Source organism: Parambassis ranga, chromosome 2 (genome assembly GCF_900634625.1).
Source record: "Parambassis ranga chromosome 2, fParRan2.1, whole genome shotgun sequence".
NCBI lineage: Eukaryota > Metazoa > Chordata > Actinopteri > Ambassidae > Parambassis > Parambassis ranga.
In genome coordinates, this window is record NC_041023.1 from 44,598,951 (window position 1) to 44,738,406 (window position 139,456).

Below are 139,456 nucleotides of genomic sequence, written 5' to 3' on the forward strand. Positions count from 1 at the left end.
CTAGTCTTTTTGTAGTTAGTCATGGTTCTGTGGAACATCAACCCAATCATGAATCAACAGATTCTCGTTCAGAACGGAAAGATTTTGTTTTGTGAATTTGATTTGATTGAGTTTGTCACAGGTCCAAAGTCATCTCTTGCTAAACATGCTAATAAATCTGCTTCTATAGCTGCTGAATTTCACCAGGTGATATTTTAATTTATTTGCTTACTGCCACATTTTCTTCCTGGCCACCTGTGACGTTGTTTTGTTGACCTTTTTTTTTTGTGCAGTTTTGCATGCTTGTTTTTACAGCGCATTGTGTTCTGCATCCTGATTGGCTGTAGACCAATATAAATCATTATGATCCTGAAGTATTCAGACCTAAGAACTCTGGAGAAGGTCCTAACCCTAATCACCCCCCCCCCCCAGATCTGTGCCTTGACACAGGCTCTTCGACCTCCCTGACATTATTTAACACATGACCCAAGGGTTTGAATTTGATTAGTTTGCTATCTCTTGCTTAACATGCTAATAAATCTGCATATTGTGTGAGGTTTCCTGCTTCTGTAGCTGCTACACTTCACCAGGTGCTGTTGGGAATTAAAGGTTTTAGACAAAGCAGGAGTCCCAGAGGGATCATATGTTGGGAGGGTGTCACCTTTTCTGAGGAAGTCTTGGAACTCCTACTTTTATGAACCCTCCTGTTACCAGTAAACTTATCTGATCTGAAGCATTGTTATTTCTGAACCGTGAATCAAAGCCAGTTATACATGTTTATTTATCGTCAGCAACCTGAAAGGAAAAAATGGCGGACAGGTTTTCATACCTCTGCTGGGTGTTAAACCCTTATGATACCAGCTGAATGATTAATGCTGATAATCCTGTGGAGGCATTGAATGAAAACAATGTTGTGATGCCACAATTTCTCTGCGATCACACTGTTTGTATGTTGGACAATAACAAAGAAAAATGATCTTCTTTCTTCCTGTGACTTCCTGATATCATGTAACACTGGAAGCTGTAGGCCAAAAACTTGACACACAGCTACCATTGACATCATAATAAAGATGTAGTAGCACCACAGAAGGAAGTCTTTTAGTGAACCGTCAGTTTTCTGTGTCAATCCACACAAAAAAAAATGCTCCAGTTTCTTGGAATATGACGTCCACCTGCTCACCTGCACCCTGTGGGCGGTGCTTCGGGTGGAGAGCAGGGCTTCCAGCGCAGGTGAGTCATACAGGTGTTATATTAATGCACCACCCTTAGTGAGAGGGCATTCAGCATCCATAATCAGCGTGATGGAGGACAGACAGTTACCAAAGTAAGTACACATGATGTTTTGTAGTAGTAGTGCAGTAATATCTATCTATCTATCTTGACACTTTGTGGTTCTGTTCAGGAGGCTGTGGGACACGTGTCGACAGGTTCCGATCATCGAAGATGAGCAGACGCCCTGGAAACTAATCAAACTCCTGAAAGCCTTCACGTTATTTACAGTAGCTCTCCTTGTGTTCGGATTGGCATTATGCAGCAAGGTTTGTTTTTATTCTTGATTTTATTCATATTAATAAACACCCAGGAACCAATGAGAGAGGCTCACCTCCTCTCCTGACAACGTGTCTTTTTTCTAGACCTCCTTTCTTCTCCTCATTACTCTGTCCAACGACGCCACAAAGACCCTCCCAGCCGAGCACAAACCTCTGGCCCTGCTCTGCATCGGCTGCTCTCTGGTCACCTCCAGTGTCTTTCTGTTCCTCAAAAGTGTCTGGAAGGCGTGCTACAAATCCTCAAAGCTGCCCAGAAAAACCACTGCTGCCCTGGTAAGAGAGTCTCCTCTGACACAGCCTGCCAGGTGTCTTAAGTCTGTTCTCATGTCCTCGTCTTCACCTTCAGGTTGTCTTCTTTGAGTTCCTGGTGGCTGCTGGTGCAGCGATTCTCACCATGGTGGCGATGCCGCACTTGAACATTGTGACCAACGTTACAATACTGAACGGAGTAGCTATCCTCTCTGCGCTCCTACAGCTGGTTGCGCAGTGCACTGCCAAGGAAAGGAACTGCTACCTGCTGCCCTCAATCATCGCCTTCATCCTTATTTTACTGGGTTACGTCCTCTTCCTCGTCTCATACATCATGAAGGATCCTTCTAATACCCAGATGTGCATTTGGGTTGGTCTGGCTACTGGTGGGTCCATCTTGGTGTCCTTCAACTGGTGGGAAACCTACCTGAGAGTGATCTGCAAGAGCCGAAGCATCAGCGTCTCTGATGAGGAGTCTGATGAGAATAGGGACATTTCTCACGACGAAGAGTCCAGTGACACCAGCAGCAGCAATGCTTCTATGAAACAGTCCAGTAAGAACAACCGCACCACCCGGCTCCAGGATCTGTGTGAGGACCTGACAAAATGCCAGAACACCCTGCACATCATTTCCAGCCTGCTCAGGATCATAGTGACCGCCTGTGTGCTTGGAGCCTATGTCCCTCTGGCCGGAATGGACTGGACAAGCAGTGTGACCTCCATCTCGAGTCGTGAGATAAAGATTATAGCCTCCATCGTTGGGGTGCAGCTGGTCTCCTCGGCTCTCTGCCACTGGTTTGCGGTGGTAGCCTGTAAGATGCACGCCCTGCGGCGGTGCTTCATCCTGCCTCTGTACCTGGCCTCTCTGGCTGTCATGGCTCTGTTTGTCACCCCTGTCATTGTTTACTATGAGGATTCCATAATAAGGCTGAACGGGACTGTGAGCAGCTTCACAGACTACTGTCATGCAGTTGTTGTCGGGAGAAACCAAAGCCTGAGCGGCAACGTGTTCCAGGATCTAGTTTTGGATGTTACTCACACTCTGTGCTTCATGGACATGTCCAGCATGGCTGGCTTTGGACTACTGACAGGTAACACGCCAGAGCAGCATCACTTACACCTGTGACCATTTAGAGAAGCTTCATCCAGGTTTTCTTTTCTTCAGGTTCAGCTGTGTCCTGGTGGATTGGTCTCGTGTTGGCAACCCTCCATGTCTGGCATCTCAATGTGTACCGCATCCAGAGGACCCAAGACCTGTTCAGCAGGAGGCTGTACGAGGGAGCCTTCATCGAGCAGTCTCTGCTGCTCAACACCAGATTTGACATCCAGACCAACAACAAACAGAAGCCGTAAGTGTGTGTGTGTGTGTGGTGCTTGTAAGGTCTTTATTTGTTTTTCTTTGGTTAATGAATCCAGATTGTATCCTCTCCAGTTGCAGTAAACCTGATCAGGTGATGTTGTATCTGTGTGCGACCATGTGGCATGAGACCTACGACGAGATGATGAACATCATCATCTCAATTTTCAGGTAAGTTACACCTCACTCAAAAAAAATCAGACCATCCACAGACCCAGATTTTCTCACACCTTGTGTCTGTGTGTGTTTGTTTGTGTGTGTGTGCTGCAGGCTGGACAAGTACAAACGACAACATTTTGACTTCGAAGCTCACATCTATTTTGACGATGCGTTCAAAGACATTGATGGGAGTCCAGAACGTGGCCTCAACGAGTATGCTGAGAACCTTTTGAAGGTCTTCGTAGAAGTTTATGGGTAAGACACATATTTAAATACAGAGGCGTACATTTATCAGGCAGTACAACGCACCGACTACACAATCCTCTGCCACCAGCATTTTCCAGAACATCGACAAAACCTTCTTCAGTGAGCAGCAACAGATCCCAGATCAGGAGGTCATAAAGACGCCGTACGGAGGTCGACTTGTCATCACCATGCCTAAAGAGAGAAAAATCATAGTTCACTTCAAAGATAAAGACCTCATCCGCCACAAGAAGAGGTGGTCTCAGGTGGGAAAATGAAAACTGGATTCACTTTTTACAGCAACCTGATTCCACTCTGTAAACATGTTTTGTGATTTCTTCAGGTGATGTACCTTTACTATCTGTTGGGCTGGAAGCTCATGAAAGAACATTATGAGTCCTGGATGCTCATGAAAAAAGATGGATCCTGGAATCAGGGAGCTGAGGAGCGGCTCAGAAAGGAGGTCCAGGTGAGGTGAAAGCTGATGCTCATGAACACATGTGATGTTCTGAATGGGACATAAAACGTCTGTGTTACATTTCCTCAGAAAGAGAAGCACAACACCTACCTGCTGGCCTTAGATGGAGACACAGACTTCCAGCCTGCTGCTGTCATGCTGCTCATCGACCGGCTGAAAGTCTACCCTCGCGTTGGTGCAGCATGTGGCAGGATTCACCCCACGGGTTCAGGTTGGCACAATCTAAATAGAAACAGCAGAAAAATGAGTGTAGATGGATTTTAATGTCTCTGGGTTTCCTCTGCAGGTCCTGCTGTCTGGTTCCAGAAGTTTGAGTACGCTGTGAGCCACTGGCTGCAGAAGACCGCCGAGCATGTCTTGGGCTCTGTGCTCTGCAGCCCTGGCTGCTTCAGTCTGTTCAGGGCGGAGGCGCTGATGGACGACAACGTGATGAAGACATATTCCACCACGTCTGTGGAGGCGAGCCACTACATCCAATATGACCAAGGTAACCGACACTGAACATAAAGAATTAAAACCAATTTTTGTCTCTTAATAGTCAGTTCATTAATAATGTGGTTGTGGCAGTCTCTGCCTGGGCTTCATATCTCAGTCTCAAAGCTTGCTGCTTGCTAATCAGGCGATGAATAATATTGTTCCCCTTCCACCTACAGGTGAGGACCGCTGGCTGTGCACTCTGCTGCTGAAGCAGGGGTGGAGAGTGGAGTACAATGCCGCGTCTGACGCCTACACCAACGCGCCGCAGGACTTCAAAGAGCTCTACAACCAGGTGGGTGCAGGAGGCATCAGTCAGCTTATGACACACCCACAAACATCTGCCTTGAGAGTCACACTGATGTTCATGTGTAACCTCCAGCGCCGGCGTTGGGGGCCGTCCACAATGGCCAATGTGGTGGATCTGCTGGGCTCCTCCAACATTATTTCCCATAAGAACACATCCATGTCCAAACCTTTCATGTTCTACCAGCTCTTTGCCATCGTCTCATCCATCCTGGGCCCAGCCACCATCTGCCTTTTGGTTGCCGGTCAGTATTTTGTGCTCACTGTGAATGACTCCTTGTTTCTGAGCAACATGTAAACTTCGGTATGTCCTGCAGGTGGTTTGTCCTTCGTCTCTGGGCTGCGCTCTGTGGACGCTCTGGTCATATCCGTGATCCCTCCTGCCATCTACCTGGGCCTTTGCTTCAAGCTGAAGGCTGACACTCAGATCACTATTGCAGCAGTCATGAGCATCTTTTATGCATGTCTCATGTTGGTGGTGACGATGTCAATCATCAGTAAGTCATGTTCCAGCAGCTAGAACCATCTGTCTGGCTTATGTTCCGGCCTGCTCACACCTTTATCTTCCCTCAGGCTCGATGGTGAAGGACGGGACCATCCTGACACCCAGCAGCATGTTCGTCGTCGCCATGGCCCTCATTTACATAATCACTGCCATAATGCATCCTCAGGAATTTTCTCTAGTGTTCCACGGCTTTCTCTACATCATCTGCATCCCCAGCGCCTACCTCCTGCTCACAATTTACTCCATGGTCAACATGAACAACGTCTCCTGGGGAACCAGGGAGACGACACCTACTGCTGGGGCTGCTGCACCCACCCCGAAAACATCTTCACCCACAGGTAGGCTTTGTGTCCTCTAGCTCTGCAGCTGTTTGAGCTGATTGAACTGAGATTTTTTTTGGTCTCACACAGCTGAGAGTACTGTCCGACGGCTCCTGTCGTGGGTCAAATGCTGTAAAAAGTCCTGCCAAAGGTCTCAGTATGAACAGCTCAGCCAGGAAGACAGGATTCCAGAGCCTGCACAGCCTGAACCTCAACCCCTAAACACCATTGTAGATGACACAATGATCCAAGAGGCAGAGCAGGGGTAAGGTCTAAAGACTCAAAAATACCATGTGTCAGTCACACAAAGCCTGAATGATGTTATAAAGTTTAATTCTGTTTCTCTTTCAGGCAGGTGGAGCCCTGTTTTACAGGTACGTCCACTAAAGTCTGCAAAAACATGCAAACAAATGTGCTGTCATCTCATGTCTTCCTGTCTTTTTCTGTAGGTTGGGTCTCACAGTTACAGAAAATCAGCTCTGACATGCAACTACAGGAGGGATCACTGGACCAGGTGTGTATTGAACATCTGCCTTTGATGTTCACGGTGCTGATATGTAGGATGCAATGATGTCATGCTCCTCTCCCTGCAGGAGGAGGAGACGTTCTGGAAGGAGCTACAGGAGAAGTACCTGCAGCCTCTGCCCAACGACAAAGAGAGACAGAGAAAGGTCGCCAACGAACTGCGAGAGCTGAGAAACAAGGTGTGTGGCGATCCAAGCTTCCTCTAACAGCAAGCCTGTGCAGATAGGTTAACCTCCTCCTCTCCTGCTGCCACACAGATCAACTTCGCCTTCTTCTTCTGCAACGCTCTGTGGCTGGTGGTGACCTTCTTCCTCCAGATCTCCAACCTGTACATCGAGCTCCCAAAGGTCAACTCCACACTTGGGGTCAACGGAGAGATGAACAAGATCGAACCCATCGGCTTCATGTTCATTCTGGGGTTTGCTCTGTCGGTCCTGCTCCAGTTCTTGGCCATGTTTTACCACAGGTAACGTCGAATGACTTCTATTTCCCTCTACAGTCTTCCAGTGTGTGTTTTAAATGTAACATTCCTGTCCTCCTCCATCCAGAATCTACACCCTCATTCATTATGTGGCCTTTGTGGACACTGAGACCAAAGACCAGAAGAATTAAATGGTAATTACAACAAGGGATACAGCACATTAAAGGTTTACTCCATTTCTAATCTTTATCGTATTATAGTGTAGTAACACCTCTTCTGTCTCCTCCCAGCAGGACTCTGACCCACAGGGAGTCACCGTGCACTGAAAGTCTCCACAACCAGCACAGAACTGTCTACACAACCAAAGAACCTTTTAGCACTTTGCACCATGTTTGTGTGATGCTCATGTCTTATTTATATTTTTACAAATTTTTAGCCAAGAGCAACATATTTATTTTGAAAGTATTTTATTGAATGGATGAGTTTACTGAACTGAATATTTGAATTTATGTGTGTTTTATGCCGAAGGCCACCTAATTACTTCACTATCAGAAATCAGGGAGAATTCTTAATGTTTGTACGTCTCTACACTCAGGTTTCACACCTTAAGAAGTAAAAGAAAGACATGGCAGGGAAGGAAATTAGTAATTGAATTAACAGATAAAGTTGAATAAGCTTAAATCTGAATGATTACCTCTGCTTTTTAGCTAACAGTAGTTATAGTAGTTATATACACATGCTTTGATAACAATGAGCATTTAAACACAGACCAACTGGGTTTGTGTTGCATCCACCAACTTGAAGGGGGTTTATGACCTACACTGCAGCCAGCCACAAGGGGGCGATACAAATATTTTGGTCTCACTGATCAGAAGCTGTCGCCCACCTTTATATACAGTCTATGAAGGAGGACATTAGAACTCAGACCACATGTGCAATAATTTCTAGTCATTTTCTTTTTATGACATACTGAAAATAAATATATTTTTTAAACAAATTGTCTGTTTTTTGGCCTCTTTGACGGTACAGAGGTTCTCTCCAGCTGTGACCCTTTGTGTCTGTAGAAATGAGCTGTGAAAGCCCAGCCTTGCTGCTTCATGCACAGGTGGCATGGTCTGGTCTGGTCTGGTCTTTTCTGGTCTGGTCTGGTCTTTTCTGGTCTGGTCTGGTCTTTTCTGGTCTTTTCTGGTCTTTTCTGGTCTGGTCTGGTCTGGTCTGAGTATGTGCAATCAAAAAACCGAAACTTATACCAAAGAGATGACCGTTTAATCTCACAGAAAAAATGTCACTTTCATGTTTTATTGCTTTGCCTTAAATTATGGCTGTAACACTGTGAGGGACAGTCACACAGAAAAAAAAACCTTTAATTCCTCAAGAACACCAATCAAAGCCACAAAAACAAGACCCACCAAGAACAGCAAGAAGGACAACAACCGAGGCTACAGAAACTGGTTCATTCTAGGGGCAAAACTCCCAGGGAGAATCAGCAATGTGATATATGCAGACCAGTACAGTGAGGGGTGCTCTGATCGGTACATTGGAGAAACTAAACAACCACTCCACAGAAGAATGGCTCACCTCCTCAGGACAAGACTCAGCCATTCACCTCCACCTCAAAGAGAAAGGACACTCCTTTGAGGACAACAATGTTCACATCTTTGACAGAGAGCTGCCTTGCCTTGCAGATGCTTTGCTTCTATCGTCTTACCTTGAAATTAAATGTACGACGTGAGTGATGAACAGATACTGTGATCTACATGATCACAGTATCTGTTCATCACTCATGTCATCACTCACGTCAAGTCTTTACAAATGATCAATGTTTCCAAACCTTTTATTAAAGTTAACATAAAGAGATTGAGTTAAAGTCTCAGCCTCCTCCTCTGTTGGTAGTCTTTCTGTGTGTGTGTGTATGTGTAAAATCTCTCATTTTTAGAGTCATTAAAAATCTGAGGTTACGTCTCCCAACCCAGAGAAGGTACCCACACATCTGTGTACATATGGATGTCTCCCAGCCCACCAAAAGTATACCACATAGGCTAATCCATATACTCTGCACAGATGGATGGGCTTCTTCCTGGTTCTGTACCAGGAAGAAGAGTTTTATTTATGAATCAGATATTATTTGATTTTTCTGCCTTTGTTATCTTTGATCAGTCATGCCTCACCGGAACTTGGTGTCAAATAGAAAAAGCTTTGGTGCATTTCTGTATAATTTGTGCAGTGTGTGATTAGACATATCTCTGTCTGATCCAGTCCCAGTTTGGAGTAAAATAAATAAAAAAAAGAAAGAGTTTGACCTGAGGAATGATTTTATGCATAAAAAAAGGAATCAAAACGTAACCATTCAGGGTCCCACATAGTCAAATAAGTCCAGGGTGCGGACCCTTCTTGGGTCCGGGAGGAACACCAGAGACAGTCCTCAAATCCACTTTGGGTTTTGCAGTGTGCTGGGACCTTGGAGTGGTCTATCAGGAAGATTGGCTGACACCTGTTCACCTGTTGGTTGCACTATATATAGACCTGTGCCTGAGCTGTCAGAGGCTTGCCTTCCTTTTCTTCAGGATTTTGTGAGATTTGGTTTGGTTTTGATTTATTTTCCACTCATGCAGTTCACACACACACAACACGATACTACACACACTACTGATTTACTGACCTATTTACTAATTTTTCTCAAGATCTTTAAGTTTTCTTTGAGTTTGTTTGATTACATTTTCTTAATTAGATACAGTCTTGTGTGGTCTTCATTTTTGTCTGTCCTATGAGCCAGGTTGTGACAAAATGGGGACTTGTCCAGTTCTGGCCCTGGAAGACCTTTGTCTTTGGGTTCCAGTTCCATAATAAGGGCAAAAAAGATGTCACTGCGGATGCACGTGCACCTTGCCCATAAAGGCTGTTCCATACTCCACGAGAACAGAGAACTCGCTCCACAGGTGGTAAGAGTAAAAAAAAACGTTAGTTTCGGCACGGAGGTACCATACTCTGCAAGACGTGTGTGTGCAGAACTCCTCATACGGCCCTCCTACGCAGCCGCGTCACACACAAAAGGTTGACAATGCAGTTGTGTTGTAAATTGTGAGCACAGTCATGGTTACCTGGCCTAACAAGCTGATAATGTTCAGGGAAGAGGGCGCACAGCAATCACATCAAACGAATGTGATGTCATCTCATGTCTTCCTGTCTGTTTCTGTAGGTTGGGTCTCACAGTTACAGAAAATCAGCTCTGACATGCAACTATAGGAGGGATCACTGGACCAGGTGTGTATTTTTTGTTATTTAAATCTTTATTAAGTTTTAAGAAACATATATACAAATGAACATAGGGTCACAATACAACAATTAGGTTTTGTTTGTGGTGTAGACTATCTCTGACATGCCATATAACACTAAAAATAAAAGTAAACAATCAAAGCAGATTTCACATAAAAAGAAATCCACATCCTTTAAATCCAGTCCATTAAGTAAAGTGCAAGAGAATGCTGCGTTTAGCCTCTAATTCCAGTGTATCAGGTGTTGTGTATTTCCAAAAATGTTCCCAAGGACATGTCCTTTCCTCCATGTTGTCCTTTAGGCTGTAACAACCTGCAACTACTTTCTAAGGAGAGGCGCCACAACACACCACATAGGTCGCAGGCGGATTGCTGCATAAATTACCCCCATGTCCCTACAAGCTCAGTGCCTGCAAAACCCCACTGTCTCCCCACAAATAAAAAAAACAGAAATGCAAACATAGGCGAGTTATCAGTGCAACTGTAATATAATTCAATGAAAACAACAAACAACAGAAATAAATGTAAATGTCAATGTCAGTTTTATTTATATAACACATTTATAAGGGCATCGCCCACCAAGGAAAAAATCAAACTAATAAAATACATAAAAGAGATGAGGTGCAATAAAATATAATAAAAACAAAGATACAATCATGAAACATAAAATCCCCAGGATCTGCAAATACTTAGGCAAAGGCCAAGGTGAACAAGTGAGTCTTAAGTAGAGATTTAAAATGTTGAGGCCATTTGCCGACGGCACAGCTAGAGGCAGAGCATTCCACAGAGTGGGAGCCATGACTGAGAAGGCCTGGTCACCTCTAGTTTTTAAAAGAGGTGACCTCCAGAGCCATTTGGTTAGCAGACCTAAGAGCTCTGGAGGGCCAATGCACTACCAGGAGGTCTAATAAATAATCCAGGGCCAGCACATGCAAGCACTTAAAAACTAATCAAAGAATCTTAAAATCAATTCTGTGCTTCACCGGTAGCCAGTGAAGTGAGGAAAGCACTGGCGTGATGTCCTTGCGCTTTTCTGTCCGAGTGAGAAGGCGAGCCACTGCGTTTTGGACCAGCTGCAGATGATAAAGCTCTGACTGTCCAATTCCAATGTACAGGGAGTTACAGTAGGAAGATCCAGGAGTAGGTTAACGGCCTTTAGTAAAGAAAAACTACCACAAGGGTGAAAACTTTTAGTCCATAAAACAAAACTACCACAAGGGCAAAACAAAGGTCCAGGTTCAGAGCGAGGATCAGCTGGGTGGTGTGGCTGGCGGCCTAACAAGGAAAACAAGGTAAGTCAATGAGAACTAGGAATCAGACAAGGTACAAGGCTGGTTGCTTACGACTTGAGGTACATAAAGAACTGGTACTGAAGTCAGAGAGAGAGATCCGCCCGGAAAGAGAGGATTGGACAAGGTAGGTAGGATCAGCCACAGCTCTGCCCAGCAGATCTCGCGTATCTGAAGGTAAGGAACAGGAGACGAGCAGGGCAAAACAAAACAGAAAAGAACCACCATTCCACCTTATCAAAGGCCTTTTCGGCATCTAGGGAGATGGCAGGTATAGGAACCTGGTATATTTAGACTGAGCAAGCCACATTAGATGCATTAATTTCTTCATGTGGTCTGTGGAAGATCTATTCTTCATAATGCCTGCCTGGTCTCCATGTATGGACCAGGTGTGTATTGATCATCTGCCTCTGCTGTTCACGGTGCTGATATGTAGGATGCAATGATGTCATGCTCCTCTCCCTGCAGGAGGAGGAGACGTTCTGGAAGGAGCTACAGGAGAAGTACCTGCAGCCTCTGCCCAACGACAAAGAGAGACAAAAAAAGGTCGCCAACGAACTGCGAGAGCTGAGAAACAAGGTGTGTGGCGATCCAAGCTTCCTCTAACAGCAAGCCTGTGCAGATAGGTTAACCTCCTCCTCTCCTGCTGCCACACAGATCAACTTCGCCTTCTTCTTCTGCAATGCTCTGTGGCTGGTGGTGACCTTCTTCCTCCAGATCTCCAACCTGTACATCGAGCTCCCAAAGGTCAACTCCACACTTGGGGTCAACGGAGAGATGAACAAGATCGAACCCATCGGCTTCATGTTCATTCTGGGGTTTGCTCTATCGGTCCTGGTCCAGTTCTTGGCCATGTTTTACCACAGGTAACGTCGAATGACTTCTATTTCCCTCTACAGTCTTCCAGTGTGTGTTTTAAATGTAACATTCCTGTCCTCCTCCATCCAGAATCTACACCCTCATTCATTATGTGGCCTTTGTGGACACTGAGACCAAAGACCAGAAGAAACAAATGGTAATTACAACAAGGGATACAGCACATTAAAGGTTTACTCCATTTCTAATCTTTATTATATCTATATATCTTTAATCGATATTTAATACCCGTGGGATTAATAAAGTATTTCTTAAGAAGTAAAAGAAAGACATGGCAGGGAAGGAAAATGAAATGCAGCTTCTTTAATAATTTAAACAGATAAAATTGAATGATTACCTCTGCTTTTTAGCTAACAATGTGTAGTTATATACACATGCTTTTATACCATGAGCGATTAAACACAGACCAGCTGGGTTTGTGTTGCATCCACTAACATGAAGAAAGACCTACACTGCAGCCAGCCACCAGGGGGCCTCACTGATCATGTCGCCCACCTTTATATAAAGTCTATGAAGGACACTAAAACTACAATGACTTATAATCATTTTCATTTTATGACATACTGAAAATAAATATATTTTTTAAGATAAATTGTCTGTTTTTGTTCTACATATTATGCATAACAGGAAAGAACAGGCCTGTTCTATAGTTCTCTCCAGCTGTGACCCTTTATGTCTGTAGAAATGAGCTGTGACAGCCCAGCCTGTAATCTGCTGCTTCATGCACAGGTGGCAGTGTGAGCATGTGCAATCAAAGAACCGAAACTTATGCCAAAGAGATGACCTTCAAATCTCACACAGAAAAAATGGCACTTTCATGTTTTATTGCTTTTTCTTTGCCATGATTGTAAACACTATGTGGAACAGTCACACAGAAAATAAGCTTTTACTTCCTCAAGGCACTTTGTCTTCATGATTATTTATTTGTATTTACAGGTCATAGGATTTTGAATATAACAACAACATGACAGTTTGTGTGTCACTGCAGTTTGAGATACACCGCCTCATTGCACAGACAGTTGTCCTGGTGATGTGTAAGTGATCTGTGTCTTACGAGTGGGTCGCTAAGGGTCGCTGTGAGCTTTCCTGGCTTCATTTTATTGTTCGTACTATAAATGAAAAACAAAACAAAATACACCAAGTGTCAGGTTATTTTGAATCTTTGAGTTTCAATCCGCATTTCACAGAAAATCTGCACAAGGTCCAGTTAATACTGCCATTCCCTTAAATAGTCTCACTTCCCTCTGCCAGTCTCCTTATGTCTCCTCCAGACTTAACACAGTTCCACTTTTCCCTTGTGACTCTGAATACATGTGCCAAAACTCAACAAGGTTTTACAGGAAAATCTGAATGAAACATCATCATCGTGTCCATTTATCCAGTCAGTCAGGCTCCTCACCCTAAGGTCAGCGGGTTGGACGGATACAAAAATAACTCATATATGTACAACAAACTGCTGAAAACACACAGAGTTTCTCATATTGTTCACCTCAGAATTGAATCACTTCTCCTCTCAATATTTAAAGCTATGCTGCAGGATTATTTACATGCAAACAAGTCTCTTACATTCAAGCTCTCAACACCACATCAGGCGCATAACACATCCCACAGGTTACATCTATGATATGATCCTGTTTCCTGAAGTCATCTGATCATGGAAAGCAACAACGATTGTTTTAAAGGAAACTGAGGGTAAAAATCTGTATAGCATTTCTTTGGAAAGACTCATGTTACATATAAAGAGTGTTGGTGTGATCTGAGTGTTGGTGCGAGGAGATCGTGTGACAAATTATGAAGCTTCAGCAGGTGTCAGATTCTTGCACACACACACACACACACCTGCGTGAATGAAAGCCAAAAAACAAACAAATTTTCCACCACCTACAGTGGAAACCGCTGTTTTGTTTGTCAGTGATGATATAAATAAAAAAGTGTGATGTCAAAGTAGTCATAGTAATGTCAGTAGATGAGAAGTGAGGTGACTTTGGAAGCTACGCTTTGCTCGTGGTTCTTGTCGGTGTCGCTCCATCTGCATAACTGTGTGTGTGTGCAGCATGCTAAACAAGCACATGTGCTTTTTGTTTCGACATTTGCAGGCAACAGTGTATCATGTATGTGGAATTATTTGACACTACAGCATGGGTGATGCAGCTTAAAGCTGCAGTGCAGAATGGTCATCTTGTGACAGACCAATTACCTTTTACCGAATCGCAGGCAATCACAGGTTACGATTTACATCAATATGCAATGTCATCAGTGAATATTATCTCAGGTTGCAAGACGCTGACTACGGCCATTGTTGAACCTGTCTCAGTGCAACGTAAGACCACCGTTTAAGAGCCACGACCAAAGATATCTCTACAATTCAATCGTTTTTTCGTCGGGGACAGCCTAAAATCACACAGTGTATATGGGCCAAACACTCACAAAATATGTTGTCACACTGGTTCTGTCTGTAGGATTAGAGCTAAGCTAAGGCAAAGGCCACCTTCTTCTTCTATCTGAAGCATCAGACTTTTCTTGGTTTTAATGCGATCTTTGTATACAGCCTGAATATGGAAATTCTGCACTGTAGCTTTAAGGCCAGCTGTGTGTTTGTTGGGCCATGTCCATTTCTTCTACTTCAGGGTTTAAAACTTAGCTACGTCCACTTCTGTGTGACTCGGTCTTTGTCTGGACCCAGTGCTGTCGTCCACTGAGCGGTCGTTGGACTGAGTCGTCTGTCCATCCACGTCGTCGGTGAGGGCCCTCCTGTAAATGCCCATCAGGCTCTGCCTGAACCGCCCCCGCACGTCCAGCCCCATGCAGAAGTACAGCAGCGGGTTCACGCAGCTGTTGAAGTAGGCCACGCCCTTTGCCACAGGGTGCCAGATTTTCACCACCACGTTCTTACTGTCCACCATCTTCACCAGCAGGAGGCAGTGGTATGGCGCCCAGCACAGGAAGAATGCAATGACCAGGGATGCTAATATACGCAGGGGGCGGGATTTCCCGGACAGGCGGGTGCGTCGGATGCCGATCCCCGCCAGGATGTAACAGATTAGAATGACTGTGAAGGGCAGCATGAAGCCGCACAAGAAGCGGATGGAGTACAGAGTGAACTTGGCACTGTTGTCTCCCTCCGTCTTTTCCTTCACCTCCAACGAACACTTGCTCAGGTTGTTCTTGCCGAGGTAGACTTGGCGGTACACGAAGTACGGCATGCTGAAGAGACATGCCACGACCCAAATGCAGGCAGCCACCACCCTCGCAGCCAACATGGTGCGCCGGTGCTTGGAGAAGACGGGCTGCCAGACACAGAGCACACGGTCCAGACTGATGACGGCCAGCAGAAAGACCGAGCAGAACATGTTGGCATATTTGAAGAAACCGTTGAACTTGCAGAGGAAGACGCCGAAGGGCCAGTGGTCAAAGAAGAGTTTCTTAATGAGAGAGAGGAGGCGGGTGAAGCAGAAGATCAGGTCTGCGATCGCCAGATTCACCAGCCATATGTTAGTGACCTTCGGCTGAGGAGGAGGGAAGAGAAAAGTTACATAAGACTAAACTTGAGATTAGGTCATAGGTTTAAAACACTTGATTCCACCTTAAGCTTGAATCCGGCCACCCAGATCACCACAGAGTTCCCAGTGATCCCGAGCACCACGGTCAGCGAGTAGAGGATGATGCTGACGTTGTCCATGATGGCGTCGATGTCCATCATGGCCTTGTCATCCTTGGATGACTTGAGTATTACGGGGGGCAGAGAGGAGTTCAGACTCATGGTGTGGCTGGAAAAAAAAACAACATTATTTTAGTTTTAACATGGAGGGTGAGATGTGTGGTAATGTTCTGGAAAATCCTTTCTGACATTAAACTTGTGAAGAATAGAAACAGTAGAACAAAATCACTATATTTCACGTTGAGGGAATCATTTCACAAATCTGTCTTTCCAGTGTTTAAATATGACTTCTTCATTGTGTATGTACACAGAAAGTTTCTGTTTCCTTCCTGTTTTCAGAAAGTCAAATTAAGGGTCAGCCAGAGAGGGTTTTTTTCCTCTTTTCTTTCTTCCTCTTTTACCTAAAAAAATACATCTACGAGGTCAGAATAGCATGCAAGAAAAATATGAAGTCTCCATCTTTAAACACAGGCTCACAGGTTTTGATCTGTGTGATGCTATAATAATAATAATAGACATCAGCAGACTTTATGAATGAACACGAGTTTCTGTGTGTAACCCGTCAAATGCTGATGAGTCAGATGTGTTTGAGTCACTGCAAAAAAGTCAATTTCTTTAAAAAATACCGCAGAAGATGGTTCCAGATCAATATAATACTGTATATTTTAAACAATTGCAAGAGCACAAGCACAATTGCAACAAGAAAAGAATTCTACATGCAACAAAAGAAGGAGACAGAACAATCGAGTGAGACCTACAACAATAATAATAAATAAAACAACACCAGAGAAGAAAGAACCAGAGCCTCACCGGTGCAGCCGAGCTTCAGATTAAAACTGTCAGCTGAGGTGGTTTCTGCAGTTTGCAGCAGGCTAATTATAATAACCTCTCACACCACAACCTGTGGTCACTGTACTAACCACAGCAGCCCGAGAAGACATCATGTGACCAACCATGATGGCAGCCACCGCTTTGTTTCCAGCAGCAATGGAAGAAGTTTTAAAAACAGGTTTGATCAGTGTCAACACAGGAAAACATACAAACATGTCTGTAGAGTTCTTCATTAAATGTCTCATTTCTAGAAACTTCTGTGATGCAGTGTGTGTGTGTAGCCTCCATGGCTGGGACATGAAAAAACGTAAAACTGCAGTTCACACTGCTGCCTCTAGGGGCAGCCTCAGCTACACCTTTTTGGCTGTTCGGGCTGACCGTGACGCTGCCAACACAGTGGCGGGTTAACCTCAGAAACCGACGAATGACATCACAGACGCGCCGTCCATCGCTACATACCGTCTGTGTTTTGGTGTGATGAATATTTATTTAAAGAGGTCCTGGTCCCAGGCTTTCCTCTGTGTCCGGTTGGTCCCCTCTTTGCACTCTGTGTGTGTGTGTGTGTGTGTGTGCTCTGCACACCTGAGACACATTGTCTGATCAGACAGCACCTGCCTCTGCAGCACCTTTATCTGAGCTTCGGAAGGATTCAGGACATTCTCACTGAACACTTTAGATTATAACTGGAAGCATTTTTCATCCTGGAGGTTAATTAAGGAGGAACATGAATTTGCTTCCACTTTCTCAGAACCATGTGTGTTTTTCCAGAGAACCATCGATGTGTGAGGTCTATAGATAAACAGAAGAGCTGCTGACACACTGATCTGATCAAATGTCTGCAGAAGCTCAGCAGACGTGATGCTGGAATGGAGGCTGCAGCTAAATGTGTACGTCACACTTTTCCTTCTTTTACCATTTATTTTAATTCTTTTGCAAGAATTTTCCATCATATTTTTTAATAATCAGAAAAAGCCTTTTTTGTGTGCAGAGGATGCTGCATCGATCACCTCAGTTTGATTTGTCTGTGTGATGTGGTTCACTATCACTGTCATTTGGTTTTCCTGCAACATGTAATAATCACGTCTGAAAACCATAAAAAGACGAATCTGTCAAACTGATTTAAACTGTGAGGTGTAATGTATTAAATCTGAATTAGGAGTATTTTTCCCCACAACAACACAAAAGATACAAACTTTTCTTAACCCTCAGGCGCCACTCTAAATTACTACCCTTTTGTGTCATTCGTGGACAAAAACGTCCACTTCCAAAAAACTGCTATAAAAAATTAACAGATTAATATTTTTTCTTACTTTTTCTGCATAAATATGTTAAACGACTTCAGCCCTGCTCAAAACTACCAAACATTAAATCATTTTGAGGAATTTAACCATTTAAATGCCAGTTTGATTACTTGATGTCACAGTAATTTTTTATGAAGAAAACACAAAAAATGAGTTATTTTCCACAAAACAAAAGTTAGGTGGCTGATTTTTTTTATTTTTAAATCTGTCATGGATATGTCAAAGATTAGCCAAAATATTGAGTTTGATGGATTATTAGTTTTTGTGTAATAATGCCTCAGCCACCTAACTTTTGTTTTGTGGAAAATAACTCATTTTTTGTGTTTTCTTCATAAGAAATTACTGTGACATCAAGTAATCAAACCGGCATTTAAAGGGTTAAATTCCTCAAAATGATTTAATGTTTGGTAGTTTTGAGCAGGGCTGAAGTTGTTTAACATATTTATGCAGAAGAAAGCAGAAAAAAAACATTAATCTTTTAAGTTTTTATAGCAGTTTTTTGGAAGTGGACATTTTTGTCCACGAATGATACAAAAGGGTAGTAAATTTGTTTCACCATGTTCTGGTGATATATTTGAAAAATTTAAATTGGAATTCTAAAATGTGTCTAGAGAGAGTCTTTGTTACAAAAAATTGTGCCATATGCACCAACACAGATAAAATGGCGGCCAGGTAAAGAGGCAAAAATTACCCAAATGGACAAAAAGTCCACGATGATGCCCGATGGTTAAAAAATGAAAGTAGACACTCAAAGAGAGAACGTGATGAGAGGAAGTGAGAGGAAATACCACAGAAGAACATTTATGAGCTTCTCCTGAAACACATCTGAAGCTCAGATTAGAAATTCTCAGTAATATTTAATCTGAATGATGACGTGATGCACAGAGAGGAAACCGACCAGTTGTGTGAACCTCACACTTTCCTTTTCTGCACACACACACAGACACACACACAGACAGGCTGATGTACTGCGGTTGTGTTTCGTACTAAAATTGTTCAGGAGATGATGTCGTCTGATGTGTCCTTGAAATACAAACTCACAAAACAATAGAACTGCAAAACATTCTCAAAACTAATGACTGATTAACTCTTTGTGTCTGTTTGTGATCCTCATAACATAAACCGTTCCCTACTGTGGAAGCAAAACTCTCCTTTAACTTAAAAACTATCAACAATATTTATAAATCGGACCTGATTGCAAAAGTCCAGCTGTGTGTGTCAGTCAGAGCTGTGTGTGTGTCTGTGTGTTACCTGTTCATGTTTCCCTGCAGCGCTAAGGTCGCTTGTTTCAGTCTCAGTGGTCAGACACAGAAGTGAAGATACATCGTCTGCTGCTCCTGTGTGTGTGTGCCACTTTTGCTTTAAGTGGTTTTGTTGCCAAGAGTCATGTGTGTGTGTGTGTCCCTTACACAAACTTCCTCTCTGTGTGGGTCTTTGTGTCGTGTGTCTGGTTGTATCTTCCTTTCTGCACAGCTGCTTCTCTTTTCCTCACACAGCCTCACTCACTTTGTCCCCATCGCACACACACACACACACACACTCTTCATCAGACTTTATTATTTTCCTCCTCTGCCTCTTTGACCAATCAGATTTCAGCAAAGAGGGTCGACGACCTCATGTTAATACAGCAGATCTCTTCATCATCCCTCGGGGTGGGGGGGTGGGGGGGTAATGTTTCCAGTGCAGTAAAACACTGTGGCCAAAAAAGTTTTCAAAGTACAAGTGATGTGAAACTGCTCCATAATTCCAGCCTGTAACCCTCCTCCATCGCAGATGGCAAACAACAGTTCAGCCAAATAATACCATCTGTAACTTTAGGTAAACAATAGCTTCCTCCCAGCCTTTTCTTTAAGTTGAGTTTAACTTCAAAATCCTCTGCATCTCTGTTTCTCGTTCTCCCTCTCTGATCCTTCTGTTCTCCGTGTTTAGTTGAGTATTTACACTTGAGATTATTTTCCTTTAGGATGCCTATTGCTTTGCACTTCAGGCAGGTTCATTTCCACAGAACTAAATGTTTGTAGTAGTAGTAATGTTTGGGTAGTTTAAATGTGTATGAAAAATTTAAATCTTACATTTACAAAAAAAGATTTGGGCCGGATCATATGTGTTTTGGACATTGTGGTGCGGGCCGGATAGAACGTTACTGCGGGCCGGATTTGGCCCGTGGGCCTTGAGTTTGACACGTGTGTTACACAGTCTGAAGGGGAAAAGGAAACGTCACCTGGTGGGGTCACCACACGAGGGCGCCAGCATCCACGTTAAGGCCCTTCAAATTCAAAGAGCTTTTCATCACTTTAAAAAAAACAGATGTTAACGCTACTTAAAATCATCCATCAGCCAGTATAAAGTAAATCCATGTAAACAAAACCAAAGAGCAACTTTAATAATCCATAAAAGGAAATGAATGAATGTCAGGCAGCTTCCAAACACACATATGAAACAATCTTATTTAATAGTTGACCTGCGTTTGTTTGACTGTGTTTATCTGTGACTCAGTATTTACCTTCTGTCTGCACAGCTGCAGCAAAGTGCTGCTAGAGTCAGAGCCATGTTTACACACATGCAGATTAATTCATGGAAGTATGAGTTCTAAATGGTGAAAAGCACTTCTCTGTTCATTCAGATGTCTTTCATGAGAAATGGCTGAATATATATTCACTTCCTGTTTTCTGCTGTAGCGTTCTCACTCCACCCACCAACCTGCATGACATCATAGGGTCACAACAGAAATACTATTGACACACGAGCACTTTGAATTTACCGTAAAAAAAAACATGTATGCAGAGAAATGTGAGGTGTTCTAAGCACGTTTTACATACAGCAAATTGTTGCATTTGTCCACATTCTTCTGCTCGTGCTGCCCTCTAGCAATCGCAAGTTGCAAGTGAGCGCCGGTAAACCAACAACAATAGTAATATATAACATTACTTTATTTAGCTACTAAATATTTAATATTTTGTATAGTCATTTTTTCAGTTGCATGAACATGTCCTGGCCCTAAATTACAACAAAATGTAAACAATAACTATGACATATTACATTCAATGTGGAACTGTCTGTAGTAGTTCCTGTCTGGTTGCAGACACAGTGCTACATTGCAAAGGTTGCACATCCAGCTGGTGCACCTTTTGCACACTTTACATGTTCGCCGGCCTTTGGTGGACCGCTGGGAAGCTGGATTCCCTGTGCTGGTGGGGACAGGGCAGTGGAAGGTGTCTGGTGGAGGAGGACCACTGACTTTCAGTGGTGTTCCAAGCAGACGTGCAGTCAGCTCTTCTTGAAATTGCTGCCGGGTCATGTGTGCCTGCTGTTGGGTGGCACACACTTCCTTGTGGAGCACATAGCTGTTGGTCACACAGATGTCCACAAGATGCTGGAACACTGTGATGGTCCACCTCTTTTTTTTTGCGGTGGACTGAATTGGTGCCAAGCATTTGGGCAGAAGTGTCAACACCTCCCATATATTTGTTATATTGAGTCACTGCTGTGGGCCTGGGGCACAGAGACTCTGGTAACTCTCTTTAGTTTTTGGCACAGTTTTCCCTTTGCTTTTCTTTCAGGCCCTCTGTTCTGGCTGCAGCTTCCTCTGGGCGGAGTACTGGGCTGATGGGTCTCACTTGTTCCTCATTTGCATTAAGTTCCCCGCCTATTTAAGGACCTCACTTACCTGCCTTCCTCGTCAGTTCTTCAGTTCACGTCGCAGTAATCAGTCCGATCTCCTTCCTGAACTTTTGATGCACTATCCGTAAGTACTTACCCTTTTCTTCCGCCTCCTTGGAGCCTCAGCTTTGGTCTCGTCCAGTCTCCCGCTGCAGTCTCCAGAGCGCCTTCAAGGATTCTCACCGTCGTGGGTCTTTTCTGTTTTCCTCAAAGACTTTCACCCTTGTGGTTGTTTTTCATTTACTCCAGAGAGACTTTTTTGCCCTAGTGGTTGTTTTTTGTTCTTGGAATAAACCTGAACACCTTTTGAGACCTGCATTTGGATCCAGTATTTATTGTCTCATAAGACAGCCATGGATGACTAATAATACAGCCATGTTATGAAAGAGGATGGAAGGCTATAGGGATGTATTGGAGCACCTGATAAAGTTGTAGTTGTTGTCATAGTAGCGGTGGGCATTATTTAAAAATCAACTAAAAACACAAATGCAATGCAGGATAAGTAGTTTTTAAATGTATGTATACATGTCTCCATGGCGATGTGAAGTGCTTTGATCTTCCATTCACAGTGTGTCTTTGAACTTCTGTTACATACTGAGAGGAGACATGCAAAAAACACAGAGAAAATATAAAGTCTGCAAAGTCAACATGAACGTGTACACAGATCTCCGTGAGCAGAGGCTGCTCTGCGATGCTGTCATCAGAGTGGAGGATGTTGACTTTCCCATCCACAGAGTCATCTTGGCCAAGTACACTTACTTCAGGTGAACTGATTATCTCAATTTTAAATGAATGTGTTAGTAACCTTTACATAGGGAGACAAAGTTGTAGTTTATGATGAGTGTTTGGAGATTATTCACTGCAGTCTTGTTTTTATAGCTTACGGTGTGTTTGCTGATTGTTGTGATGACTAGTCGACTGCTGGGGAAAATGTTGTCAGCCTGACCTCATAAAGAAAGCAGCAGCAGTCCTTAATGTTTGAACATGACAAAAACAACAAGTGAACAAGTGTGTGTTAATCTGCTGCCCCCAGGTGGGACTTGGATGATATGACATGTTTGACATGACATTAAAGCATCTAATAGTGATTTCTCCCTCTATAGGCTCAAACTTATTTAATCTTAAACTTAAACTTGATGTATAGTTTAGAAGTCATAAGTGAATTAGATAATGTTACAGCAATCAGATTTAGACCTTTAACTAGACTGTTGAATAAAGTTACCCATAAACCCACCAGTGACTTAGTGACTCATTTTAGTATCTGTGTTAAAAACTGAAATGCATCAAAGTGGTGTATAATGTTGTGGAACTTTTTCTGTCTTTCAGAGCTCTCTTCACACGCTCGTCTGCACCTGCTGAAGTCTACATTATCCCTGACCTATCCTCAGACATGATGGAGCTCATCATTGAGTTTGCATACACCGGCTCTGTTAACGTGACAGAGTCCAATGCACGGAGGCTTTTCATGGCAGCTGATTCCCTCAATATAGTGAAGCTGCTGCAAATATGCTGCAACTTTTTTGAAAAGACGCTCCGCCCACACAACTGCATCGGCATCTGGCAGTTGACAAAAACCTACCAAGCCCCTGAACTTCACCTCAAGGCTTTCCACTATGTCCTCAGTCACTTTGAGGAAGTGGCTTTCGGTGAAGAGTTCCTGCAGCTCTCGGCCCAGGATGTCAGTGACATCATCAGCAGGGACGACCTCAATGTGAGACAGGAGGCAGCTGTGTTTAAGGCCATCATTCGGTGGATCACAGATGAACCTCAGGAACGAGAAGGATACGCAGATCTTCTCTTGTCAGAGGTACTTTATATTATACATTATAATTTTCACTTTATAGGTTAATCTATTTCAAGACAGTGACTGAAGCCAGCCTCAGCCCAATAGAGGGTTATCAGTTATTAGATGTGCTCCATGTCATGATGATGGCCAGTACAGCCATCCTTTACCCTTTTATAGGCCAGAAGGTGCAATATCATCTATTCTGATGAGTGATAATAGAAAGCAACACAGACTATCTGAGTGACACATTGTGCTCATGTGCATGCTGGTCTTCTGGGTGACTCTGAAAATGGAGGAGAATTTATGCAAATCATCATCTTTTCCAAAACCTTACCAAGCATTTGTGGTGTGACAACCTACCTATAAAAAAAAAAAATGAAAATATAAGAAAACAAAAGTTACTGAGCCTCCTGTAAAGCTGGGTGCTGGCACAAGCATTTATAATCATTTATTATTATTAGTACAAGTACATAAACTAATAAGGAACATATACATGTAATGCTGGCGATTTGCATAAGCTTTGTGTGCAGGTTAATGCAACTCAGACAATCAATAAGCTGATAATGATACTATGACAGATGAAGGGAGGAGAGTAATGAGAGGAATGAAAAAAATATATTAAAGACTTCAAAGAGGGCTCAGTCCATCTGACTGACTGCCACGATGTAGAACAAAGAGAATGAAGACCTCGTTTGTTGCTTTACTTGTTGTATTTATTGTGATGTTCTTTATTAGGAACCATGATTTTTTTATGTATTTTTATTTATTCTGACACAGACTGTTAAGTTATATCCTCTTTATTCTCTGTGTTGTTGTAGGTCAGGCTGAGCATGATGCCTACAGAGTACATACAGAGTCATGTGCTGTCCAATAAGCTGGTGACGGACAACTTAATGTGCCAGGCCATGGTCTCTGAGGTCATCGAATGCAAAGACAGAATCCTCGGTCGGCCTCGTCTGCCTTCTGCCATCCTATTGGCCATTGGAGGCTGCAACACAAGCAGGGATCTACCTAATGTAATCGAGGCATTTGACATCCGTGCAAATCACTGGATGAACATAAACCTTCCTGTGCCTCCTCACGCCTTTCATGGAGCAGCCTACCTCGGTGGGTATGTCTACTGTGTTGGTGGCTTTGCCCGGGTGTTGATGGCCGCCAATCGTGTGTGCAGGTTTGACCTGAGCACACAGACATGGCAAGAGGTGGCACCGATGCACTATCGCCGCGGTTATGTGAGCGTGACTGTGCTGAACGGGTGCATCTACGCCATGGGAGGCTCTGATGGACACACACGTCTCAGCAGTGCTGAGTTCTACCAGCCAGAAACCAACCAGTGGCTTCAAATTGTATCCATGCATGAGCGGAGGAGCCACGCCAGCTGCACAGCACTCAACGGCAAGGTGGGTGGAACACAATGGAACATACCAGAGAGCAGAAAGATCTGTTAACAAAACACTGCTGCCAGTTTGAGCCAACAAAAATGACCATTTCTTATTGCCCCCCCCCCCCACCACCCCCCTTTTTGTATTCAGATCTACATATGTGGTGGATCTGACGGGAATGGGTGCCTGCAAACAGCAGAGTGCTACAACCCAGAGACCAACCAGTGGACCCTGATCTCTCCCATGAGCACCCGGCGCAGTGGAGTAGGAGTCATTGCATACGACACCCATGTTTATGCAGTAAGTGCATGAAAGAAATGTGTGACCAGCTTTCATCAGCAGTTTAAAGCAGCTAGTTTTTTATGTGACAATCGAATTGATAAGTGATGCATCTTCTTATCTTTGACTCCAAAGGTTGGTGGCTCTGATGGAACAGCCTGTCTGCAGACCGCTGAGGTCTACAACCCTCACACCAACACCTGGCGCGACGTGTCCTCCATGATGACCCCCCGCTGCAGCTTTGGCATCGAAGTAGTTGAGGACCGGCTCTTTGTTGTCGGGGGCTTCAATGGCTTCACCACCACCACCTCTAATGTTGAGTACTATGACTGTGAGACGAATGAGTGGTCTCAGGCCTGCGACATGGACGTCAGCCGCTGCGGTCTGAGCTGCTGTGTGCTTTCTGGTCATCCCAACATGGCCGCCTACACCATCCCTCGTGATTCGTGATTTCTGTAAATCTTGTATAAATATGAATGAATGAATGAATAAAGGTATGAAGTGATGTAACAATACTGTCACAGTACCTGGCTGTAAATGTATATCATCTGTTTGTTCCACTCTTATGCAGTCTGCATGTATGTTTTAGGCTCGCAGTTATGCTGTACACCAGTGTTAATTTTGGCAGCAATTTCTGATTTAGTTTTTATTTTAGTCTTGTGACTAAAATGTCATTTGATTTTAGTCATCAACATTTTTTAACTTTTAGTCTAGTTTTAGTCGACTAAATTTCTATGATATATATTTTTTCATGAAATTATTATTATTTTTTCATGAAATTATTAGGGTTTGATTGTGCAATCAAAACAGGCACAGCTTTAACTTGTGTTATTTGAAACAAACACCTCTTTATTTAATTGCTATGACCGTTTCACAAAAGCAGCAGTGAACAGTGAGCTGCTCTCCCTGAACACACTGTTCAGTCATGACCTTCTTCATGAATCCTCCATAACTACAGCAAAACACTTCAGTGACAACTTAGAAACAGGTCACATGCTGTAAAACCATCAGCAGCGGGGTCTTCATTTATAGATTTTGTCACGTGTATCTTTGAACAGAAGTTAAGATGACTCGTCTGCAAATGTCGCTTCAGGTTTATTGTGTTTTTAGCGCTGATAGTCGCTCCACACGGTTTGTAAACCGCCTTGTTTGTCTTGACATCAAACGTGTCCGTGTGTCTGTTCTTCTCCTGTGTTGTGTTACCATGCATGAGTACGCCTTCTTCCAGCATCGCAGGGTAACGTCCTTACGCAGAGAGATCACTTCTGATTGGCTCTCTGCCGCCATCTCCTGATTCGTCCCTCCCTTCCACAAACAAAATTTGCCCTGATTGGATCTCGTCTCCATCAATAATTTCGTCTCGTTTTTATTCATTGACGAAAGTGTCAATACATTTCGTCTTCTTTTTGGCACCGTGCGTTTTTATTTAGTTATCGTCTCATTTTCATCAGCAAAAAAAGGTTGTTAACGAAAACTATGACGAAAATGATTCGTCAACAAAATTAACACTGCTGTACACATCTGGATTACTAGACCTGTTCCATCCACCATACAGTGGTACTGTTTGGGACCATGAGCTCTCTCTCTCACTTAGTGTCACTTACCTTTGAATTATAAAATGAAGCACTTTCTTCTTGGTAAAAGGAGTGTACCATTAAAACACTACTGTTTATGTGCGGATCAGTTATCTGATTGAACATCATGAAACAATTTTCAAAGTTTGACAGGCTACGTTTATTTTTGACCTAATGGTCGCTCACATCAAGCAGCTGTGGTAGACATTTGTTAACAACAGTGTACGACTTTACAGTTTTGATTTACTCTTTTGATTTCACCGTGTTATGTTGAACCACAGGAGGCGGCTGCTTTCAGAGACTTGGCTCTAAACTCCCCCCCTTTACCTACTCAGCACCAAACAGCAGGAGCTGACAGACAGCATTGGCAACTGCCTGGTGAACATATGGAACATTTGGCAGCTAGAGAGGCAGATGTAGAAACCAAAAAAAACCATAGAGCCAAAGGAGAGTGAATATTGGGCTTACGTTCACCAGGCTCCAAATGAATGATGTTCCAAAACAGCTGGCTGTGTAAATAAACAACTGTTTGCTATCAAGTTGTGGAGGTGGAGGCCATAAATATATACCCTGTACTAGGGCTGCTCAATTATGGCAAAAATCGCGATTATTATGATTCAAATTGAAATCACGATTATTCAAAACGATTATTCATGGATTTTAAAAATTGGCTGAACTTGAAACAGGTTTTTTTCCACACATTTTTTTCCCCACCCCGGGCCTGGCTCCAGGGTGGGGCCCCGGCAATGCGCCATGCTGGGCGATGTCACGGTCCTTGAGTGACTTCTCTTCATAAGGGGTTTTTGGACCACTCTAAGTCTGACCCATCACCCAGGACCTGTTTGCCTTGGGAGACCCTGCTCTTGTTTTAATTATTTAAATTTTAAGTTAATTTAAAATCTTGTTTTATTTATTTTTAATTTAGTTTAATTTCACTATTATATTTAAAAAGTTTTCATACTGTGCATTTTTTCCCCCTTTTTTTACTTTGGTTAAAGCAGGAAGTGGACGGACAGACGACATCCCTCCTGGTCTGGCCACAGCATCACCTGCTCCGTCTCCTACCTTTCGACAGAAGGGGGCAGCACTGAGCCATGTGCACCAACTCAGAGATACAGAGGGAGAGTGCAGTGATGTAACAGATGTTCATGTTGCTCATGTGGATTTTAGAATCTGGCCAATCAACTTGTTTAAACAGGTTATTTTCACGTTTACTTATAAGTTTTAATATAAGATGTTATTAAGAACACAGTGTTTACATGTAATCACTGTCTTTTATCTATGCAGTCATCGATGTGCTGACTCAGCGGCGCTCTTCCTGCCTCCTGACAGTACCGAGGACAGACATGTGGCCTCCTAACACTGATGAACGTGTCAGACACAACATCACACAGACGGCTTGTTTCAGCATGACTCCGTCTGACTTTAACCTGAGGGGGAATTCAGTCACAGACGGACCAGGAAGTCAACCTGTCTTAACTCAGCGATGATGGCAGCATAATAAACCACCACACACAAGGTGCCATTGTTATGTTATGTGTTATGTGTACGGCAGCACTTTAAGTCTGAAAATAATTGGTTTCATTTGTGCGATGATAAATCACACGCTGTCATCCCTGCAGCTCTCTCATGGCTGAAAGAGAGGAAGGAGAAAGTCCACGGCAGGCATGGCGGCATGGTGGCGAGTCACAGGAATTTGCCTGTGTTGCTCACGACTTCTGGAAAAAATTTAATGAATTCTGTGAAATTAAGGAAAAGGCTAACTTAAGTAAACAAAGGGAAGTTAAGGGAAAGTGATTATGAAAAAAACACTTGATTGCAAAACAACCCGGATGCATCACAGACTGATGTCACAGGGAAAGTTTTTCTTCTCTCGCTGCAGCTTCATGTTTTCTGACTTCATGCCTGGTTTATTTTTCTCGGCTTTACATTTTTTGTTCTTGGGAACCAGGTGAGCATCAGCAGTTTGTAGTTTAATAATTAGACACTGTTAATCTTTGGGTTGCATTCCTTCTCCTCCTCCTCCTGGTCTTTGACAGATGAGACAGACGTGTGAAAAATGAAGCTGTTAATAAGATGAACCTGATAAGAGCTTTGTCATCCTCCACACGTCACTGTCTCAGTCTCGTCTTGCTGCCATCCTCTCTGATTGATGAAGACAGGAAGTCGGGATGACTAATGATTTGTGCTTTTCTTGCTCTGCTTCCCTGCAGCATTCACAACATTTCTCAAATATATATATATATATATATATATATATATATGTAAAGATAAATATACACAGTAGCATAAGTGAGGTCTATGCTTTCCTTGGAAAAGGGGGGTCACATGATAAGGACTTCGCAGGAACTCTGACTTCATGCACAGTCGAGCTGCCAAAGATTTGAACCTGACACTGAGCTGCAAGGCTGAGCGTGAAATGACCTTTATACTGAGCAGGTTTCACTTAGTCTGAAAAAGAAACCAGGCGGCAAAGTTTGAAAACTTTATTGATTACGCATGACAGGTCAGAAGATACATGTCTCTGTGTGAAGAAACAACATTCAGAGGAATACACATATAACACATTTTTAACGCCATGTGTGCATCGTGGGTCCAAGTATCTGCCGTTAGAGCAGCTCTTGGTCATCGTGCAGCTGAAGTCTCCAGTAGCTAGCACGAGCTAAGCAGCGGTGGCAGCTGGTTGGGTTTTCAGACCTGTTTTCTTTGTGCTTCCCAGGCTTTGGTTCTGGTTCCTGTTTTATTTTGAAAGTCTTGTCTTCCTTGTGCATTCCCTCGTGTTTTACTTCCTCCTGTGATCACCTGCCCCGCCCTGATTGTGTTCACCTGTGCCTTGTTTCCCCTTTTGTATTTGAGCCTCGTGACCCTCTTTGTCCCTGTTTGTCCATGCTCTCTCCATGCTGTGTCCATGCTCTCTCCATGCTGTGTCCATGCTCTCTCCATGCTGTGTCCATGCTCTCTCCATGCTCTCTCCATGCTGTGTCCATGCTCTCTCCATGCTGTGTCCATGCTCTCTCCGTGCTGTGTCCATGCTCTCTCCATGCTCTCTCCATGCTGTGTCCATGCTCTCTCCATGCTCTCTCCATGCTGTGTCCATGCTGTCTTCCTGCTGTCTTCCTGCTGTCTTTTCACTGTCCTCTCGCTGTCTTCTCCTGTGTTTCATCATGTGGGTTTCAGTTTAAGTTTTGACTCCTTATTTTTTTGGGGTTTTATTTTGATGGACCTCCTGACTTTTGTTACTAAAGCTCACCTTTTGTTTGAACTTTGATTTGTAATTAAATGAAATCATACAGGGTAACAATATATATTTTTTATTTTAGTGGCCATCATGATTCCTCTCGGTCACAAGTGTGGCTTCACATTTAAAGAGCTACATGCTCTGAACACAAACCTGTACGTTACAGCTGTGTTTTATTGTTAGTCGAACACTTCCTGATCAAACTTCTGACCGCAAGGTAGCATGTTAGCCTGTTAGCCTGTTAGCATCCACCTTTAGTGTCAAATTTTCTTCTAACATCCCACAGTACTCCCCTCTCAGATCGGGTTTATGTTGGAGCCTTTCTTGTTTTAGGTCCACTCAACGTCAGGCTAACTGCTGTGAAGTCGTATTAATGTTAAAGTTCAACAGAGAGGAAGCCGGCCGGAAGCAGGCGGTTAAACAGACCCAGGTGGGGCAGTGAGGCCCTCGGACATGCGGGAACATGTTCTAACATGCGGGGACAGGACTGGAAACTGTCCAGAGGCAGGACAGGCTGACATTCAATCCTTTCAGCCTCATTCACACACATTTACCTTTTTTATTATTATTATTTTTTCCAATCTTATAAACCTCACAGATCCAGAATGAGCTCCGCTCGCTCCGGAACACCATCAGCTGCCAAAGTCAAGTCCCTCCAACCTAACTCATTTTATGTCTCCGTCTTTATCTGCCTGTTTGTGCAGATTCTGTGAGGCCCTGCCATGCTAAATGTTTTCATCCTGTCCTGCTCATGCATCATTAAATGGGTAAAAAAAATATCAAAGCGTCTGACGTTCAGCTCTCCTTGTCGCCAGGACTGAATGGAGAACTTTAAACAGACGCTCTCTCTCTCTCTCTCTCTCTCATTTTCCCCGCCGGCTCCCATTCACGTTTTTTCGGCCAGTCAAGCAGCTTCAAAGTCCCCTGTGTGACACACGGCCCAGTGATGTCACGTTGGCCTCATTAATTTCCCCTGAAATAAAAGCAGAAAGCTGAGACCCGCAGCTTCTTTGTTCTGCGTAGTGACACCATTTTGGGTTGTTTTTTTACTGCAGTGTATGATGGAACATTTTTAACTTGTGCACCGCTGTCAGCGGGCCGTCAGCCAGTCAGCACAAACTGTCCGGATGGACCACAGAGCACTGATTCAGTCTTACTGTTACTGACCTGTATGAAAGGAGCAAAGGATGGAAAAACACTGAGTGATCAAGCAGATGAGCAGACACTCAGATTATATCATAATATGTGAAGGTGCACAGTAAATATGTGTTTAAAGAAGTGATTGGCAGGTCAGACATCAGCCAATCAGATTAATCGGCAAGTCAGCACTTTGTTGTAGAGGATTTTTGTGAAGATGGATTTGTTTGATCGTGGTCTAATGAATGTGTCTCTTATCTTTACCTTTAATCTAAGACTGATTTTGGCTTTTATCCGTCCACACGTCCTCATGAAAATCACCACATTCTATCATGAGTCCATCCCCCAGATGTAACACATGGTTACGTTTTACGCTAAGAGAACATATGACCGTTCTGCCCGACATTATTCAATCAGCGGCAAAAGTCTGCAGCACAATGAGCCATCACTCAGGAGTCTGGAGTTTGAGTCCCCCCGACGCCGTGGACTGTTTGGTTTTCACCCACAGTCACCTGTTTTTGGTTTCATCTGGGAGGAAAGACGAGCATCGTAGGAGAATCGTGGAGATATCTGTGGTCGTGGCTCTAAATCGGTGGTCTTACGTCGCAGGTGTCCACATCCTCCTCCTCCTTGCATGCTGACGTACGTCATAACCTGCGATTCAGTGAATGGTCATCGTACAATCTGTAGGTATCAAACTTGACGTCGTACCAAAGTTTATTAGCTCCACGTCATGCAGTGGTCCTCTAAGATTGATAAACATCGCTGAGTGTCGCTGAGAGGCCGTTACAGGTAACAAGGTGTGTTTACGTAGATATGGCCTCTGTGGCCGCCATTTTCTTTGACTTCCATGGCAACAGGTCTCACCTTCATAAACACACAGAGATGTGAGCAGATAAATACGCACACACATGTTTTTAAGCTCATCGCTCCTGGTGAGGACGGGCTCAGACTCAGACCACATGCTGTTACTGTCGGCTATTTTTTGACACCATGTGTGCGCCTGAGTCCATAAATATCCTCCAATAACTGGAAAAGAATTGACAGATGAGCCACATTTGTACATTTTTATGATGTGAAACACAGTCAGAGGGGGTGAAAACATAACATACTTGTGTCTGCATATCATACATAACTTAACACCCCCCCCCCCCTATAAAGCAGACTGTGGAATAAGCCGTGGATTCCCACATGGAGAAATTCCACATGGAGAAATTCCACAGGAAGCGCTGACATGCTGCTTCCTTCCATCTCTGCTTTGATGTCATGCTTCACTTAGTGTCTGTAGTGATATGCGGCGGCCATCTGGCTGCTGAGCTACATGTGTCGGGCTCTGTTTGAAAGTTTAATGGACCCAGCGTTGAGTTAGAAATGTAAGAACACGCCTTCCTTCTGCAGCGCCTGTGGTCTGTCAGTGTTAGACTTGAGTGAGAAAAGAAAAGCTGGATCTGTCGGTGATTAGCATGCTGCCTCCACACGCTGCTTCATTCACTGCTGCATTCCTCACATTCCTCTATTGAACAGAGGTCAGAGCAGAGAGAGAGAGAGAGGGGGGGGGGCGTGAGCTGCAGAGTCAGAGAAATATCCGGAGAGTGGGTGGCTGTGGCAGTGGAAATGATGAAACAAGAGGGGCTGACGGTGAAAACTGAAAACTGAGGATGACCCCACCCCCCCTCCCTCCGCAAACACACACAACTCTGAACAAACAGCTCTTCATTACCCCATATGGCATCATGTTTGATGACACACACACACAAAAAGGAACGCCGTTATGACGCCGCCTGCATCACTTTTACTGAGTTTGAAGCACCATCTGTGATCCTGGTGACTGGAACATATAGATTAAAGAAATGCTTACATCCGAGGGGGGCATGCTCGCTCTGGATCCTTGTGGGCGGAGGTTCAACTATCACAAAACATTTCACCAGAAAGCAGGAAACTTGTGGCTTCTTGGAAACTCTCAAACGTCACTGCACTCATTTAATACTGCAGCCTGACGAGCCAAACCACCGTGTAATGAAGGGAGATGACAACGCTCCCATTACTACTGATTTACAGTTTTTTAGCTGACATGTAAAGTGAGTAACATGTGAACAATTTGCAGTTTTTTTTTATTAAGATAACACAAGACACGAGTTTCTGTGAACTGTTGCAAAATATTAACAGTTCATCTGTTTTTATTGCAACAACTTCTGTGCAGCTACAGCATGAATCACATGCAGAGAGGGAGAGGAGAGGTCACACACAGCAGCCATGGACGGCAGCGGACCTGTGAGAGCACATGATTACCAGAAACTGCCTACAAACACAGGGGTGTGGGATAAATGATAGATAAATGGGTGAGGTTGCACCTTGTGAGTCCAGATTGTATCTAAAACCAGGATCTGCAGAGGCCTGCTTACCAAAACTGACCAAAAATGACCTTTCACAGCTGGGATGATGCCCACCCTGTTAGGTAGTGACGCTGTAGGAGAGCCTAAAGTGTCGTAACATGTGACCAAATGTCCATTGTGTCATAGAAAGTCCAGGCTGGGGACTTTGTGTTTGATAAACCCATCAATGAAACAGGTCAGATCCGGTCCGGAGGAAGTGAAAGTTCCGTTGGCTGCAGGGAACTTTCACCAGCGCTGCATGTCACAGAAGGCCATTGGTCCCGGATGTTGTGAAAGACTTTTGCATGAAGAGAAGAGATCCTAAAGGAAGACTGATGAAGCAGAAAGACCAGGACGTCAGAGACAACTTCCCCTGTCCCTCACTCATACACGTTCATACACACAGTGCAGTGACGTTCTGACCGTCCCCATCAGCTGTTTGAGCAGAGCGCTAACAGCGCTAAGTGTGTTTACCTGTGTGCTGCCCTCACATTCAAACAGTCTGCAGCTGAACCGGACGTCTTAAAGCTAAACAGCAGCAGCACGTCACCGTCAGCCTGCATCACTTTCCTCCCTCCGCTCTCACCAGTGAGCACGAACCGGCCGATAATCACTCATTCAGGCTCTTACCTGGTCATTGTGCTGGGGTTTCATCACATATGTTCACAGATAGCTGCTAATTAACTCCACCCTCATAGCCCCGTTACATAGTGCTGCTTCAGGTGCTGGTTCAGGTGCTGGTTCAGGTACTGGTTCAGGTGCTGGTTCAGGTGCTGGTTCAGGTGCTGCAGGACCTGCTCAGGCTACGGAGGACAAACCGTTCACATTGTTCTGAGCTGATATTCCCTCAAAAAGTCTTCGTAGGCATTATTTTAATTGAAAAAATACATCGTATCACTTTAAAACCTGCAATAACTTCAATGGTTTGGCCACATGGGGGCAGCTATGAACACGACACTGACGATTGGTCACTTTTTAAGAAGATATGGCAACTTATTACTGGCTTAGCTGAATATTTAAGTATGTTCAAAGGTGTCTGTCTGCAGAAAGTAGTAAATGAAGTGAAGAATGACCAAAAAAATCATACATATTTATTAGACTTTAATGAGGCTGTGTTCAAACCAAGCCGACAGGAACTGATGTGATGATCTGAGATAAACCCTTATGTCAGTTTCCAGAGAAATCTGTCGGTGTCTGCCTGGTGTCGGGTTCACTCTTCTTAGCCGCCTTTAGATGTAGGTATATGATTTATTAACCGTCATATCTGTGTTTTGTTGTGGATGTTTCATTAATATTTAATTACCTTCACTCTAAAGACTCTTGTGTTTAACCAAGAGAGGAGAGTGAGGTGAGGAGGAGGAGGAGGAAGAAGGAAAAAAGAAAGTTGCTCAATGTGGTGTTTTCTCGGTTTAATTTCTGATTTACTTCATTTAAATTCTCCTCAACAAACAAAGAAATTTGAAGCTTTTGCAGATAAAGGCAGAAGGGGGAGGAGAGGGGAGGGGTAGGGGAGAGGAGGGTGGGAGGGAGGGGGGGGGGGGGGGTGGCTGGCCAGCGTGGGCGTTGATGCTTGAATGGCGACGATGGCTGATGACTCAGGTGATGTGTCATACTCCATGCTATAAAAGGGAACTTTTACATTTTGTCCACACAAACACAATCACACACACGTACAGTAGACACACACACACACACACACACACACACACTGGACTCAGAAGGAGGTTTTGTTTACTACAGCGGCAGCAGAAACATGAAATGTAAGTTTGTTTATGTTGTTTTTTTTTAACAGAAAGTGTGTTTGTGTGGAGGAGGAGGAGGTGGGGGGGGGGCTACACGTGGTCTTTACTTTTACTTTTAGCCTCAGGAGCCAGAGAATGAATGAATGAATGAATGAATGAATGAAGGAGTGATGAGACCATTTGTGACTGAAACACAACATGAACTTTGATGGAAGGAGTTTTAATGTAAGAGTTTCATTTACATTTCTCAAAAGACGCGCTGTTTGCTTTCAGGTTAGTCTGTGATTGGATGGTCCTGCGAGTGTGTGTGTGTGTGTGTGTGTGTGTGTGTGTGTGTGTGGTAGGGGTTTCCCCACATAGTTTAAAATAGTCCAATGATGTGAGCAGTGCTTAGATCCTTGTGATAAAAGTAATGATGTGTTAAAGGAAGAAGATGTTTTCTGCTAGATTTTGTGGAAAATAGCCTCATTATGAAAAAAGCTCTGCAGTTAGCTTAGTTTTGGGTTCCCAACATAAGGCTTGGGGTCCTACAAATGGTCACAAGAGAGAGAAAAAAAGGCAAACTTCAATCTGTAATGGACCTGTGTGTCACGTGCAGGTGTAAACATAATATATGTCATTATCGTCAGGATGGTTACAAAGTGATCAATGATGGTTATTTGTCAGAGAAGTGTGTCTGATTGTGTTAGACTTTGTGCACAGTTTTATGAATGAAAGTGAAGTGAGAGCGGTTTCTGTGGAGTTTGTCGTTCCTCTTTCACTCCTGCAGCTGGAGGGAGGCTCACAGCGGCGATTGGTGATGTCATCACAGCTGCAGGAGCAGAGGTGTGTTTCACATTGTTGTATTGATCATTGCTGGTTGTTGTCGGTCTATTACACAACACACCTCTCAGTCAGGGAATGCAGAGAAAACCTGAGAGCAGACATGGAGGGCAGTGTGTGTGTGTGTGTGTGTGTGTGTGTGTGTGTGTGTGTGTGTGGGTGTGTGTGTGACACAGAGCAAGTCATGTCGGTGATGATGTCATCACGGCACATCACTGGGCACTTACTGTAATGTAATTTGCAGACTCACTGTGTGAGTGAGAGCACGTCATCGCTGATATGATACAGTGACTCAGCAGTTATGACACATTCGCCCAGTGGTCAGATGTGGTACTGCGTGCAAGCATTTACACCACTTATGATAAAGCCGGCATGAAAACAGGAGGCTGCTACTGAAGTGTAGTAGTTTCAGTTTTCAATACGCAGAACCCTCTTCCAGCAACATTCACTGATTTCACTGCAGAGAATTCCAACAACAGGACAATGGTGCATGTGTGAGGCTGCACAGTAATCTAATGCGCTACACATCCATACAGCCACTGTACTTTCCAGCCTTCTGAAACCTGATCCAGCTTATCTACAATCAGCGTTTCCTGCTTTTCTCTTTTTGTTGTAGAAAATCTCTTTGTGTCCAAAAATATCTGTTGACAACAAAGGACAGGGTTTGGTTGTAGAATTATCAGGGTGCAGGTTTCTGATCGGATGTTTTATATATATGTATATGTATGATGTTATATCTAAACTGATCCGTATAGATTTGTTACAAAGAGTGAAGATATCAATACATAATGTTTATTTTTGCTGTAAAGTTGGACATTTTTACATGAAGGACCATGGAGATTAACTGCCTTTTGAAGCCAGCAAGCCCCTAGAGGCCACAGGGGGAACTGCAGTCTTCTTCAGCCCAGAAGCTTGCTGCTTAAAAATGACATTTTCCACATGAATATGTAGCTCTTTAGCTCCTAGCTGCTTCACCTTGTTCACCAGTCGGCAAAAGCAGTTCCATGAGTGGCCACTGGAGGGCTACTTTCGTGAGTGAGCTCCATGTGAAAATGTCCATAAAGCCAGATACAATAACAGTCTCACTGTCTAGGAGCAAATTCTGATTAACTTAAGGCTTAAAGGGTGTCGTTAGCATCACTCAGCTAGCTCCCCACACTTCACCTCATTTATTTTAATTAAGCAGGAATCGGCCCCCGTTAACGGTCTTTCGAAGCACACAGAGCACCTGTTCAGAGGTTTATTGGGAGCTCCTGTGAGCAGAGGGCAGAGAGAATAAGGCGTCCACTGTGTGTCAGAGAGGAAAAGAAAAAACACACACAGGAAACTCTGCTGTTTGTTTGTCTGACGCAGCAGAAACAGAAAGAGGCCACGAACTCGAACGGAAACTGTGGAAGTGTGTGACTGTGTGAGAGGCCGCTGCATGTTGATGTTTGGTGTGTGTCCGCTGACGAAACGACATCAAAGCCGGCTGCATTCTCAAGCAGCTCGGCTCGGAGCTGTTATGCTGTCACAGCTGTTTACTCTGCCAGAGACATGACTGTACACTGCTGCTGCTGCTGCTCAGTAATTTTCCAGTAGCTGGATGAAGCCTCTCAGTTCCAGGTTGTGTGCTTAAGATGAGGAAAACAATCTTGTTAAAGCACTAACAGAAACCACAGCAGGAGGAGTTTGGATGCTCCGGAGCTGTAACCTAGCGTTTCTTTATCATCATTACCTTCGGGTGCAGGGATGATGTCTGTGTTATTGTGCCGGCTCGTCACCTCGGCTGAACTCACCGTGACCGTCTGTCTGCTGTCAAACTGACTAGACGTCAGTGTGACTCACACTCAGTGTATATGCTTTAATATTTAATAGTTATTCCCTCCCTCTATACGCTCTAAAATACTCTGGGTCCTGGAATAAGATCCAGACTTGTCTTTTCGGAGGGGAAAACAGATTATTGTGCAGCTGTTCATCTTTCCTGTTTGCCTGCCAAGTCGGTTGCTGGGATGGGCTGCAGCTGCTAGGTGAGCCTGATCAGGAAGTAAACAAGAAAAGAAAATCAGATTCAGCAGAGGGGAAAACCCTCAGCAGGCCGAGTTTAAAAGGAGAAGGAAGTCTGGTGACTTAATGTGTCGGGGAACGGGGGGACCTCCGGCCTCAAGGGGGCAGCAATGGGGAGAAGGAGGAAGGGAGAAGAAGGAGGAGCTTCATTGGAAAAGGTTCAGGATTTTTTTTTAAGCTTCAGTGTCAGATAACTGCAAAGTGATTAGTCACTAATGTGGACAAACTGCAGTTCCTGGAGTGGCCACATGAGGCAGGCTCCAAAAATGACTCATTCCCCATAGACCTCCATGTTAATATGCCCAAATTTAGCTAGCATCACCTGCCCACTTCACCTCCACAGTTAGCTTATCGATGCTAACCCAGAACCCATTCATCAGGTTGTTTCTGAGATTAGTGAATTTATAACCTTGTTAATAAACGTAGTCTCTGCATCACTGTCTGACAACGCCGGCCTCTTCACAAACCCTGCCGTCAGTCCGCCTGCTGACATCCTGCCCCGTTATTTCCTGCCAAAGTAATGACGTGAAACCTGACACTTTGGGAAAAGGTCAGCAGAGAAGTAGGTCAAGGTTGAAGCTGTTTTTTTGTCTCTTTTGTTCTTTGAAAGGCAACAAGCTAAACCTCCATGTAAAACACACATTTGTCTTCACTTCCTCATGGTTGACCTTTGACCTGTTAAAATAAAGTGTCTGGGTGGCAGTAAAAGTGCCTAAAGTGCCGCTACAATCAGGACAAAGTGGATGTTTTCCCTGAAAAGAGCGCAGCCCCGGCAGGCGTCTGAATGCTGATGTCACCACAGAGATTAATCTGAGTCAGACCTCTGCGCCAGCTCCCCTCTCCGTTTCCAACAGGAGGCCCAAGAGCATGCTGGGAAAAAAAAAAAAGAAACCCACAGCATACCTCTCATTCCTTATCCCTGATCTAACGCTAACGGACAGCTCCTTTCTTTGTTGCCTGGAGCTGTGGGATTTTTCAAGTTGCATAAAGCAGCAGAAAGTTTTACAGACATGATCTAATCACGATTTCTTCCCTTGAACGGAGACCATCAATGATTAAAGAAGCTTAACAGGCTGAGACAAAAGAAACTGCAGAAGGGATTTGAGGGAATTATTGGAAATGTTCTGGATAAAACGACGACAGCTTGATGTTCTTTAAACACAGCAGGAGGAGCTGAAACATGTACTCATGCAAAATATCTCAAATTATCACATTAAGATTTGAAAAAAAACACAAACTGAGGTAAAATAAAACATTTTACGCCACTTTAGTCAGAACAGACTCGGCTGTACAGAAGCTTTCTGCTCATTGTGCTGGTTTTATGTTAACCTCATATCAGCAGCAGTGTGCAGTGAAGCCACCTGCTGGTGCCTCAGAGCTAGCTGGAGCATGTTGCAGCTAAAAGAGTTAGTTGTCCTGATTCAGACACAGGTAGCATGCATGCTAACGTTTAGCCAGGAAGCACCAAAAAAAAAAAAAAAAACTTCATGAACATCTAATTATCTGTCCTCACCAGTGAAGAAACAGAAGTGATCATACATGTGTTTAGACAAGTGTATTAGGCGCATTGTAAAATCTGGAGGAATCGTTGCCATGGTAACGACGAACAAATCGAAAATTCATGCAGATGGGAATTTTGAAAGCACAAAGCTGTGTTTTTCTTGGTTCGACTTTAACTGAAGCGGCGCTGATGTGACATGATGCATGCTGGGTAGAATCAATAGACGAAGCATCAAGCAATCAGCCTCAATGTCAATAACTCTGCAGGCCCCTAGAGGCTGGAGGCTGAACTGCAGTATTTACCACTTCTAAACATGGCCTTCATGTCTCAGCCCTGGAGGTTTGTGCCACTTGCTGCTCCACCTGTGAGTCTTTGACTTCACTTGCTGTGTGACTCATTGAAACATCTGGACACATGTTTCAATGAGTCAACAACAAACAGATATTTGTGAGTAAAATGTTTGGAAACACACTCAGGTCGGAGGTGGAGACTGTTGGACCTCCACCTCTGCTGCCACACACAGCTCACACTGGCTGCAGCTGAACACACCCACCCTCATTATGTTTCCCTTCATCACCTGTCATGGCTCACCTGTTTTGTCTTGTGTCGCCGGTATCTGGCTTTAAAGTAAGGTTTGTTTTATTTTGTGTGAATGACACACACCATCTGTGTGCGGGCCGTGTGTGTGTGTGTGTGTGTTTAGGCACAGATTGTGTTACATCACCCGACCTGTTATCTTTGTATATTTCCCATCACTGTGCAGGAACACACACCCACGCTCATGCTCGCCGCTGAACATGCTAACAGTAAACAAGTGTGTGACCTAATTTTAGACCTTCGCCGCAGACTTTTCATCTGAAATGCTGCTCTTATCTGATTGGTTGAATGTGTGTTTATGTCTGGATCACAGGATGTGACATGCGGATGTAACTTTTTGAAGCTGCTGTGTGATATAATCATAAACAGTGTTGTTTTTTTGTTTACTGGATGCGAGCGTTAGGCCGCTGCCTTGTGGTCATTATGCCATCATCATCATCGTCGTGTTTGATAATTGGTATAACGTTTCCTTTCTGTCGTGACAAACACAGATTGAATGGTTCCCTGAGGCCAAACACAGCTGCTGCAGGAGTAATGTTGTTTGGGTCGCTCGCTCCAGATTTAGGGTGGAAATGAAAACAAGTTTCCATGTAGCTCTGTGGTTTTCTGTGATTCACACACACACAGCAGGTCAGAGAGAGGGGAGGAAGCTGTGTGTGTGTGTGTGTGTGTGTGTGTGTGTGTGTGTGTTTCTCTCAATATCTTCTGAGAGTTTTATTCTTTGATAATTAAATAAATCAATAAGTCAAAATGATCATATCATGACTGTGTTTTTGTTCCTTCGTCCTCACAGTATTCCATGACTCCACCTCTTGTCTTCTCCGTCTGCTGCTGTTGGCTGAGCTCTTTGTCCACTCGTCCTCTCGTCCCACCCACGTCCCCTGCAACGTGTTTGGAACCATGATGCATCAGGTGGACAGGCTGATGAGCGCATCCAAAAAGATCCATGGCTTGGTACGGTTTGGACCAGCAGCTCTCTGGTGATTTTTATCCTTAGGGGCTGTAAACTTGTTTTATTTTTGTTTTTTTCCAGAGGACATTTGACTCATATTTCTCTCTGTCTTCTTATTCAGACTAAAGATGAGCTCACAAACTTTGCTGGTTTCGAGCACAGACTGGACAGTCTTCCTCGTTTTCAGTACACCGCTGCTCATTTCGGCTCACTGAAGGTAAACATTCCTACAACTGTTTCCAGATGTTTCTGTAATGTCCGTCAGAAAGCATGTCCACTAAGTCAACGTGTCTCCTTCATGTCCCCTCTCAGGTGAATGAGTCCCTCTCTCAGCTGCATGTGTACACTCAGTCCTTCAGACTGCACCTGGACTGGTTAAAAACCACAAACGAGAACATCAGTTTCTCCCAGCCACTGGAGGACGCCGGCACTCACCTCCTGCATCTGTCCAAACTCATCAACACATCTCTTCACCAGGTCAGAAGAGCAGCCACACATCTGTAAAGTGTATTTTGTCCACATTCAGCTCACTGTTGTCTCTTCATCTCTGTCTTCAGATCCAAGCAGAGGTTCCTCAGCCGCCGCCGTCGCCGCCGTCCCTCCCTGTCGTCTCCACAGCCTTCGATGCGCTCCGTTTCTCCATAGAGCTCTCTGAACGGCTACAATTCTTCTGCGACTTGTCCAAAAGAGTCCTGCGGCAGATCCAGAGACATTCCCGCTGCCCCAGGCGATAAACTTGTAAACGTCTCCAACAAGAACCACTGCTCAGTTCTTCAGCCATGATAGACTGACGACAAATATTGGATGGATTGAACTTGATTTTTTTTTTTTTTTTTTTTGCGCCGCCTTTTAGCCGCTTCTCCTCGTTTGTACCGTCTCTGTTAAAGCTGCTATCAGACCCATGTGAGGTCACATTGGCGCTCTGTTTACACAACATTTCCCTCCTTATATGTGCATCGTGCTAACATGTAATTAGCAGAGAAAAGAATGTACCGTTTATCTCCTGTCTAAGATAACACGCCACATTTTGAGTGTAGCCTTTTGAAATGTGTCATACCTCGAATGCACTGTGGTGAAGTACTGTTTATTCCTCTCAGACTGTTTACCCTCACGGTGCCTGCAAAGTGTTGATGAGCTAAATGATGAGAAAACATTTTGGATATTTTTTTATTATTATTATTATTGTTTTTTAACCTGTTTAGAATGCTATTTATGAGCTTTTTTATATTTGACATATTTAGGTTGAGGTGCAGGCATCTCTGTTATTTTATGTAATATTTAATAATATTAATTAAGTATTGTCAAACTATAGTGACTAAGTATTTATACATTTTGTATGTTTTGTTTGTTTTACATGTTGGAGGTTAATAAAGTTTTGCATTGAAACAGACATGTGACTCCTCCTGTGGTGAATGAGATAAACTTTTAGATCCCGCCCTCAAGTGGCCACCCAGGGAACTGCAGCCATAGTGTTCAAGGCACACCGACCACACACACACACACACACAGAGTAAATCCATGCACGTTGCTGTAACAAACACTTGTTGGGCTGAGGATAGGAGGGGATTCTCAGGCGGGCCGCCGCTGTTCACCGTCTGACCTGCAGTGACACTGAGTGACTTGCGTAACGTCCTCATGTTGACATGTGGCCACAGACAGACAGATGATCTCACGCTCTGACAGACTCTCGCTGCAACCGAGGCCGGCCTCCCGGGTCAGGCTGCAGTTGTAGGCTACAGCGTGTTTGGACTGCGGCCGCTGGCAGCAGCTGAGAGCTGCATCTGCAACTCACAGGGGGTGGGGGGGGGTGGGAGAGGAAAATCCCTTCACTGGATATAGAATGAGAGAAGAAAAAAGATGTGTGTGTGTGTGTGCGCACGAATCGATGTGTAACAGACTGATTCAAAGATAAAGTTGTCGCGTTTTGTGGGTAAAATTCTTCCTTCTGGCTTTTTTTTTTTCTTCTTGGCTGCCGTGGAGATGAGTCCTGCTCCAGCCAGGAGATTAAACATGCACTTATTCACATGACCACAGGGGGGCACACAGCTAACAGTAAACCCCATTGAATCTCCTGGTCCTGAACGATTTTGAGGCTTCATCCAAATTTTGTGCAACTTCTGAAGAAATTCTAAAGAAAAACAAAAAGTGAATCATCTGTCACACATCAGGAGAAGTTATTATTTTACAATTTCCAATGAACTTATTTGCAATTTTCTTTAAGTCTTTCAGCGATCTTGACTTCTTGTTTTGCTATTTTTAATCATCCTCCTGTGCTGTCAATATCATAATCATGGCTTTTCAATCAAATTTTTCAGATTTTATTTTAGAAGATTTATTTAGATAACATGTCTATAGAAGTATCCGAAAGACATACAGTATAGCTAGGAGGTCTCACACACACACACACAGACCAACATGCAGACGCTCTCCAGGATCCGCCCAGACGTGCAGCAGCAGCAGAGCGAGGTCAGGAGCGGGGGAGGAGTGGAGGTGAGGACAGATCTCTTTGGGATAAAAGTGTCAGTGGCAGATATGAAGACCTTTGACGAGCCCGTCCTGTCATTTGTAGAGTTTTCTCACTGCCTGACAGACCAGAGACCAGAGACCAGGGACAGAGGACTGAGAGCAGAGGACGTCCTGACAGGTGCACCTGCTGAAGAGCGGGACGACAAGTTGTTCTTCCCGAGGATCGATGGAACTGAATCACAGCAGCAAAATGATGGTAAGTCAGAGCCAGTGCATGCAGGGACTGCCTCTAAAGCCAAGACCAGAGGAGGTTCATAGACTAAAGGGTCATTTCACCTATAATGTGGAGTCAGTTTGTGATGCTTTCAGTGTGAACCTACAAATGCAGCCTGCATGGAGAGACTTTTACAGAAAGAAAATGGGTGAACTGGCCCTTTAAAATGTCAAAATTCCTTATGTTAAGATCAGATAAAATATGCAAAACTATCATGCTCACTGATGTAGTCAAATATATAGTAGAACTTTCCTCATTGTGCATTTTTAAACCCAAATGGGAGACACAAACATCACAGTAAAATGTCAGAAAAGCCGTGAAGTATGAACAACATGTCAAAGATGGTGCATTCCTGTTAAACCTGTATTATTAGAGCTTTTTTTACTGATATTAAACCACAAACAAATATTAATATTTTCTTTTTGCAGTTAATAATGATGAAACCTGTTGAATGTGTTTTTTGTTGCCTGGATGTGTGCCCTGGTGTGTGTGTGTGTGTGTGTGTGTGTGTGTGTGTGTGTGTGTGTGTGTGTGTGTGTGTGTGTGTGTGTGTGTGTGTGTGCACAGATAGAACATCTTGTCATTCAGCACAGCAGTGTTTGTGGTCCACAGAGATTCATTTCCATGTAGAGGGCATCAGCAGGACATCCATCTCTGACACACACACATCCCAGCCTTGTGTGTGTGTGTGTGTTATGTAATGTAGGATTATAGCCCGGCATCCCACTGGGGCTCTGTGTGAGTAGTTCTGGTCTGGCCGAGGCCAGTGTCACCTCATCTTACACCTGTGTGAACTCTGAGAGCGTCAGCTATGCTGCTCACTGAATACCGTCCTAACCCCGATCCTCCACTCCGCCCGCCTCCTCACATATTCTTCTCATGTTCATTTTGCATCATTGCATCACAGACGGATGACGGCCATGTCTGTGGCTCATGATGGATCCATATTTGATTCATTATTTTATTCACAATGCACTAAAGATGTTTGAAACTGTGATTAATAGTTTTTCTTTGAGATACCAAACATAAGTCCATGTTGCCAGGATGAAAGCCTCGGTGAGGGGCTGACGGAGTGTGTGTGCAGCACATTCACAGCTCCGAGTTGTTCGCTAATGAGCTGTAATGAGCAGCTTCGTGTCCGAATTGTTTATGGTGACACTGACACCCGGCCTGGACCCGAGGGAGCCAGCTGTGGTGGAAACATCAACGTTCCACCAGACAAAACAAAGATCAGCGTGTGTGTGTGTGTGTGTGTGTGTGTGAGCGAGGATTCACTGGGCTATTAACAGACGTGTTTATACACCGTGGATCAGCGTAGCCAGCGTCACCATGACGACGACCATCACATCACTGCAGCAGTTGTGTTACATTCCAAAGAGCTGTGACGGATTTGTTTCAGAAAACAGGCACTTTAATGAGCGAGATGAGGATCAGCGCTGAGCCTTCTGAGCCTATTCTGGTTATTTTTGTCACATTCTCAGTCACTATCAGAAAATCGCAGACATTGTCATAGCGATAAGCCCTCTTGTGGTTGTTTGATTAAACAGAAATACAGAAAATAGAGGAAAAACTTGTTGCAGATGGAAAATGTTTGGAAGTTTCTTCTGGACTAATTATACCTACTTACCACCTCTAGTGTCCTAATTTGCTGGTCTTACGTGGATTATGAACCCCCCTGTCCTCTGTCTCCAGGCTGCCACAAAGCTCCTGGATGAGATGTGCCACCTCACGGCTCAGTCTCTGACAGCGATGGACACGTCGGACCATTTCAAGGTCCTGAAGCTGCTGGGCGAGGGCTCGTACGGAAAGGTCATGCTGGCTGTTCACAGGAAGAGAGGTGGGGAAGGAAACTAGCTTCATTATACATAGAGGAAATAAAACGATAGACCTGCACTGATGTGTTTTCTTGCAGGCACTCCGATGGCTCTGAAGTTCTTCCCTCGGGAGTCCACCTCCCTCTTCTCCTTCCTGAGGGAGTATAACCTCTCCCTGTCCTTCTGCACTCACCCGTCCCTCACCAGAGCGCTGGGAATCGCCTACTCCACACCCTCACACTACATCTTCGCTCAACAAGCCAGCCTCTTTGGTGATCTCTTCGACGTCATTGTACCAGAGGTAAGCTCACAATTCGAGAGAACCACCGATTGTTTCTGTTTATACACGGGATGCAAACCCGGGTGCTTCCCCTACAGGTGGGCATGGACGAGGACTGTTGCCAGCGGGTGGTGTCCCAGCTGTGTGGCGCCCTGTCTCACCTGCACTCCCTCGGTTTCGTCCACAGAGATGTCAAACCAGAGAACGTCTTCTTGTGTGACTCGGCCTGCCGCTGGGTCAAACTGGGAGACTTCGGCATGGTCAGTAAACATGTCCGCTGATCTTGGCCTGTGCACATCTGACTGCATCTGCAGTAAATAACTGATGCTTCCTTCAGGTAAAGGCCAAAGGCACCAGGGTCCCAGAGGTCTGGTTCAGCTCGCCGTACTGCACCCCTGAGGCTGAGATTGCTCGAGGAAACGAGGACAGCTGGAGCAGCATGAATGATGGCCCTAAGGAGGATGAAGAGAAGAAGAAGAAGCAGAGAGTGTTGGTGTCCGTGGAGCCCTCCACAGACAGCTGGGCGCTCGGCATCCTGACGTACGCCATGCTCACCGGTAGCCATCCTTGGGGTGAAACAGCCAGCGACTGCCACTCATACCTGAAATACAGAGAGTGGTTTGACAGCTCTAATGGCCCTGAGGACGAACTGGACGTGTGGGCGGAGCCTGACAGCACGGAAGTTGCTGCTGATTTAAATGACCTAAAAAAGAAGGCCCACCATCCTGTAGCGCCACAGTTTGCCTGTTTCACCCCGCTGGCCTGCTCCTTCTTCCAGTCACTCCTGGACCCGAGGCCACAGCTCCGCGGACGGCCCGAGGACGCGCTGAGTTTCCTAGGAGGAGACTGGATGATGGAGAGGGAGCGGGTGAGGCTGGAGGAGGAGAGGAAGAAGAGCAGGGGCAAAGGTGCGATCAGAAACATGAAGGAGATGGAGGGCAGAGGAGAGCGCTGAAGGAAAAGTCTTAAGACGTTCAGACTTTGTCTCAGAAGCCATTGTGGCGCGCTGTGGTAGAAGCTGATTGTTTATGTTGTTTAAGAGAAAGCTGTGGCAGCAGGTGGTGGATAGAGGGAGAAAAAAAATCACCTCCCACATCTTTAACCTCTTCAAACATCGTGAAAAATTCCCCTTGTTAAATGGAAACAACATGCCTGATGGGAAGTCAGGCTGTGGGAGGCTAACAGCTGTTTGGAAGTGAAACATTCACTGCAGCTGCAGCTCCGAGGATTATCTGTGTTTAGAGGTAACACTATCCTGTCCTTGTAAAAGATACAGTCTTTAGCACACTGTGTCTGTAGCTGCATGTAGAGTGTGGAATACGCCACGGACGGCTGTGAACTGGATATAGACTGCAGCGCTGCTCAGCCATAAACATGTCTGAGGTCCAGATACGACCGCAGCGGGGCTTTTTTGACTTTAAAAACAGGTTAAAGAGCCACTCGGTTATTTTAGTAGCACTGTTAAAGCACTTATAAGCTACTTTTTTGGCTTTAAAATGTTAGCTGTTAGCATTCTGTACATAATAATCAACAATGTCTTTATTTTGTATGTTAAATGTTCCCTCAACGACTCGTAACTACATCAAGTTTCACGCAATAAATCCAACATAACTAAACAATAAAGTTTGATTTATACTCATGCATAAAATCTGTGGTATTCTGTAACTACTCCAACACTTTTTAGCATCACATCATTATGTTGAGAAATGAAAGCACCATGCAGTTCCTCTAGTGGCCACCTGGGGGTGTTTCTGGTATGTCTTCGACGTGGTATTTTGTTAATAACCTGAGTGCTAACCTTAAAAAAACTTGCTCTGGTTTCCTCATATGTCAGTGATGTCCTTGTAAGATTATACACCAGTGTAACGCACACACAGCATGAGGGTCCATCTGTAGCGCTTCTCCAGGTGTTTTCAAAAATAGACCAGCGGTTGTAAATTTGACTCTACGACCTTTCAGCACCATGTATGTGCGGCCGAGTCGCGTCTCCTCAGGCAGGATCCACCAGCATGGCGCAAACTTTCCAGTTTCAGCCCCGCTTTCTTCAGAGGTATTTAGACATGATCTATTTGAAGCTACTGTTTACCCAGGTTTGTTTATTCACATCCAAACTCCTGGTGTCTGCTTTCCTGGGCCAGGATGGTGTCAGAACCGGCTACTGTGCGATCTGTTTGCCAGAAAATGTCTGGATCTTTGACACTCCAGTGGAAAAGGGGAAGTCAGCAGCATTTACAGGGAGAGAGACGGGAGAGGTGAGCATGAGAGCGGCAGCAGTGGCAGACCGCAGAATGCTGAACCGCTGCCCAGGCTAATAAAAACTGGAGGGTTGTAAATAACAAGCAGTGGTGAAAACAAATACACGGAACTTGTTGCAGGAGAAATGTGCACGCCTTAAACTCGGCCTTTAGCATTTACAGTGCTGAAGACGAAAGCAATAAAATCCAAGAGATCGTGGAACCATCACGCCAGTCCTCTCTTCTGTTTAAAGGCACTTTTGTGAAAGCAGAATTCTCACTTTGTGAAATCCCAAGCTGCAAACCACAGGGCTGCAGTTCCTCAAGTGGCCACTTGATCCTGGCGAAGGAAGTCTTACCTTGACCTGTCCAACATTTCTGCTTCTCTTCTTTGCCACCTGAACCACAGCACCGAGGTGATCCTTACCCTGTTTTGAACCTTTAACTTTAATCAGTAGGTTTTTATGCCAAATCCGGGTGAAAACAAACCAGCTCGTGGTGTCAGGGGACTTGAACCATGGACTCCGAAGTAAAAGTCTGTTAAGCTTAAATGTGTTTTCCACCTAATGTGTCAAACAGAACAGCAAATCCAGCAGTGAAGACAGCTTTACCTGATCCTGCTGAGGCCTCACTCTGCACTGTATCACTTATTAGTTGGGTAAATCAATCAGTCGATTGACCCTGCATATTTCGAAGGGTTTGTTTCTGCACTGTCCCCCCTCACTGACTCACTGCCTCTGAGCCCCCCTGACAAATCATCCTGTCAAGGTGTTGGTGGTTCAGATGTCGTTCACAACTCCAAAGTAAAATGTGATGATGAGTGACTTTAACCTTCGAACTCCCCCCCACTCTCATTATCCTTACAGCACCTAAATTATCCCCACTGTCATCTTCATTAGCAGCTCCTACGACCAGCTCTGAAATGAAGACATCATCTGTGAGGGGGAACACCTCCAAGTCATCCTACAAACCGACCTGAGCCAGGACTCATGAATTAGACAGCTTGTTAGGGGCCAGTCAGTTGGTTTATCGTTTCACGGGGGGTCCGTGGGGGACGCTGACCATCCTGTGAACTTCTCTGATCCGAGCTCCCACTCCTGACATTTCACCTGATATGTTGCAATAACGTTATATAAATATTCAGGAGGCCAGGATGGTGAACTTCAGAGTTCCTCCTTCTGATGAAAACCAGCTCATTCAGGGGGAGGAACCTTACTGCAATCCGGACCAAAGAAAGCTGGAGTCCACTGACACTGGAGCCAGTCCTCACCAGAAAAACAACAGCATCGTGCACATTTTTGAGGCGACTTCACAGCCGTTTGTGCCCTCTTGTGGCCGTCTGAATAAAAAAAAATATATGAAAAGCATCCTGGACTGTTTTATGTGCATTCACTGTATCCCACAATGCATCATGAAAAGCAGTGTATACCTTAGCAATATGTACCATCATGCATCATGCTCAATATTTCTGTAATTATGTGACAGCATTGATGCAATTGGCCAGTCACAGGACAGGACCTGTTACTATGGAAACCAGCAAAATGGTGGAGAAATCGGTTAGACTGAGGTCTATAATTCCTGAACCTTCTGGAAAATGAAACAAATCCAGAACAAACTTGGTATCAGAACCGTTTAGTTTATTTCTGCTGGAGGAAACTGCAGTTTCAGACACTCCTGTATGGCCGCTCTGTTGTTGAAGCTCGCTGAAGAAGAACTCTGCTGGCGTCGCACCTGAACACAGATTTGATCCAGAGGATGTAAGGAGATCCGGTGCGGGTCGTTTTGTGAGCGCATCTCCATCTTTGGCTTCATGTCATCCAGACCCAGAGCCAAGTGAAAAATGTACTTCCATGTATGTATGTATGTCCATTTATTTTACAAAGTGCTGACGGGTGCAGCTCTGAATTCGATGCTGGGCTAAGATTAGACGCAGTGACCACAGCAATGTGCTGGCCATCTCCTCTGTCTGTGTGTGTGTGTGACCCGTACCAGGCCGGCCGGACAGATAAACAGACTGATAAACATCTTCAGAGGTCAAGAAGAAAAATGTTTTTCAGCAAGAGCTACAGCTTTAAACTGAGACTTTCAGCCGTGCCTGATCTTTCAGATTTGATCTAAGACGATGATTGATTGGAAAGATCTCTGGAGAGGGAAACTGAATCTTCACTTGGAAGTATCAGGTGTATTAAAGTCCTGAATTTCTCTGTAAGTTATGTTTGACTGCTCCAAATGAATCCATCAAGACGACACATGTGACCGTGTCCTGGAGAGGTGACCCACATCCAAACAGAGGTGCTTTTCAGACGACATCCTCACATTTCACACACACACTCCGTGCTGTTTGTTGATGTGGACGAATACTTCGGGCTGAAACGGCCTCAGAGGTGACAACAAATTCAGAGGAAGATAAATGATGTTCCTGAACCCCAGAGGAGAGCCGTCTGTCAGTCTCTCTCAGTTTCTGTCTGTCAGCAGAGCTAAAAGCTACCGCTGCCCTGACCTCACGCAGTATTTCTTACTTCTAATGTGACGCCTGTCCTTCTCCTCTGACAAGCTCATCATGAGTGCAGCAGCTGTTTACACACTTTATTTCTTTAAAAATTAAAAACACAACATTATTTGTATTGTTTTGGTGTGATCAGGTGCGGCCGGTTTGCTGTAATTGTCCCTGAGCTGTGTGGCTGGAGCTTGATTGGACTCCAGCTGTGCTGATCTGAGCTGAGTTTATAATGCGTGGAGGTGAGATGATGCAGCTCTGCCTGTTGTTTCCCAACTGTGCCATCGACGTATGAGGATGTGTCGAACGAAATCAAGGTAATGTGTGGTGTTAAAACCAGTCGAACCTTCGTCAGTTTGACTATTGTTAAGACCGCCTCGCCTTTGGCTAGTTCTCCACTAAGATACATGTTTCTATGGTGACAAAAAAAGGGCCAAACATGCCTCAGAATTAGTCATTTCTGGAAATTTGTAGAGTAAGCAAGTTGAGAAAAGTTTTTCCTTTTGCAGCTTTTTAATTGTTTTTGTATCACCTTTGCTGAATTGTCCCTGTAAACAGTTAAATATATTTAAAAAACACAAATCTGAATTTAGATATTTACGTGCAAAATGACAAACTAACAACTTCCCAGAGTCATGCGCTTTCCCTCCTCCAGCTGATCTTCTGTCATCAGTGGCTTTGTCCCAATTCAGGGTCTGCATCCTTCGGAGGACGCAGCCTACACGGTCTCGGGAGGCCGCGTCCTCCTCCGGAGGATCCTCAACCGTTGGTAAATGGGACGGTCTAGCCTTCAAAGCACTTCCTGATTGTGGCGCGACGTCATAACGTTTGCTTTATACTATACTACAACAGTCAAGAAACACATTCAATCAAAACGTTTAGTTTACAGCGCCTGAAACATTTTACTGTTGAAAAAAATACGCCCGCAAAGCATTTTGGGATATGTGAGGCCACGAAGGATAGTAGCAATGCATCCTCCGAATTCAGGCAAAAGGAGGACGCATTTGAAGGACCCTTTGAATTTTGGCGAATTGGGACAGCCTTCGCGCAGCGTTGTGACCATTGACAGTAAAAACTATGGACAGAGCTTCCGTGACGTCACCCGTTTGTTCCTGAAGAGCTGCTCTGAGGCTCGGTGGGAGGTTCCAGGACGTTGATGACCGCCGCCATGTTGGCAGCGTCACGTCCGCCAAAACTCCAAATATGGACAAAAAGGGGGAGCACGAGCGGGGTTTAGGGGGGCGGGCGATTGTGGAAGCAGGAAACTCACGTTGTGATACGTCAACTGTCTGTCACTCAAGCGGCAACGCCCATAATTATGCGTAATTTTAAGTCAGAATACCATTGAAACGAGTGAGTTGTAAAAAAAATTCACCCCCCCTACAATTGACACTAGAAGAGAACCTATCATCTGAGACCAGAGTGTTTTTTTTGTACCAGACTGTAAACATGTTTTTTTCTGCTGTGAAGTCGGCCATTTTAACATGGGAGTCTATGGGAAATGACTCGCTTTTGGAGCCAGCCCCCAGCAGTTGCGGCGTGAATTACAAGTTTCAACTGGCTTCAACTTTGAGCCCCGAAGGTTGCCGCTTGGTTGTGACGTAAGCGGCCTTAAAATGCGCACTCCGGAGGATGCAGACCCTGAATTGGAACACAGCCGGTGACTTCCTGTCAGTCCCTCACCCTTCCTCCCTCTCTGTGGTGTTTCTGACCTTCAGAGACTCATCTGTGCACTGAAGACCTGCAGGTGCCACACACACACACTCATCTGTCAACAGTTTGTGTTTGTGATGCTTTACAGACCCCAGGACGCCACAGTTCCTTTGAAAGGATTTATTGCCTCTTTCTCATTAAATTGGCCACAAATCAAAAAAGTGTTAGTGACTGTACAGCCAGGGTGGAATGAGTGAGAAATGGGAGACATTTTATTTATATATATATATATATATATATGTATATTTTAGTCAGCAGTATGAGCAATGTAAACACAACAGACGCACACGTCAGCACATCAATCAGCCCTGTTAAATAACACTTTGTGTGATCTGATCACAGCAACATCTTACAAATCTGAGCAGACGAATTAATTCACAGTCAAACGTTTCTTCCTGTAAACACAATCAGCCTGAGGCGAACATTTCATTTGCTGCCGTTAAGACATTCATCTGATGAATAACACAATCATTTAGTGTTTCCCCGCTGTCGGTCCGTCCGGAGGACGCCTCTCACTGTTTTAACAGTTGGCATTTTGGGAAACAGAAATACAAGCTAAGCTAAGCTAAGCTAACTTAAGTGCATATGAGAAACCGGTATTAATCTCATCAGAGTGTCCCTTTAAATTCCAAATTTCGTCCACAGATTGTCACTGCATGATCTGCAGTCCATCTCCACGCAAACATCAGCAGGGGCTGACGGTCGAGAGCTCACCACGGGCCCGTTCCTGCAGCTTTACTGCAGCTCCTTAAACTTTTAAACACTGCCATTAAATAAAAGCAGGTTAATTAATTAGGTTTTAGTCCCATTAGGTTAACTGGGATGTTTTCAGAGAAGCTTAGAATGAGATGAAGAAAGATTCATGTAGCCTATTTTTAAATGAGACCACCAGTTTGATAGAAACTCAACAGAAAGATATGCAATATTTAGTTTATCTGAGATTATTTACTAAAAGTATGTAGGTAAACGAAAGAAGAAAAATGCACGCCTGAATTTGGCTGCAGAGTTCAAAAGCACCCAGTAAAAAAAAAGATATGATTTTACACTGTAAACAGAAATGGAACGCTCCACAGAGGAATGTTAATAATAAATAGAATCTCTAGTTATCACACTGAAAACTGCACATTAAGGTAATTTTTAAGTGATCTGAATTTTAAACTGCATGTTTGGAGATGACCTCTACAAGGAATCCATGAGGGGGTATGGAGGCCTCTAGGTCCAGGCTGTACTCCTCCATGGTCACAGTGTGAGGATGGAAACGTCATTTAATCTCCAGCTCAGGTTTAAATTGTATTTTTTTTTAGTGGTTAAAGATTAGGTTTTAATCATAGCACATAATCTGAGTTCCTTGCAGCCTCCATTTAAAGCTGAGCTCTGCATGTGAGGTGCAGTACTCTGCAGTGCCAGCAGGGGGAGCTGTTGTGCACAGACCAAAAAAAAAAAAAAAAAAAAAAACATTCCAGGTCAAACATAAAGTTCAGTTCAGAGAGCCACCTACTGGCCAGGCGATGCAAACACACACACACACACACACAGGAGGAACGCCTGCTGCTCAGGATGCCACACGTAGCCCTTAAGATAGGATCAGAAATGGCTCATATCATGTGATGGCTTTAACTCATTCATGCTTTGTTTGTCTCCGAGTGGGATGGTTCTACAGCTCTGTGGTGTGTCGGGTCTCTTTGCTTTGGGATCAGTGTGTGGGAGTTACTCTCTGAGTGATTACACAGGAAGCTACGGACACAGATGCAGGTGAGATGAAAGTCGGAGCAGCAGACGACGACTCAAAACTGGATCCAGTTGGTGGTGTTCTGCGGCCGCGACGGAGGCGGGACAGAGCTGGAAACGGACAACAACGCCTGTCATTCATCAACATTCTGGTCTTGTTCATTTTTTTTTCCTTTGTCTGTTACATGAACGTCACATGAAAGTAGCCGCCTACCTTGCCGGAGCGGAGAAGTCTCCCCAAAGATCTGAACTAGGGTTGGTCTGAACCACTGTGTTAGAGTTACTACTGTCCAGCTCCAACAGGCAGCCTGCAGACCGAAAACAGAGCTCATTAAAGCTGACACACATTTAACAGGCACCAATTAACACGGCCACTAAAACTAGGTCAGGAGTGTGGGTGAAGTCTCTTCGTATCAGCCTGAAACACGGAGAACACTAAATTAAAATGTGACATTCACATGTGCTCCGTCCGTCTACCTGTCACTGTGCCGCCTGTCTGCGGGATGATGTTGTGATTGGATGAGCCTGGTGAAGGGGGCGGGGCTATCTTGCCTCCTGGTGGTGGTGGGAGGAGTCCGAACCCACCTGAACCTTGTGGGCGGGGCTTATCCCGCTTTTTACCTTGCTGCAGCAGCAGAAAAGAAAATGATTCACATTCCGAGCGTCAATCATCAAACGCACGTCCACACTGGATAAACTGGCTCTTACTCCTATGTTCAGTGTGATGGTCTGTCCCTCCTTAAAGCCCAGGTCCAGCTTCGGTCCCGTATCTCCCAGCTGAGCACTTTTACTGAGCTCATTCTCCTGTTTTACCCATCTGCAGGAGGCCAACGCACACACACAAAATCAGCAAAACTGATACAGGAATAAAGGACACAGCTCAGCAGGTTTCAGGACAACGTGCGGTTCTCCTCAGAAATCACATCCTGCTGGTGCTGCAGACTGTTAAACACCTGAGCTGCTTACTTGAAATGATCCTGCAAAGCCACGTTGAAGTCGAAGGCGTCCCCCCGATCCCCGAAGCCGACTCCTATGAAAGCACTGCGGCCTACAGGTGACGATGATGATGATGACGATGATGACGATGATGACATGAGCATCAGTGAGACAGGGCAAGATGGAGTTAAAAAAATAGTTGTATGCATTTTTGTAACATTCAAATCCTCACCACTGTCATCCTGTATCCGCAGGACAAAGTACCGACTGGAGTCGCTGACAGTTTCCACGGCAACCCCGGGATACTCCTTCACTGGTGCCTGGGCAAACAGTTCACCTGCAGCAAGAGAGGGCACATGAACAGCTAACAGGACCAGGTAACAGCAAGCATCCTCAAACAGGTTATGTTTTCACAGTAGTGCAGCTCATTCTACTTGGCAGGCAGCGAATTAGCCGATGTCACACCTGAGACTTTGTCCTCCAGTTTGATGAACGCCACTTTGCCCTTGGCTGTGACCCTCATTCGACCAGACCAGTCCGGAGTGTCCAGCTTCCAGTCAGCAGCCCTACAGACATTCCATTAAAATACCAATTACTTCCTCTATTAAAGTGTGAAAAAAACTCACACTGGCTGCTGACAGAGTCAACAGCAACTAATTAAATACAGATCAGCGCAATAGGAACCAGCTAAGAAGCCATAAACCACTGAGACATTTATTTGAGGGGTACTTTTGGTTTTTAACTGGAACTATGTCCCATCCACTAACATGGAGGAGGCGGGGTTTACAACCTATATTGCAGGCAGCCACCAGGTGTTTTGGCCTTACTGTTGTGAAGCTGTCATGTCATCCATCTTTATTTAATCTCTGCTTCACGCACTATTAAAAAGGTAAATACACTTCTTAAATCTGAAGCACTAGCAGGACGTAACTTCTTCCATTGTGTGACGGTGTGACAGGCATTCGGGGGGGCCAATGGGGCCCCATGGGGGCCCACCAACTCAATTGTTCGATCCGGCCATGCAGTGAGGATGCAGGTTTGGAATAAAGTTTTTAATCTAACATGATCCATCAAAAGAGTGAAACACGGAGCTCTCAGTGGAAACGAGGACAGAGTGGGACTGTCCTGGCGGATCGCCCGCATCGACCCGGCGTGATGACAAATAAACCGTCACATCATCATCTCTGACAGCTCGGTGAGGACACGCATCAAACCGAATCATCATACCCCTGATTATACTCTTTACATATATACATTTATATATATTTATAACGGCTGCAGGCAGCAGAGCATAAAGACAGCAGTGTCCCCTCATCGTGATTTAGAAGCATGCGCTGACGAGCGATCACCACAAAGTGTAACGACCGGAAACAAACGACACATTTTCATCGTTATTTCTCGGCGCCGGCAGGTGGTTCCGTTACCTGTAGGCTCGGTTTGAAGCTCGCGGCGGGATGCGATAAACGTTGACATCGGGTTTAACGCACAGGATCGACTCGTACTCTCCCTCGGCCGCCATCTTGATCCTGTTATTGATGTGGGAGTTGTGGTTGTGACTCATTTATTCGCTTCTTCTCTAAAGGGGGGGCTTGTGTGTGTGTGTGTGTGTGTGTGTGTGTGTGTGTGTGTGAGTGTGTGGTTTACGACCGACACACTACATTCGCTAAAGCTTATACACTAATTTCGCTGTAGCAGGAATGTTATTAATGGTTCTTTTTTAATTTTAAAAATGTTTAAATTTTTGAAAAACCAAAATATTTTCTGTGATTTAATAGTAAAGGGAACCACACTGGTATACAGAAATTCATATGAGGAATAAATCAAATATTTATATATATTTTTTTTTTTAAATATTAAAATCGTGAGGGGGCGTGGCTTAGCTGGTGCTGAAAACTGCGGAAGCGGAAGTCGTAGCGTTGTGTCGTCTCCTCAAAGATTCCTGAATATCTGCTCATGGTTAGTGGTTTGTTTTCGCTGTAAATACATCCGTTTAACGCACACATTGACTCGGGATCACTCGTTGATGTTCTGGACTGAACGCGGCTGCGTTTTCTTTGAATATAATCCTTCCTTCGGGACGCTACAGCTTGATGTTTGCTAGCTTTTAGGTTAGCATTTGGCCTGTAGCCATATTGACGGCTGCTGACCGTCTTCAGTCGCTCTCCGAGGTCCTGAATCACGTAGCGTGACTCCTGACAGGTGTTCCGTACGTGCTGCTGTGGTTCAAGCTTTGCGTCGCATTACAAATAAGATTTCCTGTTTTATTGTCTCGCACTAGCTCAAGGATGCTGCTAGCTAACTAGCTTGTAGCTTAGCTAAACAGTTAGCCGACCTATGTGAGAATCCGTGTTTGTCGCAGTGGCAGACAAACGCTTTCACTCAAACAGCGGTTGTTGTTCAGCTTTGCAGTCACGCTGTGTGTGTGTGTTTATGTTCACTGGTTCGTCCCTGCAGCTGTAGGATCTGATTTCTGACATCCTGAGACAAACCGATGCAGTCAGGAGGAGGAGAGAGCAGCAGGATGAATGTTCACTGAGCCACTAACTGTATGCAGGCAGCAACAAATTAGACTTGTACAACAGAGGCCGCTTATCCTGAAGGTATGTGCATGTGTCTGTTAGTATAAACATGTTCATGTCATGCAGGCTTGTTGACATGTGTTTTCTGAACCAGATTGCAGTGGTTACTTACCCGCCTCCCCCTCGGACACCATGACATCCTCTATGCTCCGCCGACAGCTAAAGAACCTGGTCCAGAACTACTCTGAGGCCGAGGTCAAGGTAAGGGAAAGTGGATTCAAGTGACAGGGCCTTAGGTGAACTCTAATGCTCTCCTCGTCTTTCTGTTTAATAATGCATAAACCAGTACATTTCCCTGTTCTGTAGGTTATGTTCAATCAGTTCTCTAAAAATAAAAACATACGTACAAACATGGCATCCTGACCAAAATTAGGATTAGCTGTTTCTTTATTTTGAGTCGGGGGGGAAAAAAAAAACAGATCAATTCCTTGTTATAATGCGGATCTGTTGGGACATAATGCTTTAAAATCCTACTGTCAGCGTTCTCTTCATAAGCTGGCATCTCCACCTTTTTTGGCTGGCACACCTTTTACTTAGTGTAGCTTTTTTTAGATGCTGACGTTGCTTCTTGTGCAGGTGAGAGAGGCCACGTCCAATGACCCCTGGGGCCCATCCAGCTCTCAGATGGCGGACATTTCCGACCTGACTTATAATGCAGTGGCCTGCAATGAGATCATGACGATGCTATGGAAACGGCTGAAAGACGACAAGAACTGGAGACACATCCACAAGGTGAGGGGGGAGTAGAGTCCGTGATTAGACCTTGATAAAATAAAGTCATTTTTCTTTATTCTTTTGCTTCTTTCACCCTTGATATATTGTATTATATACATATAGGGATTGTGCAGGTGATCAGGTTTTTTTGCCCTCATTTGATTTTGAGTATCTGTCGATACCGAGTCCCGATCCGATCCTAGCAAAACGTGTGTGTGTGTGTGGCGCCACGCTAGAAGATTTCAGCAGCTCATCGAGGTCTCGAACCGGGACCTCTCACACCAAAAGCGACTGTCATACCCCTACACTACAAGACACAGAGCCACCCTGTCCTAATATATATATTCGAGTCCTGATCGGGAGGTCGAGTCTGAAATCACGTAATCGGGCCCGATTTCCGATCACGTGATCGGATCGGGACATCCCTATATACATATATGGATGTCTTGGTTAGTTTATTTGGCCTTGCTTTGTTTCTTCATTTGTTTTTGTAATCATGTTTTCCATTATAGTCCTTGACACTGCTGGAGTACATACTGAAGACCGGTGATGATCGGGTTCTTCTGAAAATGAAAGACAACATTTACATCGTCAAAGCCCTCACAGAGTATCGCTATGTTGAAAAGGATGGCAAAGATCAGGTGACGGCAGAACAGAAAGCTCTTGGTGTTCTGTTATTTGCTAAAGTTTAACAACATTTAGACAAAATTGAGCTGCTTTTGTTGCAGCGTGATGCTTATTTAATCCCTCGGTACTCAATAATCACACCCGAATGAGCTCTAATACAATCATGTTTTTTTGCAGGGAACAAATGTAAGAGAGAAGGCCAAGGTTGTCCTTGTTCTCATGGAAGATGATGAGAAACTAAAGCAGGAGAGAGACTTTGCTCTGAAGACCAGAGAAAAGACATCAAAAGGTTCTGCAGGTGAGGACTTGTTCGTCTTTTTTGCGTCTATGTTTATCTGTCTCTCTCACACAAGTCTCATTTAATCTCTTTTTTTTCTCTAACAAGCTTCATCTGCAGATGAAATCAAGGATCCCAACTATAAGCCCTGCTACGTTGCTGGAGCTTCAGGGCTTCCGTCTTTGGACAACATACCCTCGGTGGCTGACTTGACTGCTTCGTTTGCCGCCCGCAAAGAAGAGCGCCTTAAACAGGAAGCAGAGAAGAAAGAAGTAGAGAGAAGGGTGAGTTTATAACAAGTACAGTGGATGTACTGTGAAACCAAGTTAATGTACACTGTATATTCTGGAGTGATGTTACACTCTTGGGTCACCAAAGGAAACCTGCAGTTGGTCTCTGTGTTCACAAAGTGCCATTTTTAATATTCTAGGCTAACATGAGTGAAGACGAGCTGAAATGGGAGGATGCAGGCAAAGGCGATTATGTCAAAGGTAATGCTTGGAAGGAAGAGAAAGCAGAGGAGAAGAAGGAGGAGGAAGAAGTGAAACCGGACCCATGGGGAGCCCCCAAAGAACCTAAAAAGGCCACAGATCCATGGGGTACACCCTCAAGGCCGGACACAGCTGACGTAGCAGGTAACGATGATGCCTGGGGGGCTCCCACGAAAACGGAAGAAGATCCATTTGTCGCCGACAAACCTGAAGGGGATCCATTTGCAGCACCAAAGAATGGAGAAGACCCATTTGCAGCACCAAAGGATGGACCTGATCCATTTAGTGCATCAAAAGACGACCCATTCACCGCACCCAAAGACACAGAGGATCCGTTTGCTGCTCCTAAAGATAAACCAGATCCCTTCAGTTCTTCTGACAATGATCCATTTAATACACCTAAAGATGATCCATTTAATGCTCCGAAAGACGATCCCTTCAACACCCCGAAGGACGATCCCTTCAACACCCCGAAAGACGATCCCTTTAACACCCCGAAAGACGATCCTTTCAACACCCCAAAGGACGATCCCTTCAATGCCAAGGACGATCCCTTCAACGCCAAAGATGATCCCTTCAACACCCCAAAAGATGATCCCTTCAGCACCTCGAAAAACGATCCTTTCAATGCCCCAAAAGACGACCCTTTTACTGCTCCAGCATCATCACCCCCTAAAGAAGACCCTTTTGCCCAACCATCATCTAAAGACGACCCCTTCACTGCTCCCACTACACCACCTAAAGAAGATCCTTTCTCTACAACATCCAAACCACCAGAGGAAGATCCTTTTGTAGCGCCAACTACACCACCTAAAGAAGTTCCTTTCTTCACATCTAAACCTGCTCAAGATGACCCCTTTGCTGCACCAACTACACCACCTAAAGAAGATCCATTCTCCACATCTAAACCTTCTCAAGATGACCCCTTTGGTGCACCAACTACACCACCTAAAGAATATCCATTCTCTACATCTAAACCTGCTCAAGATGACCCCTTTGGTGCACCAACTACACCACCTAAAGAAGATCCATTCTCTGCATCTAAACCTGCTCAAGATGACCCCTTTGGTGCACCAACTACGCCACCTAAAGAAGATCCATTCTCCACATCTAAACCTTCTCAAGATGACCCCTTTGGTGCACCAACTACACCACCTAAAGAAGATCCATTCTCTGCATCTAAACCTGCTCAAGATGATCCCTTTGGTGCACCAACTACGCCACCTAAAGAGGACCCTTTCGCAGTGCCATCCAGCCCACCAAAAGTTGAAGCTTCAGATCCTTTTGACGCCCCTCTAGTGAGCTCACCCCAAGGTAGTGCTGACCCCTGGGGGGCACCATCTGCTACACAGGAGACAAAGGGTGCAGATCTTTGGGGAGATGATGCTTCCTCACCTATTGACAGTTCTGATCCATTCGGGGATACATCCAAACCAGACAATGACCCCTGGGGAGCCCCAGGTCAGTTTGCCACAAAAGTATTACCACAATGACACCTCTTTCTTTTCTCTAAAAATGTTTTAATTTACTTAATGTCTCATGCCTTAGCCTCAGCTCCACTCAGTACAGATGATGCTTGGGGAACGCCTGCTCCTCCCTCAGACTCCTCCCCGTCTAGTGACCCATTTGGAGATGGAGCATCTAAAAGCAATGATCCCTGGGGTGCACCAAGCAGCACAAACGGAGACGGCACAGGTACACTTAACACTTTGAAAACATACAGTCTGTGGTGTTAACCATTCATTATTCATATGAACAAGCCCTCATTGTCAGCTTCATACTCGGCCATACAATGCTCCACTCTGATAAAATCTAAAATCGTCGCTCTGAGTAGTCCACTAAAAAGCATGCAGGATTTTAATCAGTCTAATCCAGCTGATGGTGGTGACCCTAAAACTAAACCGTGTGCTGTGTCCTGGTGACGAAAAGCTTTTCTTGTGCCATATTTCCTCCATTTCACCTCCATCCTCCCATCACTCAGCTGTCTGCTAACAATCTTAATCAATTAACCCTCTCTTCCGCTTTGCTTTCTCTTCCTCTTCCTCTCTGACCTGCCCCTCCCTCCCCTCAAAAGAAAACACCTTTTAGAGTAGAATGGGACCTTTATTTCATTTCAGGAAAGCGAACAGTGTGGGGGGAGGAGGAGATGTACAGAAAGACTGCTTCATTCTTGGGCTCGGCGGGGGCGTCGCTGGTTGACTTGGACGATCTGTTTTCGTCCAACCCCAAACCCAGACAGCGCCCCCTCCCCAGCACGCTCGCCGCCCAAACACAAGCCATCGGTAAGGACGGAAAAAATGCCTCACTCTGGGCGAACGTGTTTGACAGACGCTTCGTGTTGGAAATATTTATGGTGCATCTGACTCATGAGGATGCATGACCAACCTTGACTGACAGATCACTGAGATGCTAAACATTCTCCGCGGTGATGTTTTAATGCATTCAACTGCTGTTCAGCTGAAGTCCAGAGAGGGGTGGAGACAGTGTGACTGACAAATATTTATGAGTAGGTTTGTGTTTTGCCCAGCCCTCCCTCCCCTGTGTCTCGCTGTAGTGTATAGATGTTGTGATGCGTGTGTGAGTTAGCCTGTATAGTGTATATTTACCAGCAGATGTGTAACTCTCCTCACCCCTCTCTCTGCTCTGCTCTGGTGCATTTTCTCTTTGCTGGAATACTTCGAACTGCTCATCCCTCCCTTCCCCTCGTCCCTACATCCCCCTGTCACTCTTCCTCATTTTCCCAGGCGCGTTCAAAGCCGGGGGCATGCACATTGGGCCTATGGTAAGATCAGGGGCTTTTATGGCGACGTCGGCCCCTTACTGCAATCCTTTTGGTCCAACGCTCACACCCTTACACGGTGCACCATCTTCTACTTTTGGAACAGCCACTCCTTCAAGTGAAACTCCTCTATTTCAGCCACCATCACACGATCTGGCAGTGCCTGTTTCTGTCACAGGGAGTTCTCTAATGGGTGTTAGTATGAACACCCCCTGTGGTGGAACAGGAATGGTGCAGTCCGGATACCCCGGCTCCCTCTTATTAGGAACAGGAATGGCTCAGTCCAGTTCCTTAGGAGGGAATAACCCAGCAGCAGTGGGTTTCACTCCACAGGCTGGGGGTGGAGTCCTCTTAGGGAGCATGTTGGATGAGGCAATAAACAAAAACAACAATCCATTCCTGTTCTGAAAGATGTGAACTCACTCTCATTTATAGATTTTCAAATCAACTTATGCACAGGAGTTTTGCATGTTTTGGCCCTCTAGTGTTCCAAATACAGTATGTCCTCACCAGCAGTGGTCGACTTTTTTACACCACCCTCTGAAAGCGCATGTCAAGTCAGGATGTGAATCATCTCCATTGCAGCCAAGAAAATGAAGACGCTTGTCAGCATCTTAGCCCCCATCTAGGCTTCAAGCTGTGTACTTATAGCTCATCCACAGCTGGAAAAATCATCTGCCAACATGCTGACTGATCTTATGTGGCATGGCTGTGTTCCTTCTTCTGCAATTTGTTGTCCTGAACAGTTTCATGCATGAGGACGTTCCTCGAAAACCACCTAGAAGAGTCCTGACATGCATCTTTTACAATAGACGGCAGTCCAAAAATGTGACCGTATGATTTTTAGATAGGTGGCTGCTCCTGTTAAACATTAGAAAATGAACACATTCAACATTAAGGGCAAAAACATGCAGGACTCCCTGTTACTCTTTACATGAAACCCTACAAACTTACCTGACCTATTTAATCCATACGTTAAGCATGTCCAGCTTAATACAGATATGAACAAAGTGAACAATGAAACACATTTATTGGACCGCTTTTTCATGCACAAGTCGGAGAAACAGCACCTGTGTGTGTGTGTGTATTGTCTGTATGAGTCTGTAACACTTCAGTGAGTGTGCATGTGTTTGTACAAGGTGGACTGTGTGTGTGTGTGTGTGTGTGTGACCTGTATGCACGCACTGAGTGTGCAGTATATATTGTGCTGATGTAAATAGTGGAAGTAATTACAGATAATATACTGTATATCAGAGTGTTACAATCATGAATAACTATTTATTGATTAATTTATTGCTTGGATTAATTATTGATGCAGCAATGGCCTCCAGCGCAGGCACATTCAGGTTCATGTTTGTTATTTTTCGGGCTGGTGGTCCTGATGGTATTGATCGAATGCTATTGGCTTCTTTAAATCTGATTGGTCGTTCTTGAATCATCTCAGTAACCAATGGTGGCTTTTTCTGTTGTGTGTGTGTGATTTTAAACATGTCTTCTGTGTTTGCTTCGTCATCGACAACAAAGGGAGACCGTGTGGAAAAACCGAATTCAAACATATCAACTTCTTTTAATGTGCATGCTGTCTGAGCAGATCCTCTTATAGTGTGTGTGTGCGTGTGTGCGTTAGCCCCTAATTTAGTCATTTAGTCATTTCAACACACACACACGTCTATATGAAAGGTAAACACAAGGCTGCTCTGTCCCTTTCGATCCATGAAGCTCCACCGACAGGCTGAAAACTGGGATTAATCGTAGTTTCTGAGTTGTGTAAACATCTGTGAATGAATAGTCGCACTGTGCGCAGGCAGGGCCGATGACCGAGTTCTGAGTTGGTAGCATTCTTTGTGTTGTGTGGACCTGTATGTGTCCTTCTAAATGTTGGTTTAAAAAAAAAAAAATATGGAGTGAGACTTTAGGCGTCAGAATGACGAGGAGCGGTTATTTCTCAGATTAATTTTGTATGAAACGAATTTATTTTGCTGTGTATTTAAATTCAAAAGCTGTGTTGTAAACTGTGACAGTATACAGTACATTTGAGGAATAAAATGATACACTAAGAGACACTTCCTGTGTTTTTTTTTATTTATGATTTTATTGTTTTATTTAACACTGAATTATTTTTCTTACTGCTTGTATTAACAAACTGTCACCACAAGAGGGACACAAAACCAAATACATTAGACACATCCCAGCCACTGTGACTCTGAAACTCTTATATTGGAATCAGACGGTTAAAAGATGAAGATTGATCCATTTAAAAGTGTCCTTGCTGATTGTTTTGTAGAATTTAAGGTCGCAAACTTACAGTTAACCTTTAAGTAAACATGAACACATCTGGTGTCCAACAGTTAAAATATTAAATACAATAATTAATTATGAAAGCTAATGGGAGTGGATTCGGATTAGGCCATAACAGAATTTGCTGAGATGATGGGGAAACGAAGGATTGACAGCAGAGCCGGATCCGAATCTCTCCATTCATCGAACGAGGGCTTAGAGTCTAAAAACAGACGGGGGGATTGGGAATTTGACAGTTAGTGTCACATTAGGACCCAGTGGTCCGATCAGTCCTTTTTTTTTTTTTAACACAAGCAAGTCCGCTTGCATAATCCTGACTTCTTATTTACAGCAGTGTAGTTTCACAACACAGTTCAAGTCCCAGTCTCAGTTATCACAGTTTTAAACACGTTTTTCTGTTGATGTTGCTGCTTTAAATTGTATTTGTTTATTTTAACCTTTTGTATACTAAGCGTAGTCGGCCCTTGTAAACGTGTGAACCTACCAACAGCCGTCACCTGCCCCCTGTTTGGATTGTCCTTTGGTGCCCTGTTTACTGACTGCTGTTGTGCTGCTAATGATGGAAAGTAGAAAGCTGTGAAGCTGATAGAAGCTGTCTGATTATTTTTTAAATTTTTGCTGGAGTGGATGGAGGTCAAGGTTTGGTGGAGAGGTAAAGCTGGGTGTCATCAGTATAGCTGTGGACATGTGTTTGGACATTGTGACAGAGAGGTAGGAGGTAGAGGATCCAAGGCTGAACCTTGAGGAACACCAGGTGTAAATGGGGAAGGACAATGACCTGCAGCCAACTCAAGTCTCATCCATGGTCAGAAACAACTGCAGAAATCTGTTAGGTTTATTGTCTTTCGATTTGAGTTTGAGTTTGAGGACCCATAGAGCCGTCAGCTTGGACTTTGTTGTCATGGATTGTGACCAGCCTTCCATGACAGGAGGCTCCTTGCCTTCCAGGCTTTGTCTGCAGTCTCCACTGATATTGTGGAACTTCTTAGATGAAGTTCTTCTTGAAAATGGTGGATGATCTCTAAAGCTTGTTTGTTTAGGCCACAAACCTACAGATGTGTTTATTGTGACGGCAAAGAGCTTAAGCATCCATCACATTAAACATCCTTCCAGTGCTCAGAATCACACAGCTGTACTGGGTTTGTGTTAAGAAGGGTCGAGGTTTAAGGAGCAGCATGAGATCACAGCACTGTCACACTCATCTCACCCCCAAGCTGTTCCATATCACACTGTCAAATTAATCAGTATAGGAGCAAAGGTCAGGGGTTATGATGAGGAAGGAGGAAGAGGAGGAGGAAGAGGAGGAGGAGGAGGGAAAGCTGTGGAATAGACACAGTATAGGGAGCAAAGAGGAGAGAAAGTAACAGATGGAGTTTGGAGGATTAGAGGGAAATCTGGGTGAGTTTATGATGGAAACTCACCCAAGACGGAGCCGGGACTGACGAGGCAGCGCAGAGCAAAGGTGGAGGAAGCTGAATACGTGCTCGAGGACAGGTGCAGGAAGAAGTCGTCTGCTGGGGTCCACGAAAACATGGTGAGTCTGATGCTTTTCTCTTTATTTGTGTCAAAATCACGAGCGGAGACGGAAAGATTAATCTCAGCATATCGAGGCGACACACAGAGGACGTGATCAACTTTTACACTCTGAGGCTTTAGGTGCAGAATATGTTCAGATTCTTACTGTATGTTCACATATTTATAAATGTGTGGACTATTTAATCTGTGGCTTACATATTGATAACACAGACAGGTGTGTCTGCACATGTGCAGTACAAATCAGCACTCTGCTGTATGGATTATAGCTTCACACCATCAGATGATTTGATGGACTAAATTAAACTGCAGTTCCGGCTCGATCACGGCACTAAGAGTTATGACAACAATGACTTGATTAAAACGATGCCGTGTGTGTGTGTGTGTGTGGACATGCCTTTTCTGATGCCACAGACAGAACAGAAGGTCATCTTTCTTAAATTATGTAGAGTAAAAGTGTAGAATATAGGCGTTTAAGAGTCAGAAATAGATGCCGAGACAGAGTTACAGTAGGGAACCATACTGTGGGCAGTTTGGGAGTTGTTACCATGGTAACCAAGTCATAAATCACATTTTCAGGAATCTAACCAAGCCGTTTTAATCCCTAAACCTCTCCAAAAACAAAGTAAAACACCTTCTTTATCATATTAAAAAAGAAAAAAGTGCATGTAAAATCTGCCATTCAAGCCCGATAAAATAGCAGAAACATTTCTTGCAGGTGGGAAATGTTTGCATAAGACAAAAACGGATCTTTCTTAAACCCAGCTGAGTAAAAATAAGCGTACTGAGACATAGAAATGTTGCAACACGACCTCCAACCTCCCAGGGTGAAGGTCTGCAGCGGAGGCGCTGAGGCATGACACAACTGTTTCTGTTAATCCAGATGTTTGTCTCCTCTTAGGTGGTCAGCCAGACAACATGAGAGTCAGTAATCTCATCCACCTAACCCAGCAAGATTAACACAGATTACCAGGCCCAGAGGTAGGCCTGAGATACGGGACTAATCACTCCGTCAATCCTTCCCGGAGAAGGTGGAGGAACAGGTTGGCATGTGTACTGAGAACAGGAGCGATTAGTTGCAAAATCCGCAGGATAAGATTTGGGCGTTTATCTTCATCCCAGAGGGAAGACGTGACCGACCGGAGGGCAGAAATGAGGCGGCAGAAACATGGAGTCTCATGCCACATCCAGGAGAAACAAAGGCCCTAAACTTAAAGCTCCTGATCAGCTTTAAGTTTCTTCGTCATGCTGACTTTCTGCGAGTGACACTGCAGCAGGAGGAGAGCCGGAGTCCCTCCTGCAACCTCTGGCCTGCACATCTGTCTCCTCCTCTTTGTTTCTCACTGGAAGAGATTAAAGCCCAGCTCTTCATCTTTCTGCGCTGCACTGTCCTCTGACCTCATCATTCCTCAAACTCCGCCCTCCTTCCACTTTTCATCTTCCCCTCTGACCTTTGCCCCACTTCTCAAACATCTTTAATCCCCTCTTTCTCTGTGAGCCATTCTCATTCTCCATCCCTGCGAGCTTACATCCCTGTGTTGACACTTCTCTGAGGCTGCTCCTGCAGCACCCGGAGCCTGAAGCACACCAAACGCCACCATGCTGGAGAAAATGTCCAGACGTAACCGCTCCCTGCTGTCCCTGTCCCTCACCTCTCTGGCCCTCACCCTGTCTGTCTCGGCCTTCTGCACGTCCTACTGGTGTGAGGGGACTCACAAGGTGGTGAAGCCGCTCTGCCTGTCACCGGTCAAGATGAAAAACTGCGGGCAGAACAACAGCCAGCCGTACACCACAGGTGAGGATGAACTCCTCAGCTCAGCCTGGAATCACCTGAAGCTGATTTATATTTAATAGAAATTAACAACTAAACTTCACTGCAACATGCAAAATGTGCCAGAAGCACTGAGACATGTACAGACAGGTGCTGCTCAGCTTCCTGATGATGTCACAGCGAACCAGGAAGAAGCCTCTACAGCCACATTTGGTAGAACCAATGCTACACATACCTTTTATTTAAAATATATATTTTTATTCAGAATATTTAATATGTTTTCTGTTCTTGGGTCGAAGTATATTACACTTGGTTGGCAGAGATTTTGATAATCCCGGCTTTGTTGCTAATCTCAGCACTTTGTGTCTGCAGCTGCATGTTATCTGGACTCTGTAACCCGCTCTCCTATCGCTCTGCGTTAAGCTCATTTGTTTCCATGTAAGATTCAATTTTCACTGCATGGAGCTTCACAGATAACAAGTCAAGAGCCGTGTTCCAGGGCTGGATTGTGTTACAAGCATCATTTCCGGATTTATGTCACACATAACAACAAATATTCTCTGTCTGTCTGTATTCAGAGGCCCCCACTACGGACCCCAAGAACCCACCGACCAACGTGACGCTGTCTCCGACGCAGAAGGAGGAGCTGGCCAGCATAAAGAGAAAACAGATGGCCAACGCCGTCCACTACATCTGGGAGACGGGCGAGGACAAGTACATGCTGAGATACTTCCACACCGGCTTCTGGCTCTCCTGTGAGAGGCACAATGAAGGTTGGTGGAACTACAAGCTTTAAGAGTAATCACCGGGCCTGTGTCCTTCCAGTGAAAGATTGTGACTGTGATTGGTTGATAGTCAGCATTTCAAAGCAGATTTTCAGCCCTAAGTTTGACTTTAAATTCATCCTCGCATAGGAAGATGAGCCGGTGGGCTTAAAGCAGCTCTCTGTTATTTTTCAGGATTTATAATGAGTGTAAATTCTCAGCAGAGATTATTTATTCCACTCTTCATGAAATGATGGCTATAAGACAAGCATCCTACCTCCACATTTTTAAACCTCAGGTCTCTTGCTTTCAGGTGAGGATCAGGAGGAAAAGTGTCGCAGCTTCATTGAGCTGACACCAGGAGAGACGCAAGGTCAGCGCAGCATCAGCAGAACCTTCAAGCAGAAACCAGCTGCTTACAGGAATTAAAATAAAAAATCTCTGTCCCCCTCCAGGTGTGCTGTGGCTGTCGGTCATCAGTGAGTTCATGTACATCGGCCTTCTGGCCATGGGCTTCCTGCTGATGTGTGTGGAAGTGCTGTGCCTCTGTGCCAAGAGGGAGATGAACGCCCTCAAGATCAACGCCTTCGCCGCCATGTGCACCGTCCTCTCAGGTTTGCTCACTGTCTTATAACATTTGTTTCACAGTTCTTCATCCCTGCAGTACATTTTACTTTCTTTCTTTTTTTAACATCCTGTGTCCTTCCTTTCCCAGGTATGATGGGGATGGTGGCTCACATGATGTACACTACAGTGTTTCAGATGACCGTGAGCATCGGGCCTAAAGACTGGAGGCCTCAAACTTGGGACTACGGATGGTCTTTTGCGTAAGTTTCAAATACGACAAAAATAGTCAGATGTTTCAAAAATCCCATTCAAGTTCCACATTCCACATTCAGGAATAGGCTGCCACTCTCCTTGCCTTAGACTTTCCGTGTATGCATTTGAAAACGTAGGAAGTTCAGGATGACAAGTTGAGCTCTCTGCCTAAGGCTTTCCAGGTATAAGTGTCTAAATGTGAGAGAATGCTCTCCACACCTTAGGCTTTTCACTATGCACATGAGAAGATGGAAAGATGTGCTTTCTCTGCCTTAGGCTTTCCATGTAAATCCAAAAAAGGCATGAAGTTTTTCAAACTTCTCTTCCATCTTCTACACATTGGATAGTATAAGTACTTCCTTGTTCAATGCTACTCTCTCGTTAGTTACTGATTGTTTTGGCATGTTCTTTGACAACACATTTTTTTCCTCCCCCCCAGCATGGCATGGCTCTCATTCAGTTGTTGCATGGCTGCCGCTGTGGCCACACTGAACTCCTACACCAAGACCATCATCGAGATGAAGCACAGGGCCCGGGTGAGGCTGGAGGAGGCCCGAGCCGCTACCAGCGCTCCCTCCTATGAGGAGGTTGTTCGAGCCGGAGGTGGAGGGGTTTACTCCGTCAGTCAGCTGATTCAGCTTGGCCAGCAGGGGACTCTGATTGACCCGCTGTGGCCTAGAGGTGTGGGGCCAGCCGTGGGACCTCTTGCATGTGGCGCTGGAGGAGCGCTGCTCATTGGAGGAGGAGGAATTGGAGTTGGAGGCATGGGAATGGGAATGGGGGGAATGGCGGCCATGGGTGGAGTTGGAGGTATGCAAGCCATGGGTGGAGTTGGAGGTATGCAAGCCATGGGTGGAATGGGTAGTATGCAAGCCATGGGTGGAATGGGTGGATTGGCAGCTATTGGTGGGGATGTTGGAATGGGAGCAATAGGTGGAGTTAGTGGAATGCAAGCCATGAGTGGAGTTGGAGGAATGGCAGCCATGGGAGGAGTTGGAGGAATGGCCGCCATGGGAGGAGTTGGAGGAATGGCAGCCATGGCAGGAGTTGGAGGAAATGGAGCTGGAATTGGAGGGGCAGGAGTTGGAGGGGTGGGGGCAGTTGGAGGAGTGAGAGGTGGAAGGCTGGTGGACCCTCATGGGATGGTGGTGGTGGAGGGATGTGGTGCCGAAGGATGTGAGGACTGTGAACGAGAGATGGATGAGATAGATTACGCTCTGCAGGAGGAGAGAGAGGACTCACTCTGCTAAGACTTTGAGGGACAGAACGTCGACACAAAGATCCCGGCGGGATCACGTTTAGGTCTTTGATGAAACCTCTGACGGCTTGCAGCCGTCGAGGTGTGAACGGTAACGGTGCTTCCCAGTGGTGGACATCTGGATGTCGAACCAGAACATGACAGCTTGTCTTTTAATTACAAAATGGCTGCTTCTGCAGGTTGTGTTCGACGTCGCTGATTTAAAAGAAGTCAGCATGTATGTTCACTTCATGGCAATGAGCTGTGGCTAATGTGATGCTATGCAGACTTAACACAACACTACCAGAATATATTGAAAGCCTGCTTATGGACATTGAATGGGACTGGTACCATGACCACTAGGGGGCAGAATAATCTGCTGTACATTATTACAGTCATAACATGTATCTTTCTGGACACCTGGGGAACATAAGTCCAATAAACGACACTTCTATTTTGGCGGTTTAGTGAGCAGTGGGACGCACAACCAAAACAATGTGGCTAAAAGAGGATAAATTGGACCCCTGGGTTCTCCTGGTGGTGTTATTGTGGCTGTGGGGCATATAATAGGGTCATATCTGGATTTCTTGTATGCTTCCTATTCTCTTCTTCTACACAGTATTGCAGGAAGATCAAACCGTGTGTGTGTTTTCTCTGTTAATGCATTTATCAGGAAATATTGATAACCTATTTCAGGTTTGGTTTCTGGACACCAAGTGAAAACTAGAACGACCTGTTGATGTAAATCCAGCCTTACACACTGACCTCTTCTTCAGGGATGAAGCTTACATTTATATCTTTTTTTTTGTTTTCACTGTGTTTGCATGAATCCCGACCCTCCAGTAAGGTGATAAATAAACACAAATCACATTGGTTGCGGTGCTTCCTATCATCAGTTTTATTGATCTGAAGTTTCTGAGTGTTTCATTCATTTGAATGACTAATGTTCCTGTTTTTTGGGTGGATCTGGTCACCATCTTGGCAGCTGCTGATCCCAAAATAACTCCCAAAATGGGCAAAGAGGTGGGGCAGGGGTGGAGCCAAGGTGGCCAAGAGATGCACATCTGTCAACCGCACATGCCTTTAACCCTTACTGTATTTTAAAGATGAGTTACTTAAAAAAATATCATGAACAAATGGGAAATGGGAAATTTCTATATAAGTCGTATCTTATGTATGCCTTTTTGATCAGATGATGCCTCCAGAGCTCGGCTGTAATTTGTGCTCACCTGGCATGGATGCGTGACAATCCAGCATGTACAGATAGAGAACATCTAGGAAAGACTGGGAAAAGCGAGGATCACAGATTACAGCAACAGAGAGATTTGGATGTTAAAGACAGATGCTTTCAAATGCTGCACAGCAGATTATGTCAATAATCTCCCCAGTCAGAGGAATAAGGGAGCAGGACTGACTTAACAAGAGGCAGTGAGGCAGAGATAAAGCTGACAGTGGGGGGGGGGGGGGGGGGGGGGGGGTGCCTGAGTGGACTGTAATTAAAAATGTAAATTAAAGAGGATGGATTGTACAACTGTTACACAACAGAATGTCCGAATGTGGACAGTGAAGGGTTAAGTTCATTTATTAATCACACAGTGGCTGTACCGGAGGCAGCCTGTGTACTTTTTTTTTAGAAACAGTTTCTAATCAGAGGCGTTCTCAGGGATCCTAGGATTATGCTGCAGATACGTTTTTCAAAATGTAATTTCTCTGTTTTTAGTTTCAGACGGATAGAGATTAACCTGGGAGCAGTTTGGTGCAAAGAAAAGTAGGTTAAGCACACGGGCTGGGTGTCGTTAATGAGGACACTATGAAGGGTTTACACGCAGACCTGAGTCTCTCCATGTGGATCCAGTTTGAAACTTTATGAACTCCAGAGCTGGTTTTTTCCTTGTTTCTCATCTTATTTTGAAAATACTACTTCCTCACACTTTGCATCCACCTCCTGTCTTTGTGATTGTCTTCTCCGCCCTCATATCTTTCACCTCAGTGTATTTATTGACCAGTCCTTCCCTTTGTGAGTGTGTTTTTTCATCTTTTATCTTATGTGCATCGTTACTCACACTCCTTTTGGCCATAATGTTAAATGTAGGTTTAGACTGTGTTGCATTCTAGTAGCTGGGTTTGAATCATCCTGTTTAAGCTAAATCAAAACATGAACATTCGATACAGTTTGAGATCGTTTTTGACTTATGTGGCAAAGAATTTATGCAAACAATAGAAGATGAGGATAAGACAAAACAAGAAGAACTAGCGTAGTTTATCTGCATCAACCATTTGATATTATTTTTAAAAAACTACCTCTACATTGAGGAAGGGATTTTTCGGATAGCTGTCAATTATATTACAATGTCATTGTTTTGATTTATGGAATTTATTGTAAAGGAAAATTCAGGAACAGCACAGTGTCATTGTACATGAACAAATCTATGTTTTTTTTTATAACTAACATCAAAGATGTTTGAGCAACAAGACAGTAAAAGACACGAACAGGAATACAGGACACCCACTGCACAGCTACACCATGCGCTACGTGTTGGCCTAGGATTAAAAAGGAAACACTGCATGATACACACATCTAACGACGTTGGCTGCTTTTAGCAGACAGACACACACACACACACATGGATGCAGATGACATTGGATCATAATAAAGTGTGTGCTCAAGGTGCTTAAACAGACGTTTTGTCATCTAAATGTGCTTCATTCGGTTGGATTTCTGAAAGAACACGGCTGTTTGTGGCAGACCGACAGTAAACTAGCACTTGAAAATACAAAGGGTTGCTATGGTAACTGCAGTCTCTGGTAATCTCGGGGCGGCCTCCCCTCATTCGTGTCCTGAACCTCGCACGGCTCAGACTGCACGCCTGCAGATTCTGGATGGTGGGTGTTTAATTTGGAGTAATGGGGCATTAACGTCACACTTGTTGATGTGTGATCACTTAGAGTAAAAGGTGCCATCAGGTGTCATTAGCAGAATGGAGGGTACAGTGGAAAAAGACAGGGATGAGACAGAGATACAGAGGATCAGCGAGAGAGGGACGTTATTTTAAAGGCTGATACTGAATCAAACGAAGAGCTTCCTCGTTCTCCAACACTCCCTGGATGAACTCTCCTTCTGCAACGCGTTCTGGAGAGAGACAGAAAGACCTGATTAGATTATTGAAATGACAACAACCTAAAAATAAATATGACTCTCCTCACCATTGTCGCCCTTATCAAAGAACTTCCAGAGTTTATTTGCCCTCTTCTCCGCTGTGTTTTCATCCTCTGACAGACCGGCCAGTTCATCTTTTGGAATCAACTTGAAAATAGCCTGTTAGGTGAGAAAAACACATGTTATTTCTGTTTGTGCTACAAGACACCTGCAGGGGGAGTTTAGTACACCTCTGACGTCCTTTGACAGTGGGGCACCAGCAGACTAATATCAGATGCTCTTAGATCCCTATCAGACTTATGTAATCAATCCGGCTGAGAGCGGGATTCGGCCCGTGTCCCGGACTGTTTTTTTTTTTTTTCTCAATCTAAACGGAACAAATCCAGGTAAAGCCAGATTGATTTCAACTGGATTTGCAAATCTGGCCAAGGTCTGAACGCAAATGAGGCTAGTGAATCCGGCTAGTGACGTCATACTTCCAGGTTCACAGGGTTCACAGGTTAACTGGGTCACGTACAAAAAGCTGTGTGTAAACATCCATCGAACTGCGACAGATTTGCCAGGAGTTCATTTTCGACATGGCTACACTGCGTTTTGGACCGAAACAAAACCATCGAATCATCCCATATGCAGATGATACAATCATCTATATTTACTAATTGAATATAGAGTATTCTCTCATATGTCACTTGAGGCCAATTTGTTAAAGAAGACTTCTAAAATATTCCTTGTGTAACCTTCATTTTCTATATTTAGCTTCCTTTCCTCACCGTAGAGCTCTCTGCCGGCTTCAGTCTGAATTTAACCCGTTTATCAGATTTAACTAAGGACTTATCCAGGGAGGCTAAGGCCTTGACACACACACAGTCATGATTAATTTGAGTTGTACATAGAGCTGGAAATATAAAATATAATCTACTTTAACACACTGTGAATTACAGATTATAATAACAGGTTATTTTATATTAAATTAAAGCATCTTGTCTTCACATACTAGGTGAGCTTAATATTATAGATTAAGGTTCCTCCAGAGTTCATAAATATTACTGCTCCTCCTCTAGCTTTTTTAACATCTATAAATTGATCAATTCGTCCCTCTCTCTTTTCATCAACATCTCAATTTAAACCAGTTCTGAAGCAGCATGTAAAGCCTGATGTAAACCTTTATACAGATGATACTGTTTTCCACTTCTATGCAGATGATACTGTTGTTTGTAGAGACAGAAGTTTCTAAACCCGAACACCTGGAGGCGGAACCCACCAGGCCTGGTTGTTTTCTGTCAATCGTCTTTCTCTGAAACTCACCGTGCAGATTTCTTGGACCTCTGACTTGGTGATGTATCCATTCTTGTCCACGTCAAACAGTGAGAAGGCCCATTCTAGCTTCCTGGTGGTCTTTCCTGTTGACGTTAGGTGCAGAGCGACGATGTACTCCTTGAAGTCCAGCGTGCCGTCATCATTTGTGTCAAAGGAGCGGAAGACATGTTGAGCATACGTGTTGGCATCGCTGTCTGGAAAGAACTTGGAGTAGATGGTCTGAAACTCCTCTTTCGTGATGCGGCCTGTTGGACACTGCCTTTTGAAGTTTTCATACCACTGGACGATCTCAGTCTCTGAGAACTTTGTGTTGAGCTTCAGGTCCTCCAGGATCTCCTTGGAAACGGCGCCACTCTTGCTGTTTCCCATTGCTGGTGGAGTCGCGGATGCTTTAGGGCTTTATCAGAGTGTGTATTTGTGGGCCTCGGCTCCTCACAACTTCAGCCTTCAGGGGAGTTGCCTCCTCCACAGCCTGGACAGTGGTAAACAAACAAGCTATTCCTGAGGTAACGGGTTCAGAATCCAGGTCAGAGCCTGCAATTCAGCCCACAGCAGAAGAGCTCTGAAAAGAGTAGAAGCCGCTCGGTGAGCTCATTATGCAAATCAGCCATCCGTAATACCAGTGAAAGGTGTCACAGCCGAGGGTCAAAGTCAAAGCTAAGGCTAACGATATATATATATATATATTTATATATACACAAAAAAGCAACCAATCACGGTGAAGAGAGATTTCTGTGAATTCAGCCAAGTTTAGTGTATAGTGAGTTTCAGACATTTTACGCTCCACTTCCCAATCTGGTCTAGTTTTCAGCAGATTATTTAATCATTAGCAGACATTAGGAGAATGCAAATGAGACTATAGTATTAAATATTTCATTTTTAATTGAAATTTAGCATTAATATCTGACAGCCATGACAAAATAATCCAATAAAAAGTCTTTCATTGATTCAAAATTTGAATTTAATTTAAAATAAATGTCCATTCTAAGCTCCGTACTTCATACTTTGATGGTTAAATTAGCATAAAACAGCTGAATGTTACCATAAATTCTATGAAAATGAACTTTTCTTCAGGTTACATCACACATGTTGTTCCAAACTCAGGAAACAAATGTGATAAATACACATATTTACACACACACCCTTCAAAAACAGCAAAAAAAAGAATTCAAATTAAATGTGATGCCTCTAATGGATTATCCAAACAAGTCAAACAGTCGTTCTCGGTGTCTGTAACTTGTCTTCAGGTGAGATGTTGTGTTGTGATGGTGTTCGTCTCTTACCTGTGCGATCAGCTGAGGAGTTCAGATCAAACAGAGTTGATCAGTCTGTGAGCTGCAGAGAAAATCAGCCTCCACCCGCTGAGATAAGTCAATTAAATGGGATCACCGTGAAGGTGGAGCCACAGCGTGGTGCCCATATGAGGGAATATATATGTGATCATTTATAAGGTGTTGTGGCGCACTGCAGACATAAACATCACGACTCAACAACAGCTTAAATTTCAAGCCTGTTTCCAAACATAGCTGTAATAGCTGTATTTAACTGGAAATAGCAACAAAAACATAAAAAAACATCAAATGTAAATATTCATTCAATATGTAAATAGAGTTTTATTTTCTGCATCTTCGCAGTTTAACAAGCATTAGAACTGAGTGATGACAACAAGCCGGATGGTCCCTCTCCTCATGAGCTCAGCCCGTCGTCAATGAACCCGAGCCGGGCTGAGAGTCTGGATCCGTGTCGTTCTGGACATGGAGCAGGTTAACGTCTCATTCAGTTCTAATTAAAATATCAGTGTTATACAGTAAAAATAAAACCAGGGTCAAAGGTCAGACTTAATCTCTCGATATCCTGCCTGAGCTAACAAGTCAGCTGACTGAGCGGCCTGAATGCAGGCACGCTGGAGGCCTGGAGGAGGTTTCATCTGCCCTAAAAATAAACCTGATCAAGTAAAAGTGTTCCCAAGACTACAGGCCAAGAATTAGCCTGTGTAAATCCAGCCAGTAGCCCCGCTGCATTCGGGGGGGGGGGGGGGGGGGGGTTCAAATGCGCTTAAGTGAGTGTTGACTGCTGCGAGACCATCTGTTCTGCAGTGAGACAGTCCGAACATCAGCCATGTCAGTCCCAGCACCTACACTGACACTTAGTCTTTGTTCTGTACGATTCTAGAATCATAATAATAATAATAACAGAAAGGAAATTTCAAAAAATCCTCTCTTGATGTGGTAGCATGGGACATTTTTGAATATTGCTGCTGCAATAGCGACATTTCCAAGCTTGGGATGAATGAAGTACTTCTGTTCTATTCTATTCTATTCTATTCCAAACCCAGACCCTCGTTCATTAAGCCCTCTTGGCAAACCTGCTGATCTCTCCTGTGTATTAAATAAAACAACTTAATTCCGGTGCTGGCGTGCTGAGGCCAGACTTCAGCACCCAGCCTCCCTCTTTGGCCCTGTTAGCCCCGAGGCTCTGTAGGTGATTTGGACTTTGCCATCTGGCCCCTGAGGCCTCACAGAGCTGTGCCAGAGCGACCTTAAAAGACACAGTGCACCGCCATCGCCTTACAGGTGAAATAACCACGACTTGATTTTTATGTACAGTCTGATTTATGTAACAAACTCTGCTGGCTACTTTAGCCATTTATCTTTTATGTTACATTATTTATGAGAAAAGTCTTCACTGAACTGTCAGAGAGGCCAGTTTATTCAGCAGTCTCTGAGTCAGTACCTCAAAATGTAGCTATTAGCATTAACTTAGCATATTAGTTGTCAAAATCTGACGACTGTGGAAGTTGTATATAGAAGTACACAATGGAAGCACCCAAAGTAAAGCATGCAGATACTAGCTAGCATTAGCAGGGGCTAATCTGAGCTAGCTTTAGTAGCAGAGGTTTTAGAATCTTGTTTAGCATGTAGGACAACACAGGAAATAAACACACTTGGAGCACTAGCACTAGCCAAAGTCAAATGTGAGCAGTTACAGTGATTGTTTGACTACAGCAGCACTAACTATCGAAACCATTTGATGTGTTTTTCTGGGATATTTGTGGCCTGTTATCCAGCACTGACCTTTTGGCGTCTCCCATTGAAGCACATTTGTTGCACCGCCGCTTTTAGAGCGAGGATTTTCCCCCTCAGGCTCTTACAGACACTGGAGAGTCTGGATTTATTGGATTAGCGGTTTTTGTCCCTTGGCTCTTGAGACAAACCATTACCTCTCATGACCTCACCTTTAACCCCCCAGCCTGGTTTGGAAGACAGAGGAGACGGAGAGGAGCAGTAAAGGCGTGTTTATTTGGCAACGTGAGGAGGATTTGGCAGCAACAAAGCAGACAGAGAGTCCATAAAGAGAGTGGAAAACTAGCGTTCAGCTGAGGGTAGCATCGGTGTGCTTTGGCCCGACCTCGACTGATATACAGTGAGGTCAATAAGTATTTGATCACCCTGTGATTTTGCAAGTTCTCCTACCTACAAAGATTTTGTATTGGGTTTAGGTCTGGAGACTGGCTAGGCCACGCCAGATATGCTTCTTACAGAGCCACTGCTTGGTTATCCTGGCCATGTGCTTTGGGTCACTGTCATGCCTCGACCCACCTTTAATGCTCTGACTGAGGGAAGGAGGTTTTTGCCCAATAGCTTGTAATACATGGCCCTGTTCATCCTCTCCTTAATACAGTGCAGTCGCCCTGTCCCATGTGCAGAAAAACACCCCCAGAGCATGATGCTACCACCCCCATGCTTCACAGCAGGGATGGTGTTCTTGGGATGGTACTCATCATTCTTCTTCCTCCAAACATGGCGGATGACCAAAATTGTTCTATTTTGGTCTCATCTGACCACAGGACTTCCTCCCATGACTCCTCTGGATCATCCAAACGGTCATGGGCAAACTTCAGATAGGCCTGGACATGGGCTGACCTAAGCAGGGGAACCTTCCGTGATGCATGCATGATTTCAAACCATGAGGTCTTAGTGTATTACTGATAGCAGCCTTGGAACCGGTGGTCCCAGCTCTCTTCAAGACATTGACCAGCTCCTCCCGTGTACTTCTTGGCTGATTATTCACCATTCTTAGCATCGTTGAGACCCCACGAGGAGAGATCTTCCGTGGGGCCCCAGTCCGAGGGACTTTGACAGTCATGTTTAGCTTCTTCCATTTTCGGACAATTGCTCCAACAGTTGTTCTTTTTTCACCAAGCTGCTTGGCAATTGCCCCGTAGCCCTTTCCAGCTTTGTGAAGGTCTACAATTTTGTCTCTTGTGTCTTTTGATGGCTCTCTGGTTTTGCCCATGTTGCTAACAGGTGCTGCTAATTAGAATCATGAGCAGAGTGTAGCTGGACTATTGAAAAGCACAATAACAGGTCTTTGAGGATCAGAAATCTGGCTGATCAGCAAGTGATCAAATACTTATTATTTATAAATAAATAGTTAAAAAATCATACAAAGTGATTTCCGGATTTTAATTATAAGATTCTCTCTCTCACAGTGGAAATGCACCTATGCTGAAAATTCTAGACCCCTCCATGTTTTCTAAGTAGGAGAACTTGCAAAATCACAGGGTGATCAAATACTTATTGACCTCACTGTATTCCCTAAACAAATCAAGTTTAATCCACGCACCCTTAATGGTGGAGACTGTTGGACGGAGCAGGGGGAGGTCAGAGCAGCCGGAGGAGGCAAACATAGATTAACACCTCTTAGAAGGGGACTCTCTGTCACTGCCCGTTAACTCTGTTTTGATGGACTCTCATGTTCTCTTTACCTGCTGGCGAGCACATCCAGCCCGTCCTCTTAATCCCATTACTTACCTGCTGTACTGTGGCCGCCTTCAGGGGAATCCTCACGTTCTCAGGGGGTTTGCTGTACGTGCTGAGCTGTTTATTTAACCGCTAGAAGAAGCTTCCGCTTTCGAGGTAAACCCCCATCCAGAAATAACATGCTGAATTTAATTTTAATAAACTGTCCCTGGTAATCCCACAGGAAGTCATCCATTACTTCTAGGTGTGGGCGTCGCTACTAGAAAGTGGGAGGCGAATTAGATCAGGAAGTTCATGGCTCAGCTTGTGCCGAAAAAAGGGAAGATGTTTACCTTCTGGTGGGAGAAAATATAGCCTGGCCTGTGCTGTCTGAGCCGCAGAGCCTCTGAAGGGGTTACCGTGAGGAAGGAGTTAAAGTTTTCTTGCTCTGGCTCTCATGAAAAATATGTTTTTTTTACTTTTTAATCATTTTTTTGTGCCTTTTCATTGTAATTCCCGATACTCACCACTAGAGGTCAGTGTAGGTTATTTACATGAGAAACACTGTTGAACCTTCAAAGTGATGTTTTGGCTTCTGTGCTCCACACACTCAATGTTCTGTATCATCTTCTGTCAACATTACATTTTACACTTAAATATATGGCCGGATTTTAAATGATATAAATTAAAAGTGAAATAAAATCACATGCGCTTTAAAAATGGAAGTCTTTATTGAACATGAAGAATAAAAGTCATAAAATAAAACTAGTGTGTAACAGACCAACACATACAGCTGAAATGTTTAAGACTTTAACAATTTTTGTTATTCTAACAGTGTCTGTTCCTCATAATAATACTGACAAACACAGGCAGACTTTTAATGTGAAAGGGAACTTCCTCCTCACAGGGCTCAGCGGTGGCTCCGGTACGACCGGATCTTGCGGCTGAGGGTGCGGGCGATCCGGTCCACGGCGCTGCTGATGTGTCCAAGCTCCTTCTTGGAGGTCAAGCCCTCGATGTTCCCGCTGTACCACAGCACCCAGCCGGCCATCGAACTCAGCACAAAGAGGGCTCCTGAGGAGAGGTGGCAGCAGATGTATTAACTATTAATTATTTAATTAAAATAATCAGATGATCTTATTTGACAGGTTACACACATACCAGTATAGACCAACAGGTCTCCATAGTCCTGTCCCTGGATCTCCAGGGGGGCAAAGACTCCCACCAGCAGAGCGGATCCACCCAGCAGGTCCATCAGCACAGCAAAGGCCAGCGCCAGTTTACAGTGGGACAGTTTGTCACACAGGCCCATCATGCAGCTGGGAGGGGGGAGGAAAGACTGTTAAAGCCTGCCTGCCTGCCAAGGAACACACAAAACCTGGTCCATGAGTAGAAGATGTGTGCGGCATGGTCAGGAGAAATGCAGAGAACTGTCTTTATTATTTGACTTCATGTTGTTTTAAGTGGGATTAGTCCACTTATTTACATACTTACACACATAAAGTCTACAGGGGCCACAGCGAAGCCACGTTTAAACACAACACTAACAGCATTATAGGACTGTGATACAACGTTATTAACCCTTCATGTCCTCTGCACTGTAACTTTGGAGATGACCTGCACCTCTGCAGACAACAAGCATGTCGGTAATTATACATTTATCAGACATTATGTCCACACACGGTTCGACTTACCGCTTATTCTCGTCAGCTCGGCTGCACAGAAATGTTCGCGGACCGTTTTCTTTACGTTTTTCTACGTGTTCTTCTTTACTTCCGCATTTTACCTGCTTGTGTAGCGGCCCACCTGAGCCCCGCCTCTGTGGTGACGCGCTTCCGGTCACAGTCCTTCTTCTTCTTCTTCTAGTCTTTACTGTCTTACTGTTGTTATATGACAGTCTGTGCACACATGTGTTGTAAATAAAGTTATGTTGAATAAAGCTACACTAACCTTCCCTTTAAAATCAGAAGTATATCGTTATATTGATCAAAGTGACACATTTTGGGATTTTTAATCTATTAAACTCATACAGGAACAAAAAAAAAAAACGTTTCTGCGCATGTGTGAACCACCTGTGGGTGCCACTTATAATCAGGTCCTTCACACAGCTGTGCGTGTGTGTGTGCGCACATGTGTCGCGTCGGTCTGTATTACAGGAGTATAACTGCGCCCAGGACGCCGGGACACAAAGAACGACGGGCGGACCCGGTTATTACTCATCAGTAGCGAGCGGCAGCTTCCAGCCATGAATCCTCCAACCAGCAGAGACGACGCAAACCCGACAGGTAACTGCACCTGCCCGCGGGCGGAAGTGCGTTTAAACCCCTGGGAAATGTTTGGGAAATGTCACGTAGCGTATAAACCCATAAACCCTGTTTATTTACAACATCAGTTTGGTTTTTAATCAGAGTTTTACTAATATATATTTAATTTTCATGTATTTTAGGCTGTTCATGTAAAGATTATAAACTGTGTTTAAGCTGAAAAAAACACGTTGAAAGTATATTTTTTGATAATATCTTTTAAATAAAGCTGTACTGCTTAATATTACACTTGCTTTGTTTTATATAATAAAGACAAAAGTCGTTGCCGTGTGGTTTAGTTTCCCACAAAAAAGCATTTCCCTGCTTAGATATCAAACTATTTTCTTGAAGGTTGTTTTGTGCATGGGGCAAACTGACTTATAATGGTGGATTGGATTTATTTGAATCACATAAATGCAGTTCATGTGCAGCAGGATGTGCTTTTATTTTGGAAAACTAGCTTGTAACAGTGTTACAAGAGCTTCCTGATGCGGCAGCAGACTCCTACTGAGCGTGTGCAGTGACTTTCATCACACTGGCTGTTTGATTAAATGACTGATGGTTGTTTCCCTGATTGTGTGTTCTGTCTGCATCAGAGCACTACATGCCCCAGCCCTCATCTTCATCATCATCATCAGCAGCAGCAGCATCGTCCTCAGCAGCAGAGGGGCGAGGAGGTGGGAGCGGTCTGTACCTGGATGCCTATGAGGTGTCTTTCCCTCTGGAGGAGAGCATAGAGCGGCCGCCGGCCTATCACCTGAACCAGGGCCCGCAGATGATGGACGGTACGCCGCGCACATCCGCTGTTCATGTATTTATTATGTGTCAGTAACTCAATGTGTCGTCTCCGTGCAGAGCCTCCGCACTCTCAGTACAGCCCCTTCATCATGGTGTCTAACCTGCGCGCTCACCTGTACGTCTCTCTGGAGAAGAACGCCTGGCTGCAGAAGCGCATCGAGGAGCTGGAGGAGGAGCGGAACTTCCTGCGCTGCCAGCTGGACCGCTTCATCGTCAGCATGAGGGGCCCAGAGGGTGAGGCCCCTGGAAAGGAAAGCCAGCGTCTTTCTTCTTCTTCTTCTTCTTCTGTTTAATTGTTTTTATTGCACACAGTGATGACAGATTGGTGTAGAGACGCCCAGAGCGGTGTGAAGGTCCAGCCTGCCAGCTCGCCCTCCCCTCCCTCCCCCATGACCACTCGGTCTGGAATGACCCTGAAACGGCTGCAGGGACCAGGAACCAGGGCTCGCCGCAGCGCCGCCATCCCAGGTGAGGAGGAGTTTGAATATTTAACCCTGAGACAGAGAACATCTCCGCTCACCTTGTGCTTTCTCTGCCGCAGTCAAGCAGGAGTTCCACCTGGAGGAAGACAGTTATTACACTGAGGATGAGTACATGGAGGAAGAGGAGCTGGAGGAGGACGACGATGACTCCTCGGTGGAGAAGGGGTCAAGGAGGAAGAGCAGAGGGCGAGGCAGCGGGGAGCCGAGGATGAAGATGAGGAGGATCTTCAGGATCACACACGGCAGAGAGAGGCAGAGAGGTGGGGGGTCCTGGGTGCGAGCGTCTTTGTCTCGTGTTTGTGAGACACTTTGTCCTCCATTTTATTTTCTCCCTCCACAGTGAAAGACCCAGATGGGGTTTTGATCCGCTATAAGAAGATCCTGTCCACGTACCAGCGAGTGAGGAGCATGTCCCGAGCCTTCCAGATCCACGGCGTGGACCGGAACACCATGGCCTCCACCTCCCCTATCGCAGAGCTGCTGCTGGTGGCTCCAGAGAAGGTGCGAATGCTCTTGATGTTTAGCACGGTGTAAACGTCCACATTCGTGAACAGTGCTGCTGTCTCTGCAGGTCAGCGAGGTCGGAGAGTTCGAGGCGTCGAAGGAGAAGCTCCTGGATTACGCCCGGCGGTGCTACAAGACCATGGACGAGCCGACGCACACCAAGGTCCAGAGCATGAAGAAGACTCACAAACTGCTGCCGATCTCCTACAGGTTCAGGAACTGACCATCAGGAGAGGAGGAGGAGGAGGAGCAGGAGGGATGAAGGGCCAGAGACTGGTAATTTTTCTTTGTAATGATGAGATTTTTGTTCTTTTTACTTATGTACAGCTGCTTTTTGCCATTTCAGTGTTGAACAGGTTGCTGTGAAGACAGAAGTTTTTTTAAGTTCTGTTTATCTGCATTAACTACAAAATGCATAATTTGTGAATTATAAAGTTAAATAGACATGAGATTTAATTTCAGAGGGGATTGACTGTTTTTGTTTCTCTTCATAGAGCAGATATAAAATGACTGAAAGTGTCTTCAGTTGGTGAAAAAAGGATTTTTGTGCCAGCGAGTAATCCCACATGAACGTTTATTTAGAGAAATATTTATTTTCTTTATTAATTTTTGCCTTTTTTTTACTTTGTATGCTAAAAAAAATACTTATGTTATTGAAAAAAGTTTATTTTTTCACAAGTTTCATATATTTATTTTACTATCACATGGAGGTGACATTAAGTTGATGACAAGATTTATCTATTGTAAGATATTAAATGACCTAAAATGCTTCAGTGTTTGAGTTTTTCTTACGTCAACAGTATAACAGATGTGATTTAAAGCAGACAAAAGAAAATATGATTAGTACATAAAAGTCCAAATTACAGTCTACTTTGACTTATCATGTACTTCACTGTGGACTGCAGCACCCTCTAGTGGCAGAAGGTGAGATTCAGTGAGTCAATAGAGACAGGATGGATAGGTTTGATATGCTGACATATGCATTTTAAATGCATCATAAATGTGTGAGTGTTTTTAGACGCATGCTGTAGGATCAGGGTCTGAAACTGACACAGTAATAATCCTTAGGGATAAATGAAGTGTTTGTTTTGCATGGACAGCATGAAGCTGCAGGGGACATGGAGGTCGGCCGTCAGCACAGTGAGGCCCTTAACGTCTCATCAATAACAGAATCACTATAACACCCGGCTGGCTGCTGCAGCACACAGGTCAATGATAAACTGGTGAGTTTTATGAATCATAATGAGGGTCAGATGCTGCTGGTTGTGATTTTTTTTCTCTCCTTAAATCATCACTTTATATGGATAAATGGGCCAAAAACAACACACATACACACACATACATATCAGTGTTTTGATTGTGGCCCAAAGGTCAATAATATCAGCTGCACATGATTATTACCAGATTAAATACAATTCTGTTGTAATATGAAAATTTAATGCAATTTGAATAATAATAGATAAACTGATAAAATGTATTTATTTATTTGGTAAAGTTTTGCTGTTGTTTTTAATAAACTGTGAATAAATAAAAATATAAAATATTATATAATATATAAAAATATTATTTTGTGGCAATTTTAACGTTTGTGTATTTATTTTGATTTATTTAATTTAATTTAATTTAATTTATTTCGCCGTTTTCAGTAAAAAAAAAACACACAAACAAACAATAATCAATAGTTCCGTGGCACTTCAATGTTGATTCACTACATTTCCCAGACTACCCTGCGGCTCTGTGGTGGCGGTGGATGGGTGGGGGGGGGGGGGGGGCGGGGTTAAGTAGAACAAAACTCAGTTTCCACTTTGACCTCTCCAGGCTGTCCAATCAGAGCGGGAGTTACGCTGGAAGTAGTAAAACCAGTCCGTTCTGACAGGCAGCTCGATTTGGCCAATAAAAGTGCGTGAGCGCCAATACTGAACCAATCACAGGCGTAGTAGGCGGGACTCCTGTCCAACAGGGCATCGGAGGAGGAGGTGTTCCTGGTAGCCATCTTGGATGTGCGGAGTGATTGTTTAGCGAGAAGAATTGACCATTTTTTTTTAGAAAATAAACCCTGATCCTGAATCGCTGAAGATTTACCGGACTGGGGCGGCTGAGGAAAAGAATCGCAACTCGGAAAAATCCAGGTAAATTGGTCGCAGAGCCTAAAGGGATGAAGATATGTGCCGTCCCCCCCTTTCTCTCTCTCTGCCTCTCTCTCCCCTTTCCAAATTGTGTCTCCCACATCAAATAGCGCAGCCGGTGGGAAGCTGCAGCTCTCGACACTGACAGCAACTTGAAGTCTGTGTGTTCGCTTTAAAAAAACAACAGAAACGCATCGCTTCCTCTCCCGAGCCGAGCCGAGCCGCGCCGTGCTAGCTTAACTCGCGGAGCGCGGAGTTTTGTTTTGAAGTGTATTGTGAGCTCGGATGTTGGTGCCCACAGGCTGCAGCTGCATTGTTTGTAAACAGAACCCGGTCCTCCCGGTTCTCAGACGCCCCCCTTCTCTGCTGGCTCTTTATTGGGACCAGGTGTCAGGTGTAGCACCAGAATCAGACGGTGTAAGTTTGAGCCCAAACTTATTCAGCTGCTCACTGTGGACGTGTGGTAGGGGGGGGGGGCTGTCTCCTCCAGATGTGTGTGCATCTGTTTAACTAATGCAAATAATGAAACATATACTTTAAAAAGACACAAAACAACCCTCAGGTTGTCATTTAAGAGCGTCTCCAAGGATGCAGCAGTGCTTGAATCCCTGCAGAGAGCATCCCTCCTCTTCCTCCTCCTCCTCCTCCTCCTCCTCCCTACATCTTTACTCTGTTGTATAGAATCATCAATTTGGTCAATTTTAGTTCAAGTCACATTTTACATGATGCTTTTATGGTTGATGGAGGCCTCTTAAGTTGCGTCCCTTAAGTGGGATTTTATTTTCCGATCAAACTTTGAATCTTTCCATAATTTCACACATTCAGAATCAGAAATACTTTATTGATCCCAGGGGGAAATTAGGGTAAAGTAGTAAGAGTAAAAATAAAACCTAATAAATTCTGAACATTAATAACGTTCAAGTCAATTACACCTACGATAATTTAATAGATCATATAATGTATGACATTGTGCAAATATCGCAGACTAACCATCAGCCGAGGTGTCGAGGTGTCAGCCGTGTGGGTGATTTTGTGGGAGACTTGCCTCTTCTAGACATGCAAAATCAAAAAAAACTGCTGCAAACTGCAGCCCGTGCTTTATCACTATTGGTTTATTAGCTGTTTTGTTTGAATTGCTAAGGTTTTATTTGCACTGGGTGTTTAAAACCGAGTGTTCGTTTTTGTTTTAGTATCATTTTGTTGTTCTGACACACCTATTATATAACATCAGTTACATCTAGTCGTGCAGGTTTGTGACAGTAAAGCCAAATCTTTGCAAAGGATTGTTTAGTGTTTTTTGGGGGGGTTAATTGTCCTTTAAGATGGGGGTTTTAGAGAAATGTTAAGTGCATGTCAGGAAGCATCACCGTCTTACGGTCCATGTATTATTTACTTTGTTTCAGCCATGCAAGGCTGCAGACAGGGACAGATTTGAAGCAGCTGCAGTCACTTTAATATACATTTAGCAAGCCTCAAATGGAGAAGGATTAACCTACGCCGTCACTTATCTTACAGGATGAAGGCTAAGATTAAATGTAGACTGTAGATGGGAGCTTCTTATTTCCTCTTCTCCTGTCAGGATGGCGTTATGAGCAGTAGCTTGCTGCAGCTCCAGCGTTGTCACACACGCCTTTTGGCTAATGGCCTGTATCCGAATCGGATAACTGCCCCGCTGCTGACCTGCTGCCAGTTTGAGCCTTAAAGCTGACATTGCATATTTCCCCTCACCTCACGCTGCAGGTTAGAAATATGTCTGCACCAGTCTGTCCCTCACTTCACACATTCACTAAGCACCAACCCCATGCCTGTGAAATTATGACTTCAGCTGCTATATGCTGCAAGTTAGGCTGGTTAACGATGCAGTCAGCATGAACAGTAAGACAGAAGAAATGAAAACCTGCAGCTTTGATGCTCTGTGCTCAAACCACATCTTCTATTGTGTCCATATAGAGCGCAGCTGACATACCTGTCCTACCTGCTTAGCTAATTGTGATCAGCTCCAGATAAGAGTGTCAGAAAACAATGTCACTGCCGCTGATTGTGTTACACCGGGTCAAAAACTGGCCCAGTTTGGTGTTTGGTGATGTGACTTTAGGGTAGGGCCGGGCGATAAATCCATTTTTTTTATTAATTCGAATTTGCTCTTTAGGATGTTTTGTTTTTTTATGAAAATCGATTTCAACTTCCACCGCCGCCGCACCCCGCTGTGCTCCCACAGTTCAAAGGCCCCGTTCACACTGGAGAAAGTCATTCCAGCTAGAGTAGGATTGAGCCCAGACAGCCTTTAAGCTGGATGAGTTCAGGCCTATTTTCAAATCTGGCTAGCACACACTTGTGTCCGCACTCAATCTGGTTTCATCCAGCGTGTTTTGCGGTCCTCCAAACCACTAGGTGGCGCCTCGTAATATACAGAGTCCGTTCAGGCCGCGGTAGGACTGCGTGTTGCGTCGTGCGGTTTTTTGTCCCGTGTCGTGCCCCGTAAACTGGAAGTAGCATGTCGCTAGCCGGATTCGCTCGCCACATTTGCGTTCACACCTGAGCCACATATGAGCCAATCAAACTGGATACAGCCGGATTCGAGGTGTTCACACTCAGAAAAAAACACATCTGGATTGATCAGGATACGGCCGAATCCTGCTTACGCCACATTTTTTTCCCCAGTGTGAACGGGGTAAAAGTGAGCTCAGCCCTCCCCCACCTGTAGGGGACACACTTAAACAACATGGCAGCCAACAGGAGAACTCACCCCTAAAAAAGCAGTTTGGAAGTGGTTCAGTTTTGCGGCTTCAAACCCAGAAGCACACATGCCTTTCAGAAATGTGTCTATCATCTGTCCTCAGGGTGTTCCAAAGATCTTTTATAACACAGATGTCCCACTCTCTCCTGATCACCCACGTCACTGCCTGTTTGTGTGTGTGTGTGTATGTATTAGCGTGAACGATCAATGGAAGGACGGCTCTAAACACCACACGCGTTTTATGAGTTGAAATACACAGTAAAAATAGGGATTTCCTATTTCTTTTATTATGTTTTATTATCATCCAGCCTCTCTCTTCACTTGATGCCCACAGCCTGCCCCATGACACAGACTTGACTAGTTACCCATTAGACTTGTGCACAATCGTATCGTGTGCAATTAAACGTCAGAAAAACTGTCACCGATTAATATTTGCCACTTATCGATTACGGTGATTAGTGCCTCGTCACGATGACGCATTTTTGTGTGCGACGTACTCTCACCATCAACCGCAAAACGCGCACATGTGAGCCCGCGATAACAATAATGGCGGAAGGCAGTGGTGTTCAGTTAAATGATGCGGAGCAGCACGTTCCTAACAGAGGTTCAACATCTGTCACCAGAAAGCGCGACGAGGCCACAACGCCGGCCACAGCTGTAGTATATAGTGCCGTGAAGCGTAGAGCGTTGGTTGTTGCCATAGTAACTGGATGTTTGCTCGGATCAAAGGAATGAACTCCGACTGGAGAAGCTGCCTCCCGATCTTTATTTAAAGACTCCACAGCAAGAAAGAAAAACATGACAAGAATTCCACTCAGCCGAGAACCCGCGATACGTTTAGTCATCGTGCTCCTTACGACCGAACTAAGCGCTGGAAATGTGTAAGGCAGGTTGATTTGCACAGACACACATTTAAATATCATTTTAGAACAATGTGGCGATTTAGAGTCAAAAACATGTCAGTGCAATTGTCATCAATTAATCGTCAAATGAATCGTTATCGGCTAAATGCCACAATTAATCGTGATTAATTTATAACTTGCATGCGGCCGACTGGGACACACCCGCTAGAATAATTGTATTTACTTTAGGGTATTTATTTTTTATCCAAGCTGAATCAACCCTTTAATAAATAAATAAAATCATTTTAGAGGGTTTGTTTGTGCACATCTGGGGCATCTCAGTGTTTTTTTGTGTGCAAGCATAATGAACACAAACTCATTGTTGTTCTCCTGCAGGGTCACTGGATGCCACAGATAAATAATAAAGCAAGAGATGAAAGACTGGGAGGAAAGAAGCTGCAACCATGTAGCTGCACAAATCTGTGTGTTTGTACCAGTTAGAAATTTTAAGCATCTATCTTAACCAAGCGGCAACCTTCGGGGCTCAAAGTTGAAGCCCATGCGGAAGTGTCAAAACTTGTAATTCACGCCGCAACCACTGGGGGCTGGCTCCAAAAGCGAGTAATTTCCCATAGACTCCCATGTTAAAATGGCCGACTTCACAGCAGAAAAAAACATGTTTACAGCCTGGTACAAAAAACCACTCTGGTCTCAGATGATAGGTTCTCTTCTAGTGTCAATTGTAGGGGGGGTGAATTTTTTTACAACTCACTCGTTTCAATGGTTTTCTGACTTAAAATTACGCATAATTATGGGCGTTGCCGCTTGAGTGACAGACAGTTGACGTATCACAGCGTGAGTTTCCTGCTTCCACGATCACCCGCCCCCCCTAAACCCCGCTCGTGCTCCCCCTTTTTGTCCATATTTGGAGTTTTGGCGGACGTGCCGCTGCCAACATGGCGGCGGTCATCAACGTCCTGGAACCTCCCACCGAGCCTCAGAACGGCAACAAACGGGTGACGTCACGGAAGCTCTGTCCATAGTTTTTACTGTCAATGGTCGCATCACATGTCAGTAACAACGTCTTTCTGTGACATTTATGCAGTGTTTGCAGATGAAAAGTCACACACCCAGCAGGATTTATGATTATATTAAGCATGATTACTATTCATATAAACCAGTAAATCAATATATTTCTCTTGTTTTCTTGCAGTGAAAGAAGGCATGAAGACATCATCCTAGTCATCAGTCATGGCCGATAAAAGGAAACTTCAAGGTGAGAGTCTCACCGATGCGATGGATGAGGATGTGTTGTGGTCTGATCCCAGTCTCATTCACTCTGCTGGGATTGGAAAGAAGTCCCTTCATGGCTTGTTTGTGATAAACCCCTCCCACGTGTCACTCTTGAGTATGGCACATGTTTACAGTCAATATATCCGAGTGCGATCACACCTACCGCAGCTCGGCTATCATGTGTGGAGGATTTTACTTTCTGTAATTAGTTTCACACTGCTGGGTTAAAGGAGCACCCAGGCTGGTAAACAGAAGTCACATGCGCTCACAAGTCGCTCTGTGTGTAAGCTGTTTTGCTCCAGAGGCAGAAATAAGTCTGGTTTTGGGTTCCTGAAGCTTCTACTCAAAACAGGATGAAGTGGAAAAGAGCAAGCAGTTCCATTTAAGGACCATTTCAATCTATTTTACAAGCCTGTTTTAGTTTGTTCAGAGCATCCCCAAATGCATCTTGAAGGCTGCTCTGTGTAGATAAGAAGCTTGAAATTTCCAAGCACACTGATAACATTATAATATTATTGTAAAATATGACGTTATGATTGAGAATTTGTGCGTACTCCTGCTCTGCTCAGAGGCTTCTGTTTGTTTTCCTTTCCTGGTTTGGTCTCTCTCTCTGAGCACAGGGTGACATTCTGCCCGTGCACGTTGGCAGACATCTGTGTGACAAAAGTGTGTTAGGGATGCTGACACACTTTCGCAGAGCAGAGTGTGTTACAAGCTGCAGACAGGCACAGGATGTTAGGATGTTTTTATGTTAACGACGTCAACCTCTGACAGTCAGTTCACACAATGGTCTGATGATAGAGCATCAGAAGGCTGACGCTCAGCACAGCGAGTGACCCGGACTCTGCTGCTCTGTGTTTTTTCCCTCCCAAGTCCTTCACTTGGATTTGATTTTTCAACTGTCTTCATGAGGAAGGAAAAGATCAAGCACCAGCTCTGTCAAAGTGTAATGTATTATTACAGAGGAGGTAGACTTTCATCTAAAAATATCCCACCGGCAGCAGCATGGTAACATCAAGGCTGTTTAAGGCCAGACAGCCTCTTAACTCCAACATCTTTTACTCATTCACAGTCAGATTGTAAGATATTAGAAATATTGAGTTTATTCCCCCTCTGAGTCGGAGAGACTTTGAACAGGAACTCTGATGTTCGGCAGAATCTCCATCTTCTGTCAGAAAAAAGATGTAATTTGAGTTTCTGAAGAACCTCCTCAGTCCTCCCAGTCTGGCCAAAAACCATCTCTGAAACACAGTTATTCTCTTTGTGTCCCGGGCCAGAGACAAAATGTTATTGGGTTATCCCAGAGTCTTCAGATCAGCTGCTTGGATTCAAATATGAAGTGGTCCAAATGTAAGACCGCAGTGACCTTAGAAAGGACTTCATGTTCGATGATGTTCTGCTGATAATCAGTTGTATAAGGTGTATGAAAGTGGGGCAGTGTTACTCAGCGTCTCCTTTCCGCTGCTCTTCTTTTGAACTTTCTACCTCTTCACACACACACACACACAGCTGCTGACAGAGACAAACTGACAATTGTGTGCAAACTGTGACCGAGGCCACGTAACAAATGAGCATTATGCTGCCTTCACGGTGCTGTCAGAAATATCAGCGCTCAGAGGAAATGTGAGACGTGACGAGCTGGGGTCGAGTTTTCCGATTTAAAAAAAAAAAAAAAAAATATGAAATGTTTTTGACCTCACTCAATAATGATTGGATAATAGAGACATAATGAAGGACAGCATGCCCAAAACTGGAATTAACAGAAAAGGACGGAGCCCTTTCCTGTTTACATTTATTAGAATCTGTGTCACACGATGAAGGGAGACATAAATCTGGGACATGTTGGCGATAACAAAGCCTAAATCGAGACATGTTTGTTTTTTCCCCCTCTCGTTCTCTAATCTGTTGTGACTCCTGCACACACACACCATCATCCACTATTTATGGAGCCGCAGTTTGAAGATTTTGGGACATTAAAAATGAGGAATGTATAGCTCTCTGTGTGTGTGTGTTGATGTGTGTCACAAAGCGTAAAGCGCCTTTTACAGTATGCATATTTTATAAGATGTCAGCCGCAATTTGTACGTGCCCTGCTGTTACACTTTTCGTTGTTGTTGTCCTGTGTGTCTGATATAAAAGCAGCTCACTGACCTGTTTTATAGAGCAGGTGCTTTATTGAGCCAAACATGGACTAAAGTGAGGGCAGATCATTTTATCTTTTTTTATTTAATAACTAACTGATACCAGGGTCAGTGCCTCATGCCTAAAATACGTTGTACTGTTGCTCATGTGTGACCATGCATGAGCAGATATGCATAGATGAACATGGTATTTCCCCCGGTATGTCCCCGAGGGACCTTCCCAAAGGGATTAATAAAGTATATTCTATTCTATTCTATGGTTATATTCATTATTTTTCCTTTCTTTCTCCACCAGGTGAAATAGATCGATGTCTGAAAAAAGTAGCGGAGGGCGTAGAACAGTTCGAAGACATCTGGCAGAAGGTAAGAAATGGCTAAGAATAAATTGAATTGCGATTCTTTTCTGGCAAATATTGCGATTTCGATTTCATCCACGATTTTTTTCAAATCATGTCAAACATGTTTCTGTGTAAATGACGTCAGGTAGCCTACTAGTCACCTCTCAAAAACTATCAGTAGATCTAAAAGTAAACTCTGATAACGTGCACTCAGTTTTCAATAAACATGAAAATTTAAATAATTACAGAACAAAATAAAGTTTTATTTCAAATAGGTTAAAAGAAGACTGATGTAGTTCTGTAAAGTATTATTCAACAGTCATTAAACAGACTGAAGTGTGCCTCCTAAGGTTAAACAGTAAATACAGTATTGAGACTTAAGTAACTCTTAAAGTTCAATGTGATTTAGAACAAATGATCAAACTTTAATCATATCTAAGGACAAACGGAGCTGCTGCTGTCAGCTCTGTGCACCGTTTACTAGAGTCCTCATGGAGCCTCTTCATCACATGCCTGCGTTATTGTTTTGGTGACGTCATTAGCTGCTGCCTCTGTCTGCATCTGATGTACACACACACACACGCGACACACACATATGCGACACACACACTCACAGGTGTAGAAGAGCTGCTGACGGCACAACAGCAGCGAACCTGAATATAAGGAGCTGGTGATGTTCAGAGAGGTGGGCGCGTACGTGCTCGTAGCATTTACACGCGGCCCTTCCACTGCGACTCACGTCGCGCGCACACACAGACACACACACAGGCTTAGAAGACGCGCCGCTGCTGCCGGCAGAAACAGCACCGAACATAAAGGTGGAGTTCGTTTTAGGGACCAGTTCCTCCGTTTTCTTTTCGTTTTCAGCCGTAGCATTTGACAAAACAAAACCTGATTCAGTTAGGAGCAGTGGAAAAAAACGTGGCTTTGACGATCTCAAAATCGCGTCATCTGAGATCGCAATTTTCGGTCTAAAACGATAGATCGTTCAGCCCTAGCTGCCACCAAGCTTGTTTGTCTCTTTCTTCTGGCGATTGACGCACCCATCACTCAAAATTTGTGACTTGATGGTTCAGGATGCCCCTCTTGCTACACGCTACAACAAAGAAGATCAGTGTTTACATCCACAGAACATCCCGAACTTATCAAAATTCAGTCAGAGTGAATAAAACGTAGCTTTAGTTTCTGTGGTTATTCAAGTGCTGCCATTACCGCAACAGGATTTTACAATACTCATGACACTTTTAATAAAGTGAGTGTTATTAAAACGCCGTTTGGCTGTGAGCAAACAGTAGCGCAGAGGCCCAGAGTGTAGATCAGTTCTGCTAATAAAGAGGCAGAGAGTCATTAGTGGTTCAGTTAATAAAGATCCCAGACGCCCATTTTTCCTGCATTGCATCCTGTATTTATTGTGTTCGTCCTGGCAATCGCTGCAGCTCTCCCATTTGGCGTTCCAGCAGCTTGTTTGGCCGGCACAAACGTTCAGTTCGGAGTACTCACTGTTGTTTTTCTAGCTTATTTTGTAACTGATTTATTGTTTTTTTCGAATTCTGTTGGGCCAGAAATGATTGTTGAACTTCCCCTTTTTCTCTGCAGCTTCACAACGCAGCCAACGCCAACCAGAAGGAGAAATATGAAGCAGACCTCAAGAAAGAGATTAAAAAGCTACAGGTGAGAACAAGCGTGACGATGGAGGGGGGGTAACCTTCGGAGCCTCCTCTTCCTGAATCCTGCCAACTTTTCCTTTAGTTTAGTTAGTTCGGCTTTCACTGAGTGAAACAATCTGCCGATTCAAACTCACACCACTCGCGCTCTGCATAACTTTGCATATGAAAAACCTGGTGAGATACACAGACACGGAGAAGCTTCACACCTCTGTCACCTCTGTTTTCTCAACCGCCCACATGTTGTTGCAAGTTTTGATGTCGCAGAAGCAGGCGAGCCAGTGAGGAGTTGATTGTGCAGACAGTAAGTCCATCACAGTCTGCTTAGGCCCCGTTCACACTGGAGAAAGTCATTCCAGCTAGAGTAGGATTGAGCCCAGACAGCCTTTAAGCTGGATGCGTTCACACCTATTTTCAAATCTGGCTAGCACACACTTGTGTCCGCACTCAATCCGGCTTCATCCAGCGTGTTTGCTGTCCTCCAAACCACTAGGTGGCGCCTCGTAATATACAGAGTCCGTTCAGGCCGCGGTAGGACTGCGTGTGCTCATGCGCCGTGTGTTTTTTTTGTCCCGTGTCGCGCCCCGTAAACCGGAAGTAGCACATCGCTAACCGGAAGTAGCTTGTCGCTAACCAGATTCGCTCGCCACATTTGCGTTCACACCTGAGCCACATTTGAGCCAATCCTGCTAGATCCACCTCTCGTGGGTGGATCTAGCCGGATTGAAATCAAACTGGATACAGCCGGATTGGAGGTGTTCACACTCAGAAAAAAACACCCAGATGTGTTTTTTTTCTGAGTGTGAACACCTCCAATCCGGCTGTATCCAGTTTGATTGATCTGGATGCGGCCGAATCCTGCTTAAGCCACATTTTTTTCCCCAGTGTGAACGGGGTATTAGTGTTCCTCAGATATTTGAGGGAACGGAGGCTAAGTTCTGTTAGCATAGCGCACAGAGCTGCAAAGAAATAAGTTGGAAATGAGCAGGTAACAACCTGGAAGTGTCGTTTTAAGGCGATGTCTTATTTTGAAAATCATCACACATCGGAGGCGGGACAGGGACTTTCACTGTAAATCTGACATTGAGCTTTTTAACAGCTTGGGTACATTTGTAGCCAATCAGCAGAAAGCAAGGTGAGACAGAGCTCCATGAATTTGACCTGAGTTGCTGCTGATGTGCTGATGCCCACAGTTACAGGTGTGTGCTGTGTTTGCGTAGTGAGAGTTAAATATCATCTCGCTCTGCGTTGTCATCAGCAAACTCCAAGCCAAGCCTGCATGCAGACACCAAGTTCACCATCCATGACTGTTTGAGACGAGTTTCTGCACGTATCACAGAGTTCACTGATGAATCTGCATCTCTCTCTCTCTCTCTCTCCCTGCCTCCTCCCCCGCTCTTTCTCTCCTTCACCTTCTTCTTCTTCTTCTTCTGGTCCCTCAGCGTCTTCGAGACCAGATCAAGACGTGGGTGGCATCCAACGAGATCAAAGACAAAAGGCAGCTAGTAGAGAACCGCAAACTCATAGAAACGGTGAGTAGAAACTGAAGACAGGATTAGAACTTTCCCTGCAGGACCTGTGCGCATCTCTGGAGGATTGTGGGGTTTTTTTTGTCTGAAATCACCAGGTTTAAGAGGTTTTAGAGGTTTACATACAGTTGACTCTAGCAGGAGATTCGTATCATTGATTAACAGGCTCTTCAACCCAGAAGTTGGTTGAGACCACAAACTGAGCTTTAAGTGGATGTGCACATGACTTCCGATTCAGTTTTTGCTGCCCCCGAGTGGCCAGAAAAGTGATTATTATTATTATTGCAGGTCTAGATTCTGTTGTTATTAACATGAGAAGACACAACACACAGAATCTTTACCAGCGAGAGCTGCAGCTAAAAGACGTGCTGGGAACAGATGGGTGTGATAATCCAACACCTGTTTACAGCTGCTCCGCTCATCAGGCCTCGGAGCCACGGGAGCCCTTTGATGAGGGCTATTGAGATGGCCTGAATGTGAGCCACCTGCAGCTCCCTCTGATCTCCTCAAGCCGCTCTTCAAGTTTTCCTGGGGCTTTGTTGGTTGACCTGAAATTACCATCCTACAGGAAGCAGGCAGGCTTTACACAGAAATACTTTTTGTGACAAAGATGAGCTTAGAGCCGTGTTCAAGGTCTGAGAGACTGTAAAAAATGGGTTCTGTTCCTGTTTCAGGTCTGCTAAGTGTACATCAATGGCTCTGTTGTTGTCACTCAAACCAAAAACTTCTTTTATTTACTGTATTTTATGGTTTACACTCGCTCAGTATCCACATTGTTGCTTAAACTGCCATTTTTTACACAATGTTAGCAGCCAACAGTGGTTGTGTTTCTAATATTCTAACCCCAAAAAGGTTTTTTTAGGTGTTAAACGTAACATTTCTGAACTTTTGTCTTTGTTTTCCAGCAAATGGAGCGGTTCAAAATCGTAGAAAGAGAAACCAAGACGAAGGCGTACTCTAAAGAAGGGCTAGGTCTTGCTCAGAAGGTGGACCCGGCCCAGCGGGAGAAGGAGGAAGTCGGCACGTGGCTAACGGTGAGCGTCATAATGAAACTGTCCTGAATCGCTGCAGGAAAAAAAACAGGTCGTCTGTGTGTGACAGCTAAGCTTTTGTCTTTTTCCTTCCTTACTGTCCTCAGAATACGATAGACACGCTGAACATGCAGGTGGACCAGTTTGAGAGCGAAGTGGAGTCTCTGTCGGTCCAGACGAGAAAAAAGAAAGGAGACAAGGAGGTCAGTTCGTCCTCATCGCTGAATCGTTCATTACTTTTCTTTCCCTCGTCTGTTTGCAGCTGACACAGGTCAGACGTCCTCTCTCAGCTTTTATCTCGCTCTCTGCTTCAGAGGTCAGATAGTGTGTTCTCCATGTATCTTCTGTCTCTGCCCTGTCAGGGATAACCTCGGTGTCCACTTCTCCCTCTCTTTACCTTCAGGAAAGTCCTCTCCAGGGACCTCGTTTATAGAAAAGCTCTTGATGACACTGCAGTCATCTTGCACTAGCTCATTTAAAGATTGACTATATGTTAGGCTACATTCAGATCGCAGGTCTTAATGCTCAAATCCGATTTTTTTGGTGAAATACGATTTTTTTTTTGGTGAAATACGATTTTTTTGGTGTTTACAAAATAATATGCGACTGCTGCCACTCTCCTGTGTGAACGGCCCTGAAGTGACCCGCATGCAGAAGAGGACACAACGTCACACGATGTGTGCTTGTGAAGCTTCGTTTACGTTAATGTCCGATCGTAGCCGACATAATTACAACAAAATAATATTAAGAAGAACGCAGAGAAGGAAGAGAGCAGCAGCTGTGCGTGGGTGCGGAGTGGTGGGACAGTGATGTGACTGCTTTTAGCGACACTGACTTCATTCATAATTTCGAGATTTCGAGATTTTAATGACGAGAACCTTTGAATACGTCTGCGAGCGTCTTTCTGTGTCACTTTCCCGGCAAGACAGTCGACATCTTCCTCATCTGTGTCGCAGAATTGTGGCGTCTGTCGCCTTTCACTGACACAACAGTCGGATATGTGCCACATAGCCGTTCAGACCGAGGTCGCATTGCAAAAAATCAGATACATATCTGATGTAGGAGCACATATGGAAGTGGCCTGCGTCGGATATAAAAAAAAATCGGATCACATTCGTGCAAAAAATTCGGATTCTGGTCGCTTTAGCCTGCAGTCTGAACGCAGCCTTACACATTCTGCCACAGATTAGACTCTGATCATGGATTTGTGCTTTATAAAATGACACCCAAAGGGGTTCATGTTTGTCTGTTGCTTGTGCCGGCCAAAAGTGTGGGACTGACTCTCTCTCTCTCTCAGGGGAGATCTTCACAGAAATGCTGTTTGTATTGCTGTCAGACGTTTCTGTACTCACAAGGTCCAAATGGGCAAAAAAACTTGGTTGTGAAGTTTCTGACACAATTAACAAAACAATCACCCATCATGCCTCTCACAGCCCGGCTCTGTCGACGATTCTGTAGAGGAGATAAAAGCAGGGATAAAAAAAAAAAGGTTGTGCTAACTGTGCTGCACGTCGACAACATGTTGCAGCCCTGTGAATCAAAGCCACTCTCACTGGGAACTTCAGGTTGTTTTTAGTCCTCATAACTTATTCGACTGTAATTTCCTTCTTCTGCTGTTTCTTGTGAACGCCCTGAATTTCACTGACACCTCGCGTGCACGTCAGCATTAATTCCGAGCGTGTTGGCAGCATGTGTGCACACAGCAGGCCCAGAGGCAGCTGCACAACAGATGAAATGTGCACAATGTATTCTTTTTTTTGCTCTATTAAAGAAGCTGTTCATTCTATTGTAGTTTAAAGTCTCCTCTACATGCACATCTGTGCATCTAAAGCCTGATGGATTTATTCCCCCCCCCAAAAAAAACTTGCCGTGCAACTGCGATCCTGCATGCACACAAACACACTGTGGTTTATTTTGACCTGCTGACCCAAATACTCAGTAGAGCACCAAATATGTATTAATCTGCAGCAGAAAGGAGTGTCACAGGAGCACGGCTCCCTCCTGATCCTGTTATATTTGCTGTTTGATTTCAACAGTAACAAAAAGGTTTTTATATCTTTATAAAGTCTGAGTTACATTATAATGTTGTTGGATGATTCAAATAGTTTTCCAGCTGTCAAAAAGCAAAGCAGCGTATAGATATATTTATGCATTTTTAAAGGTATATATATATACCTTTGAAAATGCATAAAAAATATCTATATATGTATATGTGTATATATATATATATGTACATACATATATATATATATATATATATATATATATATATATATATATATATATATATATATATGTATGTATGTATATATATGTATGTATATATATATATATATGTATGTATATATATATATATGTATATATATGTATATATATATGTATTATATATATGTTTTATATTTATATATATATGTTTTATAGCTTCCACAGATGATTCATATTCTTCACTTTAAAGCGAAACTGCCGAACTAATCGGTTGCTATCGGATTGTAAAGAGAAGTTACAGTAATTTAACAAAAAGTGCATCAGACTGAAATCTCCTACCCGACCTTTAAAGCTGAATATATATATATTATACATGAAGTTACTGGACTCCTGCTTCTCTGAGAGCTGTTTCAGCTGACGCAGTGTTTCTCATGTATTTGCTCAGTTTCTCAGTGTTCACTTGCAAACACCACTCGTTAGAGCCAGCTGCTTAAGATCTAAAGAAGCTTCTCGTTTTTGGTGTACGGCCACATGTTTGTTTTAATTTCAATAGAAATCCTTTAATAGACGTGATCACCTGCAGTGTTTTTGAGGTTGGGTCCTGTTGGCCCGCCATGGAAACGCATGAATAACTTCCACGCTGCTGCCTCCAGCAACTCCAGTGTTCTGCCTGTGTGTTACCGCGTTATTATAACAGCTGAGCTGGATGTGTTTAAGTCTTTAACCAACGGGGAATGTCTGTTTAGTTTTGTCCAAATAACCCTGCAGCACATCTGGACAAAAGAGACACGCAACGTCTGACAGCCGCAGCGCCGAAGAGCTTCTGGCTACGTGTGAATTAACTGTGTGAAAAGCTGAAGAATTAAATATTGAAATCAGAAGTGGCGCTTGTGCCTGTGCAGAAATGATGCATTAAGCCATAAAGTGCACATAAAGCAGCTCTCGCGGCCCTATATCGCTCACGTTTCCTCACGTCTATATGCGTTTTATTTTTCCTTTAAAATTTCATCATGCTTTTTTCTTGGTTTTGCAAACGAAAGCTTGTTTTTCTTTCTAAATGTCATTTTGTTCCTTCCGTTTGCAATGAATAATTAATTCAACTTTGTGCCTTGCATTGGAATGAAGTTAAGCTTATCCCATTAAGACAAATCTGTATATAATAAGCCTCCTCATCTATCTTTTCAACAAATACTGCACAGTTCATACTTTGTTTTTACCCAAAAACCTGCTCTGAACCAGCTTCTGCATGTCCTTTCTTCCCCCCCCCCCTGTCCCACAGAAGCAGGACCGAATCGAGGAGCTGAAGAAGTTCATCGAGAAGCATCGGTACCACATCCGGATGCTGGAGACGATACTGAGGATGCTGGACAACGACTCGGTGCAGGTGGACGCCATCAGGAAGATCAAGGTTTGTCTTCATTCTTCTTGTATCAGTGGCACAAAGGAAGTCCTCCTGACTCTTTCTGTCCCCTTCTGTTTTCCACACAGGATGATGTGGAGTACTATATGGACTCGTCGCAGGATCCAGACTTCGAGGAGAATGAGTTCCTTTATGACGACCTTGATCTGGAAGACATTCGTAAGTTGAACCTTTCTAACTCCTCGCAATGCTTCTATACAAGGACGCTTGTGCCCCATCGTGTACATATTTTATAAACTTCGCCTTCTCCTGTCTTTGTTCCCTCCAGCCCAGGCCCTGGTCGCCACCTCCCCGCCGGGGCACTCGCACTTGGATGACGAGATCTTCCCGCACAGCAGCAGCAACTCCACCTCATCTTCGCCCATCCCCCCGTCGCCTGCCACTTGCACTACAGTAAGAACACTCACTGCAAAGTTCACACACACATATAGAACTAGTCAGGTTATTATCTTGAATAATCTAAGGAAAATTCCTCACAGGATCAATAGACTCACCTCAAGTCAAGCCAGGTCAATACCCCCCAAATCTAAATGCATGGTAATTGCTATTGTATGTGCTATTGCAGTGCCCTGCCATCTGCTCTCATTGTTCTGTATTGCCTTTATATCGTCTGTTCTTCCCACGCGCCCACACACAGTATGCATTGAGAGCAGTTATTATGGGTCTGATGTGTCTGAATAGCACGAGTGCTATTGTTCAAAGAGGCTGGAGGGGAGGATGAAGGAAGTGCACTGGTGCTGCAAAGGATTCTGGGAAAAGTAAAAGTTCAGTCAGTGGAGTTCAACTTTTAATCTTCACAGGAAAAAAAAGTTTGTGTTTGTTTTATCAGGAGAACTCAGAAGACGACAAAAAGAGGGGACGTTCAACAGACAGTGAAGTTAGTCAGGTGAGCCTATTGATGATGTAAAAACATTTTGTCATTATCACAGATATAGAATAAAAATAAAAATATTTATTAACCTGTTTTATTTCTTTTACAGTCACCTGTGAAGAATGGAAACCCCTCCTCCTCATTATCTTCTTCTTCCTCCTCCTCCTCCTCCTCCTCCTCCTCCTCCTCCTCTTCCTCCTCCGTCTCGGGACTGACCTCATCCTCATTGGTCTCTATGGCAACCATTGCTGGCGGAGGAAGCGGCGGCTCGTCGGGCAGCAGTCATCATGGCAGCTCGGGCGCTCACATCTCCAACACTTCAGCCGGCAGCTACAGCAACGCCACCCAGCAGCAGCCGCACCCGCTGGCGCAGCAACAGCAGGCCAAAAACTCAGCGAGCTCCTCCTCCTCATCGTCGTCCGCTCCTGTCGCCAACCCCGGCACCTCCGCCAACAGCCACCCTGCCTCCTCAGCCTCCTCTCCACCCAACGCCAGCACGCAGGGGCCCACTTTAAACTCCCTGGCTTCCTCGGGGCCCACGCCACCCTCCAACAGCCTTGGGCTCAGTCTGGGTTTGTCTCTGGGGAAAGGTGGGATGTCCGGCTCCATCACCACCAGCCCGATGTCCGGGGGCCTTGGCCTGTCTGGGATGCCGGCATCCATAGCAGGTCTCCTGTCCAGTTCCACCCCTGCCCCCTACGCTCAGGCAGCCGCCTCAGGCACAGTTGGTTCGGGCTTACCGGGTTCACTCGGAGGCGTCATTACCACGACGACCAACAGCACGTTGGGCTCCATCGGCAGCGGAAGCATCACAGTCGGCGGGCCGACGTCCTCTACGAGCGGTCTGCTCGGCACGGCCCCGGGCAGCATCGGCTCTGGGATTCTGGGTTTGGGTTCGGGTCAGTCGGGGATGCAGGGGTCCTCCTTGGTGTCACAAAGCCCCGTATTAAGTTTAGCTCCAGGTAGCGGAGTTGGAGTTATCGGGAGCAATGGAGGGAGCTCGGGATCAGTGGGGAGCGGAGTTATAGGCGTAAACTCATCGCTCTCTGTGCGACCGCCGAGCCGACAGAAGCAGAACGGTAGCACTAGTGAGTATCTGCAGCCACGTCAGCATGCTGATTTAATGCTTATTCATCTGTTCTTCTCACTAACACTGCTTCCTGTCTCCTTTTACATCAACAGGTTACAGTGCTGTGGTAGCAGACAGCACAACCGACTCCGCCCTCATCAGTGCCAGCCAATCACAAAGCAGCCAACCTTCATCTTTAACCTCCACAGCCAATCAGCCGTAAGTATGAAGGATGTAGGAAGTATGACCAGGCTGCATCTCACTTTGTAAATATTCTCTCTCTCTCTCTCCTCCTTCCCAGTAAGGACACTGGTCCCAGTTTACTGGGCTCCCTGAGTTTGTCGTCCAGCTCTCCGTCGCCGGCCTCCTACAGTGAAACCAAAACAGTGAGCGGTGGCAGCCTGCTGAATGGACCTCTGTCCTACTCGCAGTCCTCTGACAGCATCAAAGTGAGAATTCGACACACACACACATTCACATCCTGGTCTCCACACACTGCACTGTTTCTGCCTGACGTCATTGCATGTGCATGTTTAGAGGGGGGGAGGGAGGGGGAGTAAACAACACATACAACCCCCTCCATTAAAAACAGTCCCGCTGATTGTCATCACAACATTATCAGTGGTGCGGGAAGTGGAGCTCAGCCCTGTGCAGGCAGGTATGATAACTGTGTGCACACGTCCGGCGAAATCTGTTTCCCCATGAGTCTCCTTGTCTGTCCTCATCAGCCCCAGGAGCCTCTGAGCGGCCTCAAGTCCATGGCCGAGCGACCAGCACTTAGCTCAGGGATTGAGGGAGACGTGTCCTCCCTGCACCTCACCCCAGGTAAGACACACACACAGCTGGATTAAAAACAGAGATAGAGGGTTGCCACAGAGCAGAAATAGAAAAGCTGTAGTTTAATGGAACAAAATGTCATCTCACCTCCCACTCTCAGCCTCCTCAACAAAAACCGCTGATGATATTATCATCCCTGACTCTCTGTCTCTCTCTCTCTCTGTCTCTCCTCTCACTCCCTTACATCCCTCACCTATCCGTCCCTCATCAGACATCTTCCCCAGCAGCACTACAGCCCCCTCAGGCCCCCCATCAGCACCTCAGCCGTCGCTGTCAGAGGTCAGCATCCCCCCGTCGTTGGGGGCCTGTCCTCTGGGGCCGGTTCCCCTGTCCAAAGACCAGCTATACCAACAGGCCATGGAGGAGGCAGCGTGGACACACATGCCCCACCCGTCCGACTCCGAGAGAATCAGGTGCAGCAGTGACACACACACACACACACAGAGCAGAACCACAGAACAGATTATACAGTTTTGTATCGACGCTGCAGTCAACCCACACAGCCACAATTGACATTTAAATCCAAACACTCAAACCCTCTTGTCCCACTGTACCTGTTGTATTTTGCACACACACACACACACACACACACACACACACACACACACACAGGCAGAGGCAGTCTTCTGGAATTTCTCCTTCTGTGTCTAAAACTGTAAAGTAAATTAAAAACAGGAAAATGTTTGTCCCCCCCCCCCCCCACACACACACACTCACACACTCTCTCACACACACACACACACACACACACACACACACACACACTCTCTCTCTCACACACACACACACTGTTTTCCTCCCTGGTTTTGAAGCTCTCATGTTAGTCAGATGCTGTGAGCGTTAGCGCTCCAAACTTTACGCTCTGCCCTGTTTGTGTGACACGCTTGTTATTTTCAGTTCACACAGTCGAGCTGAAACAGAAAAGGACAAAGGGGTTTGTCACGGGGCTAAAAATACACCGTTTGGATGGAAAAGTGCATCTGGGCCGAGTGTGTGTGATCCACTGTTGAATTTTCCTGCTTTGTGGGGATCCATCAGGGAGAAGGCTCTTTGTGTCGGTCCACGGTGTCCCAGTAAATTCTAACAAAGACCTGTTTGGAGCTGCGCTTCAGTTCTAGTTCTAGTCGGTCACATGACACCTGATGGCACTCCTGGACCGTCAGGAAGTCCAGCCCTGTTTGTATAACTAACATTCTCATTTGTGTCTGTGTCACAGGCAGTACCTGATGAGGAACCCCTGCCCCACCCTGCCTTTCCACCACCAGGTGCCACCGCCCCACTCCGACACTGTAGAGTTTTACCAGAGGCTTTCCACAGAAACCCTCTTCTTCATCTTTTACTACCTGGAGGTATGTTACACAGCTGCCCACATGTTTTTTTTTGCATCATTACATCTTGATTTCTTTCCTTCCATCTCTCCCTGCAGGGCACTAAGGCCCAGTATCTGGCAGCCAAAGCCCTGAAGAAGCAGTCCTGGAGGTTCCACACCAAGTATATGATGTGGTTTCAGAGGCACGAGGAGCCCAAGACCATCACAGATGAGTTTGAGCAGGTCAGAATGAACTTTTCTGTGTACTCTGGAAGTCCACCTATAAGGATCAGCAGAGGTGTTGATGGACCCGTCTGACTGACTGTTTCTGTTTCCTTTTTTTTTTTTAGGGAACATACATTTACTTTGACTATGAGAAATGGGGCCAGCGGAAAAAGGAGGGTTTCACGTTTGAGTACCGGTACCTAGAAGACCGAGACCTCCAGTGACCTGCCGACAGACAGACAGACAGACAGCTGACAAAGCGAGGGAGGGACAGACGGACCATGACGAAGGGTGGTCCGCCTGCTGACATTCCTGGATTTGACCTCAGCTCTTTGGGGGAAAGAAGACGAACAGACCGGAGAGAGGGAGGGGGGAGGACGGGTTTAAAACCCCTCCCTCCTTCTGACCCTCCAACCCCGCCTTACCATCCTCACCTTCCAGCAGTGATAACTCCTTCCTCCTCCTCCTCCTTCCTCCTCCTCCTCCTCCTCCTCCTCCTCCTCATCATGCACTATCCTGTTTCGTTGGCTTTAAAAACGTAGATTAGCTCCATCAGGACCAAAGATAATTGGTTAATCATGCGTCTGTAGGCTCCGCCCACTTTTTAACTCGACCAATGAGAACGTGAAGTGATGCTGCAGCGGGGCAGGAATCAGCTGGAAAATTTTAGACGGGATGTGAACTGACTCAGGATCAGTCAGCTCCTTTCTGCTTCATTAGCTTCATTCATTTCCATGTGGCGGCACCTCCGGAGCTTATTTAGGTCCAGAGGATAAAAGAAAAAAAAAAAACATATGTGAACGCGTGTGAGAGCGTAAATTAGCACGCTGAATTTGGTCGAAAACATGAGATAATTCTGCCCCCGGCCGGTACCCCTGCCTCTACCGCCACCTCACCGTCTGTTAGAAAACACAAGCAGCAGCCAACGGTCGGCCTCTCTTGCACTTAAACTGTCTTTCAGAGGTCCTGCTGCTGCTGCTGCTGCTGCTGCTGCTGTTGTAATTCTTGTGTTGCATTTTTTTTGTGAATCCGCCAGCCACTGCGGTCTAAAAATATCCGGCCCTGCCTACTCCCATCTCGCCACGGTGGAGGAGTGTGACAACACACAGCCAGAGAGGTGTTGGTAGTAACTGTCTCTTACCTGGTGGGCAGCGTTATGTCACAGTGCGCCTGTGAAACTGTTTTGCAGGAATGAGATCTAACTCTGCTGGAAGTTTATAAAAAAAATTTCGCCTCCAGCTGTCACAAACTCTCACCTTGTTTCTGCCCAGATTACACAACCAGGCCGAGCTTACTGCGTTTTTCTAGTCATGCAGATGGTTTTAAGTTCACAGTGGAAGTAAACACAAACACTTCCTGATACATGCATATATATATATTGTGCTGCAGGCCAAAAGACAGAAAATATTCTGTGGATCCGTTGATGTCAGGGCGACGTAACGGGGTTAAAACAAGCAAATAATCTGGCATATCATATTGTAAATGTGCAGCTGTAGCTGTTAGCTTAGCTTAGCATAAGGAATGGACACACAGGCTGAGGAAACAGCTAGCCTGACTCTAGAATCTGCACACGAGCACTACTTAAATTAGTATTGTTTGATCATTTTTGTACAAAAAAACAATGAATTACAGGAGTGTGTAAAATTGTGTCATCTCAGTGCAGACCTGTCAAGTTGTGTGTTCATGGTGTCCCTGCACAGAACTCACTACAAAGCTTTTGCTAAGCTAAGCTAAGCTAAGCTAGCTACTGCAGCTACAGCTACGATGTTTTGAGAATTCACAGCTGCTTGTTCAACGATACGACCTGAGCGGCAGTTTCCGTTTCCTTGTTGCCTAGCAACCGTGCCAGCTTGCAAGTTGATGTTAATGCCCGTTAAAATGGTCCCATTCGCGATGAATCACGGGTGCGTGTTGTTGTCTTAGATGACTGACCTGTCGGCTGCCGTGCTCGGCGGCGCCTTCAGAATAACGCACATCGTGGTCGTGAGCGTCATCGCTCCGAGCGTCTCTCACCACCTGATCGCAAAACCCCACCGTCTGTCTGACTACAGACCGCTGGAGGTTAATTAGCAGAGGGCGGACTGATCCTTTAACACACCAAGCTCCCGCCCTGAGCACTGTCCGATGCTACCGGCAGCTTCTTCACCTCCCACCAGAGCCTCCCTCCTCTTCCTCCTCTTCCTCCCCCTCCTCCTCCTCCTCCTCTTCCTCTTCTCTCTGTGCTGAAGAGCACAAACTGAGCAACACCAGCACTGCTGCCCACATCTCCTCTGTCCTCCAGCTCTCTGCTCCCTGTTTACACACTGAAGGGTTCGACCGAGCCGACTGGGCCCACAACAAACAAACACACACACACACACACACACACACACACTGCCCGAGTCATGGTTTCATCCACACACACACACACACACTCTCTCTGCTGCCAACTCGTCACATTTTTGTTTTTCTACGCCCACATCACGTCAGTGTTCTCTCCCTCCTCCTCCTCCTCTCTTCATGCCAGGTAGATATTTCCTTTATTTCTCAGGAAGTATTTGATAGATCATTTAATGAGGAAATGTATCCGCCAGCAGCTCCCGTCACCACAGCACAACAAACCAAGTGATCTACCCCACACTCTTCATTTTTATCTCGCGGCCCCCTTCTTCTTCTTCTTCTTTCTTTTTTTTTTTTAAACAAATACAAATATCCTCCAATGTTTGGAGCAGCACCTGGAAGAGAGACCATCTTTCTATTTTGTATTTGTTGTGGTAGATTGGATTTGATTTTTTTTCAGGAATGGGTTAATGATTTCTAAACCCAGAGGAGAACAAGGACCCCTGTTCTTTTTAAAGATCTCAACAGGAGTGTGGGGTGTTTTTATAGCCGAACACACACACACACACACACGACTCGACACGTATTCACTTGACTGACAGTCCTGCTTTTAACCTTTTTGTTTACTTTTCTTTGACAAGCGGGAGGGATGAGAGGTCAGTCCGATGTGAACCTCTCTCTGCCCCTTGACAACAAAAGTGTTGTATAGACCTCTCCTTTTTTTTTCTTTCTGTTTGTTGTTGTTGTCGTCAGACAGCATGGAACTATGACACTTGCAAAGTGGCGCTGAAAAAGTAAATAATGACATAACCATGAATAAAGGATTGTAAAATATTAATAAAAGAATTACTTTTCAGAAAGCTGAGGTTTGTGGCGACTTCTGTAGTTTCTCATGCAAGAATGGACCAAAAAAAAAAAAAAAAAGTTTGAAATATGACGTTTGACGTAATTTATCTTCATTCAGATCGTTTCCCTAAATCTGCTTTAGCGTCTCTTCAGTGATTCCAGGAAGCCGCTCCGCCCTTTTTTCAGTGTAACTCACTGATCCGTGGAAACTAACCTACACCCCTGATGCATTCTGGGAAGTGGAAAAGCATTGATCTACACAGCATTAAACAGACTGATGTCCAAAGCTGGACCCCTAAAGACCCAAAGACTGCAGCTTTATTTAAAGGTCGGTTAGGAGATTTCATTCTGATGCACTTTTTGTTAAATTAGTGTAATTTCTCTTCACAATCCGACAGCAACCGATTAGTTCGGCAGTTTCACTTTAAAACGAAGAATATGAATCATCTGAAGGTATAAAACACTAAAAACATCAGCCAATCCTCCGGGTGGACCCTGCGCGGAGTATTGGCTGGTTGTCACTCTCTTCCTGCTCTGTGCGCCAGAGAGGTACGTGCATGATGGCCGAAGTCACAGACCGCAGCTCGTCTTCAGGTGATGCGCGTCCATGTGATTGGGAGGCGTGGCTTCGGGGTGAGCTCCGAGAGAAAGGGGCGTGTGTTTACTTTCCAAATATGGCCGACTCTCACTGAGTTTTCGAAATCTCCTCCCCTACCTTTAATTTACTGCTCCCTGCCTTCATTCAGATCGTTTCCCTAAATCTGCTTTAGCGTATCTTCAGTGATTCCAGGAAGCCGCTCCGCCCTTTTTTCAGTGTAACTCACTGATCCGTGGAAACATTCTGGGAAGTGGAAAAGCATTGATCTACACAGCATTAAACAGACTGATGTCCAAAGCTGGACCCCTAAAGACCCAAAAACTGCAGCTTTAATTAAATGTAAATAAAAATGGCCCTTTTATTTTTTAAACTATATTTACATGATATCCCAATATGGGTTTTTTTTCTATTATTAAAGAGCAACCGACCTGGCTTCTTCCTACGGATGAGCTGTGGAGCTCAGCCCAGCAGCTGTACGCTGGAATATCAGGCTGAATCATTTCCGAATGTTTAACCCTCGGGCGTCATCGTGGACTTTTTGTCCATTTGGGTCATTTTTGCCTCTGTACCTGGCCGCCATTTTATCTGTGTTGGTGCATATGGCACAATTTTTTGTAACAAAGACTCTCTCTATACACATTTCAGAATTCCAATTTACATTTTTCTAATACATCACCAGAACATGGTGAAACACATTGACGACCCCTTTTGTGTCATTCATGGACAAAAACGTCCACTTCCAAAAAAACTGCTACAAAAACGTAACGGATTCGTATTTTTTTCTGCTTTTTTCTGCATAAATATGTTAAAAAACTTCCAAACATTAAATCATTTTGAGGAATTTAACCCTTTAAATGCCAGTTTAATTACCTGATGTCACAGTCATTTTTTATGAAGAAAACACAAAAAATGAGTTATTTTCCATAAAACAAAAGTTATGTGGCCGAGGCATTTAAATCTGTCATGGATATGTCAAAGATTAGCCAAAATATAGCGTTTGATGCATTATTAGTTCCTGTGTAGCAGCAGTTTTAAAATTCATCATGATGATGATCATCATTATGTCATTCGGGGACAAAAACGTCCACTTCCAAAAAAACTGCTGTGAACAATTTAATGTTTGGTAGTTTTGAGCAGGGCTGAAGTTGTTTAAACATATTTATGCAGAAAAAAGCAAGAACAATATGAATCCGTTCAGTTTTTATAGCAGTTTTTTGGAACTGAATGACACAGAATTGTAGTAAAGTGACGCCCGGGGGTTCATACTGATGGAATATTGATGAGCCAGTGATACCGTCAGTATTAGACCCTACAGAGCTTTTCTTTTGGAGTTCACGGGACCTCAGAGAGGTGCAGTGTCTCTCTGAATCACTAACAAAGACACACACAAGAAAAAGTGAGTTGAAGCTCTGCAGCAGCAGCAGCTCTGTGGTTCCTGCAGCCGTCCTCAGAGTCCTGCTGAGGGATCTTCTGGGACCCCACATCTGCAGCAGCACATTACTGCTGCACCGGACTTCATATTGTTCCAACTATGCAGCGCTGTATGGAACAATAAAGCTTTCATGAAGCTTTAGTGGGAAACGCCGCTGGTTCGATTAGTGCTGGTTCTCAGGGAAGGTCCATTAGCCGGGAGCCGTGCTCGCTCCACAACCCTTTTATTCATATAGACTCCGTCCTCCAGAGGTCACCTGTCAGCAGAGAGGTGCAGTCACCTTACTTTAAAATCACCTTTTTCCTGCTTGTTTGTCCTCATTAGACTCTGCGTGGCTTTTATTTAACAGAAGAGGGCATTAAATATGCATCAACCCAGCACTAAATAAAGTATCAGCTCCACATTGTTAAGCAGCCTTCATTAAAAAGTGCATTATACAGCTGGATTTCTACCATTTAAGCCGCTGTTTTAGATTTTAAACAATAATTTACGCCAGAAAGGGGAAACTGCACTTCACCAGCACTGTTTACAGTGGAGGTGAGGAGCTGTTGACCTGGACTGGAGATGTTGTCAGGCGGTGGAAGGAATACTTGATGACCTCCTCGACCAACATGCCTTCCATTGGAGGCAAGACACCGGGGTGGATGAGAACCGCCTGGACTGGCAGACCAGGGTGGTGGTGGTCCCTCTTTTCAAGGAGGGGTATCCAAGGCTGTGCTCCAACTACAGGGGGGGGGTCACACTCCTCAGCCCTCCTGGGAACCATGCAGCGTTCGCCCTGGCCACATCTTGGTGGTGGAGGGGGGGGCTCTGGGAGTATGGGGTTCGGGGCCCTCTGCTCAGGGCTGTTTGGTCCCTGTGTCACCTTTTTCCTGGACCATGTTGGACTCAGGGCTGTCACTGATTCTGTTCATAATATTTATGGACACAGCTGGACTGGTCCACTGTCATGAAGAAGGAGCTTAGTCGAAAGGCGACGCTCTGAATTCACTGGTTCATTTCAGCACTCACACACACACACTCACACACACTCACACACACACACACACTCACACACACTCACACACACTCACACAGACACACACACTCACACACACGCCGCTGGCCCTCACCTCTGGGTTACTGACTCTCCGGCTGCTTTCATGTGCGTGAGGCTCGGCTCTGTTTGTTTACTCCTCACCTCGTGTAAACCGCAGCGCGACATATGGAGATGTTCGGCCATATGTCCATGTTTTGCAGTTTGCCGGCGTGACGGCTGCACAGACTCACTCTGTCTCTCTCTTTCTTTCTTGGATGACGTGTGTACGCCACATCATAACATGACTTAACCCGGGTCAGCGCCTGCAGATGGGCTGTTTATTTATCTATTTATTATAAGGAAGGGTGTGTGTGTGTGTGTGTGTGAGAGAGATTGAGCACACATCACCATATGTCTTGTAATCTTGTCATTTTAAATGTAAATGTGACCTCGCTGCATGACTGGAGCCTGAAGTGTCCTGAGGGGAACCTCCCTGTCTCTGTCTCCGTCCCTCCTTACTGTCTCGGTCTCAGGGCTATAAACAGGTTGTTTGTGTCCACTCCGGTCTCCTGATATTGATTTCAGGCTCTTTAGCAGCTAATGGCTTCACAGCTTGTCTTAACTGCGTCTGTCTGCTTCACAACTTCAGATACGTCACCAGAAACACAGTTTTAATGAAGGGTTTTCTAGAAGACGTTTCGCTGCTCATCCAAGCAGCTTCATCAGTTCTAACTGTTTGGTGGGGAAACATGGTTTATATGTGGTTACAGACCTATGTGGGTGGGTCTGGGTAAAACTTACAAACAATAGCACTGAATTCCATACTTACCTGTGATGTTCTGGCTGACTGGGCCAGGTGTGTCTAACGACTGGCTAACGACTATGAAACTGCCGGAGGGGGACTGGTTGACAGCCCTTTGTTCTTACTGTGAGTCTGTGCAAACTTCCTGGGAATGGATGGAATCACTGCATTGTATGTGGTGGAAAGATGATGTCTGAGGCCACCACCTCTGTTAAGGGAAGGTTTTTCCAGCTTAACATAGATGGCTTCCTTGACTCCTCTTTCATACCACCTTTCCTCCCTGTCTAAAATGTGAACGTTGTTGTCCTCAAAGGAGTGTCCTTTGTCTCTGAGGTGGAGGTGAACAGCTGAGTCTTGTCCTGAGGAGGTGGCTCTCCTGTGCTGAACCATTCTTCTGTGGAGTGGTTGTTTAGTTTCTCCAATGTACAGATCAGAACATTCCTCACTGCACTGGACTGCATATATCACATTACTGTGTGTCTCCCTGGGAATCTTATCCTTCGGGTGAACCAGTCTCTGTCTCAGTGTTGTCATAGGTTTGAAATGGACCGGGATGTCATGGTTGTTGAAGATCCTGCGGAGTTTCTCTGATACTCCTGACACATATGGAATGGAGATGTTCTTTCTCCGCCTGGTGTTGTCCTTCTTCTTGTTGTTGGGGGGTCTTGTTTTTGTGGCTTTGATGAGTGCCCACTTCGGGTAGCCACAGGTTTGCAGGGCCTTCCTGATGTGGTGTTGCTCCTTCTTCTTCCCCTCTGAGCTGGTGGGTACAGTTTGTGCTCTGTGCTGCAGGGTCCTGATGACTCCCAGTTTGTGTTCCAGTGGGTGGTGTGAATCAAACAACAGGTACTGGTCCGTGTGTGTGGGTTTCCTGTACACTTCCACATTGAGGCTCCTGTCCTCCTCAATATGTACTGTGCAGTCCAAGAAGGCCAGATTGTTGTCCTTGGTGTCCTCGCGAGTGAGCTTGATGTTGTTATCCACTGCGTTGATGTGTTCTGTGAACCGTTCCACTTCGTTGGTCTTGATTTTGACCCGACCGATGGTCCTCCTCCATGGTCTCTCCAAACTCCTCCCAGGCCCGAGTTTGGCCTGCTGAGGACCTGTCAGCTGCTTCAGGAGCTTCAGGAGCCGACCAGGCTCAGTAGGACTTCTTCTCCAGCTTGACAGCATCCCTGACTTCCGGTGTCGACCGCTGTGTTCTGGGATTTCCATGACGGGGACCGACTCAGACTGTAGGTCCTCAACCTCCCTCGGAGTCTGGTTAAAACTCTCCTGAAGGTAGGAAGTGAAGATTTGGCAGCACAGTACACGACAGGGGTTAATAGATGTGGTTACATAATACTGACAGTCCTGGGTTTTCTTAGAATATCAGTCCCTTTAACTGCTTTTTTTTTGTGTACTGTATTTTTTTGGACGTCTGCAGAGGGACCAGGGGCCAGGCAAGAAGTCAAAGAGGACGTAAGGTGAGCTGGTGTGAGAGAGGGGGATGCTGAGGGTGGATGACCCCTGACGGGAACAGCTGAAAGTAGAAGAAAGAGCGACATCCTGGGTGTGCGCAGTTACTATGGCAACAACGACTGCTTTTTAAAGTATATCACTGGTTTCTTATAGGCGGGTTGACCTGTTTTTTTTTTGTAATATAATCTTTTTTTACGTTCATATCCATGTTGTGTTTTTTTAATTATTGTTTTCATATTTCGGTGTATTTGTGTTTGTTGAATCTCACTGACCTCATTTTAGCTCTGATTTGGTCGTGAATTGTTTTGATTCGACGTGCGAATGATTCGACGTGTCGACTGTTATCAGGTCAGGCTTTTTTTTTTTTGGTCCCTAAACAAGCTGCCATTTTGGACAGAATCAGTACCTTAGTGTGTGTGTGTGTGTGTGTGTGTGTTTGCTCATGTGTATGAGTGACGCACTCTGTGCTGGCTAGAGGACACTTTGACTCATCCCTGTCTGTTGACTGTACTGAGGTCTGGCAGGTCCACCACTGAGAGAAGTGCAGCGTCAAACACACACACACACACACTTTCCTCCCTCCTTTCTGCCCTGGAGGAAGTGATGTAAACCCTGAACAGGATGAAAAACAGGAGAGAAGGAGGAATGCAAACAAAGATCGTCTCAGCGATGACACCATTTAAACTGATGCTTGTTTTTTATTAACGCGTCACGTCGGTCGTCCGAATAAATGACAAAAAAAACCCTTGGAGTGCTTCAAAGTTCGCATACCTTGCAGCGTGTTAAAGTGTTAAAGCGGACGCCATCTTTGCTCTGACCTACATTCTGCTGCCTTGATGCTCATCCGTTCATACATGTTGCCATGGAGACGGAGGAGATGCTGCTGACTGAAGCAGACGTCAAAAAAAAAAAATGCAGCGCGAAACTTTCCAGCCTCGTTCTCCGAACTCAGAACACAAAGAGCTGCTTCAGAGATGCGGCGCCTGCAGGGGGAACTAAACTATGACTCAGTCCCAGAGCAGCACCACAGGAAGCAACAAGCTGTCCCACGGTCCACAGTCTCCTGAGTCACGGGACCCGAGCGTGACAGGTGCGGCGCCGGAGACGGAGTTCTGCGACCGATGCGGCGAGAACGCAGAACAACACGACAATGGAGACTCACCAGCCAGAAGAAACGAGGAGCTACCCACAATGCAAAGCGGCTGCAGAACACTTACATAGACAAGCTCCATGATGATCCCTGAACATGCGTCTTAATGCTGCAGTCTGCCAGACGTGATGCTGATGATCGATTGCTTCATTGATCATCCATAATGAATCAATCAGTGCGTTCATTGACTGCTGCAGCTTTAGAGCAGATAATGAGGATCTAGATGATACCTTTGTGCTTTTGTCTGCTGTGGAAGCACCGGTCTGACCTGACCTCCAGGCCCCCTGACCCCTGACCTCCTCGGCCCGTCGTCAGACCTTATAAAGGCCTAATGGGCTGGACAGGAAGCAGAAACATGGAGGGGCTGGAGTACACACCCAGAAAATGTCTGTGTCAGGAGGACGTCTGTGATGGGTCTGATCACATCCTTGTATCTTTGCACTTGTCTGACAGATGGCAGAGTTCTGTCTCTCTCCAGCAGCAGCAGCCATATTGAGTGCAGAGGCCCTCTGGGGGATTGTTACTGATTTCCTGTCCAGAAGAGAGAGAGAGAGAGAGCGCAGGAGAGAGAGGGGGAGGCGGCGCAGGTTGGGCAAGGCCAGAGAAAACAAACCAGGTGTTGGCTAGCGGCGCGCTAACACCGGGCTGCGTCGGTGAGCGTTTGACCTTCCCGGTCTGAGCGGAGTGCTGGACTTCCTCCTCGTCCTCTGCAGTCAGTCGGACCGAATCCCTGAGGGGATCATTAAAGGTTGATTTCTTGGAGAAGCACCTCACATCACGCTGCCCCCTCTGAATCATATCTGCTCGGCCGCACCGTCCTCCTCCTCCACACGCTCTAATTTTGCTCTGTGTGTTTCTATCCCAGCGTTCTCTCGGCACATTTTCATGCAGCGCTCACAGATGCAGCATTTTCTGTGCAGCTCAGTCTGAAGCTTTCTGGAAAAACTGATTCACACTCTCCGGCCTCTTCTGACCGGGCGCTCCTCGCTCCTCCAAAAGTATGTGGACACTCATCCCCTCCATGTTTCGGGTTCCTGTCCTGGCCCTTTAAGAATCTGTGAAGTCTGAAGGGTGAAGAGGTCAGAACTGACCAGTTCTTCCACAGCAAACTGTGAAGATCATCTCTTTGAGCTTTTTATGTGTCGACAAACGTTATCTGCTCCGGAGCTGCAACAATGATCAATGAATGGAAGTTCGGAGTGTTTTCAGGACGTTTTTCACTCGTTTGTCCGTTAAATCGATCAATAAAGCCGCAGAGCCAGCAGACTGCAGCTTTAACATGCACACCTGGAACTAAACACAAAGCCGGCGTGGTGTCCATTTACTTTTAAATCTGAATAATTCCTATCAGCTAGAGTAGGATTGAGCCCAGACAGCCTTTAAGCTGGATGCGTTCACACCTATTTTCAAATCTGGCTAGCACACACTTGTGTCCGCACTCAATCCACTTTCATCCAGCGTGTTTGCTGTCCTCCAAACCACTAGGTGGCGCCTCGTAATATACAGAGTCCGTTCACGCCGCGGTAGGGCCGCGTGTGCGCATGCGTCATGCGTTTTTTTTGTCCCACGTCGCGCCCCGTAAACCGGAAGTAGCACAACGGTAACCGGACGTAGCATGTCGCTAACCGAAGTAGCATGTCGCTAGCCGGATTCGCTCGCCACATTTACGTTCACACCTGAGCCACATTTGAGCCAATCCGGCTAGATCCACCTCTCGTGGGTGGATCTAGCCGGATTGAAATCAAACTGGATACAGCCGGATTCGAGGTGTTCACACTCAGAAAAAACACATCTGGATTGATCTGGATGCGGCTAAAGCCTGCTTAAGCCACATTTTTTTCCCCACTGTGAATGGGGTATTAGAGTTATTATAGTCATGAAACATAAGGTGGTTGTGTTTCCAAACTCAGCATATAATCTGCTGCTTCTCAATCTAGACTGTAACAGGAGGATATTGACCTGACAGATTACAGATTATTGTGAAGAAAAACTGCTAATCTGTGACTAAACTCTAAAAAACGACACGTTTTATTCAAAAAGTGCATTGTAGTATCTCCAGGTTCTGAGCGCTCCTTTTAAAGCGGCGTCTGATTGGTCGCCTGCTCTGGCGGCGAGCTCTGCGGCTTCCTTTGTTTGGACACAATCCTCGTGATGAGCAGAGACCTGCAGAGAGTGTGAGCGCTGAATTCCTCCTTATTGCTTATTCATGACTTCTATAAATGATTAATGACGATAATTGACACCAAATGATTGCATGAAATCAAAACCTCACTGTGAGTGTGTAACAGCAGCACACACACACGTTTAATTCAGTGTGCTGCACAGTATTGATCTCCTGCAGTGCATCGATTGCAGGTTGAGTGAAGTTATTGATCTATTGATACTTTAAACTGTTGTTATGAAAATCCCGAGCTGTCGGGTTAACCCTCGTATGTCTGACTGCAGGGATTCATCTGAGCTCCACCGGTCTGTGGTGAAGGAACAGCTGGCTGAACGTTGGGCTCGGTGTGTGCCAGCTCCTCCGGCTGTTTCTGCAGAGTCCAACGTGTAGCGTCCTCCATCTGCGGCTCCTGCATGGCGAAGCTGCTGAACTAAGGTCAGCGCCGCGCTCCCTCCTAAATATAAAATATTCATCTGCATGAACATGCACAGTAATCGATTTAAATCGAGACGGCGGATCAGAGGAGCACGATGACAGAGATGTAACTTACTGAAAGCTGATGGTATGGTGTCCAACATGATGTTTCACTGTCACACATGTTGAAAAATTAACTCGCCTCATATGCATTAGCTCCACAGACACCTGGGAGCAAACTGCTCCGCCATTTTTTTTTATCAGTCCTCAGCCACCGGCAGGAAAAACTAGGCAGCAGCAGGAACTGTTGTGACATTTTAACATGGGAGTCAATGGGGATTGACTCATTTTTGGAGCCAGCCCCTAGAGGTTGCAGGGTGAACTGCAACTTTTTACACCCTCTGCATTGGCTTTAAGTCAGAGCCCCGCAGGATGCACAACAGATTTCACATGCACTTATTCACATGACCACAAGGGGGCACATACCTACATCAACACCGTACATTCAAATTTAGACCAACACCCAATTTAGTCAATAGCGCACCCATCAGATACGACTCATGGTTAGGTTTCAGCTAGCCCACACACATGGATGTATGATTGGACATACGACCGTGTGTCGTATTGCATTAATGGAGCATTTGATCATATTTTGATCGACTACGTCATCTTAGCATAAAACCAGAGGGGGGGGGGTCACATGGGAGGGCGAGGCTCGAGTCGCCGAGTTTTTTCGTTTTTAACCACAGCTAGCTTTAGCAAAAAAAAAAAAAGCGACTGGTTAAGGTCGCCATTTTTGGGACAAGTCCCCCCCCCCCCCATGAACACGTAGAGGTGTGGCCGGAGAAATCTGCACATGGTGTTTGAAGAATCGACCCCCTGGGTCATTTTTCTGGTGAGGACGGACTTTTATTAGACCTGACCTGGATCTGTGAAGACGTGCACATGGAGTTGTAATCGTGTTGCTTCAATGTTAAGATTCAAATAACAATTAACACGATAAGTGTAACCACACCTTTGAATAAATACATATGGAGACGATCAGAGTGTGAAGAAGTGCAAAGACTCCTCCTGCTGCTGCTTCCCTGCACTTATTCCACCATAAGAGGAACTCTGGGACACATCATGCCTTTAATAAAGTATTCATTAGCATAAACATGAATAAATGAAAATAAATGAAACACTCAAAGTGGGTCCCAAGTTCATGTTAGCCACAGAGCGCGCTCGGTGAAAGGAGGACGTCGCTGCAGAGGGTCATTAATGACTGATCCGCATTTAAATATATAGACACAATGTGGCCAAAAGTAAACGGACACCACCTGCAGTCTGTGTTTTTTGACCCATTGTTGCAGCTTTAGAGCAGATAATAAGGATTTAGATGATGAAAGCTCAAAGACATGATCTTCACAGTTTGCTGTGGAGGAACGTGACCTCAAGACCACCTGACCTCTGACCTCATCACCCTTCATCAGACTTTACAAATGCGGCCGACAGAGAACCAGAAACATGGATGGGCTGGGTGTCCACATACTTTTGGCTAGATCCCATGAAACATTATATATATATATATATATATATATATATATATATATATATATATATATGTATGTATATATTGATGACCTGTGCTGTTTGATCCATGATTTTCATGCCTGTGATGCTGATCTTCAGGTGAATGTGAGCATTTTGCATCAGGGCTACCTCTTCATCGCTGAGGAGTGCGAGGCAGAGAGCTGGAGGCAGAGAGCTGGAGGCAGAGAGCTGGAGAGATTTGCATATTATATTTCCCCTCCTGTTGTTGAAGTCAGCCGTGAGTGATGGAGGCCCGAGCTGCAGAGGCCCGGGCCAAGAACAGCGAACAAGCTTCCGCTAATTTCCCTGGCACAAGAAAAAAAAAACCTCATAATTAACACGTTAGATGTAGAGGCTGCAGTTGTCAAGGTAACTGATGACACCGCATTATCACTTCTGCATCCTCCATCCTCCCGCTTTGCTCCCATTCATCAAGCAGCCATTCAGCAAGCTCCTGGCAGGGAGGAGAGGGGAGGATAACCCCACCTAAACTCACATTAAGCTCCCATTTATTCAGCCAAGCCACTCCACACACACACGTCAGGCTGGTATTAATCAGCCAAAGTCAATTACCATAACCGATGATTAGACGTTACACAGAGGAGTGCGGGGCCAGGTAAACTGTGAGTTATTGTATGAACTGTGCGCTTTCTGCAGCGGTGCAGATCGCTCTGACGTTTATTTGTCCCAGTTTTCAGATGTCATGAGATTTCTGCCTCCGGCTCGATGCCTGAGATCTGAGCCTGCTGATGTGCACTGGTTCCTGTAGTCCCACCGTCATCTGGTCACATCCGAGTAACATGTGAATTTATTTTTACATCACTGATGTGACACTGGAGTCTTACTTATTTTGAAATTATCTTTTAATTAACAGCAAAGCGATCATTATTATTATCATTATGCGATTATGGAAATGTATCAATGGAGAACATAAAAAAAAGTAAACATGTTTTTACATGAGAGTTTAAGACCCTGTTCACACTGGGGACATCAATCCGGCTAGAGCAGGATTTGGGCCGTATCTGGATATATCTGGATTGATTTCAGTCCACCTCCCGGAGGTGGATCTAGCCGGATTGGCTTACATCTGGCTCAGGTCTGAATGTAAATGCAGCTAGTGAAGTCGTACTATCGGTTCACAGGGACAGTGTCCGGGTCGCGTACAAAAGCCGTCGAACTACGACAGCTTTGCCCCGAGTTTATTTTCCACAGAGCTACAAAGGAATAAACTGCTGTTTGAAATGAAAGAAAACGAAAGAACGAGCGACACGAGACATGCGCACACGGTCCGGCATGAATGGACTCTGTATATTAAGAGGCGCCACCTAGTGGTTTGGAGGACAAATAACAAGCCAGATTAAGCAGGATTGAGCGTGGACATGTGTGTGTGTGCTAGCCAGATTTGAAAATAGGTCTGAATGTATCCAGCTTAAAGGCGATCTGGATTCAATCCTACTCCAGCTGGACTGACTCTCTCCAGTGTGAACGGGGCCTTAGTGGATTGACTCACTTTTGGAGCCAGCCCCTAGAGGCTGCAGGATGAAGTGCAATCTTCTAACACCTCTATTTTGGCTTCACGTCTCATCCTCACAGGGTCAGCGCTCTAAGACTTCCTGTGTCCATGTGTCACATGGTCTCTTTTATTCTCCGTTAGCATTTGATTGCAACAAAGGTAAACGTGACGTGACGAAGAAAATTTAATGCGGTGAGGTTCTGACCCGCCCACTCTGAGACTGGAATCCACTGTTTTGAGGAACATATCCTGATTATTCAAATGAAGCAATCTTGGATTCAGTATGATTCAGTGTTTTCTCTGCCAAACAGCGATTAGAAAATAAAATCCACTGATTAACGTGCACGACTTCTTCTGTTAAAGGATAGAAAAAAAAACCATGAAATTCATATTTTTCCTCAGCAGCAGGATGACTAATGTTTTTGTGGGTCAGCGCATTAATATTTCATTTTAATATTTACATTAATTGTAAGGAAGGACAGGTGCGCATGTGCAGGAAATCTGACTCAGCCAATCAGCTTTCATGTTTGAAACGGTCCCATCCAGGATTGGTCGGTTAGTTCTATGTGACTGAGTAATATTTCCATGAACTGTAAGCCTCACAGGTGTATGCCGGGAATTTACCAAAGGGGCTCATCAAACGCGGCGCCTCGGCAGCCAATCAGAGAGCAGTCTGTGAAGCCACCCGGCTCAGGATTGGCTGATCATTTTCACTACATCAGAGATGGGGACGTGGGCAAGTGCCATGTTGTCCAATCAATGAGTTGGCCGCGGAGCAGAGCGGACCTCTGAGAGAGCAGCCAGCGCCGAGGAGCGGCAGAGAGCGGGGAAGCAGCGTCTGCGCCGTGCGTGGAGCCGCGGAGCCAGCGCTCACACGTCCACCGCAGCCACCGGAGCCGTGCTGCTTTTTTATAACGGCGTCCTCGCGCTGATTTTTTTTTTATATACGTGTGTTGTTTGTTGTTGAAGAGCGGCGCGGCGCGGCGCTGCGGCGCATCCATCAGACCTGGAATTACAATGAAACATGTAGGGGACGCGTTTCCTCTCACACGGCGGGGATAGCGACAAAGGAGGAGCGCAGGTAAACGCGTGTGGATGACTTGTGGCTTTTTTTTTTATTCCTGCGTAACTTCAAACATTGACGCTTTGGCTCAGAGGGACGCGCGTCAGCCCGCCGCGTCCCCGGGTTTCTGCTGTTTAAGCCTTTTTTTTTATTGTGATTAAAAATGAAGTCACAGGCGTCAGTCAGGGCGCATGTGTGGCTCCGCGGTGGATGCGCTGAAGCTTGTGTTTATTTTATTAAACCTGTTCGGTGACGCGCCTCTCACCCTCTGTTTCTCTCTTTACATAGAAAAAAGGAGGAAAATGGTGCCGCGCCTGCCGGAGCAGCGTCCTGTGCGCGCAGCCGCTGCGTAAAAGACAAAAAAAACAGGTATTTATTCTGCTGCCGCTCATTTTGTGTTGCTGCAGTGTGTGTGTCCAGACAGGCGAACAGGTTTTCATCATGATGCACACACACACACACACACACACACACACACACACACACACACACGCCTCGGCACAATGCAACAAAACCCTCCCATTCTCTGTCTCACTCTGAATGCAGCAGCAGCCTGACAACGGTTGTGTGTGTTGGTCTGTGTGTGTGTCTGCGCTGCATTACTCTCATGGCTGATCACACACACACACACACACACAGGAATTGCCTCATGAATGCTAATGCATGGTGCTAATGCAGAAACACTGCACTGCTGCACCCCAGGTGCCGGCCAGCCTTACCTAACTTACTGATGTGTGTGTGTGTAGGTGTGTGTGTGTGTGTGTGTGTGGATGATATCACCTTGCATATGGTTGCAGGGGCCATGTGTGGTCTTTTTTTTGTCAATTGATTTTGTACACCAGCGTACATGTGAGCCCCTTGATGGAGGAGATATTGGATCAATAATCAAATCTGATTATTGGATCAATAAAAGGCTCAAAGCTCAGATTTTAGTGACGTGTTTGTGTCGTCAGAACTAAATTTACAGTGATTTAAACACACGGACGAGCAGCAGACTGTGGTTTTGAGGGGAATGTTTGGAAACGAGCGACTGACCGATTGATCCATTGATTAGGCGCCATGAACGCTCAGGAATGCATGAGATTAGGTTTGCAGCAATTGTTGTGACGGATGGTTCTGACCACCTGGTGTCAGAGAACGCCTCGTCCGTCTGACGTGAGCTCCACATGCAAGGAGGTGGAGTAGTGGTGACACTGCTGCGTGTATTGGAGCGCGGCTTCACACGGCCTCGGTGTCCCTCTGCTGTCTCCTGTGGACACACCGGCTCCCTCGTTTGACAGCCCACCTCACACACACCACACACACACATACACACTGTGCATGTGGACGAAGTGTGTGTGGGAGGCGCCATGTTGGCAGTGTGTAGTCTCAACCATAGGCTGTATGTACAGGTGGAGAATGCGACTCGTACATAACAGAGGACAAAGTCGCACATATTGCCATGATGGAAAAAGACGCCATCATGGAACCAGAGCTTTAGTCAACAATAACTAATCAAATCGATCTGTAGCATCATTAAGCGTCTCTGCAAGCGGAGAAATGTCTGCGTCTGTCCCTCTAAAGTGTTCTGACGGCAGCGTCTTCACACATGAGGGTAGAAGCCCCGCAGCGTCTGACGCTTCCTCCTGCTGTAAATCTTCCTCACACTTTTGTCCCCGTTTCACTAATTTGAAGCGTCTTTTTTTAAATGTTAGACTGACCCACTTGGCGCCTGGCGGTCTTAATGGCGGTCTGAGCGGTGACATGCAGCTGACCTCGTTGTAGACGGAGACGCAGCATCCTGCAAAGACCACGTTCTGTTATTCACGCACCGACGGCTCCAGCGTGTCGATTTGTCCTTGGATGGTTTTAGATGTCTGTATGAAAAGGTGTGTGTGTGTGTGTGTGTGTGTGTGTTTTCTGTGAATGGGAGTAATAATCTCGGGGTGATGGTCGGATTACTGGGCTGCACTGTGCGGCCTCTGTGTTCCTGCTTCCTGTCCATCCAGCCCTGTCATGCATTTGTAAAGTCTGATGACCGGCAACGAGGTCAGAGGTCAGAGGTCAGGTGGTCTGGAGGTCAGAACAGACCAGTTCTTCTGTGAGGATCATTTCTTTGAGGAAGTCATCATCCTAATCCTCGTTACCTGCTCTGAAGCTGGCCTGGACATTTGGACTGTCGGTCTGTCCATCAAATGTCAGAATACACAAAGTGATCAATGACGGACGATCGATCAGTGATGCAAACAATCATGTTTCATGAACTAAATGTCCACAGGAACCAGCTCGTGTGTCCAGCCGGACGTGTTTAGACTCCAGTGCTGTGGGGCTCTGTGGGTCTGAGGTCAGGTTTAATTGGATGTGTGATGTGTACAGTTTTTTTGTGTGTGGGAGCTTTTAAACTTTGTTCTGAAACAAGCTGCTGTTGTCAGCAGTGTCTTTGTTGTTGGATGTAATGAGGCTGTGAAACGGCGTTTCATCACAGTTTGTGTCGTTTTACAGTCGCTGAATTAGTCAAAGGAAACCTTGTGTAATTGTAACGAGCTCTGGCGGCGGCGGTGGCGGCGCCTCGGATCCCTGTGACGCTCCTCTTTTTTTTCCCCTGGCAGCAGAGATTGTTGTTGTAAACAGTGTGTGTGTGTGTGTGTGTTGACTTGTTTTGTCAGCTGAGCGTCCACCAAGTGCCGCTGTTCAAACTGAGGTTAGTCATCGCTCTCGGGCCGCTCTCTCTGGACCGACACCTTCCTGTTGGCTGTGAGCGAGCCGCGGCTCCGTGAGGCCATTTTTTTTTCCCACTCGTATCCTCCATCTTCAACAGATGGCAAACATCCCACTGCTGCACACACACCACAGAAAAACATTATGTTTCATTTACGCCTTCTGGAAAAAAAAAAGTGACACCTCCGCTCACACGGAGAGGGACTCATCATCGCCCGGATCAGAGCGAGTAATGATGCGGTCCATAATCTGTTGATACTCGGAGCGGTTCTGCAGGTCGGCTTTGGAACGGAACACATGATCCGTCCGATGTCTCACGATCGTTCTTGTTCACGTAGATTCAGGGTTTAATGCAGCTGCTTGATCTGAGCGCCACATTATAAAACCATCCATCAGCAGCTCATCCTGTTTGGCTCTTTGTTGCCACGGTAACCTGCTCCATCTACAGTGCAGTTCACTTCCTGATGGACTTTCTGTTCTGTTCTGACTTTGTGCCACAAAGTCCGTGCCACAAAGTCCGTCAGCAGCGTGTCGGGCACCTTTCTCTCTTTTAAAAAGTTAGTTTGTGCTCGGTGCTCTTCACGCCACCTCCAGCGCGGCGCCGGTTCGTCCCTGGATGTCAGAGAAATGGTGTTTCGGTGTCGTCTGTCCGCAAAAATTGGGGCAGGAAGGGGAGACGGTGTGAAAGTAGGCCAAACGGACCGGAGAGCAAGTCAGAGGCAGAATCTCCGAAACGGATGAAAGTCACTGAAAGTAAAGACAGTCTCTGTCTCTCTGTCTCTGTGTGTAGTTTATTGTCTACAGAATCCAACACTTCCCACAGTCAGTCCACAACCTGAGGACGCAGGACAGACTGACTGACCTCCACGTCCCATATTTCCATGTTATCACATCACTTTGGAGGATGAACGTGAATGTTTTTGCTGTTTTTGGGCCTGTCAGTTTGAGGGATTTTGTACCGCTTCCTCTCCTTTAAAGATGTGGCTGATTCTGATTGGCTGCAGGTGTCGATGGAAGCAGAGCTGCACATGATGCCCACGAAGGACAATAGTCAACTACTTGACGACTAGTCGGCCGCTAATTCATTGTCATTCGTCATCCGCCGCCATGCTGCCACTTCAACGTATAAATCTGAAGATCTTGGGCCGAAGCCTTCAAAGGTGTGTGTCTGCTCGAACCGACCCAACTCCACACAGTACTCATGCACTCTGGAACACTCTACTCACATCGACCTAGCAGATGTCTCATCCTGGATTCAAACCTAGGACCTCTTGCAACCAAGGCGCCAATCATCCCGCTACACCATGAGCCAGAGAATCATTCCGTGCTGCACCCGTTACACTTGCATGACATGTGATGACATCACTAACGACCAGTCGACTACTAAATTAGACAAATTTTCCCGTCGACTAGTCGTTGCAGCCCTACTGGACAGCCGGCAGCCAGGTGTGTGTGTGTGTGTGTGTCTGCTGGTTCCTCCAGCCCGTTAAACATTTCTAAGGTCTGATGAAGGCGAGTTATGTGTCGACCTCCTCATCATCTGCTCTGAAGCTGCCACAATGATCAATGACTGGAAGTCTTCATTCCATTTAGTATCTGATTCTTGGTGTATTAGCTCACAATAGTAAAAAGGTTTTCGTGTCATCAGTGTGCGTGTGTAAATACATGATGGCAGACATTAGCGTGGTGTGTTTGTAATATTTTATTATTGACGCTTCCGCCCACGCAGCGTCACTTTACTCCGCTCCATCAGATATAAATCATTAGAACGTTATGTGTCGTCGCCCCTGATGAGGGTTAATGGAGGCTGGGTCCCTCCTCTCGTACTCCTCGCTCCGCGTTACGTCTGCGGACCCGGCTGCATTAATGGATTTTTACTTTTAAAGCAGCTTTTTTTTTTTTTTTTTTTATTCCAGCATCAGTGTGTCAGGGCCAAGGGCAGTGCACTGACCTTTATGGACAGAGTTCAGCGGCTGTGACGGCTCTGCCAGCCTCACCTCAGTCCACATTAACATACAGAGCCCTGCTGCTGCTGCTGCTGCTGCTGCATGCCCTCATGCACTGGCTCTGTTCCCAGCATGCTTCAGAGAGGAGGAAGAGGAGGAGGAGGAGGACAGGAGAGGAAGAGAAGAAGGGGGTCAGTGAGAAGAAGAGGAGGATGGTGTAATGAAGGAAAAACGCACACACACGCTGCTGTGACGGTGGAAACATGGCCGCCAGCCAGCAGGACTTACTGTTAACAAAAAAACCTCACATAAAAAATGACGACAACAACAACAACAACAACAACAACAACAGGAACAAACGTCTTTTTCCAAGGCTGCAGTGCTATTCTGAGAAAGACGCCTCAACCCACGCACTGCCAGAGAGGGAGGGAGTGAATGGATGGAGGGATGCTCGGTGTGTGTCTGTGTGCATGTGTGTGTTGTGGGGGGGTAGGGGTCTGCTGCACTGCCTGTCAGGGAGCTTCTGTGTCTTCATGTGTTCCTGCGAGGGGGGGGGGGGCAGCAGCGGGACAGACGTACAGGCAGCGAGACAGATGGACGACCTACACATGTTTTACAGTTTAATGCCGTCAACATGGCTGCCACGGTGTCATTAATATGATATTATATAAAAAAGTTTCACCACATGATCATAATAATCCACAATAATGACAACATATGTTTTAATACATGGAAAAAATGTAGAAAAAAAAGAAAAAAATCTCTAAAAAAATTGAATTTAAAAAAGAAAATAGTGCAAAAAGTGCAGTTTAATAGAGAAAGGACACGTGTCTCTGTACGAGGTGAGCTGCTGTACGCCTCCTAGCTAGGAGTGGTATGTTTGGAGCTGGGTTGAAGGCTCCATATGTGCCTGCTGCACTGTACGCCGCCAGGTTCCTGGATAAAATGCAACACAATATGGCAGCAAGTCGACAAACTGGCAGCACATCTCCAAATGTTTGAATCACTCAGAGGCATTACTCATACGTTTAGGTTTTGTAACACACAGGGCTTAAAATAACTGTGTGTTCAAGTAGCTGTTCACACCGCAGCTACAGCACCAGAGAAGACCAGATGCCGGACAGATGAGGAGGGGTTTCATGTTTGTAATGTTTGTTAAAGGGCAGAACGTTCCTTCGTTTAACCTCTGCAGGTCTTTAACACCCTGACCAGGGTCTGTGTCAGATTCTTTGTTCACTGCAGCATGAAGTCCTGCACCTCTGTGCACGCAGCAGCACGGTCATGGCTAGAACTTTACTGCATACTGGACAAAAACGGGTGATATTTAACCGTTTGCATGTTCGGTGCAGAAAGCCAGATGTTTGCTGGTCCATCATGGCTTCCTGGTTGCAGATTCCTTTCGTTTTTTACAGAATCTTGTTATTTCTTTGGCACATAACTGATTTCCCTATGGGAATATTGTGCTGAATCATGACTACCAGTTGTGTCAAACACTGATCCTCCCACCATGAAACGAAGGGAAATGGGCGGAAGGACTGAAAACCTGACTCACCGCAGGTTCCGTTTTTGACTCTTCACTCCTTTTATAATGTGTCCCGGTCTCCTAAACCTGCTGCAGGTTCTATATAAGACAGACTGTGGAACCTTGACATCAGGGCTGGGGCTCAGAGGATGCTGACGTGCACACGTTTCTGGTGAAATCACTACACTACAGCACGTGGTGGACATGAAAAAAACGATCGAACATTGATGGATCTGTAGGTTCAGACATATCTGCATTAGCGTGGCTGCATAAATGCACGCCACAGATCTCATATACATTAGGAATATGGGCCAATAAGTGGGACTCCATCTTGTTGTGGCACACACGCTGTTGGCAGGCAGGCGGTGCAGCAGGTCTGTGGGCAGCAGGACAAATCCATACGTGTGTGTGCAGCACACACAGCGAGACCAACGGCCGGGATCAGCAGGGGTTCAGGCAGGAGCCGCTCAGGCGTGCACAGGAAGGCGAGGAGGTGGACGGACAGATCACCACAGTGGCTGCGAGACATAACGAGGGTCCTAATTCCTAATTTGGAAGTAAACGAAGAGCAGACCAGTGTTTCATTAGGAGGCGTAAACAGGGCCCGAGTGTGTGTGTGTTATTTACTTATGTTGTGTTGCATTGCTGCAGCCACAGATTAATACAGAATAACAAGCACAATATCCTCCAACAAACACGGGCCGGATGAAACCCTGGCATCCAGCAGCACAGATTTTATTATCGCATTAATACGCTCCTGCCTAGAAAGCCAGTGGACGTCCAGCTATTTGTCAGCAGGGGCTTCTTAAGTGCGACATCTGAGGAAGCGGGTCGGAAAAGCCCCCGGAGGGCCGAGGCACGCTGATGTGGAGCCGGGCTGTCAGGGCAGCTGAGCGCCCAGAACTTTCCAGCAGAGGTGACTTTTGCTCATTTCACTGTGATTCATGCACGTCTCCACTCAAATCAACACACGTTCGAATCCGGTCCTGCTGCTGACGTGATGTTTGTTGAGATTCACTGAAAGATGACGCGCTAAGCTAACAGTCTGCAGCGCTGGGCAGGTCAGAGCATCGGGTGATGTTTACATGTCGTTCTTTTTATTCGCTTTTGCTAAAATTAGACGCTTAAACTGCTAGCAGCTAATTTTAGTTGGTGAGTTTGATGGAGCAACATCTGACATGTGTAGCTTTCCTGTCTCCAACTCAAAGGACCATGTGACACGGATACAGGAAGTGACTGCTCAGTGCACTGGCGTGAGTGCAGTAGACATATATTGATATATATGTGTCAACCAATCATATCTTTTATGCCGATCAGCATCATCACATAGTCCGTCCTGCTCCAAATCCACCGTTTACTCTTAGCATGTAGCGGTGTTAGCATCACAGCTTAGTAGTCCTGACAGCAGGGCAGCTAGCCAGCAACAGTTTGCAATATATATATTGATATCATATCTGTATCTGTATCTGTATCCAGAATGCTGCATTGATTAGGCTCTACGTTTATAGATTTATTAGATTAAAAATACAAATATTCAGGCTTTTATGAGCAGCTCCTGTGACTCCACCTGATGCTGCTTCATGTGCTGCAGATGATGGAAAAACTGTGGAGAAGCTCAAATTGCGCCTAAAGCCTCCATTTCTGCATTATGTAAAAATATCGACCTGCACGGATCAATACGTCGGTATGATATTGATGGTGTCCGCAGACCATATATACACCGGTCAGGTGTGAACATTAGGTGTTAATTTTAAACATGACTTAATGTGTTGTTCACTGAACACACACACACACACACACACACACCTGTGGCCTCTGTGTCAGATGAGTCCGTACGGCATCTGCCATGTCGCTTGCTCCCGTTTTCTGAAACTCAGATCACGGATGCACCCATCTCCTGTCAGAGTGTGTGTGTGTGTGTGTGTGTGTGTGTGTGTGTGTGTGTGTGTGCTGCTCAGACCAACAGCATTACATAAATCTACCCCCAGCCTCTCAGTAGCTCAGTAATAACCCTAACACCAGACTTCCTGCAGGAAGTTCTCCTCTCTGCACAGACTGAAATCTGTTTGTATAAAAAAAGCCGACCTTATGAGCAGAGTCCTAACCGTCCTGTGTGTAGTACACACAGAGACAGCCGTCTCCTCTTGCTTCAGTAAACATGAATGAGCTCTGAGCGGAGTATTGACAGCACGGCGGAGGATGACTGGGTGTTTTTGTTAAGCTGATCGACAGGTGTGTGGCTCCTCAGATCCAAAGTCAGACGAGCTGCCATGTTTTCAGGGGTTTCTGCAGCACGTTGCACAAGAGGAGACTTGGGTAGATGTAGGCAGGGTGTAGGCGGTGTAGCCGGTGCTCCTCAGGGTTTGATCTTGGGTACTTTTTTAAAAAAATTTACTCCCGTAGATCTCCTGTAGATCTCACAGTCTATGGCCACGAGCTGAAAGAACGCAGAGCCAAGCAGTGAAAATGAGTTCTCTCTGCAGGGTGGCTGGACTCTCTCTTGGAGAGATACGGTGAGGAGCTAGACACAATTTGAGGTAGTTTGGGAATCTGGACACCACTTTGGTGAGGAGTTCTAAGTATGTCCAACCTGGGAGGAGGACCCAGAGCAGACCCAGGACATGCTGGAGGGTTTTCATCTCCTGTGAACGCCTTGGTATCCTCCAGGATGGGGTGGAGGGGGGGTCTGGGTTTGAATCTGCATCCAAAGAGTCCCCAAATCAGTGCGGTCTGCCCATCATATTGATGTCAGGCTATGATTTCTTCTCCCAGATAAAGGAGTTTGGTGGTTGCCATGACAACAGTAAGCATTGGTTGCAATGGACCACTTTCTGAAGGTCCAAGATGGTAACCTCTGGGTCTGTAGACTCCATGACTGCTGGACTAAGGTCCCGTTCACACTGGAGAAAGTCATTCCAGCTAGAGTAGGATTGAGCCCAGATAGCCTTTAAACCGCGGTCCTACCACGGCCTGAACGGACTCTGTATATTACGAGGCGCCACCTAGTGGTTTGGAGGACAGCAAACACGCTGGATGAAGCCGGATTGAGTGCGGACACAAGTGTGTGCTAGCCAGATTTGAAAATAGGTCTGAACGCATCCAGCTTAAAGGCTGTCTGGGCTCAATCCTACTCTAGCTGGACTGACTTTCTCCAGTGTGAACGGGGCCTAAATGTCTGAACGCTGAAAGTCATTCCTTCCTGTATGAGTCAGAAGAAGCGATGAGAGCCGGTGGCTCCTGGTTTCAGATTGTGATTAAACATCCTCACGTGTTGTGTTCTTCCCTTTCAGCGTGGAAACCAGCGAGCGGACGTAGCCCCCTGTGAGAGGACGGCTGAGCGGATCAGGACCGCCCCTGCACCCGGTGCACCTGTGTTCCCCGTGAACTTCCTCCCAGCTGCTTTCAGAGCCGAGGCTCCTCGCCGACGACTCCTGCTCCCCCCTGTTTTTTTTTTTGTTTATCGTTTCTCTGATCGGATCAGGGTCTGTGACCTCTTCCTTCTTTCAAGCAAAGACCAAAACCAGGTGCCAAACTGACTGTGTCAAGAGAAGAAGAAGCAAAAAAAAATCATCACAACCATCATCAAGTCATTACTGAGCCGCCGCAGCTTCTCGCTCCATCCATCGTCTTCAGTCGGTGTTTGCTGCTCTTTATGCTGACATGATTTTTCCTACTGGGACACTGATCAGTGCATTATTGGTTCAAAGTGCTTTATTCTCCACAGACCCTCCAGCTGAGGGTCTGTAGTACCAGAGGAGGCGTGTGCTGAGCAGCTACCTCTGCTGCTGCTCGTCGTCTGCGCTGTGAAACACTGTTGACACTTTGCCTCTCTCCTCCTCCTCCTCCTCCTCCTTCTCCTCCTCCTTCTTCCAGTCAGCTGTGTTTTTAGAGAGAGGCCTCTCGCTCTTCGTCGTCTTGTTTCTTCCGTTCGTGGCGCTCGCTTCCGCCACGCTGAGCGACCCCCCCCCCACCCTCTTTATCGCCTCCCAGTGACCTCTCTCGCATTCTTCCTCTTTATCCTATGAAAAACATGCAATTAAAAACCTTTCACTGTTCTCACCTGTAAGAAGACGAACATCACCTGAAGCCATACTGAACACCAGCCACACACACACACACACATTCAGGGAGTCAGTGAGGAAACCCTGCCAGCAGACAGCCGGCGCCGCCACTGACCCCGCCGCCGTGTTCTCCGTCTTCCTCTTGCGTTGACGGATGAATCCGGACATTTCATGTCTGTTCTGTGGGCAGAACCTCGCTGCCCTGCTAGAACCGGGCCCAAGCCCTCCTTCGTTCTCTTCTGCTGGCCAAGCTAAATTCAGAGCAGAGACACTCGCACGAGGGAATCGAACGCACATAGATGCTCGTCTTCTTCTTCTTCCGGCGCTGACGCCGTCGCCTGCTCCTCGCCTGCGGCGAATGCCTCGACGCGCTCGAGAACCAAACGCTGCTTCAAAGGATTTTTTTTATTTTTGTTTTTTATCACACACTCGCTGATCGTTGCTTTTTCGAACCAAACTGTAAAGCATATTGACCTTTACTGCTTCTTCCTGTGAATTCTTTGAAAGAGGGGAGCGTCATTTGTTTTTTATGCGAGTGGGATGCAACGGCGAACTCTCAATTTAAGTCACAGCTTGTGCCAAATTCAAACAGACTTCCTCTCGGCTTGTTCGTCAGTCAAACAAAGCTGAGATATTCCGAAGCTGCCAGCACTGTTGTTGTTTACAGACACACACTCAGCTCATATATTTATTATTATTATTCCTTTGTTTTTGTTTCCACGTATGATTTTTACACATCAGTTCAGCCACACAGGAAAAAACAGAAGTGCCAAATCTGAGAAGAAAAAAACCATCCAGCATCCGCTAACGCTCATCAGATACCAAGTTTACATACAGCGCTAAATGTTTACAGACCACGCTAACTCCATTACAGTTTGTGCCATGAACAGCTCCCAGATCCCTCCTCAGTAAGGAGAACAGGGTTCTTTCTGCTTGGACAGGTCGTCATAGCAACAGTTTACACTTTTCTCGCTCTCATTTTGTTTACAGATAATATATATACTGCCTATTTACGATTCTGGTTCCTGTTACCGACATTCAGTCTCCACTTCCTGCTGCCATAAAGTGAGATTTCTTTCTTTTACATTGAGTCCCGACGTGCAGCCGCTGAACAGGAAGTTCATATAGGGCCTAAAAACTCGGGAAGACCTCAATGTTTACAAAAGCTGCTTACAGGACGGATTCAGACAGAAATGTTTACATCCAGCCGCCCCACGAGGGATTAGTCACACAATGAAGGTTTTATACGTGGAGAAGCCGCCATCTTGGAGGAGGACGCTGAGTTTACGCTGGAACGATTTGTGATTTTTTTTTTTTTTTTTTAAAGCGGCTTGAGAACTTTGTGATAGAAACGATGATACCTGCGACTTCACAGGGGATGTTTTCTCGTCCCTCGCGCTCCTGCTATCCTGCTGCCTCGCTGGTTCTACAGTAACCATCACCACGGAGCAGCGGCGTGCCGCCGTCGCTGCCAGGAGCTCTCCCGTGGCCGGTAAGCCGGTAAGCTCACCTTGTTCCTTCTCACCGGCTTCAAGCCGCGACTGCCGCCGCTGCTGCCCGCTGGACCCAAAGTGGCGCCGAAGGCGGCGGAGTGGAGGCGGACGGGGAGCACGCGCCGGTTATGGCTGAACTCCCGCCAAACCCCTCCCTCAGACCATGCTGCCAGGAACATGACGGCCGACGCCCTGAAGCCGCCAGCTCGGCGCCGCCCAGGTGGCCCCGCCTCCCAGACAGCTGGTGATGTGGACGTGTGCAGGTACAGAACTCTTTCCTCCTTTTTTTGTTCAGTATATTTAACACAAATTGTGTCGCCAGGTTTGCGGCGCCGCTCGCAGCAGCTTGTAGGGGAAAGTGGCTTGCAAGGCTCGATGCCATAAAAACCAGGCGCTGCATGATTCCCCTCCTGCTGCTCTGGTCTTTATCTCTCTGAAGCTTATGTTTTTGCACTGAGAGGCGTCCTGCTGTTGCTAGGCAACATGTAATCAGCTCTAAATCAGTCGTGTGTTGGCGAGCCGCACACTACAACCACCAGCAGCAGCAGCTCGGCTCGGGCAGATGATAACAGAAAAAATCCGACCTCTCACTTTGTTCCTTTTATGTGTCAGATATGTACACACAGCTGTGTCACGCCGTGCTCCTCCTCCTCCTGCTGACGGATGTTTCTCCTCCCGTCTCTTGTTGCACAGGGGTTACTTTGACGTGATGGGGCACTTCGACAGCACGTTCAACTGCACCCAGGGCAGCTACATCTACTGCTGCGGCACCTGCCACTACCGCTTCTGCTGCGAGCACCAGAGGAACCGGCTGGACCAGGACGCCTGCACCAACTACATCTCCCCCGTCTGGGCCGACCCGCAGGTGCCGTCACCGTGCCCGCGGGCAACAAGCCCGACCCGGATTTTGAGACGCTGCAGCAGCAGAACAGCAGGTCCAGAGTCCAGACCAGCAGCAGGGACGTGTCGCCTGCTTTCCTTCTCTGACGTCATTTCTTTATTTTTCTTTAAAAACAGGCACGGCCTATGTGATCGGAGGGGTCATCTCCTTCACCCTGGTGGTGGCTGTGGGTGTCCGGATTGCCTTCAGTAAGGTGGCACGCCGACCTCGCAACAGAGACATCAACATGCCCAGGTGAGAGCGGCGGTGGACACAGCCACATGCTGGCCGGCTTAATGAAAAGATGAAGATGAACCTGAGACATGTGGCTCGGTTCTTCTCTCTTTGGGCTCTCTGACCCTTTGCTTGCTCTTCCTCTCGACTCTCCATCCTCCTCTGCTGTGTCAGATCGCTGGTGGATATCTTGCGTCACCAGTCGAGCCCGGTGCAGCAGGGAGGAGAGGAACAACGCCGCCGTCCTGACCTCCACCACCCTCAGACGGACGCACATCCAAAAACCTCTACACCCCCATCCTGCAGAGCAAAGACAACCGCAGTGAGTGACACACCACACACACACACACAACCACCTGCTGCTGCAGAGGTTGAAAAGTGAGCGTCTGAACCAGGCCAGCTTTCGGGGTCCCCGGCGACATGGATGGTAATTGTCACCACAGATTTCACTGCAGTCTCGCCGTCAGTAACACACTTCACACTTCAGCTGGAAACATTGTTGTGACCGAATTGTTGCCAGACGCTGAAGCTACAGATTAAAAACTCTTGGCGGGCCTTTTTCAGATGTAGCTCAGACGGTTACAGATACACTGAAGCATGAACAACATGAATTTAAATAAACACCAAAATGTCTTAATTTGGTGTTAAAGGTAGGGAGGAGATTTTAAAAACTCAGTGAGAGTCAAGCGGCAACCTTCGGGGCTCAAAGTTGAAGCCCATGCGGAAGTGTCAAAACTTGTAATTCACGCCGCAACTGCTGGGGGCTGGCTCCAAAAGCGAGTCATTTCCCATAGACTCCCATGTTAAAATGGCCGACTTCACAGCAGAAAAAAACATGTTTACAGCCTGGTACAAAAAAACCACTCTGGTCTCAGATGATAGGTTCTCTTCTAGTGTCAATTGTAGGGGGGGTGAATTGTTTTACAAGTCACTAGTTTCAATGGTATTCTGACTTAAAATTACGCATAATTATGGGCGTTGCTGCTTGAGTGACAGACAGTTGACGTATCTATCACAACGTGAGTTTCCTGCTTCCACGATCGCCCGCCCCCCTAAACTCCGCTCGTGCTCCCCCTTTTTGTCCATATTTGGAGTTTGGCGGACGTGACGCTGCCAACATGGCGGCGGTCATCAACGTCCTGGAACCTCCCACCGAGCCTCAGAACGGCTCTTCAGAAAACAAACGGGTGACGTCACAGGAAGCTCTGTCCATAGTTTTACTGTCAATGGTGAGTCAGCCAGATTTGGAAAGTAAACACATGCCCCTTTCTCTCGGAGCTCACCCCGAAGCCACGCCTCCAAATCACATGGACGTCACCTGAAGACGAGCTGCGGTCTGTGACTTCGGCCATCATGCATGTACCTCTCTGGTGCACAGAGCAGGAAGAGAGTGACAACCAGCCAATACTCCGCGCAGGGTCCACCCGGAGGATTGGCTGATGTTTTTATGTTTTATAGCTTCACAGATATTCATATTCTTCGTAAGAGAACTGCCGAACTAATCGGTTGCTATTGGATTGTAAAGAGAAGTTACACTAATTTAACAAAAAGTGCATCAGAGTGAAATCTCCTACCTTTAACAACGATGGTCTGCAGCAGCTGCCAGTTTGGGATCAGCCTACAGTATACAGACTGTCATCACACTTAAAACAGGACATAAAGGGCCAGAATAAGGAGGCAGTTCCTGCTGTGGAGAAGTCCCAAATAAGAACTCTTTCGACACATTCAGTCATTTTGTCTCTTAAAACGTTTGTTTGAACATTTTTGTCTCAGTTTGTCTTGATGACACGATCCACTGACGGAACTTTTAAAGTTTTCTGTAGTTTGCTGCAACGGAGCCAAAAAAAAAAAAAAACATACAGCAACAAATATAAAACAGAGTGAGTGTTCTGCTGCCTTATTTAAATGCATGTGCAGCCCACACACTGCAGCTCGGAGCGTTCCTCTGCTCTGACTGAAGTCCTGCTCAGATTAACATTCACTTCCATGCAGAGCTTCAAAACTTTCTGGTACCACACACACACACACACACACACTTTTCTCTCTCTCTCTGCTCTGTCTCTGTCGCTAAGCGAGCTCTCTGCTGTCCGTCTCTCCAGGAAGCTGGTTCCATCTGCAGGTAGCGTTTTATTAGTTAGTCTGTATTTGTCTCGGATCACAGAGCAGTGAATACGACCCAAACACTCGCTCCTTCTTTAGTGTTTGACTCTCATGTGCCGACCAAGTTTGATAAAAATAAAACGGGCTTATTCCTGGAGGGACTGTCCTTCTCCTTCCTGTCTCTCCTCTCTCGCTGTCCCCCTCTCTCTCTCTCTCTCTTTATTGACACAAATGCTTACTCGACACGGTCTTCTGTGTCCTCTGGAGTGGTTGTCCATCAGTTTGTCGGCTCTGCTCTCTTCGCAGCTGGGAACTTGCAACCAACCATTTTAACCAGCAGGGGTCTGCTTCCAGCCCCAAACACTTCTGCTACCATCGGTAAGCTTTGTTGTTGTCAGCAGCAGAGGTGGCGGCGGCGGCGGCGCGGCGGCCAGCTGCCGGCGGCCTTGCTCCCGGCCTGATTATCACACACACTGTCTGTCTGTCTTGATGTTAGTGTGACGGCTTGTTGTACTGCGCTCTTACAACAGCTGTGCTAACTGTCAACACGACCCTGTGGCGACACACACACTAACACACACTAACACACACGTCATGTGTTGGAGCACTCTGTCGCACGGTTGTGTTGAATTGACACATCTCTCATAAGAGTGCGAGCGTTGTGTGGCCTGCCTCCTGCTTTGATTGCGGTCCTGTCTGCCCCCCACCCTCCACCAGCCTGCCCTGTTCTTCTTCTCTTGGTGTAGCAGTGATGTGATGACACAGTGATGTGTGTGTGTGTGTGCGCTTACAGCTGAACACACACGAGCAATGCTAGCACAAGTCCTCTGCCCCCCCCCCCCCCGCTGTAAGTCAAAGAGGCTTATTCGGTGCATCTAACATGGCTGCCACAGGATACTGGATAAGGTTGCCATGGAAACGTGATGATGATGATGATGGTGATGAAGGAGACCAGCATGATTTCCATTGAACTTTTTAAGTTGTTTCACTGCCAGTTATTCCGAGCCATTACTCCTACATGTGTCCCTCGTGGAATGAATTACACAAGCAGGCAACTGCAGAGAATAAAACCGGGTTAGACGCACACACACACACACACACACACACACACACACACATCAGCTGAACGTTTAATAATGCATCCGATACAAACAGGAATGAAACTCCCTGCTTTACCTCTCTGAACCCGTCTTTTTTTTATTCAGGTCCGGGTGGAGGCCTGCAGCTTTATGCAGAGACACACATGTTCACACGTCTTCCTCTATCCTGCACATAGAACGCCTCCTGAATGGGACTGATGGATGGAACTGAGTCAATCACAGTGACTTGATGCATGAAGCAGAGCAGTGTGTCTTTGTTTGGAGAGTTTTTTTAATTTCGGATGCAAAAAGCTTCGATCTGGAGTCAAAACAGGGCAGTAATGACTTTTCATAGACTCTAGAGAGAAGTTTGGTGGCAGCGTATTATTGTCCGGGGTCAGAGGATTAAATGCGACTGGTTCAGAAGCTTTTTTAATCTATTTTTATATTTTGATTCTTTAAATATTAAGTGTATTTTTGTTGGTCTCTAACTTTATTTGTACAGGAGCCTCATAAATAAAACAAGGAACATACGTGTAGCTTTAAGATGATAATAGTTCCTGGTACAGTTCGCTCTGGGTGTGTGACCTCCTCTGGTTGGTTGTCCGTGGCTTCCTGAGAACAGAACACTTCAGCCCTGTGACTCAGGGCTCTTTTCCAGGACACCATGTATCGAACCTCTCCTGTCAGCCATCGTAGGTGTTTTGGAGAGAAAAAAAAAAAATCAATTACCCTCAAACCCGTGGAACTGATCAGGCTAATTCTGCATCCTGGCTCTTTCTTAAAACAACCAGCTCTTCCTGTCACTCCCTCCTGCTTTGGAAGCTTCTGATCTCACAGCTAGCATTGCTTTGACACCTCTCCCCCTCACCCCTTCTCCCCCGCCTCTCACCCCCTCCACCGTGTGTATAATGGTACAGAAGTCGATGTGGTTTGTGTGTGTGTGTATGTGTTCCCTGGTGGCTCTTAACAAAGACATCATTGGCCATTATTGCCCATTACTGTCAGCGGTCAATGAGCAGCATATGTCCAGCAGTTATCTTAACAAAATGGCAGCCAGTAACCATCATTGGTTATTGTGTGTCTGTGTGTGTCTGTGTGTGTCTGTGTGTCTGTGTGTGTCTAAGACAGAATACGGTTAAACAATCTGTGACTGCTGCTTTGTATGGTACCACATTTTGACAGACATTATTATGGAGAGCCTGTGTGTGTGCGTGTGTGTGTCTGGTGTGTGTGTGTGTGTGTGCGTGTGTGTGTGTCTGTGTCTCTGTGTCTGTGTGTGTGTCTGTGTGTGTGTGTGTGTGCGCTTGTGTGTGTCTGTGTGCTCGTGTGTGTGGTGGGTGTGTGTGTCTGTGTGTGTGTGTGTGTGTGCGTGTCTGTGTCTCTGTGTCTGTGTGTGTCTCTGTGATCTGTGTGGTGTCTCTGTGTCCTGTGTGTGTGTGC

General features: G+C 45.5%; 11 protein-coding genes, 1 long non-coding RNA gene and 1 pseudogene across 20 annotated transcripts; 9 read left to right on the forward strand and 4 right to left on the reverse strand.

Moving 5' to 3' along the window:
• Positions 1-1,273: 1,273 nt before the first annotated feature.
• LOC114445059 (chitin synthase-like) lies at positions 1,274-12,225 on the forward strand. The gene is given in 23 exon segments (XM_028420008.1): positions 1,274-1,303; positions 1,382-1,517; positions 1,614-1,802; positions 1,876-2,869; positions 2,944-3,127; positions 3,211-3,306; positions 3,406-3,549; positions 3,629-3,803; positions 3,881-4,226; positions 4,302-4,502; positions 4,669-4,784; positions 4,872-5,040; positions 5,113-5,292; positions 5,369-5,638; positions 5,711-5,885; positions 5,972-5,994; positions 6,070-6,134; positions 6,214-6,324; positions 6,403-6,611; positions 9,763-9,775; positions 11,596-11,706; positions 11,785-11,993; positions 12,076-12,225. Coding segments are annotated over 23 exon segments (4,236 nt in total). The 5' UTR covers positions 1,274-1,280; the 3' UTR covers positions 12,173-12,225.
• Positions 12,226-12,906: 681 nt separating this feature from the next.
• On the reverse strand, positions 12,907-19,295 carry LOC114449548 (C3a anaphylatoxin chemotactic receptor-like). The gene is made up of 3 exons (XM_028427301.1): positions 19,045-19,295; positions 15,587-15,770; positions 12,907-15,509 (listed from the first exon to the last, which is right to left on the reverse strand). The coding sequence occupies exons 1-3, from the start codon at positions 19,050-19,052 to the stop codon at positions 14,634-14,636; spliced, it is 1,068 nt and encodes a 355-aa protein (XP_028283102.1). The 5' UTR covers positions 19,053-19,295; the 3' UTR covers positions 12,907-14,633.
• A 15,591-nt stretch (positions 19,296-34,886) lies between these two features.
• LOC114450015 (interleukin-11-like) lies at positions 34,887-42,271 on the forward strand. The gene is made up of 5 exons (XM_028427908.1): positions 34,887-34,981; positions 40,723-40,883; positions 41,003-41,098; positions 41,194-41,358; positions 41,439-42,271. Exons 1-5 carry the CDS (start codon positions 34,975-34,977, stop codon positions 41,613-41,615), a joined length of 606 nt encoding a protein of 201 aa, XP_028283709.1. The 5' UTR covers positions 34,887-34,974; the 3' UTR covers positions 41,616-42,271.
• Positions 42,272-43,147: 876 nt separating this feature from the next.
• LOC114449373 (serine/threonine-protein kinase SBK2) lies at positions 43,148-47,358 on the forward strand. Of its 3 annotated transcripts, XM_028426995.1 has the most exons (6): positions 43,148-43,371; positions 43,451-43,603; positions 45,314-45,458; positions 45,534-45,736; positions 45,814-45,975; positions 46,053-46,670. In XM_028426995.1, exons 2-6 carry the CDS (start codon positions 43,574-43,576, stop codon positions 46,668-46,670), a joined length of 1,158 nt encoding a protein of 385 aa, XP_028282796.1. In that variant the 5' UTR covers positions 43,148-43,371; positions 43,451-43,573. The 3 variants fall into 3 exon arrangements, with proteins under 3 accessions (XP_028282796.1, XP_028282805.1, XP_028282788.1); XM_028427004.1 differs by lacking the exon at positions 43,148-43,371 and having other exon boundaries at positions 43,387-43,603; XM_028426987.1 differs by lacking the exons at positions 43,148-43,371; positions 43,451-43,603 and adding an exon at positions 44,944-45,080 and having other exon boundaries at positions 46,053-47,358.
• Positions 47,359-53,810: 6,452 nt separating this feature from the next.
• Positions 53,811-55,893, forward strand: LOC114452619 (uncharacterized). Its single transcript, XR_003672295.1, has 4 exons — positions 53,811-53,911; positions 54,094-54,989; positions 55,078-55,200; positions 55,308-55,893. It is a non-coding gene; the product is annotated as an uncharacterized LOC114452619 (long non-coding RNA).
• necap1 (NECAP endocytosis associated 1) lies at positions 53,860-56,370 on the reverse strand. Of its 3 annotated transcripts, none has more exons than XM_028427567.1 (8): positions 56,248-56,370; positions 55,289-55,389; positions 55,056-55,160; positions 54,854-54,935; positions 54,596-54,704; positions 54,365-54,512; positions 54,102-54,195; positions 53,860-53,998 (listed from the first exon to the last, which is right to left on the reverse strand). In XM_028427567.1, the coding sequence occupies exons 1-8, from the start codon at positions 56,340-56,342 to the stop codon at positions 53,944-53,946; spliced, it is 789 nt and encodes a 262-aa protein (XP_028283368.1). In that variant the 5' UTR covers positions 56,343-56,370; the 3' UTR covers positions 53,860-53,943. The 3 variants fall into 3 exon arrangements, with proteins under 3 accessions (XP_028283368.1, XP_028283373.1, XP_028283361.1); XM_028427572.1 differs by having other exon boundaries at positions 55,059-55,160; positions 56,248-56,346; XM_028427560.1 differs by having other exon boundaries at positions 54,854-55,160; positions 56,248-56,346.
• A 333-nt stretch (positions 56,371-56,703) lies between these two features.
• LOC114448743 (epsin-2-like) lies at positions 56,704-64,327 on the forward strand. 4 transcript variants are annotated; one of them, XM_028425887.1, is made up of 11 exons: positions 56,704-56,779; positions 57,278-57,423; positions 57,497-57,603; positions 57,979-58,134; positions 58,629-58,757; positions 58,921-59,041; positions 59,129-59,304; positions 59,451-60,972; positions 61,060-61,206; positions 61,629-61,793; positions 62,256-64,327. In XM_028425887.1, the coding sequence occupies exons 3-11, from the start codon at positions 57,535-57,537 to the stop codon at positions 62,696-62,698; spliced, it is 2,928 nt and encodes a 975-aa protein (XP_028281688.1). In that variant the 5' UTR covers positions 56,704-56,779; positions 57,278-57,423; positions 57,497-57,534; the 3' UTR covers positions 62,699-64,327. The 4 variants fall into 4 exon arrangements, with proteins under 4 accessions (XP_028281688.1, XP_028281696.1, XP_028281703.1 ...); XM_028425895.1 differs by lacking the exon at positions 61,629-61,793; XM_028425902.1 differs by having other exon boundaries at positions 61,629-62,392.
• A 3,393-nt stretch (positions 64,328-67,720) lies between these two features.
• LOC114449141 (germ cell-specific gene 1-like protein) lies at positions 67,721-70,725 on the forward strand. The gene is made up of 7 exons (XM_028426554.1): positions 67,721-67,916; positions 68,471-68,665; positions 68,970-69,029; positions 69,112-69,270; positions 69,372-69,483; positions 69,915-70,339; positions 70,550-70,725. Exons 1-7 carry the CDS (start codon positions 67,721-67,723, stop codon positions 70,723-70,725), a joined length of 1,323 nt encoding a protein of 440 aa, XP_028282355.1.
• Positions 70,726-73,229: 2,504 nt separating this feature from the next.
• LOC114450043 (recoverin-like) lies at positions 73,230-80,194 on the reverse strand. Of its 2 annotated transcripts, none has more exons than XM_028427956.1 (5): positions 80,001-80,194; positions 78,261-78,436; positions 75,175-75,658; positions 73,917-74,028; positions 73,230-73,842 (listed from the first exon to the last, which is right to left on the reverse strand). In XM_028427956.1, exons 3-5 carry the CDS (start codon positions 75,553-75,555, stop codon positions 73,757-73,759), a joined length of 579 nt encoding a protein of 192 aa, XP_028283757.1. In that variant the 5' UTR covers positions 75,556-75,658; positions 78,261-78,436; positions 80,001-80,194; the 3' UTR covers positions 73,230-73,756. The 2 variants fall into 2 exon arrangements, with proteins under 2 accessions (XP_028283757.1, XP_028283750.1); XM_028427949.1 differs by having other exon boundaries at positions 75,175-76,650.
• Positions 80,195-80,775: 581 nt separating this feature from the next.
• Positions 80,776-81,742, reverse strand: tmem238a (transmembrane protein 238a). Its single transcript, XM_028428208.1, has 3 exons — positions 81,623-81,742; positions 81,090-81,247; positions 80,776-81,002 (listed from the first exon to the last, which is right to left on the reverse strand). The coding sequence occupies exons 2-3, from the start codon at positions 81,241-81,243 to the stop codon at positions 80,839-80,841; spliced, it is 318 nt and encodes a 105-aa protein (XP_028284009.1). The 5' UTR covers positions 81,244-81,247; positions 81,623-81,742; the 3' UTR covers positions 80,776-80,838.
• A 286-nt stretch (positions 81,743-82,028) lies between these two features.
• On the forward strand, positions 82,029-84,281 carry LOC114449516 (coiled-coil domain-containing protein 106-like). The gene is made up of 7 exons (XM_028427251.1): positions 82,029-82,213; positions 82,828-83,016; positions 83,087-83,263; positions 83,342-83,497; positions 83,571-83,771; positions 83,852-84,012; positions 84,083-84,281. Exons 1-7 carry the CDS (start codon positions 82,174-82,176, stop codon positions 84,236-84,238), a joined length of 1,080 nt encoding a protein of 359 aa, XP_028283052.1. The 5' UTR covers positions 82,029-82,173; the 3' UTR covers positions 84,239-84,281.
• Positions 84,282-85,979: 1,698 nt separating this feature from the next.
• LOC114448818 (CCR4-NOT transcription complex subunit 3-like) lies at positions 85,980-108,831 on the forward strand. The gene is made up of 19 exons (XM_028426020.1): positions 85,980-86,144; positions 90,934-90,996; positions 93,450-93,517; positions 95,089-95,163; positions 96,599-96,688; positions 97,591-97,719; positions 97,824-97,919; positions 101,201-101,329; positions 101,410-101,500; positions 101,610-101,734; positions 102,171-102,227; positions 102,322-103,300; positions 103,395-103,500; positions 103,583-103,730; positions 104,010-104,106; positions 104,330-104,531; positions 105,335-105,467; positions 105,545-105,670; positions 105,778-108,831. The coding sequence occupies exons 2-19, from the start codon at positions 90,972-90,974 to the stop codon at positions 105,874-105,876; spliced, it is 2,775 nt and encodes a 924-aa protein (XP_028281821.1). The 5' UTR covers positions 85,980-86,144; positions 90,934-90,971; the 3' UTR covers positions 105,877-108,831.
• Positions 108,832-130,747: 21,916 nt separating this feature from the next.
• Positions 130,748-139,456, forward strand: part of LOC114445065 (protein shisa-7-like) — a 14,072-nt pseudogene continuing 5,363 nt past the window's right edge.

What these genes read in the sequence shown, in the direction of transcription:
- LOC114449141 (XM_028426554.1), top strand. Translation starts at nt 67,721, where the DNA reads ATGCTGGAGAAAATGTCCAGACGTAACCGCTCCCTGCTGTCCCTGTCC. An exon ending in CTGTGAGAGGCACAATGAAG is followed by an intron (nt 68,666 to 68,969) that starts GTTGGTGGAACT and finishes TCTTGCTTTCAG; the next exon opens with GTGAGGATCAGGAGGAAAAG. An exon ending in GACACCAGGAGAGACGCAAG is followed by an intron (nt 69,030 to 69,111) that starts GTCAGCGCAGCA and finishes GTCCCCCTCCAG; the next exon opens with GTGTGCTGTGGCTGTCGGTC.
- LOC114448818 (XM_028426020.1), top strand. Translation starts at nt 90,972, where the DNA reads ATGGCCGATAAAAGGAAACTTCAAG. An exon ending in AAGTCGGCACGTGGCTAACG is followed by an intron (nt 97,720 to 97,823) that starts GTGAGCGTCATA and finishes TACTGTCCTCAG; the next exon opens with AATACGATAGACACGCTGAA. An exon ending in ACCTCCACAGCCAATCAGCC is followed by an intron (nt 103,501 to 103,582) that starts GTAAGTATGAAG and finishes CCTCCTTCCCAG; the next exon opens with TAAGGACACTGGTCCCAGTT.
- LOC114449516 (XM_028427251.1), top strand. Translation starts at nt 82,174, where the DNA reads ATGAATCCTCCAACCAGCAGAGACGACGCAAACCCGACAG. An exon ending in GGGCCCGCAGATGATGGACG is followed by an intron (nt 83,017 to 83,086) that starts GTACGCCGCGCA and finishes GTCTCCGTGCAG; the next exon opens with AGCCTCCGCACTCTCAGTAC. An exon ending in TGCTGGTGGCTCCAGAGAAG is followed by an intron (nt 84,013 to 84,082) that starts GTGCGAATGCTC and finishes CTGTCTCTGCAG; the next exon opens with GTCAGCGAGGTCGGAGAGTT.
- LOC114450015 (XM_028427908.1), top strand. An exon ending in CTCATTTCGGCTCACTGAAG is followed by an intron (nt 41,099 to 41,193) that starts GTAAACATTCCT and finishes GTCCCCTCTCAG; the next exon opens with GTGAATGAGTCCCTCTCTCA. An exon ending in TCAACACATCTCTTCACCAG is followed by an intron (nt 41,359 to 41,438) that starts GTCAGAAGAGCA and finishes CTCTGTCTTCAG; the next exon opens with ATCCAAGCAGAGGTTCCTCA.
- LOC114450043 (XM_028427956.1), bottom strand. Translation starts at nt 75,555, where the DNA reads ATGGGAAACAGCAAGAGTGGCGCCGTTTCCAAGGAGATCCTGGAGGAC. An exon ending in AGGTCCAAGAAATCTGCACG is followed by an intron (nt 74,029 to 75,174) that starts GTGAGTTTCAGA and finishes CTCACCTAACAG; the next exon opens with GCTATTTTCAAGTTGATTCC. An exon ending in CTTTGATAAGGGCGACAATG is followed by an intron (nt 73,843 to 73,916) that starts GTGAGGAGAGTC and finishes GTCTCTCTCCAG; the next exon opens with AACGCGTTGCAGAAGGAGAG.
- tmem238a (XM_028428208.1), bottom strand. Translation starts at nt 81,243, where the DNA reads ATGATGGGCCTGTGTGACAAACTGTCCCACTGTAAACTGGCGCTGGCC. An exon ending in AGACCTGTTGGTCTATACTG is followed by an intron (nt 81,003 to 81,089) that starts GTATGTGTGTAA and finishes ACCTCTCCTCAG; the next exon opens with GAGCCCTCTTTGTGCTGAGT.
- LOC114448743 (XM_028425887.1), top strand. Translation starts at nt 57,535, where the DNA reads ATGACATCCTCTATGCTCCGCCGACAGCTAAAGAACCTGGTCCAGAAC. An exon ending in AAAAGGATGGCAAAGATCAG is followed by an intron (nt 58,758 to 58,920) that starts GTGACGGCAGAA and finishes GTTTTTTTGCAG; the next exon opens with GGAACAAATGTAAGAGAGAA. An exon ending in GACATCAAAAGGTTCTGCAG is followed by an intron (nt 59,042 to 59,128) that starts GTGAGGACTTGT and finishes TTCTCTAACAAG; the next exon opens with CTTCATCTGCAGATGAAATC.
- necap1 (XM_028427560.1), bottom strand. Translation starts at nt 56,342, where the DNA reads ATGGCGGCCGAGGGAGAGTACGAGTCGATCCTGTGCGTTAAACCCGAT. An exon ending in CCATCACACTGAACATAGGA is followed by an intron (nt 54,513 to 54,595) that starts GTAAGAGCCAGT and finishes CTGCTGCTGCAG; the next exon opens with CAAGGTAAAAAGCGGGATAA. An exon ending in GACAGGCGGCACAGTGACAG is followed by an intron (nt 54,196 to 54,364) that starts GTAGACGGACGG and finishes TTCGGTCTGCAG; the next exon opens with GCTGCCTGTTGGAGCTGGAC.
- LOC114449373 (XM_028426987.1), top strand. Translation starts at nt 45,036, where the DNA reads ATGAGCGAGATGAGGATCAGCGCTGAGCCTTCTGAGCCTATTCTG. An exon ending in TCGACGTCATTGTACCAGAG is followed by an intron (nt 45,737 to 45,813) that starts GTAAGCTCACAA and finishes CTTCCCCTACAG; the next exon opens with GTGGGCATGGACGAGGACTG. An exon ending in AACTGGGAGACTTCGGCATG is followed by an intron (nt 45,976 to 46,052) that starts GTCAGTAAACAT and finishes TGCTTCCTTCAG; the next exon opens with GTAAAGGCCAAAGGCACCAG.
- LOC114449548 (XM_028427301.1), bottom strand. An exon ending in TGGCCGGATTCAAGCTTAAG is followed by an intron (nt 15,510 to 15,586) that starts GTGGAATCAAGT and finishes CCTCCTCCTCAG; the next exon opens with CCGAAGGTCACTAACATATG.